The sequence below is a fragment of the Dermacentor andersoni genome, chromosome 4, assembly GCF_023375885.2.
Source record: "Dermacentor andersoni chromosome 4, qqDerAnde1_hic_scaffold, whole genome shotgun sequence".
Classification (NCBI taxonomy): domain Eukaryota; kingdom Metazoa; phylum Arthropoda; class Arachnida; order Ixodida; family Ixodidae; genus Dermacentor; species Dermacentor andersoni.
Genome location: NC_092817.1, coordinates 67,502,003 through 67,646,126, shown reverse-complemented (window position 1 = coordinate 67,646,126; position 144,124 = coordinate 67,502,003). Strand labels below are relative to the sequence as shown.

Below are 144,124 nucleotides of genomic sequence, written 5' to 3'. Positions count from 1 at the left end.
ACTCCTGGAGGCTGCATAACACGTAAAGGTCTGTCCTAAGCCGGAGAAGTTTAGAAACATTCACGTCGAACTGTCTACTGCTTGACGATTGCCTATGTTATCTCCTTTACCTACAGAGCTCCATGTGGGAACATCTTTTTTGTTCTGCTTTTAACGATGGTTTCATAAACGCATCTGCAAGGATTGTTGCTGCTCTACAGAAGATATGTATAGCTTCTGCGAAAGCACAAAAGCATGCGAAAAAATACGCTTTTTGAAGATAAAAAACATTCATCATGTGTACAAATGCACGGTGCTCTGTAACGATGCCGTTACTTTTCGCTTCCTCAGGCACAACAATGCTTGGAGTTGTAAACGACACATCTTTTCTGTGAGTAACTGCTGTTGGGTTTCTGTCAATCCATGAGGATCCCTTAAGAACAATAAAAAAAAGTTTACGAAGTAATTTAGTTATCGCATAACTCATACAGCTGGGAGCCTTTGATTTTTCATGTTTCATTGGGTGCACGTAACTGAACATGATAAAAAATTTAGTCTTCTTTGATGTTTAACCTTTTATTAGTGCATATGAGTCGAATGCATCACGTGAATTGCAGCAAGGTTAGGCAGCTTAACATTTAATGGACAATTCCATATTGCGATATAGAGGGTGTTTTTTTAACCATAAAAATATTTTTTAAATGATTTGCGGCAGATAGCACAACCCTAGTCATTGACCTGGATTACGCAAAGAGGCGGGCATTACTCGCGTAGTCAATTGAAATGTACAATAGACTAATTAAGAAAAAACACTAATTGAAGAAAAATGAACATGTGACGAAAACTTGAAACAGCTAAGCACAGGTGGGAAAAGTAACAAAATACTTAGCATCGATGAGTCATCTCGACGGCAAAACGGCCTTCAGTGAAATGCGGTACAATATTGCAAGACAGAAATGGAAAGGGTACACTATCGCATGAAGTGCAATGCGATAGTTGGTTCTTTACGTGCACCCGATGCTCGGGTGTTTTCCCATATCATCCACGTATAATCTGGCTGCCGCGGCCAGGATTCGATCCCGCGACCTCGTGCTTAGCAGCGCAACGCCAAAGCCACGAAACCACCACGGCGCGTTGTGTGATCGTCTTCCATAGGCTGCACAGAGACAACCACTCGCGACTGCGCTATCGCACGCTGATAACATACCAATGTCAGAACAAACCAATGTGGAATGTGAACATCCTCAGTGGTCGCAGCCGAGAGTCATGAAGGTATTGCTGCAATTCTTAAGGACTACAAAGCTGCGCAAACGGCTTTTAGCATAATTTAGGGTTCCTGGTGACCATGTGCTGTGATCGTGCACCCTAATAATGGTGTGAATGTGCTCTGTGCGTTTCTTTGATCTAGTGGTGGACGCTTGTGTGCGTAACAGGGGAGACTGTGACCTTCTTTCTTCCTCCTCCTCTTTCAACCCCTTTTCCCGCTTCCCCAGTGCAGAATAGCGTATTGGGCTCAGCCTGGTTAACCTCCCTACCTTTCCCTTATTACTTGTGTCTTTCTCTCTCTCTGTTTCCTCCGTATCCATCGCTTGTCGGCCCTCAAGGCAGTTGATGAACTTTCGGGCTTCTTGAGCGCGACTAGCCTTTTCGAACGTCTCTGAATGTGTGACTCCGTCTGCATGTGTGCACGTATTCGCAAGATCTTTACTTCCTCTCTCTTATACCTATATTCCCTTGTTCCCCTCCCCCAGTGTAGTGTGGTCAACAGAATGCATTTCAGGTTGTGAAATTAATGCTATTTCTCTTTCCTTTTTTTTGATCTCCTATTGTACATTTCTCTTTCTTCTTTCGACCAACTCCGTCCATATAATGCAAGGTGGCAAACCAAATACGTTCTGGTTAACCTCCTTGTTCCTTCTCCTCTTATGTCTCTCCCTCATTCATGTAGTTTTATTTAGTAAATGACTAGGAAGCCTTAATGGCAAGACGTATTCATGAACACGGCGATTAATGTATTCGTTCCTTTATCCAAAACAAGAAGCACCTATGAAAAAACTTTTTGTGGAACTATCGTTGACACGCTCCAAGCGTGTTGAAACTTGTCCAATATCAACTACCTGCGCCTTGCACCACCAAATATTCAGGGGACGAATTCACAAAGATTTTTGTTCATAAATGTTGCTTGCCATAGAGCGACCGCGTTCGCTAATGATATGTTAGCTTCATGATTGGGTGGCATGAGCTCTTACGAACAGCTATAGCGTTAGGCAACATATGGAGCTCGCGCCGCATTTACTTAACTAATGCAATAGAAACTATTCAGAATCGTTCAGTATGCCTCGTAATATCGCAATATGGCCCTCACCTCAGCATTACCTATGTTAAATTATCCCTTGGATTCAACCCATTCGTGCATCGCCGCAAGATAGTAGACTACGTTTGCTGCACCGATTACGATAATTTTCCATAGCTGCACAGGAAGATACTGACTTTATCAGCCCGCGCATCACTTCAACATTTCAACTCTTGTGCAACTCTTGTGCTCAACTAAAGCTTTTAATAAATTACTTTTATCGAGTCCCACAGAACAGTAAAATAAATTACCTGACATAATTGTCAGTGAAAGTAGGCCGCTAATATTCGGGCAGCTCCTCACTGGTCACTCCTTAAATTACTACTTGTTCATTACGATTACTGTGGTCTATTCATTTATTTTTCTGTGTTCCGCCAACATTGTCTTTTTATTTAAATATTTTCGTTAAATAATTTGCCTCTTTTGGAAGGTTGCAAGCTTCTTGTGCTTTATCCTGCATATTGCAGCCCCCCCCCCCCCCCCGGATATGTAATGCCCCGACAAAATGTGATTTTCTTGTGAATACGGGAACATTTGTACGGACGTTTAGCATGTGTTACTAACTTGTCCGCTTTATGCCCCGCAGAGGCGAGAACAATGTGCCAACCTTAGAGCGCCGGAGAATCGCATGCTTTCTTTAGGAACGCCTTTACAGCTCCCCAAGGGATGAAGTGTCAATACGTTGTGCTCGTGTTCTGCCATTCGCAGTGACGCGTGCGCATATCTGCAAGCAAGTAACCAGTGGTCTTAATGATTATGAAGCCTGTATATTATCTCAATCTTTACATGTATAAATTGTCATTTATCAAGTGTCAAGTAAATGTCATTTATCAATAAATGTTACCTAATCATACAAACGACGCATTCGCTGCGCAGGTGCCTAGAAAGGTGAACCTCAAGGCTTTTCCGTTATGCATAGCTTCGAGGCAACATTAAGTAAAATGTGTTTGTTAATGGTTTCGCCAATGAACCTTCATGTTCTGGCGCCCATGCTATGGTAAGCGTCGATTCGTACTTACTGAGGCACTTTGAACGAATCAGTGCAAGGAACGTAGATGCCCCAAACAGTTTTCTCACAGAAACGCAATTCAATCCATAGTTGACAACTGTCCACTAATAGTACATTCGACTCGTCGTGCACTCTACATTCGGGTGCATGGTTAAGATTGAGCGCTCGGAACTCATTCGTCTCGCTCATTTAGACCGCCGAACTCCAGCTCAGGACGCTCGAAGGCGCTTGCACCTTCAACCTGGGAGCGCGACCGAGATCCGACTGAAAGTCGGTCACGTGGCTACTCCGAGCATCTAGCACGCTCGGCTGGGCTTTCGCTGGCTCCAATCTCAAGAGACCTTCGCGTCACTGAAAACCGAGTTGGAGCGTTGCAGGAACTAGTCGAATGTACCCTAAGGACTACAACTACTCGAAGCCGTGTTGTGGCAATGTCACTGGGAAGCTTTCTGCGAGACTGGTCTAGTTGTCTTGCAACAATCGAAAGTGTTCGCAGAGAGTTACGTATGCAAATAAAGTTGTCAAGCTCATGCGAAACAAAAGGCCAAATAGGTAGTACATTCCTCTCCGTAAGCCTCGAACCTTTAGTTCGAGGAAAGTGTAAAAATGATAAAGTGTGGTGTTTTACGTGCCAAAATCACGATATGATTATGAGGCATGCCGTAGTGGGGGGACTGGAATAATTCGGACCACCTGGGGCTCTTTAAGGTGCACCTAAATCTAAATACACGGGTGTTTTCATATTTTGCTCCCATTGAAATGCGGCTGCCGTGGCCGGGACTTGATCCCGCGACCTCGTGCTTTGCATCCCAACACCATAGCCACTAAACAACCACGGCAGGTGAGGAAACTGTACGAATGTTTAGGCAGCCCAGTGTCGATGGTTGAGAGCTCAGGAATCCACACGAGCTGCATAGAAAGCTTTTGTTAGTCACCTGGTTGAGCTTCCTGGTATAGGCAATGATAGAGCGAGAACTTTCATGCGAAACACAAAACTAGCCCAACATGTCATCGCCTTGTCTTGTACCACTTAGTTTTTACTTTATTGAATGCTCGTATGCCCATCAAAACACGGATGAGTCACAGGAAGCGGTCTTCATTTCTATCCGTTGCGTGCGATGACACACGGGAAAACCTCGCGGGCGGACGTCAAGGGCGGCCGAGTGTCTTTTCCTGGAAGGAAGATGATGCGTTACACTGACTGACTTCCATAACCTATTACACTCCGAACGTCCTTGCGCGGAAACTGTACAAGAAGTGTACAGCATAGAAGGTCATGTTGTCGACGCCATCGACGCACTGCGGGACCTTAAAGCTGTGATAGCGGCTTTTTGAGAAAAAAACGATTAATGCACCTTGACAGCAGTTCCGTCCGCGCTAATGACGAATGTGGAGGTGTTCAAAAGCGTCATGGGGGGTCCCTTCTCCTCTCTTGTGAAGCTTTTTCTGTGTGTGTGAGTCTGTGCTTCTAGATTTCGATGTTGGATTATTTATTGTTATTGCACGACTGACTCATAGCTATAGCTGTGTGACAAGTCACACGTTTGAAGTCACACGAAACACACATTAACTACAAGATCACGCGACAAACTCATTTTGCTCCGTGGTGCGCAGATTGTCATACATTTACAAAAATGTTTTGATGACAGTAAGACAAGCTGCACGTAGAAAGTGCACTGACGGAAATAGAAAGCGAGCGGAATGCTGACAGAATGTAGAAAGGATTTTTGCAAAGATGATACGAACACCCTCTTGGCCAGAGCGCTGCGGAGCCATTTCAGTTGCCACCTAACAGAATGGGAAACAACTCACAAGGCTCCCAACAACTCTTTGCCAAAGTACGCTCTGTGTTTGTAACGCTCCAGAGGTTACTTGACGCATGAGTGATAAAACTGAATGAATGAGCTCTTATAATTCTTATCTATGGTCAAGAAAGCAGTAACATTCGAAGCTCTTCTTAATGTCAACAAAGAAAAGAAATGAAATTGATTGCCTAGTGGTAGACAAACGGTTCTCGTTTGAAAAGTGTATTATATTTATTTTCAGGATAAATAGTGGCAAATAACACCATTTAGAGGGATTAACCAAGAGTCGATAATAATTAATAGTCTGCGCACGCACTCGTGCATCGCATGTAGCCGCGTACTCAGGAGCTGCTTTAAACACTTACGTTTTGATGGAGCGCGAAATGGGAACACAAATAAATGGTGATAATAAGAGAACTTGCTGCAAAAACAGGGCAGATTGATTCAGATATGTGCAAAAGTAATCGGCGCCGATGACAGTGTGAAAAGAATTGATGAATCTTTTAACTTTGTCACGTTTTCACCGCCGCGATCACTGCACTGATAATTGATTGCTTACAGCCTACCCTGACGTTGTGGTAGACATGCCTGGTGGAACATGAATGTGTACTGCTGCGCTGTAGCAGTATAGTATGACCAGGGCATAGCAATAAATCTGCACGGCTCTCTGCTCTTTCAAAAAAGTGTTTCCCACCCACTGGAACGATCAGAATACAGCAGCATAATGCCATGGACAAAGTATGGAAGTGGGACCGGGCGCTCGATTATATGCACTCTTAAATGTACACCCTTCGGGTGGTATCTTGCCACACAGCGATAATCGTCATCTGTCTTGCTTGCGTTTCCTTTCTTGAAAACGTTGCGCTCGCTACTTTCCTGTCGAGAATGCTCTGTCATGCTTATAACGCGCATGACGTTCGTGACTTGGAATTACCGGCCTCGCAGCATTAAAGGAAGGACATGCGGACAAGGCAGATGATCATTTTTGTGTGTCAAAGTACGACCCAAAGGGTGTACTTTTGTTTAAGAGTGTGGTCTAGTATATTACTGCATGTCCGATTCATGCGTTTTGACATTCATACTCTCTCATAACTTGACCTTAGGACGCGAAACCTTGACCTTAGGACACGTACGGGGCAGAAACCTGGAGGCTTATGAAAAGGGTTCTACTTAAATTGAGGACGACGCAACGAGCTATGGAAAGAAGAATGATAGGTGTAACGTTAAGGGATAAGAAAAGAGCAGATTGGGTGAGGGAACAAACGCGAGTTAATGATATCTTAGTTGAAATCAAGAAAAAGAAATGGGCATGGGCAGGACACGTAATGAGGAGGGAAGATAACCGATGGTCATTAAGAGTTACGGAATGGATTCCAAGGGAAGGAATGCGTAGCAGAGGGCGGCAGAAAGTTAGGTGGGCGGATGAGATTAAGAAGTTTGCAGGGACAACATGGCCACAATTAGTACATGACCGGGGTTGTTGGAGAAGTATGGGAGAGGCCTTTGCCCTGCAGTGGACATAACCAGGCTGATGATGATGATGAGGACGCGAAATTCGGCGCTATCAGAATTTTTCTGATCCACTCAGATTCAAATTCGTGAGATGATTCCACATTCAAATATGAAAATATTGCCACCTCTTTCTTTTTTCTTTCTGTTTCTTATATTACGCACGGGAGTCGGGAGTCTCGCTAAGTAAAGGCGCTGACAGAAAGTACAAGAGGAATCAGAAAAAAAAAAACACCGCCAACGCAATGTCAAGGCCGGGGCAAGCAACTGCTTCGCAAACAAAAGACCACGAGCGAATCAGGTGCACCATTGTCCTTTTCGTTTTTCTTTAACTTTGTTTTTGTTTGTTCTTGTCTTATCGCCGGAACATCTTTCTGTGAATGGGAATGAGAGTCGCCCATATATATATATACGCGGGAAAGCCTTTTTGCCGCTGCAAGTATGAGGCAAGCATCCGCCTCCGCTCTGTCACCGTCGATAAATGAGCAGCATGCAGGCAGGAAAGTGGCACATTCGCATGCGACACAATCAGGCAAAATCCGGCAACGTCGTGCCCTCGTTTCACTTCCAATTAGTTGCAAGCCAAACGGAGTCGCTCCCTGCTCACCTCTTTTCCGTTCTAAGGGCACCTCGTGACAGTTACACGGGAAGTGCGAGGATGAGCGAAAGGTGCCGATCGTGCGCGCAGCTCAGCATTTAAGCGATCGATGTGTACGTACTGTGAGAAACGGCGATAAATAGCATCTTTAGAGTGTTCATATGCCTTCGGCATCACCGCGAACATCAGTGACTGTGTTGCCTGCTTGTTTCGAGGCTTGACGGCGCATTTGTATACTTCATGGCGGAGTACCTGGACGCGCTTGAAAGCAATGGCGCTTCTTTAACGAGCACTGATAACCAATACCACTGCATTCGTTATAGTGGTAGATAGATTTAGCTTGGGGGTCAGGCGGAGATGTCGGAAGTGCGAACTTCCTGCTATTCCATTTCACTTCAATACGATATAAAGCGCTACGGGTGATGCAAGTTATTCGAAAAAATAAAGGTGATTAACATTAAAAAATATAAAGAATGAGAAAGAAATAAAGTGTTTGTGCAGTACCGGAAACAAACAAAAAGAAACAACGAGCGCATTACCGGTGTCGCTCTTTTATGTGTGCTTCGTCTTAGCGCTGGTCCTCTAGAAATTGAAGTAAGAAGCAAAGTGGACGAGCTGCATGATGTTTCGCTTAAGTGCACATGCTGGAATCTATGTGAAGCGAAGCGATCTTGTAGCGGGTAATCAAAGACTATAAGCAAGTAAATGCGACGCCTACAATTGTCTTTATTTTCATTTTCCGGAACGAGTAATCTCATGAAATCTTTGCGAACCGCACATGCCACAATTTAAATGTCACGTTACTTTTATTACGTTCATGCACTACACGCAGTTCACAAGCCATGCCGAAGTGCAACCGCCAATTCAGGAGCACGCACACCATGAGACGTCGGTAATGTTTGATCCTTGTCGAGGGAAGAATGGCGTGGAGAGGTGCATGCAGAGAGAACGACATATAATATACCCTCAATGCTAGAGTACAGATGTGTAAGTAGCACATACGCAGGGATCCGAGAATGAGGGCAGGCACTAAATATAAGAATTCGAAATTCGCAAGGTGGCGTCGCTGCGGCAGCTTGCGCAACTGTAATCTTTTCGGGGAAACGTATGCGAGAGCGCTACGTATTTATTGTTCGGTATGTTGTATGCGCAATTTCAAAGAATGTATGCACTCTTTTCTGAAGATTAGGCAGGCGTTATGGCCTTTCCGGCGGCAGTTGCCAGCCTGCCCCTTGCTTTCCCTTTCCTGTCAAATGTAAATATGTTTTTAAAACAAATAATAATAATAATAATAATAATAATAATAATAATAATAATAATAATAATAATAATAATAATAATGCACTATTCGCTGCCCTTTGCTGACTGCTTGTAGCCTCTTCCTTACGGGGCTATGAGCGACTTCATCTTTTGCTTGCTTAGGGGGGGTATGAGCCATTGACGATAATTTTTTGTCGACAGACGCGAAAGAATTGCCCGATCCTAGCCATGGACGCCTGCGTTGTAAAAAAATTGTCAAGGTGCGCAGAAAGGCAGAGCGGCAACCACGGTTTTGCAGCGCAACATACTGCAGCGCTAGCGCACTCGCTTTGTACACGTGAATGTAAAATAGTGGATAGGTGGGATACAAGATACACGGATTGCAGGGCGTTCTCAGTAAGAGCCTTACGTACTGCGGAATCACTTTAAGCACTAGCCCGAGCACAGATCTCGGAACCTCGGCATTCCGCCACCTTCGATACACACGGCCTTCATTGCTGCGAAGTCGCCGAACGCCATATTCGCTAGGCCTCGATGGCTGGCGCGAAAATGAGAGAACATATTGGCACACCAAGAAAACTTCGGGCCAAGAGCTCCATTTATGGATTCGTAAATCATTTATGAAAACCGAGTGTTGAACAGCGAGGGTCGTTGGGCTCCCCAATTACACAATTGTCAGAAGCGGCCACTTCTCCGAACTAGACAGCCTGGCTCCCTGGTAGCTTCTTTCGCTCGTTAGCGGGCTTCTCATTTCAACACTTCTTCACGGCAATCATTCATCGATTCTCTGTCTGTAATTGATGGGTGCTGGCTTGAGACAAAATAGGATAACCTCGCCTTCCTTTCACAACAGCTAGCGATGGCGACACTATTTAATATCCAACACTGTGACGCAGAAGGAGACAGCCGTGTCAGCCTTCCCTTTGCCAAGGGCCTATAAACCGCTTTGCCCCGAAGCGTCACCACCACCGTTTATTCCCGCGTTTGCTTGCGCCACTACACTAGCGTGACTCAGCAGAGCCGTCTTACAACAAAGGGCCGAAGAAGAGGGCGTTTGATTTATGCGGAACATCGCTCGCGCGTCGTCCCTGGCGGCGCCTCTGCCTGCACTGCACACACTGCGACAGCCCTTCCAATCCACGCTTTTTGTTCCCGACGTGGCTGACGTGAACCTGTACCGTAGAATTGCTTCACCTTGCGAAACTTAATCACAGAGGCCAAATACAGGCACGCAAAATGTACAGGCATGTAAAATGAAATCCTGTAGTGTTATTCACTCGGTTGATGCGAGCAACGACATGGTTTTCTTTTTTTGAATCGGAACCGTAAACAAGAATGGTAACTAAGAGTTGTACGACTGGCATCATTGCCAACGACATGTTTCTTTTTTCCTTCTACCGACTCTTAAAAAGTATAGTAACTAAGGGCTTTAAGAGTGGCATCACTGCCCGCAATGGCAAAATTAGGACGTGATGGTGAAGCTTAGATGAAAGAAGCGCTACACCCCATGTGTAACGCCCACTGTAAGAATACCAGTGTTGGTGGCCACGGGTGGACATCCTTAGTCATGAAATTGTTTCGTGCAGTGAAAGAACTTCTGGTACAGCGTAATATCGCTAAAGAAGTGCTGTAAATAGCCCAATGAAGTTTCGTACCAGCTATCTTATTTCGTCCTTCACCCAGGCGTAAACGAAGAAGAAAATAGAGGTCTGTTTCTGCTTTAAGATGCAATAATAGAGGTAAATATAGATATGGAGAAGGCATTTTGGTGAAAGGAAACAAATGGTTGACGACCACTGCATATAGACGGAAAAGTTGACAAGAAGGATTATTCCGAACAGTGTTCACATAGCCGACAATTCAGTACATGTATTCAAAGCAACGCTTGACTGTCACCCTAAGGGAGAAATATTGCTAAAGTCAGTAAGCGCGGGTAATCCAGTCTTATGCAAAGTACAAAACACAAGAAAAGTAAGCTATGAAATGACAGAGTATAATACACATATACTGTATGAAAAGAACTCCTACATTGCTCTCGGTGAAGGTTACTTGAGGGCAATTGTAACAGAGGACACAGCAGTTTTCGCCCCGTTCCTCTTAGATTATATCGTCTGGACTTTTCCGGCTAAGTTAAAGGTTGTCGAAGAAAGCAGTGAAAAGGGTGCGTGCGCGCATGCAGCGTGCACGTGAGCTTAAAGCCGTAAGTAGACGCGACACCGAAGGATCGGGGCGCACGTCTACCGACTGATAAGCAACCACGGGGGAATAAGAGGAACGCTGCGGGTCCGTGGCCCTGGAATGCTCCCGGCGTGAGACGACCACATGATGGGTCGACCGGCGCCCCGTCGCGCCTAACACGGCGTCCGTCCGACCGGGCTTGCCACAGGGATGCTCATCGCGACGGCGACGACGAAGACGAGAGGCGCCCGCGCAGAGAAGAAACGCCGCACATATCTGGCCCCTCCGCCGCCTCATCTTCGGCGCCAATCAAGCCGCCGCTCGCCCAACACCGGACAGAGCTGCCGGGTGCAAAAGCTCACTCCCTTACCATCCGCACCCCCAAAACACACACACACACACACACACACACACACACACACACACACACACACACACACACACAAACGCGCGCGCGTGCTACCCCCCTCCCTCTCCCCTTCTCAAACTTACCCCAGACCACTGCCCAGACTCATCTTCTCTCGGTCCTATGCGCTCCTCTTCCTACCCGTCCCGTGCTGCGGCTTGCTACCTGGGCGCCTCAGGTGGGGCATCTGAGGAGAGAGCGGGGTTTAAGGCGAGGAGGAAGGGTACGCTCGGCCGGAGCTGTTGGTTCGTGATGGTGATGGTGGCGGCGCGGCGGCACGGACGACACAAAACAAAGCGCGAAAAAAAGAGAGCCCCGTCGGGGCGAGGAAAGGGGGAAGGGGAAGTGCTGTGGGAGGGGGTGGGGGGAGGAAGGAAGGGTCGTCCGTAAAGCCGACGTGCCATCCTTCGGAAACGCCAGTACAAGCTGATCGCGCACGCGGAACGTGGGCCCGGTCGCATCTCTACCGTTCTCTTCTCCACGGTCGAAACACCGCGGTACAAAAAGCTCGTTGGAGCATTTCCTGATCGAGCCTATAGGAGCCGCACTTCCAGTCCGATTCGTTGCTTTCAGTGCGGACAAATATCTCGATTACATCTCCGGAAGCAGTTGGTCAGCAGAACCTCCACTTCCAGGGCTGATATCACTTTCTCGTCTCCGCTCGAGGTCCTTCTGAATTGGCCGCTGACTGTGGTTGACCCCGGATCCTTGCGGAATCAAGCTAAAGCTCAGCCAACATCCTGCCTGTTTGCTTCATTCACCATGGTAAGTACTCGTTATTTATCGCATGCTGCGTCTACGCCGAAGTAACCGGCTTCAACACCGCGGCGTCCGAACGGTGGCGTAATTCTCGAATTGGAAATGACTCAAATGGAAAGAAGTTTTGACGCGGAAGGACAGGTCGATCACTATCTGTCCTCGACGCGTCACTTTCGCCACTTAAATCACCGGGGTCATCTCATGCATGAACTCATACGGCGCAACTCCCGTGTAGCCATTTCACTTAAGTCCGTTTTTCTTCCCCTTTCTTAAGCTGCGCTTAGCTTGTCCCGAGGATCCAGGATCAGATGTGAACACCCCTCATGATATCCCCAGGACAATATCTAGCTGCTCAACATTTTCTGCTCGTGTTCACCGACTTTTTTCTTTTCGAGAGAGAAAAGTTACAAGAAGTAGGCGACCGCGAGTTATTCAACGCGCCGGCAACCTGCTTTTCAGAATTAGCTATGCATCATACTCATTGTCAGCTGAACTGAACTCATTGCAATACAACAACACATATACAAGTCGTCCGCACTTGCCATATTCGACGCCTCCTATTCCTACCTTACAGCTGCCAATTTTCCGACCTTTTCCCTTAGTCTCATTATTTGTCTTCGGAACCACAATTCTCTTCCCTTGGCAGCAGTTCAGTTACTCTGGCACCCCCAACCTAGCGTTATGTACATCATGAAGCACATATGGTTCAAGCAACAACAAAAAATAATCAACTCGGGCAAATCAGATCCTTTGGAAGCTGAATTGCTGCGGCGACATTGCCACAAAATTCGAGAGGGAATAAGTGCGATACCGCGAAATTAATGGACAGCTGTGCAGAATATGGCCCTGAATTGCGCTAGATAACTGGCATCGACAACACTGTGCTTGCGAAAAAGAAAACCTCCGGAAGTGCGCTACAGATAAGACGGCACCGACCACATTGCGCTTGAGAAGGCGAAAACCCGGAGGGTCGAGGGGGACAAGGTGGTAGCTGCATTTAGTTGCTTCCTGTAGTTGCAAGTCCTTTCGCCTTCGTTCCAAAGATAACAGCTTGAAACACGGAGGCGAGTGGCCACCCTCGTTTAAAATTCTGCTCGCGTGCTACGCGACCGCCTCGGCGCGCGGGAATCTGAAAAGGAGACGCGCGTGGGACGCTCTCCTTTAGCGTGCCGTTGCACAGTTCTGTAAGGTGCACTTAGGTCAAGGATAGGTAGTGTGCTGCCTGTCTCAAAACAACAAACTGTTGGGGTGTGCGCACTGCTGCGCATTGATGCCAGACACGCGTTGTTGCTGAACTAAATGACATGATCTTTTGCATAAGCGTCCATTGTGTTCTATGCTACAAGAGGTTACTACACAGCGGTGGGTGTTAAGTGTTCGGCTCTCGATGTGTCTATGGATCATCATCAGCATAGTTACGCCCGCTGCAGGGCAAAGGCCTCTCCCATAATTCTCCAACTACCCCGGTCAATCCCGGTGTCCATGGGTAAGCGGAGCCAAAATGTAGTCGTATCCAAGTCCGCTGGACATTGACTAAGCAGAATAAATGGGAAATATTCAAGTACGACGTTAAGCGCGTAGATCCAGGGAATCATTCAGCTATTGTCTCGTATTGGGGTCAGATGACTCTACTTGTGGTGGCACTTAAAGGTGCTCTTGAGTGACACCTTTGAATTTTTTATGAGTCTTTCTTTCCCCCTTCGATATCTAAGCTAAGCATTTCTTTCTAAGGTTTGTAGCATTAACATCCTGTCCATTAGTGTATACACACGTTCTTTTCATTTCCATCTGCCACACACACAAAGAAGAATCAGTCGGCTTGACTTGTTGCCCGTATTCCTCTTGCACCTTCCCATTACCACGCTACTCTTCGCCTTTCGAATGACGAGTCTTCAACTGCTTGTTGGACGTAGCACTTGCGTACTACATGTTTCCCATGAGCAAGCCATACAAAACATGCGACGCAATCTTGTAAAATAAGGGCGAGGTTTTTGTACCCAAATATTTGTCGTCTCGTGCACGCTTACATCGCCCTAGCGCGCACAGAAAGCGACATCAGAGGTATAAAAAAATTGAGGTGACTGGGCAGGGGCATGGCTGTACGAGGCGTAAGGATACTACCACTACTGATACTCAGAAAGCCACGAAAGCGCTCTTGAAATACCTCATGTCTACAGGTCTTGGGAACCGTGTGTAGACTCGGTGCGAACCTTCCACTGTGCGCGAAACTGTGGTCTCTCTCTCTCTTTCATCCCCATACTCTTTTTGCTATCTTCTCTCTCTTTCTCGGCCAGAGAGCACAGTTGTCGCCAACTGACGGCGCCCCACACTGAAATATTTTGCACTCGTAGGAGCTGATCGCGTTCCGAAACGATAATCGTCACCTATCTCGCGCGCACTTCCTTTCCTTAACAATGTACGCTCACTAGTTGTCAGCTACGTCACCGCTTGTGGTTCGTGACCTCAAACCACTAGGAGCGCCGCGTTAAAGAAAGAATGGTACTTAAGATAGATCACGAATATTGCTTCGCGGCAAAGCAAGCCCCCGAAAGGTGCAAATGTTTTTATAAAGGGAGCCCCTTCCGTCTTACAGCCACCGAGCAGTTACGGTGCTTTTGGCCGACAGCGCAGTTTTTCTTCCTCTTGCATGTTTGAGTGATTGCACGTGGTAAAGTGTTCTTCGTGGTAATAATTTCTAAGGCAAATTAGTATTTATTCCACTAGTGATTACTCCAGATGGACTCCAAATAACCGTACTCGCCCACCTTGACACGTTGTTTAACTCACCTGAATTGTTCGTAATTCATTAGGCTGTGCACATTGGCTTTCATTAAATGCTTGCGAACGCACGACTCAAACTCGTGTCGCAAACATCTCGCAACTTAGTAGAAACGCGATGCTCGGTGCGCACGAGAAACGTTTCTACGCATAAAAAAAACTACCGTCCTACACACCTGTGCGTGTCTGGCCTTAGAGAAGTAACGCATCAGGTGTCGGTAGTCAATACGTCACATTAATTTCATGTAGTCGGTCAAGCCTGCACGCAGCCAAATCATGCACGGAATAGCAGTGATCATACGCATACCAATGTGAACCTTGGAAAGGCACATGCCCAGTGACAGAATAGTAATGTTATAGCACTCTTCAGTTCCCTTGAATAATTTTCTATCGTTCTTTTCTGTTTTTTAAATTACTTTTTTCTCAATTTATTACCGAGCTGGCTTTTCTAGTGGTACATTTCTTCTTGGTAGTCTGCTCTTCAGCGGAGTATTTTTCCTTGTTTACATCAATAATGAAAAAAAAAAAAATATCAATGGGATAAGAACTCTCCGTATGATTGGTGTTCGAACTCCACCTGAATGGCCGCAGATGCATGCAGCAGTTCAGTTCAGCCTGTCAACATCAAGTAATGAAATTTATACGTCCTGAACTGCCTGACTAAAAAAAGCACGAAAGTATTGTAGGAGATAAAAAAAAAGCTGTTCAAGTTATGATAACTTGAGGAGAATGAAAAAGGCTTCCATTTCTTTTTTATCTTTCGATGTATACGTAGGTGTTACGCAAAACATGTACTGCGCTGTACTTATGCATGCGGTGAATGCTTGCCGCACCAGAATTATACTTGGAGAGAGTGACCTTGCTACGACGTTCTTCCTGCTCATTTTGGATTTGGCGCCGAGACTCTGATCCGACGGTCGCCCAGTTCCCAAGGTCTCAAAGCAGCTAGTTAAACTTTCTGCTCTAACCAGCTTCGCGTGGCATGCCATATACACGGGTGTGCATCAATGATGCACTCCTTCGGATAACTGCGAATTGGTTGGTATACCTACTAGACAACAGTACGGTCGCCGAAATTTATGCACGTCATCATGTGAGAACACCGAGATGTCCATAATGCAACGACCGTGTTGTTATCTAGTAGTTCTCCTAGAAGCACCCACGCTTTTGCCTAGAGCTTTCGGATACTACTATGCGAAGCAAAGATAACACTATTATTGAATTGCTGCTTGGGTTAAAAGGCTACGCTTGTTGCTGCTAAGCACGAGGCCGCGAGATCGAATCCCGGCCACGGCGGCCACATTTCGACGGGGGCGAAAAACACCCGTGCACTTAGATTTTAGGTGCACGTTAAAGAACCCCAGGTGGTCGAAATTTCCGGAGTCCCCCACTAAGGCGTGCCTCATTATCAGAAAGTGGTTTAGGCACGTAGAACCCTAAATTTTAAAGGCTACGCTTGTGAGCAACGGTAGTTACCTGGACACGTAAGTCACAAAGTTTGCAGTGCTGTGTCCAAAAACTAGTGTCTCCTTTGGTCTTACTCTTTGTTTTGCAGCGTGTTGCTTGAGATCACTAGGCAAGAGTGTGAAAGTTTGTACATTTTTGTAAGCTATGGACAACGCTTAGCGGTAATCCCCTCACCTATCCTGCAAAGCATGGTTTTCGGCTACAGCGTCAGCCTTAATAAATCACGTCGGAGTCTGAGCGCAATGGCCTCCCGTTGTGTAGAAAGGTTTCCGTGGTTGCTGTCCTTAAAATCTTACATCACAATTTGCCACGAGCATTTCCCTATTAGGACGCATACTGAAGGCGTCATGAACATATTTTTTCTTTTTCAATTCCCTTTCAGCGCACTGGTAACCGATTCAAACTCCGTGCTTCATATATATTTCATGCCATGAGATGGAAAGTTTTAAAAATACGGCCCGGTGCATTTATGCATGAAATGGCTTAATGAAAAGTCCGGGATCTAACAATTGGACGCCGTCATTACGCGGAATCAAACGGACGCAAGCTATGACAACCGTCATATACACCTCAATTTTCTCTTCCGAGGGCTGCCATTTACTTTCGATATTGCATTAGCTTCTGTGGTGATGAACACTGGCCGCAGGTAGTTGACACCATGTCGTTTTTTGCAGCGTCAAATCGAACTGTCGGTGCTCGTGCAGCAAAGCCCATGTCGAGCCAATACGTGTGGTAACATTTCATCGCAATCCTCAAAATATTTTAACAGATGAATAACTCGAAACACAATCTGCACCTGCTTCCTGGAACCAAGCGGATGACTTGGAAGAACCTAGTTTAGGTTTCCCGTTCAAAAGACATTGGGAAAAGCTTTCAATTAAACATTCATTATTTTGTCTTTTTTTACGCTCGGCTTTTCATCTCCTCTTACAAATTCAAGTGCGTTTCGTGGTATACATGAATGCACGCGGAGCCATGTGTGAAGCTCTTGTGACACTCGGCGCGTGTCACGCACAACTCATCTGCACTAGTTAACAGGAGTGCGCAAGCTGAATGGGTCTAGCGTAAATCTAGTGCACGTAGATTCGTTGCGAAACCTTTTGGGCAGAGTAAAGAAAAAGAAAAGAAAATCGTGTAAGCAAGTAACACGTTTGGGTGGGACCTTTATTTGTGGTGTTTTGTAGGCTCCATTTTTGAAGCAAATCAGAGGGCGCACGACGATGAAACAAATTGCTTAGAAAAGCTGAGTCCATCCCGAGTTGTTCGCCTTTTCCGAAGCAATATTTGGCACGAAGATAACAGAACACCTTGAGCAACAACGATTGCCAAGACAGGAAGCTATGTAAACAAATATCTGGCTGTGACTGTGACGGTGTAATAATGAGGCAGCAAAGACGAGTCTCTGTTGCACGAATGTCCGTGCCGCAATCGTGTAATGGCATATTCCTTAAATATATTAATCCAACCTGCTTCAGAGTTACCCGTGCTACGGTGAACATTCTGTGCTCTTTTGTTGGAACGAAAATGTGCCAAGGGTGGCCCTCACGTTGCAGTGAGTACCACAGTTGTATGAACTTTCAAGTGCATGCATAGAACGAAGATTACGACGATCTAAAAAGCAGAAAAAGGCCAGAAGGTCGTGTTGAAGGAATGCTATAGCATAGAGCCTACAGCTATGAATTTTATTCCTTTCATGTTTAAGCACCCGAATAATACTTAGCCATCAAGAGTGCAAGCTTGATTGCGCCGCTTGAACCGCGAAAGATGTCTACTTAAGCTGGCATTGCAGTATATGTACTCGCAATAAAATGTGCGTATGTCTGCGAAGGGAGGGGTGGGGGCTAGGGCACTATGCGTACGTCAGCGCCGTTGGGCATTTTCAGCGTGCATGTAGCAATTGTTATCGCGCCTCATCTACATTTCACGAGCGACTTCTGCGGCTAGGAAACGAAGAAGCACAACACTCTGAGTTTCTGCCAACGAGTGTGGCAGGCGCCCTGCACACTCGAACGCGGGCGAGGCTGCAACTGCTACATCCTTACTGCGCTTGCAGCAGCGCGCACAGTGCAGAGAGAGAAAGAGAGAGACAGCAAAAAAGCTTCAGAGTAACAGCCGACTAACGAACCAACTGTCGGCAGGGCTACACGGCTATGTAAGATATCTCTGAGCAACGCGTTGCAGACAGGACGGAGGCCTTCCTCCGTGCTTGTCGCCTGGAGCGCGCACGCTTGCATGTATTCATGGCGATCTCCGAATGGCCCGGGACGTTGCTGCGCGGGCCCAGGAGTAGGCAGAGGCGCGCGGAGGTAACCCCGCTGAATGGTGGCGAGGGCGACCTGTTTATCTCGGGGCGGCGGCCTCGCACGTACAGCGCCGCGGTCGGAGGTCATTACCAGAAAACGCCGAGCGCGAGCCGCGGAGCGTTTCCGCGCGCCGCCGCTGAGCCTGCGACCGCAACGGCACCATTTGTTAATAAGCTTCGAGGTCATTAACAATTAGCTAAAATGGAAAAGCTCCCCTGTAAAAAGGAGGGAATGCATCCAGCGACGTCTCTCCAGGGGAAGCCGTGGGGTGAAATAATTCACTAACCCACGTTGTATCGTCAGGGCTGAAGGAAAATGGCGTCGCTTGTTTGGTTCTTGCCTACGCATTACGCCTCTCTTCCGTTGTCTTTTACACACGTGCTTGCAGTATGGTAACAATGACTTACGGCAATGATCCTTACCGTTTTGTCTTCCTCGTTCCCGCAAATGAAAAGTATGACTTCGCCATCACTTCCGTCAGTATATAAAAAAGGGGCGTCTTTTATCGTACTTCAGGCTTCCGCTAACGGGTAACGCTCGACGTGACATCAGGGCCGGGATAATGTTACGATTATATTCCAATGCTACTTATCGCGTTCCATCAACAATTCGAACTGCGCCCCGCTTGCGTTATCAACGAAATCGGCTGGTCATGAACAAGTGGGCGATAAGAAAGGAATAGGAAAAGAGCACAAGAAATATTTACATTATACTAGCCGAGATGTCGGACTAGTGGTTCTGACACACCAGAATCAATTCTTGAGTCATTCTTTGCTTACCTGATTCTAATGTGCACCGGTTACTGCTACCTAAGCCCGTGTCGACTTTCGCTTCGAAGCTCCGAGCAGGTTAATTCTGTCTCTACCGACAATTATTGCACGCGCGCAAATGAAAACGTCATCAATAGATCGTGACGCTTGTCGTAAGAGAAAATGTCGCGTTATGTAGGTGTCAGCATTTGCAGAAATGAATTGGCGCAAAATTTTGATGATTGTTCTCACGATATTTAGCAGGACACATGGGACGTCAGATGAGACCTTTGGTTCACTGCGCAGTTTTTTAACCAGTTTGCTCAACAGAAGCACACAGCAACTTTGTCGAAGTGGGGGCACGTTTATATCGCGCACCTGCGATGACGCAAGGCTAGAGTTATTTTTCGTATGGTGCTGTCACTTTACGGAAGACAACCAGCGCAAATTTAATTGCCCATCAGGTGTCGGTATCTCAGGAAACGATAAATTGTTATCTAAGACCACACATGTTAAGAGTCGTGCACAACACGCGAACGTCAGCCTTTGGATACAAATTGATGCATGTCAGGCATACGTGACATAATGCCCAGTGCCCCGTGAGAGGTTGGAATACCGTTGCTAGTCAACTTTTCCTTTGATAGAATTGATTCATGTTAGGAGGACTGGCGTTTAGGAAAAAAAGGGGAAAGTACTCCGCTTCTAACTGTATCACTAATGTAATGACCGTGAGCAGCGCCATATAGGCCAATGGGAGATCGGAGAAAATGAGATGAGGGAAGTGGAGAAAGAACACCCACTGGCTAGGGTGCTTGAACGCGCACCTCCTCTCCCGCTCACTGTGCGGGATGAGGTACAGAGTGGTGTGCGAGAAGGATGTCGAGGTCGAGGCCCCCCAGCGCCGGCTGGAAAGGGGTTTACGTACGCTCTTAGAGCGCACGTGGTCATGGGTAGTTGCTAAGCGAGGAGCCACCCGCCAAAGAAATCCTCCCGTATGATTGACGCCGTAAAATTCTGTCTAAGGCTTCGAAAGGGAGTGGGACCGGCACGAAGGAAAGACACCGTTCACCCCTCGAGGGGGCGACTACAATGGAAACGAAACAGGCCCATAAAAAAAGATTTTCCTTCCGTACAAAGCGATGCGCGGTGAAACGGCTGCAAAAGGCTGAGTACTGCTGCATTGCATGCTGCTTTGCCAAGGGCCATATTTGCGGGTGAGAACAATGACGCGTGGGTCAGCAAAGGCGACCTTTCTGAAAGCAAACTCGGACGTACATATGTCACCTGCAAACCGGACAATGAAAAAGCTTAGTGGTCAGGCTGTCAAATTTAAGTCGACAGCTGAGACGGCGCGAAGTTATGCGTGGTGCTCACGGCTTTGCAGGGTGCATGACCGCAGGGTCTGGAAAGCAGCGCGAAAGTGGTAGTTAGCAGTGAAAGTGGAAGTTAGCAAAGAAATTCGTACACAACATGGGTGAACACGCCGAGTCCAGTTGTTCTCGCATCATACTTCTTACTTCTTTTTCTTTAGTTATAGTGGCCGGACATCGACCGCACTCATAGGTATTGCTACCTGAGAGTGTTTGTCACTGTCTATACGTAGCACCTGTCCTTGAACGCACTCTTCGTCGCCTGCACAGCCGTTTCCTCCCCGGGCAAACATGTTGTGGGTTGACAATGACATTTTGCACGTGCGGAGCACGAAGGCTTGGTCGAACACCCTGTGACGCCTTCCACAAGTTCAAATTGCTTGGAGCGAAGAACGCTTAGCATCAATAGAAGAATATGGACAGGTGAGAAATACCATAGATGATGTAGGTGCACGCGCCTGCAGACGACAAGTGGCAAACGTTTATAAAATGACCACGCACTCAGCATCGGGCAATTCCTAAGACAGCTTGAGCTTATTTGGAAGTTGCAGAAGAAAGCGCCACCAGAACGGATGACATCGTGTGACACATGAATGAAAACTCGCGCCCATGTTGACTCATCTCCAGGTCTCTCCGAGACAGCATGCCATTCGCGTCTACCTGCTCTCACGACTTCGTGGCAGCTCGCCAAGCGTTTCTCGTCTGTCAAGCGCCCAAGGAACCTTTGACAGCAACAACAAGAAAGTTGGCGCGAAGCGGGGGGGCCAGTAATAAGAATCGCGAGGGGTAATGACTGCGATAGCTGGCAGGAAAGGCGTTTATTGTGATTGATAATTAGCGCATACCTTCCTATTCTATCCCACAATTGTACTACGTTTACCACGGGTGTATTAAATACAAGATAAAAAAAAAGAAAAGGATTTCACCGAAGTGACAAGCTTTATAATTTTTTTGAAGGCTGCATCAGGAAAACACACTTTCAGAAATCATTCGTTGAGTATGAACACAGTATGTTTGATCAGGTACAAAAGAAACGTATTGTCTCTGCAACATGAATGCATGAATTCAGTAACCTGTGTTTCCCTTGATGTTGGGGCCCAACAGAGATATGTAAAACATAATAAATAAACATTCCATTATGCAAGAGAAAACACACTTTCAAGGATGCTTTGAAGTGTGACTCAGGGGAGCAAAAGAAAGCCAGGAAGGCATGGTATATCGTTCCACATGCGCATAGATACTTGGGTAATACAAGTGATTCTATACATTAATACTTATTCTTTGTCTGCGTTTCAGCCATTTCCTTTTTTCCTGTCATCCAGAAATAACTGTAAGCGGCGCCGCAGCGCAGGAACTAAGCAGGCCGGGCGCTGCTAGCCGCAGCTGGCTTCCGCAGAGAAAGTACAGAGGCGTGAAAGTCAAAGTGCAGCCGGAACACATTTGACCCACATGATGGGCCCGCGTTTTGCCCTCAACTATAGAGATCAGGAATGTATGTATGTATGTCTACCCACAAAGGCGCGTGCGGCAGTTCGCTCACGCGTGCAGCGGCAAACAATAGCAGCAGTGTAGCCGCTATAGGTCATTACCCGCCTCGCCGAGTGGTGTGAGGCGGAGAATAAGAAGGCCGGGCCGCTGCCGGGTTCTTCTTCCGCGCAGGTCGCACTTTTGTTCTCCTGGACAGCCGGGAGCGTGCAGTGCCCAGCGAAGCCCGAAAGAAAGGGAGCGCGGGCGCGCATTGCAGAGTGAGCGAACGCGTGCGGCGAAATGTATCAAGCACAAAGGAGAAGATGCAACAAGCAGCCATGGTTGAAATATGGGCCGCTCGCAAGAATCATATGCCCAAGGTGCCGGCGTTTGACACCCTCCTAACTGCTGCCTTCTAACTTCCACTGCGCGTGCCGCTTCAACGGCATGCACAGGTGCGTGGTCGATTGTTTGACTGAGTTCCGTCAGGTCGTTACACACAGCAGTCGAAATGTAGATCAATATTACACCTTGATTATGCGGCGATTTCGCTTGTGATCAAGATCCCCCCTTTGTCCTCGATAATGTTTGGTTGTAGAATTCGTAAATGTTCTGGAACCTAATATTTATGCTTGATTTGGTCTGTGACCGCAGTTCAACTTCAGAGTGCGTGGCTTGTGGGACACAGGTATGATATGATCGGGTGCCGCGAGCAGTCGTCAATGCCCAGCTAGCTACAAGTAATTCGCTTTAACACCTGGAGCGCACATCCATTGTAACTTTGCATCAGGATATATATGAATACACGTAAGATCTTGACCACCTTTCCTGCGGAGCCTCCTGCTCGAGCAATCACTGGTGCTTAATAGCTGCGGTGTCTTGTATTCATTCTGCCATGAATAGGACGGGCTGCACACAACCTAACCTCTCCCTCTTTGCACCACACTTACTATGCGGAAGGAAAGAAGGAAGGAAGCTAGGACGGAAAAAGTGGAGAAGGAAAGGCAGGGAGGTTGTCCAGTTTAGCTCCACCGGTTTGCTACCCTAAACATGGGACCGGGATAGGGAAAAGATACAGTAGCATCAGGGACACTGCAGCATCAAGGACACATTTTAGTGAAGCAGAGACAAGTCGAGTATTAGATGCTAAATTAGGTCACCTTCATAACAAGTATATAAGGTCACGGTTATCTGAGTAAACCGCAGACTTGTCCATTCATGGTGCATTTTGCTTTACAACAGCCAAAAAGCCCTGTCGTGATCCGAATTGAACCTGGATCAAGGAGCTTGTGAGGCGAACACATTTGTTCCCAATGTAGCCGATTATCTCACCCAAAGTTCATGCTCTCTGCGTTACTGGCAACTTCCTCGTTCACATTGACAAGTTGAACATATAATGTAAGATTTGCAGGAGAGCTCATGAAGCAGACTCGTCTTTGCTGCCTAATAATACACCGTCTTTGTGAATAGTGTCCGTGATTAGATTCTTTATTTCGCTTGCGTGTTTCGACGCTTCCTATCGGTAGTTATTGATGATTGTTAGAAACTAGTTAAAGCCCATTGTTGCGCACTTGCATCAAAGAAAATTCAAGGCCGCGCGTTGTATTAGCGAATAATTTCTGTAGGAAATACATTCAGATCCGGCGCAAACAAAGGATCAAGGCACTGAGAGGATGATCAAGAGATTCCGGGTGAAAGACAGAAACATTGGATCCTCCACCTTACATACATTGTCATCGATTGTAATATCGCACATTAGGTGTTAACGTTTGAATAACTCCTTGTTATGTAAGATATCTGATTTCCAGGCGAAGTGTTGGAAACGTGAGGTAATCAATGTAGTCAGGAAGTCCAGTACTTTTGGCCCTCTGTTTTGGGAGAGCTTTCAGAGCTAGAGCTGTTGTGCCTTTATCTTTATCGGAACATTAAAATAACCTGTTCATTTTTTCTGTTTGTCGAAAACCAGGACATCTCTTACAGCGTGTAGCTTCTGTTTTGTTGCTAAACTCTCTGTGTAAAAGAGTTGTCAAAATGTACCCGCTGTCTCCTTTGTGGCCTCACATAGTGCATCATATAGCTACACTACTGGGGTTCTTTCGCGATTGAACGTTTCCACAATAGAACTACACCGTTGCCATTCGTAGAGCACGATACCGCGGGCCCAGCAACAGCTACCTATTTTTCCTGTACTTCTCTAGAAGCGGTAGTGATGCGCGGTTCGGTATACGTGGCTACGTGCTTGCACTGTCGGAGCACCACATGGTAAACCTATGGACGTGCATGCGCGCACACGCACACGCACACACACACACACACACACACACACACACACACACACACACACACACACACACACGCACACGCACACGCACACACACACACACACACACATGTGCAAGAGCACGCCGAGTACAAGGTAGTCTGAGGCCCCAGTCCGCGGTTCGCTGGCCACGGACGCCGGCACCGCGGCAGTCGATAACAATGACGGAGATGAAAAGGACAGGCTGGGCCTGCCAAGGTCGACGGGCCGTACGCGACCCGCGTCCCCAATTGCGCCCCCGCCGCCGAGAACTTTCCCGTACGAGTGGCACGTTCGGGCCAAAGCTGCCGCGCTAGGTGACCGCTTGCGCGTGCAGGGCTGGCGAGGAATTTCGTAGGCTGCCTGCGCTGCCCTTCGCCAGATCGCTGCTTGTCACTTTCGTTTTGTTTCCTCTGATATATACGCAGACGAGAGAGTCACTGATTCTAGTTGCCGTCATGGGTTATTTGACGAACAGGCGACAGTGTGCAGGCTTCGTTAGGTATCATCGGCCTCTTTGTTCAAAACAGGCACAAACAAGGTTTTCTTTTCTTTCGATCTTTCCCTGACTGAAAGTGCGCAGAGATTAAATAAGGACAAGTCATTCTGATTTGCATCGAAGCAGTATAATGGCAAAGCGGTGAAAACTGATGCGCAATAAACAAACAAGAAAGCTAGTCACCGTTGGGTTCATTGATGGCGTAGGTACAGCAGTGCTGGCTTGAGTGGCACTGAAGCAAACGTTGAAGCCGAGCATCCCGAGCTTACCTGGTTGCCTTGCGTATTAGTGAGAAAAGGATATTCTTGAAGCTTGCGGGGTGTCAGAGTTGGCGCGTGTGAGATACGCAGCTGTCTTGGCGCGTAAATCGATACTACCCTCAATCCTGTTGATATAATGCCGTATTTTCACTGTTATTGAGGTGAATCAGTGGATTAAGAGCGTCACAGATCTTTCCAAGGCACACTTCGTGTCCGTCTGGACTGCGTCGAAGGGTGGGCATGTTTGCATGGACTCGTTACCGCTAATACAAAAGTTAAAAAAAAACTGACATGTTTCAACCACGGTTAAGGTTTGCAGGTAACGGCATTGAAAAATCTTGACTTCTTTATTGAAGTGCGATATTCCCCGCCATGCAGAAGACTGCACTAGAATCATAAACACGAGTCATTAAAATGAAATTATTTGGAATACACGATATATCAAAGGACAAAATTTTGTCTGGCTTACTATATACATTGCCGCGGCTTCTTCGAGGATGTGTTCAAATGCTTACCAGCTTAAGCATCTAACGTTTACTTGTTACTATTCATAAAAATTGCGGGAACCTTTATCGCAATTATAAAATAAGCTAGAGCCACTAGCTAACATATGCCGTAACTAACGTCATTGATCCCTTTCAAAAATTCGACGCTCGTTGAGGTTTACCGCTATGAATGCGCTACTGACACTTACATATCACGCATTAACTGCTCTAACTATTGTGTCGTGCGCTGTAATAATTTTCATAACGCCATGTATGAAAGTGTGTTTGCTTTTATTTGTCCTCTTACGACATCGCAATGCTGCTGCTGCAGGCAGAAGGCATTGTTTAGAAAAGGAAGAAAATAAAGTTTGTTGTACCTCAGTGTAGTGACTCAGTGGCCGTGGCGTTCCGTTGCCGAGCACGAGGTCGCCCGCTTGATTGCCGGCAAATGTGGTCGCATTCCGAGCATCGCGAGTCTGTACCAAAGCTCGCTTACTAAAATTCATGTTCATGATGAACAAATGCAGGAGGTGCAAACTAATCAGGAGCCCTCAACTACAAGATCCAACATTGCCCCCTGTGGCGCTCTTGTATGTAAAATCTCACAGAATGTTAAACTTATGAGGTCCTTAGTCCAAAGCCGTGGATTCACTTCGGTACATGAGGTCCTCGCTCGAGACATGCCCATTACTGAGACCAATTTGAAGAGGATACTCACTTTGCTAGCGCAGAGTAGCAGGCCCACAGGATACGTTGCAGGAATGACAATGGCAGCACTGGTCATTTCTGGTTCACTTAAATTTAAAACACATCGTGTTCCAGTCTCTTCACGGTCTTTGTTGTGTTTGCTCGTAGGCACGCAAGATACGGCTCCCGGTTGGCAGGTCCGGGAACACAATATTATTTAGTGACAAGCAGCACACAGGTGTTTTCGTAGCGATACGCATATACCTTTTAAGAAAGCATCGGCTACATCTGAGAATGATGTCGCTTTCGTCTGTCTTATTTAGCTGAGCTGCATAAGGCCCCAGAGCAAGCCTTGATAACGCAACCATAATCTTAGCTATTATTCTTCCTTAACGCGGAATAATCGCACTGTAACTAGCGTCGAGTAAACAGTCGAGATTATTTGGCCCCACTGCGGTTGTGATCTGACTTAGTAACGACGGCCTCATCCTTGCATTCAAGGAGCCCTTCGCTTACCACTCTTAGATTCATCATGCAAATAAGAAACGTGCTAGCATTCCACGTGGCGCCCTGTTTGGCCCTCGGCGCGTCAAGGCAAACGTCCTAAATGAAGCTGTTCCAACCAGTTTCGAAGGAAGAAAAAGTGGGATCTAAGCGAGCGCTGTTCTTTTTTATTTCCGCTTTGAACAAATCCGCACAAAAACAACATGATACTTACTATGCACGAACGTTCTGCAGGAATTCAGCGTTTTCTAGTGATAGAGGGTTTCCGTGCGGAGCAAAACGAAAGCTTTGACCGTAGTAGCTCGAAGATGCGATGTGTCTAAGGAGCAATCATTGAAGGAACATTGAAGTCGATAGCGTACAAGTCGTAGTTGATTCTGAGGCACATCGTGTAACACGATGATGAGACACAGTTTTTACGATGGCGGTGTATTTTCCTGTTAGAACAACCTGCAGACAAATTTTTTCTACCTTGTGCCATTGGCGTCGTTCATTGCATTTAAGATGACACTGGAGAAAGTGCAAACCTGGATGAACAATATACGGATCTGTTTAACAAAGTTACCACTGGGCAATTATAAGTGTCCGTTACGTTCTGTTCTGCACTTACATATGTACATAAATGGTGACATTTACGTTTGATTCACGGATTGGCATGTGCGTTCTGGTTTCTGTCCCACATCCTGTGGCACTAGGCTTGTATACTATAGCATTGCACATCGCACATTTCATTGAGAGCTTTTCATTTGGCTCAAGTATCCCCATAAATACAAGGAATCCAAAGCGTAAAAGAAGTATTGCGGAACTTTATTTGCGGTTGTTGCCATGCTGAAAGCTGGAAAGCTACGCTTCATGCAGCGTATCTTTCCCGGCTGGAGCTGGAATTTTCTTAGAATGATGTGATCTAAGTATTCAGTTTGCTGTGACCTTAATCCAAATTTAAGGAGCACTTAGTCATTGAGTTTGCAGAAAAGAACTGATTGCTGAAGTGTCATGATGTAATTTATTCTCCTGTTTCATTAAATGCGCGACATTTTACCAAGGCATTTGAGTCATCCTTCATCTTGCGCAGCCAAAACACTGGTTCGCAACGTATATACCCCTTCGATCACACTGGCCCAGTGGCAAACAGTCACTTTGGTCTATCGAAGGCTAGCCACTCCACATGATCTTCACAATCATCCGCCTGAATATATTCGCTGCGGCAAAAAGACCTCTCCGAAAGATCTTCTATATTATCCGTGACCCACATCAACGGAACTCATGCTATGGCACTGTGGTTTCAAATATAATCACTTCATCTAGTTTCTGTTCGTTGTTTTCGGCTTGTATTTCCTTTAGACCAACTCTGTTCTCAAGTATAGGTTGAACTGTTTATCACTGTCATTTTCTATGCCATAAACAATGTTTCGCGGGCCATTAAAAAAGCACGTGCCAGACTTATAGAACAAAATATACCTTCGCGAGATTCAGTTCACTGATATCACATTGCTTTGCAGTCGAAATCTGCAAATTCTGCATCCCAACATTTCAGCTGGGCGAAGGTCGGAAGCAGCATTAAGCTGTTGATGAGTAGAGTTCAGCAGGATGCCAATGAAGCGAAGTTCATATCGTCTGTAAAAATGTATAATATCTCAGTATGGCTTCACGCTCAAGTAATGTCGTTGTCATCGCCGTATGTCATCGCCGTATGGCATCGCCGTATTCCGGGTATGCAGTTCAAACAACTCGTGAAAGACTGCGTCCGTGTTGTCACAGTAGGACTGCGCCATATTTGTCTACTTATCTCAATATTCTGGCATTCTTAGAGCCCTGATATAGTCTATTACTTTATGCCCTGATTGATTACAAATTGCATAACTTCTTTTGTTACCCTATTTAAATATGAATATCGTGATGCCGGTCGAACAGCCACAGATTGCGACTTCAATTCACTATTGCGTAATGCATCAACAGTGACTATAACCTCACTAACGTTGATCAACTTGTCAAAAAAGTCACAACACGTGTTTCCGGAGCTGCTGCCAGTGTAGTGCAGCTCTTATAGCGTGTTCAGCTTCATATTGCTTTGAATATAGTCAGTTGAAGTCGGCTAGTAGTACAACTGAGGCAACTAAAAATTTTTCGCATAATAATTCAGTTAAAACAAGACCAAATGTTTTCTTCCTCACACTATTCAATTTCTCTGTTTGAAACCTCCGAACAACTTCAGCAATTCCGACGGGGGTGAACATTGCAGGTTCGAACTGTAGTACTTTTATGCTTTGAGTCATCATGTTGCACAAAAGCTTGTGACTGTGACTGTGATTGTGGCAGAGTACAGTAACACATGTGTTACTGTACTCTGACGAAGGCTGGTCCCCCACTCGAAGACGTTAAACACGTTTTACTTCCAAAAAGTTCGTCGTCGTCTCCTGCACCCGACGCACATATATATATATATATATATATATATATATATATATATATATATATATATAGATAGATATATATATTCGTTCTAAACACTCTTGCGTGCAGGAAAGTTAACTGGAACCACCTATGAACGCCCTGATTTTTCTGTCCTCTTTAGGGGTCGGCCAAGCTAACGACAATGGCGTTCCTGGTGTGCGTCACCTTGACATGGTCGCTCTCCCACGCGGCGCCGGTTATGACACTGGTCGGCTCCTCCACTCAAGTGAGCATCCACGCCGTCACCGATCCTAGCCCCACGACCGCCCCCTCCGACAGCAGCAGCGCCGTCTTCAAGGCGGAAGTCCAGAGCGGTACCGAGGCCGCAGCGTCCACGGTCGGAGCCGCCTCGGCATCCGTGACTACAGCCCCCACTTCCGCCGAGTCCACGGTGGCGGTTTCCTCCTCAACCGAGAACCCTTCTTCTCCCCCGGAGTCTGCTTCGACAGCTGGCACGGTAACCATGGCGGCAATGGAAGCCGGCCACGAAGACATGTCCGTGAGAGTGACCGCCACCTCTGGCCCCGAGACCTCGCCGGTGGTGTTGGCGGCCAGCGAAGGTAAGTCTGATCGCTTCCAGGTCGAAATGCACGAGGGTGAGCAAATTTCTGCCCTGGGCTCCAATAGCGGTCAAGCAAATGATAAGTAGAAAAACTCAATCTTTTAACCTTTTATATATTCAAATGTTGTCTTGAGCTCTATCGCCACTTGTGTGGTGCGGAACGAGACGACAGCTTTTCCATCGTGTCAACATGACATCTGATCTGGCTTCCAAAGGGGCAGTGAACCTACTTTGTAGATTACGCAGACAGAGGAAGCAAAAGCTGATTTTACACAATGGGGCACAGCCAGATTAGACAGCTAGGCCGGCAGTAAATCCCTGCTAATAGCGCAAGCCGATGAACAGGATGATGATTGTATTTACTAAAGTAAATCCATCTAAATATTCTAATTTAACCTCACATTTTTGTGTTATCTCCACTTTTTAATATATTCTGACTGGAGACGGCACTTACCCCAATCAACGCGCACTACTCCAATTTTCACGCGTTTGCACACTGGCTGATTACATTAACTGTACTGGCTGATTGTACTTTTCATACGTTGAAAAACATGTCTCCATCTCTCATGCATTAGAGAACATGCGCTGCATCTAAGCATCGCAGCTCAATAACAATATCTTTAAAAAACAATCAGTTACAACAATCAACAAGTTACAATAAGTTACACTACAGTTAAATTTTAACTCGATTCCTTCTAAGCACACAAGCAATCGTCCCCCTATAATATATATGATTTGTCTAAAGCAGAAGCATTCTCGGAAGTTATTTTCTCCTACGAAATGCCGAATACTTTAGCTCTGAATGTGTTCCTTTAAGCCTGTATTCCCGGTCTAAGAATCTCGCGTGTTTTCTCTACTTGGATGTCGACTTGAATTTTATGAGGCGGAGTGGGCTTGCTCCTAATTCATGCACCTCATCGCAGCATGTATATTGTAATGTTGTGCAAGAAAGATTTATATTCTCATTCCCTGTGCACTTAGCCTGCCTTCCATCCCAAGGCAACAATGCGCCGAAAATCCCGTTGTCGATATCTCTATGCCATAACAGACATTTAGAGTAGGAAGGGATCAACAGAGGCAACAGAAGAAAATCCTCAACTTGGAGCAACATAGTGAAAAAAGGAGAAGACAAGTCTCCTTGTAGAAACACTGGCTCCAGGCCGAAGTTTCTCTTGTTTGACTAGTGTTGACCAATTCAGGTATCAATCTCCCAGTGAATCTTTTGTATTGTTTGTTTCCGTCTCTCTACATATTTCGTACAAAATATAAATGCAGGCGCCAACAACTTTGTTAGATGAAGTATGCGCTAGCTATTTTGAAAGGGAAGTCCCAACATTAGCAAAGTTTTCTTATCGATTCTTCAACCAAATCACATTGTTCGCTTAAAAGGTAATCTTTACTGATGTAAGTTAATCGCTCTTTTTAAACCTGTTGGATAAGCAACTTTACAGCTCTAGAAATTACAGCACAACAATATAGCCCCCATCCCTTCAAAAAATAACAGATAAAGAAAAGCTGTAAGCAAGGTACATATGCCTATGCTTTAAATTACAGCTTGAAAAAAAGTAATTTATGCTGGCGGTGTGCCGTATAGACATCGATGTCGATTGTTTCTAATTGCTATCCCGGCTATACCAGGAGCTAAGCTCTAGATGTGGAGGAACAGCACTCATGGGGTTTGTGATTTTAGTATAGAAGACAACTTATGCCTAAGCACCCCAGGGCACTGTAGCGGGAGCACCACTGGCTCACCACGCCTATAGACCTCCGCAGTATAGCGTCATCAACCACCCAACGACGCAGTCGACAGCACGCATACAACCTGCCTCGCTTGTCTGTTTCGATCATGCTTCATTCTATTCGTTGTTGGTGCGTGCCCTTCCACTGTGGACTGTTTGTCTCGTTCTAATGACAACCGTTCCCACGTCGCAGAGCGGTCTGACGAGTCCAAGTCCGCGACGGCCACGGCGGAACAGCCGGGCAAGAGCGACGCGACAACCGGCACGGACGGGCCGACGCCGGTTACAACGGCCGCTCGCCAGGAGGAAGCGGAAGGCCGATCGGGAGATCAGGTAGGGAAGGAGAAGACAGAATAACGCACGTTCCTACTGCGACTCGTTGTCATGCATGCAAGCAGGAAGCAACAATGGCCACCACTGGTCGTGAGCACGCACGCACGCACGCGCCCGGCCGCCCGCCGAGTCGGATCAAAGAAACCCAGCACGCACCTTCGCCCGACGATTATGATCAAGACAAGCAAAGGGATGATCACATAGCCGCATAAAAGGACGTGTGTCCCCCAGACGCTGAAGTAACGCCAGCTGGAATATAATAATTCACCGCGTTCGCGTCTGAGGTCGCGCACTGAGTAGAGTGTAAGGTCGTATTCAGGGTATTCATGCGTCATTTATGTACACGAATAAGCGCGGTCATCGCTTATAATAAATTTCCTGGCATCCGAAGGACGCAATAGCGTGAATTCCGATTCCATTCGTCTTTTCAGGAACGGCGGGCAGCATATATAACACGCGACCTTCTGGCTCGCAGTTGTTTCGCCACTTAATGATTGCGCGGCGGTATCATTATTGTTGTCGCTAGCAAAAAGCTTGGAAATGAATCTATTGCGGCTTGAAAAACTAAACGTCGCTATTAACGAAGCGCTTCTACTATTACTTTGAGCATTCGTATGTTTCAGCGAAATTGCTTTCACGAGCATTGAACCGTTTGGTTAAACAAAAACCCCAGAGCCATAAGTCATTCAACGCATTTTATTCATGTTATTTTCTTCATTGGGCTTGTACATTTTTCAGAGCACAAACTCATCGCCAGTGACAACCCCCGCGGTCGTTGCCGAGGCAATGGAGAAGGCATCGGAGACGTCACCAGTTCCGGTCGCGGAATTCAGGGAAGACGCTCCAACCACGGAAGTTCAGAGCAAGGATACGTCGGCATCATCACCCACTGAGTCAACAGCCACCGCCACCAGCACAAGCAACGCTCAGGAGGCAACCGCGAGTCCGAGCTCGCAGGCTTCGACCGAGGCATCGTCCGTGAGTACCGAAGCTGCGGCTGCCGCTGCCACTGCGCACGCTGCCGTCGAAGCCCACAGCGAGACACCAGTCGCCGTCACAGCAACAACAGAAAACGCGTCGCCATCCAGCCCTGCCAGCACCACGGGATCACCGGCGAGTGCCGAAGCCAAGGCGGAGCCCTCGGAACCCGTCCAGGCTGCGTCGTCTGTGAACGAAACCAAAGTGGAAGCACCCAAATCTGTCGTCGACGCAGCGGCACCGGCCGTCCAGAAGGCAGCCGACACCGAAGGCCGCTCTGAAACCGGAGTCCCGGTGACCACCCCTGTCCTGGAGACCAAGCAGGAGAACACCGAAGAGAAAGCGTCGGTGACGACCACCGTCGCTGGCACCACAGCTCCGGCTTCGACCGAGAGTTCCACAACCGCAGCGACGGAAGTGGCCGCGCGAGCAGCCGCACAAGAAGAGCAGACAAAAGGCAGCACGCAGGTGGCTCCTCATAGCGAAAGCACCACCGAACCTCAAAAGACGAACGACGCCGCCCCTTCCACAGTGAAACCAGCCGTCTCGGAGGCTCAGCCGACGACTGCGGCCGCGGTCGCCGAGGCGATGGAGTCCGCGGACAAGGCTAGCGTTGAAGTTTCCAAGCCCACAGAGATGGCTTCGTCCCAAACCGCTGAAACCCTGGCAATGACCACGGCAGGTGCTCCGGCAGCAGCAGCTATGAGCGAGGTGGCAATGCCGTCTTCGACGAATGGATCGACAGAGTCCAGCTCAGCCCCGGCAGCTACTACCGCAGCTGCTGTGAATGAAGAGTCCTCCACTGCTTCAAAGGTAGTGACGACGCAAGCAGCGACGACTACCGCTGCGTCATCGACCACGACTGCGTGATTGTCAAACTGACTTTTCGTGCTTGCTTCAACAATTCAGTACACGGAGTTCGGCCACCAAATTAATTCGTGAAGGTGTGTTCTCCTCAGCTAAGGAATTTGGTCTTGAAAAGAAGAATGAAAATGTTCTAAAAAAATATGCGCTGAATATTTTGCTGCTTCAACACTCCTCGAAATGTACAGTCTTTTTTCTTCTCTGCCAGCTTAAAGAAACTGTCCTTGACAATCACGATGATTTTTTAAATCTACTTAAGCTGAAAAAAATAAACTCGTGTTAGGGGGTGTTTTGTTCCTATTTACGGAACGCAGTGTGATTGTTAAATAAAGATGTGAGAACCAAACTATTTTTATTCTTATCGCTCTATTTCTCACGACGGAAACTTTAGTCCTGCGGGAAGCGCGGTTTGCATCATATAGCCACTGTGTATATGTAAAGAACATATCCGACCAGAAGTAGGTTACTGTTGGCCACGTATTGAGGGACTTGAAGCTGGGTGACCTTACACTGCGTAACCCTTCATGTAATTTCATTGAGTTACGTATACGTCGTGCAGCTGAATGCCGAAATCGGTCATTCATCGTTTTCACCCCCCAGGGAACGTACACTAAACGCCGTTCAAGGAAACTCGAAGTGATGTTACATTGATCACATTTTGGCAGAGAAGACCCGGCAAAAAAAAAAAAAAGAAAGGCTATCGCAAAGCACTTTCCAAACGCCGGCTTCAGAACAGGCAATCGCTGAATTACGTGGTGTCAAAAGGCGGCGAGGTCCTTAGAACACGCGAGTTAACGGCGGCCGCCGCGCGAAGAATGTGGGACGGCCAACAGAAAAGCCGGTGATGTAATGTGTTGCGGGAGCCGGGAGGCCTCCACAAATGCGGTGGCGAGGCCCTTAGCAGCGTCAGCCGGACGCCGCGGGTCAAGAACGTCGCGGAACGGCGATGAAAAACGCCCGCGGTGTCTTCCGCTTCAACGCCGCAGACGCGATGATTCGAGACGTCTTCGCAGCGCTGAGGCGATGATCGCAAGCGACGCGTATACTTTGAAATCCTTGAAGGGTGACGTAACAATCAGGCGGTAAGAGATGCATGGCTAGATGGGCGCATCCTAACGGACTTCATTATTTTTCAGTACATGAACACGCCCGTATTTGTCGCTCGTTTGTAGGGCAATGCTGAAACAGCATTGTCATTGAGGGTAGGTCGTTGGGTGATGTCGTAGATAGCAAGGGAATGCCAGCGAACAGAACAGGAAAAAGGAAAATCGAAACAAAGGACAAGCATAAGTTGAAGATAGGGCGCTCGACTTGCAACTAACTTCCAATCAAACGTTGCCCACGACAGGCCAAACTAAACGTGTGCATTGCAATAATGCGGACCATAAGGAAGGAGCAGGGGAGTTTTCTCAAAACAAGCGTATGTCTATCCGTGACATCGCCAAATAAAGTAAATAAAATCAGTGTGATGATCTTTCCAATATCTGGGGTGCTATAGCGTAAAGCTATTCCAAACTTTTCTATTCGATTTCTGCAGTCAGCCCTCCACGATTGGTACAAAATTTTTTCGGTGCACCCCCATTTAGCTGGTCTGTCAGGAGACGTCAGGAAAACCGCGATAGCTCATCTGATATGACGTGACACATTGATTAGGCATGACTAGACCGAACAAACTAAAGAATAATAATTTCCGGTGCTATGCATTTATTTGCGCCATCAGCCCTCCCCAAGTGGCCAAAAGTTTTGGGGCTGCTCCCACTTCGCCTGTCTGTCACGCGACGTTACAATACCATGCTAACCCACCGCATCATATTGACGTGTATGCCTTAACGATCCATTAATATGCCGAACAACACTGAGTTTTCTTTTTTTTTAATAGTCAGAGAGAGTCTTGTCACGAAATGAATAGAAGATGGCTGCACTCCGGTTGCTCTATACACTGGCTACTCGGAGCTGCCCAGAAGAATAGATTTATTTGCGCATAATAAAATTTTTTTCTTCGCATTGTAAAGCTTTCGAGCCCTATAGTATGTACACAATATCGCTTTGCCAAAGTTTCTTCGCTGAAGATCCATTTTAGCTGCATTTTTACCATTCCGTTGTACGCCACCGCAATTTTCTACCAAACACCGAAAGCTAAGCAAAAAGAAGCGGGCCACTCGCAGAAGCTGGCACCACACTCCTCATCAGGTTATCCACTTGCACTCCGCTAGCCTCCTCGACTCTGGTCAGTCAATTAGATACGAAAAACCTTTGACGTAAGGCGATGCTATTCGCTTTGAAAGCAAACAAAAGTGTCCTCCTATAAATGAGGAGAGCGTTGGTGGTTACATAAATTTGAATCCAGAGATCAGAATAAAAACAGATTAGAATAGTTTTACAGTGCAGGGCTCTTGTGCCTGTCAAGGCTTTGACGGCACTTGTTATTGTTAGGCAGCGGCACTAAAGAGCAAAATGGTAATGTTATCAAGACCACTGATTAAGCCGCTGCTGCTACAATGCTAACTATCGCAGGAGGCAGTCAGGGAATTTGCAGAAGAACGACGGAGTGGTGAGAGAGCTGGCAACATACACATACGATTATGTACGCTGTGTTGGGAAAGAAAGACAAGGGAAGGGAAAATTTCACCCTTTTTTATTTTCATAGCGGAACTAATCTAAATGGAGAAACCGGGTTATTTTTAAACCTCGACCTATTCGCAGCACAGCAGGAAGAGATGGGGAAAGTTTGGGTCCGGTCGGCTAGAATGCCGTGGGGAAGATGAATAATTCGGAGAATGGATAACGGAAAAAAAAAATTGTAAGCATTGTACAGACTCGTGACGACTACACACCCAACCCGTCAACCGATCTGACTGATCATCTGTGACCTAAGATTTTTACAAACCAGCACAGTGTCTTTGATCTCTTGGGGTTGTGGACACAGCAAGGTAGAGCCTTGCTTTCTTAGAATGGTTTGCTGTCTAAACTGTATTTATGATGATGCAACAGGCCTCTATTTACCCTTTAAAGGAAGAACAATTGCGTAAAGAGTGTTTTACCGCAGGTTTCTCTTCATCACAGAAATTGGAACCTGCACGGTGCGTAATAACAATTTTCGTCGGTGATTGAAGCTCCATGGATTAGTCAAATACAAACATTGTCACTCACATGTGGTGACGTACGCGGTTTCGAAGTCTTCTTACGAGCGAGTGGGTGTAACTAGTGCACCGCTGCCGTTCTTAAACAAAAAAGAAAAGTCACGCACACAGAGTTTTTTAAACGAAGTCTGCAGCTCCTTCGTCAGTCGCCTTTCATTGTGTAGAGGTTCGCTACCCACTGCGGCATCAGCGCAAGTTCCTATGTTCGATATTTAGCGAGTGCTCTTGTGGGTGCCTGTCAATTAAAACACGATGACTTAACTGCCAGTGCACACAATTCTTTCATGCACAGCGGGGCTATGCCGAGACCACCTTCAACTGCCCTTTCTGCGCTGCACCAGTTTGGGAAGGTGGGCCCGTATTCAAAAAAGGCTCTTACGCATAGTAGTGTTCGTAAGCGAAAATTTCAGCCAATCCTGATGCTGGGCATATCATTAGCGAATGCGACCAGCCAATGGCAAAAGAGCGCTTCCGAATGAAAAGCTTTGTGAATTCGGCCCCAGATTTGTTGAACTTTTCGATTTGCGTTGCGGCAATGCAGATTTAGAACACACTGGAGTAATTTGATGAAGTTATCAAATGACCCCAGACACACTTCTGCACATGGCACCGCAAGCGCAGACAACGAATAAATCCATTTAGCTTTTCAGGAGCTCTCTTCAGTCACGAAATAAATGTCACCAACTTAATTGGTGACATCTATTCTTCCACTTACAAGCAAGTGCACGGAACCCGTATGGGCGCGTCGATTTCTGTAACCGCTGCAAATCTGCCTATGGTTTCCATGGAAAGCCGGGCTTTGGCTTTCTTTTATCCTCCTCCGAAAGTTTTCTTCCGCTATCTTGACGATTGCTTTTGCGTTATAAAAAAGATGCCCTGGCTGCCTTCACGGATCGCCTAAATAGCATTGAGAAAGCCACAAATTTAACCGTCGAAGAGGAGGTTTCTGGACGGCTACCTTTTCCAGACGTAGTGGCAGAACGGGACAGACAGCGGTTATCTGTCAACGTTCACTGGAAGGACACGCACCAGGGCGGTATCTTCATTTCACTTCTGTAAACCCTGTGTGCTACAAGCGGTCCGTGGTATTCTCATTAATACAAAGAACCCAAAGGATTTGTAGTAAGCCAGAAGACTTGGATTCTAATTTCGCCCGCATTCGACGCGAGCCCAACGCGTGCAGCTACCCAAAAAAAACTTTATTGCTTCTTCGGAAAAAAGTGCCTCGCGACCTACGGAACCACGTGATGACCCCGGCCAACGTAGCCTCGTCATTCCGCATGTTCCCGGCATCAGCGAAGCTCTGACACGTCTCCTGCGTAAATATAACGTGTAAGTCGCCCATGTTCCCAACCGCAACGAGCTTTTCAACGTCAAGGACAAACTAAGAAAATAAAGGTTCCCTGGCATTGTATATAAGATGTCGTGCGCGGAATGCAATTGTGTCTACATTGGTGAAAGTTGCAATATTGAGCGATGCTTAAGTGATGCAAAAAATAAAAAAAAAGTCGCTTCCAGTGCACTCGCTTAACACGTAGAAACCAAGCAAAACGATTTCAACTGGAGCCAAGCTTCAGTCATCACCCGAGAAAAGAACAGGACGAAGCGACAGAATCTGGAACCCTAACTGTCCGAACAACCGCACACACGCTTAATCGAAACGATGGCAATCTCCCGCCAACATACGCAAGATGCTCGAAGCGATTATTGCCGCGGATTTAAGCTGAAGGTTTTATGCCTCTCAGCTCAGTGGACATGGCTTTCCCTGCGGAAGCCGAAACGTTTAAGAATTTTTACGCAACACCAGTTTGGTCGGCGCTCTGTTTCTCTTGCTATTTTGCCGTTATTCCCCGACAAGACGAGATTTCGTCATACCCTTGATCATCATCATCAGCAGGAGCAGCATCATCATCATACGAGGTTGCATGGACCAAATATAAACGAGACTTTTTTTGTAGAGTCCGTTCTATGGGGATTGGCACACGCTGCCGCTTGAGGGCGTGTTAAGAAGGTGAGACAGGAGTTACGTGAGACGCCGGCCGATCTCGTTACATTCTTCATACAGTGCGTCATACGAATTCTAAGAAAAAGCATACCCGTCGATTGCGCAACGCATTATTATTAATTTTCGTGTTCGTGAGGGCGTATAAACACGATCTAAATAGTACACAGACTGACCGCCTAGCTCGGGTTCCAAGCACTGTCGAAGGTGCGTGTATGTTTGACTGGCGTAAAAAAAAAGTTAGGGGAAGGCCGTGAAGAGGTTGAAAACGAGAATCAAGATCGTCGACCACGGACTAGCAAGTCTCGGTTGTGAGCTGGTAAGATGCTTGAAACAATTTTCTTTTGTACCATCGATGAATTTTGTACATTGATTTCGTGCGCGATCATCGCACCATCAACGTTGCATATTATTATGACCTTTTGAGTGAGTTAAGCTTGCATATCGCTTCGAGAGACGCCACTAACCAATGAGTGAAGTGATTATTCTTTATGACAACGCCAGACAACAAACTGCATCTGTCACTTGCGCGTAATTAAGGTGAGTACGTTGGACACCACTGGAACCTTCTCCCTATAGTCCTGACTTATCTCCATATGACTCTCATAACTTTTGGGGAAAACACGGGGAAGGCGGGAAATGGAAATTCAAGACGATGAGCAAAACGAGAACAAAGTAAAAGCGGGAGCCAACATTTCGACAAGTGGACTAGTTGGGTACTTGCCTTGAAGAAGACAAGTCCACTTGTCAAAACGTTGGCTCCCGCTTTTACCTTGCTCTTGCTTTGTTCATTGTTTCATAACTTTTGTGACTGAAAGAATCTCGGGGAAGACAATGATTCGAGGACGACTGTACAGTGGAGGAGTATGTGTGCAAATGGCTGCTGACACCACCCACCTAATTTCATGATGACATAATCAAAAAGCTAATGACTTTCTCGGAAAAAGACACCTAAAAATCAGGAGATTATGTAGAAAACTTATGTATCGTTGGTTCATTTCTTATACCAATAAAATAAATAAACAGTGAAAATTTTGTTTATATTTCATCCATCCTCGTATTATTATTTTATTATTATTATTTAACATAGCAGGCGTCTGCTATGTTCTCAAACTCGGGCCCTACCTCAAACACTGCATATTGCGATCATGAACAAGTGCTAGACATCGGACGCAGACGACCTCATCATACGTATCACTTAATTGTAAAAAAAAAAAGTGCACCCCGACCTAATAGGAAACTATCACCTGTTTTTGTCCCAAAACACGCCGACCAGGTAACGTTAGTTTTTAGCCTCGTTATGTCAGGGCAGAATATCCGCATTTAGCACGAAAGAGGTTACTGTTGATACAGGGTGTCCCAGCTATATTTTAGCCAGAGTTTAAAAATATGCAAATGCCACGTAGCTGGACAGAACAAAGGTAATGTTTGCCGTCGCTTGGAGGTACTCAAACTATCTTTTTTTTATTCCGCCTAATTAGATAATTAGTATTGTATAGTTAATCAACTTATCAAATATTATAATCAGATGAAAAGTGTCAATGAGAAAATTGTAGAGCGATATGAAAAACTCCCGATACAGCTTTCCGTTCCTCAATACGTGCCACATGAAAGTGAGTTTCTGAGTGTGAAAGAAGCCCTCGAATACGCGCAAAGTGCCTCGAGCGCATCGGCGCGCAAATTTTGCGAGCATTTGTAGGCTTCTTTGACGCGACTTTTTGTGCGATCTCCGGCCATATCGCCGGATTTTCCGCTTCATGAGCCGTGTAAACCTTTCGCATTAATAAGATGGTCGGAAGCAAGGACCATTCGGCATCCACGAAACACGTCGATGCGGAGCCCACAAAAGAGAAACGTAAGCACAGCACCAAGCGAAAGAGCCGCCGTAAACCTGGATGCCGCAGCCATCTGTGTTTATTTGGACAGTGTTGGTAGCACAAGTAACGGATTCTGGAGTTGCCAATAGCCCAACTCATATTTATTATATTCACGCGATCCCTTATTGCAGTTTATATACCGAAAGAGCTGAACAGACCTGCGTGGACATTTGTTCCCCGTTGTGATTGGTTATTGCCTACTAGAAACATCTTCTACACTGCACTGGTTGTGATGAAAGCCCTCCTTGCGGAAGCGGACATACATATGAGAACACACAACGTCTTTAAGAGCGCAGCATATCCAATGAGACAATACACAGACCGGTGTTGAAACTAGTGAGGCTTCATTAGAGACCCAGTGGCATAAAATCCAGCTGGGTTTGTGGCTAAGAATGCTGCACAAAAGCACGAACATGTTTCTCTAGAAGACTCCGTAGAAAATAGTGAGAGAGAAAAAGAAATAAAAGAAAAGGCAGGAAGGTTACCCAGGTTGCACTTGGTTTGCTACCCTAATCAGGAGGAAGTGGAAAAAAAGGAAAAAAAAAAGGAAAAGACAAAGGAAATGGATAATGAGTGGTGCATGCGCACACATAATAGCGTTCACGGCGCTTTGAAAGGCAGTCACGGAGCTCAGTTGTCTTCAAAAAAGTTCAGTGGCGCTCTTGTGATCTACTGCGCATATCATGGTGCCAGCATTTTAAAGCATGAAATACTTTTCGCTGCCGTTGTCGGCGACCTTCAAGTGACCTTGAGCCAAAAGCTAGATCCGCTATCCGGGCACTCAGACGACAACATCTGGGAAAATTGCGAGAACAAAACGAGATCATCCGGGCAACCAGTAAAACATAAGCAAGTGCGGTCTCTGGTCACCAACCCTTTGCACAGGGGCGCATTCTAATTACTGCCCAAACGATTAAAAAAAAGTATTGCTTTCGGGTACTTCCTAAGGTTTATTCACAATATCACTCAAGCTGTGACTTCTAGTAGGCTGAAGTTTTATTTGTCATTTCCAATAGCGAAGTTCAAAAGGCAGATACAGGGCACCATACACTTGACTGTCATCTTTTGGAGCTGAGACAGGGTTGCCTGTACTCTTTTAAATGCCAGCGGTCCGTGAGTTCCACGACACGGGTTTTGCGTCACCTCGAGAGATGGCGCCACGCTGCGTGGCGCCTCCTTCAGGCTCTTTTCTTCTAGCTGGGCAGTCCGCTCTGTCTCTCTGGCTTCTTTCACTGCCTGTCCTGTCGCCTTCAGCCGGTTTTCTTCTAGCTGGGCAGCGTCCATATGTACCAGTACGCAATATGGCGTGGTGCGGTGTGGAGTAGTGTACCGTTGCGAACATGCAGTACACCCTTTTTAAGATTGTAGCTATAGTATGATCTCCAACCAATCTGCTTTCGCGGTTGCCATTTCATGCTTACATCTACTCTCGATTACGGGAGAGCCAGCAATTTCTTTCTGTGAACGCTCTGTCGTCCAGTATGCTTAAAGTCTATCTGTAATCGTTAGAAGAAGGGCTGTCGAGGAGGAGACGTTCTGGTCGCATTTACAAACGCTGCACGATGTCCACCATGCCAATACGGAAAGAGTAGGCGTTCGTAAAAGGGACGCCCGACCACAAGCGACCCAGTAAGGTTGCATTGCATCGAGATAGACCAGGTGGTAGTCGAATGCACTATGAATGGTAAAGTTTGTGGCACTCGTGAGTTGGCCCGAACCGCTGAATTTCCATGTTCTAATGCATTGCATTGAGTAAGTGGGCGAAGTTGCCTATTTAATTGAATTAGGTCTTGATAATGACACAGACACACGTTGGACATCTTGGTGGGCGGAACGCCCTGTTTCGTCGGCTCTATCGCTGCCCATGATGACACAATGAACCGGCAGCCACTGGAATTTGATTATGTGCTCATTTTTAACATTGCAGTGTTGACATTCTCTTATATACAGCACCAGCTGCTCCAAGAGGGCCGTGAAGTAGGCTTGACTGTAAAGTTTGGAGTGCTGCCTTCGAATCACGAAATATGGCTTGATGGTTAGGTGTCTGTTGATGTATGTAGTCGACAGCGACTCTGAGAGACACAAGTTCCGCTTAGATCGCTATTGTGGCATAAGAGCACTCGAATCTGATCGACGCCAATCTTGATGGGATGACGACCGCACTGGACGAGCTGTTAGCAGTAACCGAATCATCTGTACAAACGTGCGCACAAACAGCGTAGTCTTGTGTAAGTGTTGTAAAAAGTGACTCGTTTAAGAGCCACTGGCCGCAAGGCGGCCTAATGATATTGTCGCCCAATATTAGGGCAGATACAAGTGAACAGCCGCGTTCTGAGTGGCGCAAATAATAAGTAAACAGTGAAACTGTTCCTCTTTTTTGTGATATTATATCTGATATTTTGTCGGTGTCTGGTCCGAGTATTATTTTTGTTATGTTCTATGCCTTGTCTGACCTCTGTATATCATTGTTGAAGTGCTAGCAGTTCGTAATTGTTTACGAGCGTCGCTTATATGTGCCTTTTTTTTTTGCGTTCCCAAGCAGCAGCTGCCAACGTCTCCGGATGTCAACATCTTTTAGTATAATCATGCAAATAGTGGACATATATGCACGCGAGCAATATTATAAGACACATTCATGATTAAACGTTGTTTGCCCAGTGTGGCAGCGGTCACAATTACCGCCACGTTCAGCTCCGCGCACTTAAGAATGGTAAAGTTTTTTTCTAGGAACATGTAATACACATGGAGAGTGTGTCTAATGCTCTGAAAGCCCAGATATCCTTTGTGTTGTAGGTCAGCTTACGTTTTCGAAGTGCAGATGGAGTAAAGAAATGCATATGTCATAATAATACGCGCCTGCTTATGTAATACTTTATGAGAAAATAAATGCCCCGATTAGTTCATCGAATTTGTGGCGAAATATCCAACTGCAGTTTTCCTCGCCACGCTAAGCTAAAGTGCTCTTTCCTCGTGCGCCGTCCTGCCTGCGATATAAGAGCACATTAATCGCAGCCATTGTTCAGCCATGCACGACAGTAGTGTGAGCACGTACCTGGGCGCGAAGCTTTCTTTATTTTTTACATCCGGCCAAAATCACCTGTTTTGCTGGCTTTTGTATTTTCTCCAAGAGGGCCAAGAGTGTTCATGACTCATAGGGCATAGATACGCGCTCAGGCTTATCCAAGGTACAAGAGGAAAAGTCTTCAGCCATACGCGAAGTAGCCATAGCAGTCTTGTGGTGAAGGTGACGCACAGGATTATGTAGGGGCCTGACGGTGACTACACGATAGAGATGACAAGACGTCGATGACGCAAGTTGAGGGCGGGCGATGATTACGATTTACGGGTGGAATGACAAACCAAAACCTAGTTTTTAACATTTGGCTGTTGTATAGCAGTAAGAAGACACTGAAAGTACTTAACCTCGTACGCATGGAGACTTGTTTGTCAACGCTGCAGCCGAAGTTCCAATGACCACGCTGTATGAAATCTTGCGCCACGATACGGAAAATTCCAGATACCGTTATAAAGTTTTCAATTAAAAGCAAATTTTTGCAGTTTTCTACACTTTTCACGCAGCGCATACTAGGTTCGGCACGGTGTTCAATTGATTAGTCGTGTTGCAGGTGGCGTTACATCGCCAGCTCGCGCTTATCACCAGCCACGATTCCTGGCGTTTTTGGTGTGCACAAAGCACCACCGCGCGCAAGGACTACGACACAGAAAGGACAGAGTACACCGCAACAATATGGAGAAATGACCCGAGCAGCACAGAAACTTCATAGCAACGGGACACGGTTGTCAAAAATATTGCAATAACGCTACACATTCGTCAACGACTACAATATAATAAGCTCAACATATAAGGAATTATTGTGCCTTCAACATTGATAAAATCTCTGAAGGTATACCCTTAATTAGTGCATTGGGAGCCTTTAGACCGCTTCAAAGCGCGACACACCCTACTAGCCATGGTCTGTTGCACTCTTGAACCAGGTTGCGCTGCTAGACGTAGGCATCCTGTAGCAACTCTCTCGTTAATGCCGCATAACAACTGTTTCATGTATGTTGTCAGCCTGCTCCTCGCTTTCCCTTTTCTGTCTATTGCATGTAGGTTTTCAAAACAAATAATAATAATAAATAATATACCTATTTTCCGACGTAAATAATTGACTGCAACAACCTTTCTGAACAAGCAGTAACACATGCAGGATTTATTGCCACATCTCGAAATGTATTTCCTTTCGTGGCATTGCTTACATATGTATCTGCACATTGTTCTTCCCTCTGTCGTTCTATTTAAGCGAAAGCTATTTGCTTTGCAATGCAACAGCAATATGCTTTGCAATTGTCATTGTTGGCTAGATTTAGCATATTTACTACCTGCGAAGATTTTGTACAAAATCACACTATATATAAATGAATAAATACGTGAATAAATAAATAAATAGCTTCACATATACATTTAGAAGAATATTGTTCAAAAAGTATTTCTGTTTTTCTAGCGGTATTGCACCATTGGAAAAAATACACTTAAAGCAAAATTAACATTTCATAACCTTTTGGGCCCTCTGAGACGCGGCGGCGCTCTGAGTCTCAGCTAGTGATCCATGTTAGCAATCTGGCCAGCCTTTTCCCTTTTCTGTCTATAGAATATATGTTTTCAAAACAAATAATAATAATAATAAATATTTCTATTTCCCGACGTAAATAATTGACTGGAACAACCTTTCTGAACAAGCAGAGGGCCTAAAGGTTATGAAATGTTAATTTTGCTTTGAGTGTATTTCCCTGAACTCGAATTTAAGCTCAGGGAAGGGTGTCGGAGTTGACTGTTAAACTTCTTGTCAAATGCTTCGGGATTAAAAAAACTGCGTTTTAGCCTAGTTGGTATTTGCTGAAAGAAATATTTGCCCCAAGAAGGACTCACACAAAAAGGAATATATATTGACGACGACACCGGCAGCCCGTCTCGTCATTCTTGTTCCTCCTCATTGCGGCACATATGTCTTCGGTGATAACGTTTGCCGGTTTCAGAACATGCTCTGAAGATGCTGCGAACTAACAATCCCCGGTGCGCTGTGACAAACATGCCAGGGTTATCGAATGAAACGCAATGCAGAAAAAAAAAGCGAGCACACTCTGTTCTCCTTTTTTTTCAGTCTCAAATTGTCTCACGCATTGTTGGAAAGTCAAAAGAAAGGAGAGACTACTAGCAGGCGTGATGGCTGCGTAGATAACATAGCCAAGGCAGAGCTGTCAGGGCAATTGTTTAAATTACAGTGGACACTCGGGCGTGTTGATGCCACTGGAAACACTGAGTCCAACAAATGTGCTTCTGACGCTCCTATGTTTGTTCGTGTTGATCTCACTCAAGGCAGAGAGGCGAACGCAAAGGCAAGGTTAAATCAGTTCTGCAAGTATCACATTTTCACGGCACCTCAGCGAACTGCATTTTATATAGTTCTAGGGTGTTCCAGCCAACGTTAGCCAAGCTGTTCAAACAAAACGAAAGCTTACAAAAAATTGTTCTCAGATACGACTACAAGACCTACGGTGTTATCTCCTCAGACCTCTGACGACTGGAAACTGTAGGTCTTGTAATCACACCTGGCGCCGTGATATTTTAATCTTTTTTTTTTAATTTGAACACCTTGGCTGACGTTAGCTAGGACGTGGATCCACACACATTGCCCGTTGCATATTGTGGACTCTGTGATAAACCGATCGACGATACATACAGGCAGCTTTCTCTATTCCATAGCTTGTTCACCTTTGCCTTGTTGCGTATATAGACACCTGTGAGAAAATGTAAAAAAAAAACTCCTAATAAATTATCATCGACACGTGTTAGAAGACAGATATTGACTTGGTTTGATTTTAATTTGAAATGACTTGATTACCCGCCTTTTAACATACGAAACCCTGGGGGAGAGCAATAGAAAAAAGGAAAGGAGGGGGTGCTGAATTACTAATATACAGCGAACCTCCTTTGTATTTTGTGTGTGGGAGTGCGTTTTATTTCCTGACATTCTAGTTTTCTCTCTTGTCGGTTCCACAAGTGTGATTTTGTGCTTACCTGTGTATTCGACTTTGATCATCTATGATGTCATTCGTGCAATACTGAAAAACCGTGCGAAAACTCCATTATTTTATCTCTCTTTATTCTTTTGTTTAAAGTGACTATCTCCGAAGTGTTTGTGAACACTAGAAGACGATTTTCTGCTGTCCAAACCTCAGACTACGAGGAATCTGATATATATTATCTATGTGCCATTATTTATTTACTATTATTCTTAATTGCAATTGACTGCCCCACGGTTTGCTACGAACAGCTATATAGCAGAAATTCTTCACTCCATCAATCATCACCTTTCATACATTTAGCAATTTAGTTTCGGAGAAGCCGGTGTCATATTGTGCTTGTTGGCAAAATTTGTAATAAATAAATAAATAAATAAATAAATAAATAAATAAATAAATAAATAAATAAATAAATAAATAAATAAATAAATAAATAACTCACACAGAGGAAGAATCCGTCATGGTGGCTTAACGGCTATGACGTGTTGCGCTGCTAAGTACGAGGTCGTGGGATCAAATCCCGTCCATGGCGGCCACATTTCGATGGCAGCAAAAAGCAAGAAGTCCGCTACACCAGGTGGTCACAATTAGTCCGGAGTCCTCCACTACGGCCTGCCTTATAATCATATAGCGCTTTCGGGTCGTAAAATCCTAGAATTGAATTAATTTTGTTACGAGGAGGATTCTCGTATTTGTATAGCACGATGCAGAAGAGGCCCATTGTGAAAACTTTGAGTATGGTTCAAGATCTTGGTTGATGTTAGCAAAGAGGGACTGAATGGTAGTAGGAGTCACCCTCTCAAGAAACATAATACAAAAATTTGCAGGAGCGAAAATCAATTCTGACACAGTAATGCCAGTGAAGCGGCATGTCGATTACATCATGCATATCATCATTATCATGTCCCTCAATTTAGAACAAGGCAGCGGAAGAAAGTGACACACTTTTGAACTGCAGCGTAAAAATCAACACAGACGAAAGAAAAACTAGACGTAGAGAACTGTGTGTCCATGCAAAGAATGCAATGCATTCAGACCTTGACTTGCGTCCAAGAACGCTATCGGTATCAAAGTCTCAGTGAAGCAAAACGCTAAGTAAGCAAAGCAAGATGTACATGGAGAAAACTATGAGGACAATCGACTTTTGAATAGCTTTTGTATTGTCAATGTTCTACTAACCTTTGGTAGTGGCTCGAACATCTTCAAAGAATGGTGCAAGCAAAGAAAGCGGCGAATAAAAGTTTTGATGTCATTTAAGTCAAATCTGCTTTCAGTATAAACTTTCTTTGCGTGAATGCTAAGAGCTCAATTGAGAGAAAGCACTTTTCAGGACCGTACTTTATTATCCTGCCTACAATAGTGCGCTTTCAAAAATGAAGGCTTTTCAAGTTGCCGGGTTTATGTACATTCCTTTTGAATATTGAGATAGTTTGGCTATTTTGTGAGAAGAGATAAGAGAGATATCAGTATGAAGGACATGAAACCGTTTCTGGCTAGAGGAAATGACTCCGAAAAGAAAGGGTTTTTAAATGCCCAATTAAACGTGGGGAAAGAGGTTAACCGATAGCCGGATAATAGCCGAACATCATATATGTAATAAAGCCACGAGGCACCAGCATGAAACGAAAACGAAAAAGAAATGTCAAGACGAAAATTGGACAAGGAAGGAAATTTTGCTGAATAAGATGAACCATTGCCAGAAACCACAAGGAAAAGCCTTAATGCCAAAATGATGCGGAGGGAATCGGCAAACAAGAGGGTGGAAAATGCAAGTACAGGAAACTTAGGCATAAATAGTAAATAACTGGCAGAAGGGGTGCTATATATGAAGTGGGCGGTTTTCAAAGCGGGCCAAGAGAGTAAGGAGCGATAACAGCGGGACAAGCTCTTTATCTCGCGTACCCAGTTCCTGTCACTGTCAGCAGAGGCAGTCAGACTTTGGTACCTGTAGGCCTGTAGGCCTGCTGCTCCTGGTGTTTCGACCAAGCGTTGAAAAACGTATTACAATTTTCCCGCCGCCTAAAGTTGGCTCTTCAGTCGGTCGCAATATAGAGGCGGCCTCTCGTGTTCAGGAAGTGAACTACAAAGTAGAATTTGCTTCCCTTGTTTGAACGCTAGATGTCCCACCTGTACCATCGTATCGGCCCGGTATATGGGCCCAGTGAACATATAGCGAATTCAAGTATCTGCACTGCAAATGGTGGTCATTCTTAGACGTTACAGATCAGCGACATACAAATAGAAATGGGGTGGACAAGGTACAGAAGTAGCGCCGGCAGCTGCTGGAATAACTATCTACCTATATTTATACGGCATAACAAATAACTATAGGCCTCGTCCTTTCTTTCTTCTTTTCTTTTTTGTAGAAGGGGGCGGGTGAGCTTCCTAAGTTGTCGGTAAAAATTCCAGGGCGCCAGGCTCTAATTTTGTCAGATATTGCATACTCTAAACAACAAATTTCTAATTGATACTGTTTATCTTTATGTGTTACGAAAGTCAAATGTAATTAAATTAGTACTTGACCTGAAGGAGTGAATAAATTCCAAATATCGCGAGGTTTTCAAAGCTAAAAACTAGCGAAGCTTCGATAGCGACATTTACACAGTGTGCTTAAGCATGTCTTTAGTACGATCAGTACTAATTTTGCAAACCCACATAGGCAACGGATAGAAGCACAGACTGTGAGCAGCTGCCGCCTGACAGGGCTGTCATGATATCGATAATGGTACGCTAAAGCACCCGACAAAGAGCCGGCTATATGCAACGTTATAGCATTACATTTCGAAAATTTTTGAGAATAAATGTGTGCTTTTTATTTATACTGCACAACCGTCTTTGCCATTTTAACTTCCCCAATATATGCTAATATAGGACATTCTGCAAACAGTTATCCATTGTAAGCATACAACAGGTTGCGATTCTTGAACTATTCTTGAAATGCATTTGGCAATAATGTGTACAGCTGTAATATCTGAGAATTCGCTGCACTACCAGCGATAAAGGTTCTGCAACACTGTGCTTCCTAAAATACCAACGTAAAAAGAAACAATACCTCTAACTGCGAGTGAAAACACTCAAAATCTTTAGGCGATCATAAAGCTCCATCATCTGCTTGTACGTTGTAAACAAACATTCTGGTAAGCCTTGCCATTTCAAACCACTCGCAATTCACACAAGACGAGTGATTTGCTTTCACAAGAGTGACAACAACAAGAGTAAACGCAAACCAATATGCGAGTATAACGAGTAACAGTGAAAAGGACAGCCTAATAGTCATTACTGTTTACTTCATTTTCGTGTAGCTTACAGCGCATAAAGGTTTACCAGCCTAAATAATACCAGCAATTATATGCAGAGAGTCAGAAGTTCAGCCACCAAGGCCTGAGAATAGGCAGACTGAATCGCCATATTTGCAATTCGTCACGGAAAAAGAAGACGTCATTCATATTAGACGTTTCTTCCAATAACACATAGTCATGCCACATTGGGTGTTAAAGGCAGCGTCATAATTACAGGAGCAGAACAAAGAGCTATGACCGATGACAGACCACACATGAAAAGGGAGTTCAGTTGCCGAATTATGCGACGGGCTCCCGAAAGCATTTCAATTTTCTTTATGTTCACATGACCTGTTATTCATGCTTGTCTTGTTCTTGTAGTCTTACAGCCGTTTATTATTTCCTCTCTTCGTGATACGCGGACTTGCTCACTTAGCGTTTCTCCGTTGTGTTGAAGACCTTTGACAGTGTTTCACATTTTCATAACTTTTCTTGTGTTGCTTTTCCTTCCTATAATTTGAATTTCGAATTTATTGCTGCTGAAGTATACACGTTCTAAATAGAAAGCCAAATACTAGTTAGGGATCGAACGTAAAACATAACATGAAAAAGAAAGTTAACAGCAATTCAGGGTTGCGCAGCTCGCGATAAAAAATGTACATAATGCAGAAAATTCAATTATTGTAACATATTACATAAGACACATTACAACAATTTTCGAACAGCTCCCACCCAACACATGAAACGATTCCAAATTGCCATATGTAAGGATCACTAATAGAATTTACACAACGCATCTTCATGACGATACATACATACATACATACATACATACATACATACATACATACATACATACATACATACATACATACATACATACATACATACATACATACATACATACATACATACATACATACATGTGTGTGTGTGTCTCTGTGTGTGAAAGTGTATGTCGGTTTCTGGTAGCATTATACAGATCTAAGACGCATAGCCTATACGTAGCAAGTACCGCGTACTTGCAAAATGTTCTTAAGAACATGCACAATGTTATGACATCAATGGAGGGAAACACTTTTGATTGCATACATATATTGTTTCAATCCGGAAGAAAGCTTGAAGGAAATTCTATTCCGCAACTTGACAGACGTATGCATTTCTTTCTCCGCTGGCCGTAAGCATTATTTGAAAATGCTATTAAAAATTTAGCTTGAGATAGAGAACGCGAGCTTGTCCTAGGTGTCACACGTACGCCACATTGCAACACACTAAGGTTTAGAAAGCTGTTTGTCACTACCAACTCCAAATGGTAATCACGTTAAGCAAACAATGGCGTGCGCGTCTGTTGGTTTAAATAAACGTCCGGAAGGGCTGCGTCGTCGCACAAAATTAACCTCACCGCTTTCTTTGTAAGACCCAAGGCTTCAATACAATATGTGAGCTGCTACTTGCATATATTGAAATACAATACTTCAATGTGTTTAGTCCAAAGAATTTCCAAGCTCTTGCTAAAACAAAACATGAGAAAGATAACCTTCTTACAAAGGACGTCTTTATGGGACTTGCAGTTAAATCCGCTGCCTAGCTCAACGACTAATTATGGGACTTAGCTTACTTGTTACAATTCATTTCTACGAGTTCTTACTTCAACATTGATGTAAAGATTTGAACACGACATATTTTGTCTTTGACCGCTTCAGCGAGAGCCGATTAGCTGCGAACCAATTGGATACCGACTTTATTTGATTCTTTACTGTAGTAACGGCTTCTTTCAAGGAAGCAGAAACTAGTATAATGGCCGTCAGTAAATATGATTGCATTGGTTGATCGTACGCATCTCAAAAAATGGTTTATGTAGAGAGAAAAAAAGAATAAGCCTAAGCACAGAGCCCTCGGGTACACCCATACAAAGAGGCAGTATTTGCGACGGAACACTGACGTTCAAGTTGATTTTTCTATAACCAGTCTCATGTGAGGCCAAACTTCACATATTTTAGATCTAATAAAGATGCCTAGAATCTTTTTGATAATTACTTGTGAAAAGGGTGCTCCAGTAATCCTATTAAACCAAGTTTTGTACTGCAATTTCAGAATTAAGGCCAGCTAGTAGGCAAAGTTTACTCATTTGCTGGAAATCACTTGCCTTGCACAAATTTATACGGACAGGAAATACGCGGCATAATATGCTGTTGTTCCGCTTAACGTATTATTTTTTTGTCTGCACTGTAAGACTATGCCAACCAGATCGAATTCCTGCTAGGCACCCAATTTCTGAATCAAAGTGTAAAGTCGTGCAGCGGACGTTCGCACACATCCCTATACGGGACAAGGACGGTTTGAGCCCTTGAAGGCATCACGCGGACGTTTTGCGTTCTCGCGCGGTGCTATTCGGCAGTGAATTGATGAATCTTTGGTGAAGCATCTTAAAATGATAAAAAAGTGACTTTTTCACACAGATCAGTTGCGCGTTAAGAATCTTTGACATTGGGCTTTATGTGGATGCAGCAACTACAAACATTTTCAAGACATGCAGTCACGTGCGAGAACAAGCTGCCCAGTCGGCAGTTATACGTTATGTCACAAAGGAAAAGTCGAAGCATAAGATAATGAGTAGGATTGCAGGTGAGGGGAAAATAATTCCAAGTACTTTTAGCTTTCCGTCCACTCTAGAAACAAACACGCTTTAGCAACAGGAAGACGTGATGATCTTGGCTTATAAAGACATGAGAACGCTTCCTTATGCGTATTTTGCGCTCATCTTATTTTGTATTCGTTCATTCACATATTGCAGACGACTGCGAAAACGCGCAGTAAGAATGATAAAATTTTCGAATTCAACCGATCATATCGAACCTTTATTGAAATGCTGAAAATTCCTAAAGTGTTTGCTAAAAACGACCCATTTCCGTTAAACATATCTACATTGTCCGCACTGTAATACGAGAGCGTAGTTAACTAGTCATGACTGCATATATATTTATGTCCGCAAGTCCGCACGAGCACCGCAGGAACATGAAGAAAATTTCAAGATATTCACTAGTAATACTTGTAAAACATACAACAAAGTAAAAAGAAATTTGATATGTACTAGGAAAATTACAGTGTTGCTCATAGACGCATACACAAAACAGCATAATTAAGCTTTCAAGGACGAAGGAAAGAAAATCTACAAATAATCATCAATTCAAAACAATTTCGTATTTATATTAGAGTTTTAGAACAGGGGCCCCGAAAGTTTAGGGCCCCAAAGAGCTTTACAGGCGTTGGTGTTGGGGCACGCACGAGTGAAGAGTTTTAGAATAGGGCTTTGCGTTTGCGGATAGCGTCTTGCGCTGACAGCGCCACTACGGTGTCAAAGAAAAGCTATCAGAAATAATTAAATAAAGTATACCATTTTATGATAGGAATAGTAATTTTGGCTTGCGTGTATTCGCGTTTAATTACAATTTAGAGGTTGTTGTAAGCAACAAACAATTAGTTGCGCTTAGTTTTGAGCAAACCAACTTTACGTGCCTCCTTCATCAGTCAAGCTTAGCCGTGTTAGGCCTACGAGCCATAAAATCCACAATCGAATTCGGAATCGGCGGCGTCTAATGAATCAATCTTCATAACACACGCTAGTTGAGAGAAAGCGATAACCACATTCACTTCTCCTAGCTTGCGAACTTAACGTGTTACCCCGAATCGAACGCACTTTGGCGCTAGGTTAAAGCCGTCGCTTCGATGGGTGCCGCCATGTTTGTTAACGCAAAACTTTTGCGGCTGCTATTTGCCCAAACGCAGTTTGCGTCTCACGCATGCGCAGTGGCTTCAACGCTATTTCTTTGGTGCCCCAACACGTTTGGGGCCCCTATTCTAAAACTCTCTATTGAGGCGCACTATAAAAAGATGAGCCATAAGTGTGATACGTTATAAATATATATTTTCTCGTGGACCTTAAGTGGAAGGCGGTTACTAGACGTATCGCTATCAGAAAATTCAGTTAGGTGCTTCGGAAGATGAGAAAAATTACTACAGCCTAACCGTAAAGTTGAACCTTGTGGAACTCCCGATAAAGTTTGACTGACGTGTCATTTCAGTCCACCCTATTATTTGATGATCTATTTCATAGAAAAATAAGTTTTCTTTCTTGAATTATCTGTGTGGCAACCACGTCATGGAATGCGTCCTGATTCCATTTTTCTGTAGCTGCTTGATGTTCGCATAACAAGCACAGGCCACAGCATTGCAGAAATCAAAACACCGAAGGGTGGGTGAGGTCAGGAAGTCAAGAGTAATTGGCGGAAGTGTCACACACGTGTTGAAATCCTGTTCTAGTAACTATTTAGTGGAAGTCTTCCGCTTGAACAAAGAAATATTCCCGTTTCATTTAAAACCAATCAGACATGGTTATTTGTAATTAGAGATAGGTTAGAGAAACTTCAGGGAAGGATGATTCAGCACATGTAACTGAAGAAATGGCGAAAGGAAAACTGAGACACTGACATCACTAAGAACCGTTCATAAGTCCATATTAGCTTAATAAAAGTAAGTGTCCCAGTGGGGCTTCATAATCAAGAAAACTCGCTCGTCCGAAGCTGTCCGCAAACACACCTGCTCACCATTGCCTTTGTCCGACTTAAATATTGTCGAAGCCATACTTGGTCTATCCAAACAGTACTGTTGAGCTACGTACCGGCGTCTAGTATAGCTGACTGAGCTTTTTGCGCAGGCGAAAATGTGATGTGTAAACGAAGGTGTGCGCATAATACTTAGGCTATGAGGTGCATTTTGCCCTTAAAACAGTGAACCATACATCTTTTGAATTCAAACTTAGTAGGCACATGGGCAACAGGCGTTACCTGTGTCGCTATTCTGCACAAACAGACCCAGTCAGGAGAACTTAAATGGCAAGACTAATATAATGTCAGCCGTACAGGTTAGGAGTCGAAATTTTGAGCCGTTCCAATGGTAGCCAGACTTACACATTCTCGAACTTCTACTCTCTAAGCCCAATGAAATTTTCCTCCTCCCAACACACAGAAGCCGAAAAAATCAGCATATCTTATGGCGAATTCGCTACCTTTGTAAAAAAAAAAGCTATGCGCATCTAACGCACTTGTTGCAATCTGTAAAGCGAAGCTTTATTGATAAGTAAGTGCTGTATGACGAAATTCGATGCGTACAATTGCGTTCATTTCCATCCTTTGAAACCTGTAACCTTTTGCAATGTTTATGCTTATGCGCCGCAGAGGCCCCAATTTCAATCTCATGCCATGTTTATGTTTACGTATTACACCGTTCACAAGCTATGTCAAATGTACACATAAAATATGGAGGATTCACAGTGTGAGACGTCGACACAGTGTGATACCGACGACAAATGCGACGTATGGTGCTTTGTCGAGGGAAAAACGGTGATGAGAGGTGTGTGGCACGGAGAAGTGCGATAAATATCTAAACTGCAGTGAAGGAAGGAAGGAAGGAAAAAGTGGAGAAGGAAAGGTAGGGAGGTTAACCAGTTTAGCTTAACCGGTTTGCTACCCTACACATGGGAGAGGGATGGGGCAGTGAAGGTTTATGTGCCCCTTGTGCCACAGTAACATATACCTACGCTGAAGGATAGGCCAAGAATGGGCACATGCTCGGTGGCATATACCCAACGGGCCAAGAATGGGTAGCCCAAGCTTAGAAAAGCTAAGAAAATCACGGAATCCGCTGAGTAGCATGCAGTTACATTAACTGTGTGTTTAAGGACAGCTGTGAGCCTACATTGGACGCACAGGTTTTGTGTCGTGATCTATTGTTTTATGGCACAAAACAGATGTGCACACTGTGGAAGTACTTTGTAGGCCAAAATTGACCACTACATAAGCCGGACCATCCGATGTTGCATACCCAGCTGTCCAAGAACAGGCAGGGTCAAACATGGGCAATTTAAGAAAATCAGAGGAGCCGTCGAATTTTATGCGCCTTTCCAACAAAGTTACCGCTAAAAAGAAACACTAAATAAGTTTAGACTGATTACGCATACTCCAAAGGTTCATATTTCTTAATTTTGCAGTAAGAGGCTGATCGCTCGAAGAAAAAAATTAAGGCCAAACTATCATTACATTTTTTTTTTTTAATTTCGGAACGAAACACTTCACTGGTAATGCAGTGTGACGTCATGGGTTTCAAACTATGTTTATACTACTTTGTCTGTTGTTGCGGCAGTAAATTTATTCGAAACTTGCCAGATTCAGTCATTGGCTTCTTTTCAATGTAGCACTGCACATCTTTACAGGTAAAAAGAATGTACCTAGTTAGGCCCGAGTAGACCCCGTCAAAATCCATGACGTCACGGCGAACTGGTGCAGACATTTCAAGGCGGCGTCGCCACCCGTCTTTCGATTTTGCTTATTTTCGGCCTTGCCAGGCCTCCGCCTCTGACGGTAAAAGGGACTTATTTGGTATTTTCGAAACGTAATTTACTAATAAATCTGAGCTCATTCTAAGATATCTGTGTCAGACAAGATAACAGTGTAATACCTGCACATATTTTTTACTATGACGTAACGTTTCATTACAGAGATCAGAGGTGTGCTCACTAGCCCGGTTTTTGGGTCTATTCCATGCTATATAAGCCGGTTTATAGTGTATTCTACTCGGCGGAACAACACAGAAAAACGCGACAACAGCGTTTGTAGGCGAATAAGGCTTCGCCCTAATAAACACCGTCTTTCTGTTTGCTTCCAAATGCGAGCTGATATAGCCACGGCAGTGAGGGAGCACGTGTTCAATGTCCCCTCCCGCACTGCAGATTTCGCGCCGCAGTGAACTGACATCCTGTGCAAATATCTCCGGGTGTACGCCACCCGAAGGCGCAGCCAATGGAAAGCATATTGTGTCCTCTGGTTGTTATTCCAATGATAAGATGGAGATAAGGAGACGTGACTTCTGATGTATATGTATGACATGATTGTTACCCAATCTCTCACAAATATATACAAATGTATTACGTTTGATAATTTACAAACATTCATATTCTCACCGATCATCACAAAACAATTTAATCTTCTCATTTCACCACCAACTGCGTGTGTCTGCATCCCTTATACATATATAACATATGAACCTTGCACTTAATTCTCACCATTCTTACAAGATACACCAGTTTCACAATCACATAAAATTCAACGAACCTTTACCAATCCTCTCATCAAAGAATCTTTCACCACCAAATTACACGTGCATCACCACTTGCATGCTAATCGCATTAACAAAGATAAACATCCCCAAAAGACTGGATTATTCTTGACATTTTTAACACTATTAATTCGTAATTTTTGTTTCTCACGTCGTGTTATACAGGCTCCACATTGTAGGTCAGCTGTGAGTCTTTAAGACTGCAATGGCGAAAGCTGATGGCATGTTGACCCAGCACAGTCTGCGTGGGAGCCGTCACTGCCGTCACTAATGAACGGACGGCCACGAGAACACAGCATCATTTGTTGCTGCGTTCCAGCAAGGTTGGGAGTTAGCAAACAGACCCCCAGTACTTCCGGAAGGTGTGAAAATAACTTGCGTATAATGCTACAGCTTCTCTCTCTTCGATCTATCAGTTGTCAGATTGGCATACATCTGTGACGAATCTTTTGAAATATTCTGCACGCGAATTGTAAATACTGAGCACGTGCTCGGCTGGCTATCAAACCAGAACTGAACGAAAACACACAAAAAATAGTTTCTGCACGAACCAAAAGTAAACTGAAACAGTACGATTGTTTTCACACCACCATGAAACCGAAAACAAAAAATCATGGTTTTCTGTTCACGGTGGCCACCGCCTCTGGAGATAGTCAACTATACATGTGCCTGCCCTTGTCACTGAACCGTGCTGCACAATTTATAAACAAATGCACGCGGACTGGCTGTCATTTTAGAAGTGGCTGCCGCGTTCTTGTGGTTTTAAATGTGGCTCGTCGGGAGGTAGGCAGGATATAGTAAAAACTCGCGAGCGCGTGGAACTGGTCACCATGGGTTTGCGGTGGTGGGGCAACTATGCGCAGTCTATGAAATGAAGAAGCGGTTTCTAGCATTGCTGTTGCTTTTCATCACACTGCCATGTAAACTGAAGTAGGTGCGTCAGGAATGACGTATTGCTTCTGACACATATATTTTGTGACACATATAATTTTGTGTAACTACGTGCGTCATAAAGAGCGGCACGTGTACCTTTGTTTGAGTTTTTCCATGCAACTCGGTAATTAATACTTTTTTCCTGTAATCATTCTTAGGTTCGTACACAAACGAACGTAATCTGTTTCCAACCGGTGTAAACCGTTATTTTTTTTCTTGAGAGTTGATCCGGGAACGAACCCGTTTTTGTAAAACCAGAAGAAAAACAGTTTCAGTTCGACACTCCGGTGCTCGATCCCGTCCTCCTTTACATCGTAAGTGCTGCACAGCATGGTCAATGCCAAGGACAAGATGGAGAAATGTTCACACTTCAGGAAGGATCCCCTATTTATGGTTGTACTCAAATCATTAACCGGATGTGCCCTAAGGTCGCAACTGTTCTGCTGTGAGCTGTTGTGATTGCTGAATTGACTAGGCTCATAATGACGGGCAGTTGCTCGAAAGCGAAATAAATCAATAAATACCTTTTTGACTTTCCGTGTTCCCTGGCTGCTCGCACCAAATGAAGTTTATCGCACTCGTAGTCATCCGTATATTAAGCAGCGCCACTGAAGACAGCCCGCGCACACATTCTTTGGGAGGAGACGGAAAAGGCTTGAAGGCCAGCACATGTTTTGTTGCACTTGACAATTGAGTCAATATTGAGGCATTAAAAATTCAGTTTGTAGACATTGTGTCTGCAGCTGGGTTGATCATTATTATTCTACAGCAAAATGCTTGCCCACAACGTTCGCCTGCCCCCTAGAGGAGATCACAAGCGCTGAAAGAGAACACCAACGATTTCTAATTCATTGGTCGTATGCGAAACCGTGCTAAACAGAAACATGAATGCATTTGTAAGTGTTTTTACAAAGTCATGTTTGCACTCTGTGTATGAGGTTGTCATAGAGAAGAGGCGAAGTCTGATCTCCATCTCGCCGGGGTAGTTCTGTCTGGCTAGGTATGTTTCTTTTATATTGGGGATTCTGGGAGGACCCCTTCTTCTCTGTTAAGCGTGAAAACAAAATCCGCAGCACGCAACTGTGGTACTGGAATCCCCGTGGCACCTAGTGCGCCCAAAAGTGCTCAACGCAACCGCATCGTTGCGATTCACTCGGATTAAGATTGGCCCGTAGTGGAGAACTCCAGACGCCTAAGAGATTTGTTGTTGCTGCGCCAGAAGACACACGCATACGTAAGAATAGCCTTCGATCAGCACCTTTTTATATCCTTGAGTTAACGGCAACGGGCGCAGCATAGCAATTAGTGGTAACCGTTACTCTTGCGCGCTAATAACTCAAGATGACTTAACTTACGTTCTGGTCAAGCGCTTGTCGGCCTAACGCAGCGAAAATTATTACGCAGGTGTAGGGCCCCAGACGCTATCCAAGGCGGGGTACGCCGCCTTGTGGCGGCTATGTAAATATGTCATCAGATTTATTTATACCCGTCGCGTTTCTCAAGCGATCAAGCTTAAACTGGCGCGACAAAGGCCTTGCCGCTATTAAATGTTACGAAACGCTTGCATGGGTGCGCGCATACTAGCGGCGCTATAGCGACTACAGCTGAGAGGGAAGTCAGCAGACGGTGGGAAAGAGGGCGACGTGTAAAGGACTGGTTGGATTGGCTCGCAAACAGTGCAGCGGCGCGCAGCGCCGAAACGTTTCGCATACCGCACCGTTAGCGCGGCAGGCTTCATTCCAAACAAGTTGGACGGCGTCCGTGGCGCGCGTGTCCTCCGACGTCTTAGACGTCCGAGGTCTTCCGCACAAGGCAGCCTCGCGCGTGCACATACGAGAGCCTCCTTCGCTGCGCTATAGTGTAGAGGCCTTCCATTGAGTCAGGCACCAATTTGGAAGTTGCTCGGGAGGATGAAACCGCCATGGCGATCGGCTCATTTGTTATTCCGATGACTTCCCTTTAAGCCCACAGGGGCAACGAGGCTTGTGTTACGTTGTGGGCAGCCAGTGTCGGTCGCCACGAACAGACCCTCTCCCGCCACCCGCCCCCATTATCACGTGCTCGTGGAGGGTCTCACAGGTGACGGCTATCCAGCTTGGGAACAAGCCCCAAGGGTGCTCCGAAAGTATATAGCTAGCTCGTTCGCTCGTTCTTATGGCGCAGCACCGCCGAAGCGCCCATTGCAAAAAAGTGAAAACGCAAAAGCCGAATCTCGAAAACCGGTTCAGAACAACCTTCTCTCACTCTTCTAGTTGTGTACGGCCGTTTCAGTGCCGTCGTTAGATACTAGCGCGGCTGGATTCATTGCACGACGCGGAGAAAGCAGAGCGAGTGAAGCAGGGGCGTCTCTACGTGTCCATCATTGCAGGCTGTGAGACAAGAGAGTGGAAGGACGGACTTGAGAGTCCTTCAACGATGACTACAAGACGCGGCCTGCGTCCGGAGATACGGATAAAATATAACGTGCTTCGCTATCACTGGCCTGCGCGCCGCAAGTGTACAGCTCGCCTACGCATTGAGCCCCATTTACGGAGGCTTACTGGAGTTGTAAACTTGCTCTAGGAAAGGGGACTGCCCACGTGCAAATAGCCCACTGCGCATCACTTCATCTTATACTGTTTTATAGCTGTCCACGGTGTGGGAGAGTTGTATAAGCAAGTAAATCGAATCGAAGGACGTCATTTTGGAATGTGCGCAGCGACCTTGTTTCCGAGGAGAGTACCTTGGTGAACATTTTTATGGGTGGACGCTGAACTCGGAGAAGCAAAAAAGCAGAGGAAGCACCAAATGATCGCGTGCGCAGACGTCCTGACGACAGAGATAAACTTTGTTTGGAAGCGCGCGACCACACGATCAGCTCGTTCCGTCCACAGAAAAGACTGCGAGGGGTGGCGCTATTGAGAGAGATGCAGGGCGGATAATTTTGCTTATAGGCTGTTGACTGCTTATAACTGCCATACAGACAGCGACAGCGACATCGTGGGGCTAGACTAAGGGGCTCCCTCAATTGGTGTGGCCATATTGACCATAGAGTTAAAAAATGAGTGAAAGCAGTTGGCATGCAACGTAAGCAATGCAACCGTCGGTTGGGGATGCGGAGAGACCCACTACTAATGATACATAAAATGTATGTGCGGCTCATTTTATAATTTGTATGTGTGCTATTTCCTGGTGCGCCAGCTTATAAATTACGCCTCCTTGTTCTGATTGAGCGGGAAGCTTTGCGATTAGGTTGCGGATTACCGAAAATTGTGGCTAATAACGCATTATATCAAGAAGCCAAGTTTCCATAAATATTGTGCAGATTTTAGTTGCTGACGGTGCAAACATTCTTAAATATGTACGAATCCCCTATTAGAAGATTAGAAAACATACCCATTTCCCCGCCTGCATTATTTTTCGGAGTACACTGGCCCCGGTTTCATACACCCCAGGTGGTTTTTGTACAGACATGGATTAACCCCTTAGATGTAGGTACTTGGGAGGTGCCACCTATTTGGGATGTGGGAGAGAGTCTACCGATGGCATTTACACAAACAATGCAAAATATCTCTCTCACAATATATTAAATCAAGTATTACAAGAACATTTATTGAGTTTAGATATAAATACGGTCATTGAAACAGATGCCTCACAGTGTGGAGAAAATTCCGGAATTGGCATTTTCGCTGCTGCTCTAGACTGCTCATTCTCAATTAGGATTCCGGACTAATTATCCCTATTTCTGGCTGAATTTCTAGCTGTAGTGTTAGTCTTACGTAAAGTCAATTCATCATTATTGGCGGTAGTAATAATAGCGGATTATTTATCTTTATCTACATCGCTCCCAACAAATAGTGGTACAACTTTTTACGCACGCTTCATTTTCTAGTGCCTGGCCACATAAATTCAATTAGGTTTCTTTGGGTGCCTGGTCACAGGGGATTATACATGAACGAAATGGCTGACAGTCTCGCGAGAGCAGCCCTCAATGGCCCTGTACCATCATTACTTTCCGCATCAGCTTGCCTAACTACTACTAGATTCAGGAGATATGCAATTGCTCGGGACTTTTTGAAGCCAGCAATATCGAATTTCTCAGAATGTCGATCCCTCCTATTCCCTTGGCACAACACTTCCTTTAACACGAGAAAAACCTAAACAATTTTTACCCGGTTACGCTGTCGAACACCAGTATTAAACATTTGTTGTCACAACGCTGGTCTGGCACCCTCACCTCTGTGCCCAATCTGTGCAGAAGATGTGACCATAGATCCTTCTTTCTTATTCTGCCACCGTTTTTCTTCTTTGAGGAAAGACATTTTATAACCAATGTTTAGGTGACTTGGTTTAAATTTTTCCTCTTCCACTTGAAATATCCTTTCTCTAGGAGTCTCCTCTCTTAGAAACTACCACAGGGATGTTTGCTCATCCATGGAGGCATTCATAGTTGTTTCAAGATGATTCTCTTAAGTTCTTCAAACATTATTTTTATCGATTTCCACCTGATACTTTTACCAGTTTTTGTAATACCAACATCTTCCTAATACCATACAAATCTCGGCCAATCCCCCGCAGTGGGCATGCGTCATCGAAGAAGGTTATCCTATCCTGTCTTATGTAGGCTGCGACTGGGCTCATTCTGTGGCGAAGCGGAGACAATAGACCATTTCTCGTTGTCTTGTAGACGTTTTTCTATTATAAGAAAACGACTACTCTAAATCCCGCTTCGCTCTAATGGTCTAGCTTTATCAGTGCCTGTGATCCTATCTTTTGGAGCCTCCATTATTGGGTTCAGCCACAGGAATGCTTGCTTGGCAATGCAAAATTAGCATGTTACCAATTACAGTTACAATTACCAATCGATTTCCATGTTAGACTGATCGTTGTCCCTCCCAACCTTAGCTTTCTTATATTTCTTATCGATTATTAAATATTATTATTATTATTGTTATTATTTTAAACCCGGTTTTCTTCTGATTATTTCCTTTTTTCTCCAAACAGAAAACGTTTACTTTCAAACTCAAACGCTCAAATATTTAACTCCCTTGTTATTATTATTACTTTTCTGCACCTAATTGAACCACCCGGTTCTTGGCCAATCCCCCACTGTGGGTATGTGCCACGGCCACTCGGGACAACAACAACAACGACTGGGTATACCTTTCTTTGGCTCTTTCCCGCAGTTTGGGGGTTGGTCACTTTATGGCCAATTTGGGACACTAGATGTCACGAGTTGTCACCAAAAATAAATAAATAAAGTAAATAAAAATGCCCGATGGTCGGTTTCGTATCCTAGTCACCCAGCACAAAATATTTATGCTATAGCCATAGACAACGGACGCATGCCTGGAAAAGCGGAATAAACTGGTGGAAGACAGCGCTTGAGACTCTTCGTGCGCTAGGCCAACAAATGGTTATAAGAGATGTTGGAAAAGTTCCTTGCATAGGAACAATTTACTCATAAGAAGTGAAGTGAAGAGGTTAAGAGACGCGTTCGCACCCGAAATTGTGCTCTAATATGCCATGTTTTATTTCGGTTACAATCTTGATAGAACACTTGTAAAATCGCCTGCATGCTTCTTGACCATTCTCCTTTAATGGCTATCAAGCAATTCAATGCGCGTCTCTCATCATACTGCCGCGCTGTGGCATGTTTATGCAAGGTCAAGGACGTCGTGCCTTGTGAATGCACAAGTTTTTATGCCGACTTATGGGACATTCTTTCTCTGCAAGGTCAACCATGGCGGTTGAAGGGTACGTTCGTTAGCCAAATCTTCAGCGCGTCTCTTGTCGTAATGTACGAGCTATCGCTTACGAAGACATTAACTCAAGGTCTGTTCTGCCGGGATTTCTCGTTATCATTTGTACAAGTTCTACGATACGTTTTCTTACTTTCTCCTGCAAGTTTCTCCTACAAGCTGTTCAGCACACGACACGGATGTGGCACATAATTTTGAACAAAGGTACGAACTCATTTATTGTCTTGATGGGTGGTCATCGTGACGAAAGGTACGCACACTTATTGTTTTGATCAGTGGTCATTATTTCACTTGCAACTGCAATCACATTCTTTGATAATGTCAAATCGATGCACGTACGCCGCTGAGTGGTCGATTGGGCCGGATAGGTGTGGCATCGCAAGGAATATGTTTGCTACACGGAACGCGTACACCGCTCGCTTTTCGATACCGACACATCCACATTGAAATCACCGACAACGACAACAGGGGCAGTGTCATCGCAGCTTATTCACGCAAAGTGAGTTGCCATGAACCTTACGGGACTATGAGTCATTGCATTTTTGCGTGCTCACGGGGGTATGAGCCATTGATGATGACAGTTTTCGACATGCTGTTGTCTGTTGTATGCGTGATTAGAAAGAATTTAAGCACTGTTCGCTTCACTTTGCTGAGTGCTTGTAGTCTCTGCCTTGCGGGGCTATGAACCATTGCATTTCTTGCTTCCTTACGGAAGAATGAGTGCTTACGGGGGTATGAGCCATTGATGATGATAGTTTTTTTTCACGGAGTACAAAAACGCACGGAACCCTAGCCATATACAGCTTGGCTGTAAAAAAATTATTGCTTGCGAAGCGCGTAGTCCCTCAGTTTTAAGGGCGTTTTCTTAACTCGAACGCTCCTCCGCGGTGATGGGCTGGTCTGTTTTTCTTGCAGCGAAGGCAGTTTTCTACTTTATTCGGTGTTGTGCGCTCGTGTTTTTATCTCTTGCCATAACGTACATGGGCAGTCAGCAGGCTGCTCAGCCGAAGGCAACGCGCTAAGTTGAAGAGGCGAGTCGGGTAGCGGTAGAGCCCACTCTACGAAACATGTGCGGCTTGCACGAACATTTAATAACGAAAACAATAACAACTTTATTAACGCGTTCTTAACTGCTCCATAGACAACGCCTAGTCCGCAGAAGAATGGGCTCTTAAACTCGTGATTAAATGTTCGTGCAAGCCGCCCCAAGACGATCGGTAGAAACTTTTTCACAGCTTCTGGGTGTATTGCTTGAATCTTGGACGCGTTCCATACTCGACCGTCTTCCAAAAGAAAGGACTCTGGTCCTCGTGCTCTATAACCCTCTTGGGGTTCGAAAAGTGGGAAGAAATCTTACCGCGAACTGTATGCTTTCTTACGCGGACGTAGTCACCGACGGCAAATTAGCTCGCTCGAGCTCCGCGACGTTCAACTCTCTAAAGCCTTGAAGAAGCTTGCGTTTGTCTGACAAGCTGACGCAGCGTTTTCATTGCCTGGGCTAGATTTTCATGAAAATAATTACCGACAGGCCAACGATGCTTAATCGCGTTCGTGGCAGTCGTCCATGCAAAAATACGACGGGTGCAACTCCCGTTGTGGCCTGAAGTGTGCAGCGGTAGACGCCCAAGTAAACTGTGACGACGACGCGAATAACACTCCCCTCATATACTGCCATCTGCACAACAGACTTCAGCACTCTATTGAACCTTTCGACAAGACCATTTGGTTGGGGTGGTAGACAGACGAGAAACAATGGCGTATACCACGTTCCTGAAGGAACTCTTCAAGTTCGGCCGAGCCAAACTGCGGTACATGGTCGGAAACTACCTCATTTGGGTAGCCTTCACGAGCAAACACTTGTACCGGAAAATTCTTGACCATCACCGTAGAAACTTGTCTTGAAAAAATTACTTCCGGCCATTTGCTAAGTGACATTGCATAACGACAATCAATGGGAGCTTGTTCAAAGGGCCCAATAATATCAATGCCAATCTTCTCCCAAGGTTTGTCAGAGAAAGCTACTGGTTGTATAGGTGCTGCAGCTTGCCGCGCGGACTTATCACAGGACTGACAAACAACACAGGTTTTAACTAGTTGTTCAACGCGTTCGTCCATCGAGGCCACCAGTACAACTGTCGCAGTCGACTTTTCGTACGACTGATCCCCAGATGGGATTCATGTGCACCTTCCATAAAACGACGAGTAAGGTCACTTGGAACCACTATCCTGTCACCACGGTAAAGTAAGTCGTGTACAGCCGTGGCCACGTCTTTGTAGAGCGCGCGAGCAGACGGCCTTGCTCTGCGGGGCGACACCGTGCGGCAGTCGCACGGTGTCGCAAAGTTGTCACAAAGTAGGCGCATGAGCACAGTGAAATACGCATAGGGTTGAGTTCCACTTGGTGGTAAGCAGACGCTGTCCAACTTCGAAAATTGCTGGCCTCCAGAGCTAAGCTATTCAGCAGCTCCTCTGTCTGTGGAAATGGCGTGCTATCAACAATTATAGCTTTATTCGGGTCTCGCAGGTCAACGCATATTCCTATTGATCCATCCTTTTTCCGAACCACCACTATTGGAGAAACCCACAGAGAGGTGCCAACGTGCTCAATAATGCTTTGTGCTTCAAGTTTCTTCAACTCAGCTGAAACGCAACGGGTGAAACGGCCTCGCGAATCTTAACTCTATGTTTGAATCCATTGGCAAATCCAAGCTGTTTGTCAAACAGATGTTCGTGCTCTGAGCGTTGCTCAGATGGCAATACAGGAGCGCTAGGAGTGAAGGCGAGACACTGAAGCGATGTACCTTCAGTCTTCATTTGTAGTGCCGCAATGGAATCTAGGGCCAAAACAGTGGCGCCCTCATACACAACGTACAGAAGAATGCGGGTACTTCTGTCGTAGGGCGTAGCTGATGCACTAAAGCGTCTTTGAAATCCTATTTTTGATTTGGAGTAGTCGAAAAGCTGTACTGAGGTAGGCTTCAAAGAGCAAGTAGTTGCGAACAAATGGCAATAGAATTCTTCTGCTAGAATAGTGACAGACGATCCCGTATCAACCAAAAACGAGACAGCCTGATCTTCCACGAAGACGGATGCGTAAATGCCGTGTTTGTGTCCCTTGACAATAGAAATTATATTTTTTTCGCTGCCGTGTGAGTTAGAGCCATCGTAGTCGACTTGTCGAACTTTTCGCTGAATGACCAGACGATTTACACATAAAATATTGATACCTAATCTTCCCGCAGCGCCGACACCTGCAGTTGCGCGCCTTACGTGCAGGGCTATTTGCAAGATGGTCAGTCCCCCCCCCATGATAGCATGCTGTTCACGGTACCTTGCATTGGAAGCCCGCACGCTTTGGCTATGCACGTGTCACAACGTACATGGTTATCTGTCTGTTCTGAAGATTGAGGAAAACTTTGTGCTTTTTTAACCTGATGAGCTGAGGCATCATCGCAAAATTCCTTAGCTTGACTCGCGGCATGTTCCTACTGATTCGCAATTTTGAGAGCTCGTGAGAGTGTCAGGCCTTCAAAAAGTAACAACTCACGTAAATGATGATGCGTCGTTTTCGAGACAAGCTGATGCCGTAGCAGCTCTTCGGTAAGGCTCCCAAAATCAGTCGGCAATGAAGGTTTGTAAAGCAGCGATGTATTCGTCCACTGTCTCACCTGCATGTTGAGCTCGGCAACCGAACTGCTGTCGAATCCCGATGACGTTGACTGAACGCTTGGAATGGTCAGAAAGCAAGGAGATTGCACCGGCCGGACGTCGTGGTCGACGCAGAGGGAGGCTCCGCCGCACGCACGCTAATTATACGCATCCTTCGTCGACACGGTGTCACCAGCACTCAAAGGGCTGGCATCAGAGCTCGACGACAAGTCCGCTGACTTCAGTGTAGAGAAAATCTGCTGCCCCTCCATGCCAAGACAGGTGAGCAGAATCACTGTGCGGCGTTCGGCTGGAAGTTCGGAAGCTCCGGAAGCCAGCATATACTTCTCCAAGGCCTGCTTCCGCTGGTCCCATGGGACAGCAGGATGACCAGGTGAAGGCAGGAAAGGCGGCTGCAGCTGCAATCCCGGAACACTGATTGTGGGGATCTAGCAGGGGAAATCACCAGGTAACTTGCCCTTGCTAGAGTTGAATCCTCGTCAGGAATATGTTGTATTTAGAAGAAGATAGGATAGGATACCTAAGGATAGGATATCCTTCTTCGATGGTGCATAGCCACTGCCGGGGAATGGCCAAGATTTGGATGGTATAAGGAAGATGTTGGTATTACAAGAACTGGTAAAAGTATCAGTTGGAAATCGATAAAAATAATGTTTGAAGACATTAAGAGAATCGTCTTGGAAATGGCTGTGAATTCTTCCACGGCTGAGCCAACATCCCTGTGCAGTTTCTAAGTGAGGAGACTCCTAGAGAAATAATATTTAAAGTGGAAAAATTTAAACCAAGTTGCCTGAGCGTTGGTTCAAAAATGTTTTTTTTAAAGAACTATGGCGGCAGAATAAGAAGAAAATTATCTATGGTCTCATCTTCTGCACAGATTGGGAACAGAGGGGAGGGTGCCAGATCAGCCCTGTGACGACAAAAGTTTAATGCTGATATTCGACAGCATAACCGGGTAAAAATTACTCAAGTTTTTCTCGTCTGAAAGAAATTTTCGTGCCAAGGGAACAGGAGGCGTCGATACAATATCTTGATTTGGCGAGCTAGTTCATCTTGACAGTTTTCATAAAAAGGCCTAAAGACAAAGACCAATGAACACATACGACAGGATTGGCGCTACTTTGAGCGAGTCATTGTAGATTCCGCTTTGGCGCCACTTCTCCGATTTTAAGAGCTTGCACATTCTTCTGACGTGACCCCAGGATGGCTCGACAGGCCCGAAAATGGCCTGGACTTCAGGATGCATGAGTTTTTTCTTGAGGTAGTACGACAACGTTCTTGACTGACAGGTGCACATGGCAATAAGGTTGATGCAGGTGATGGCATTGTCGACTGTAGCCGGCGATGAGAGGATAGAGCCCCCCCCCCCCCCCATTGCAGAAGAAATTTGTTGCAACAATACCTGGAGTAAAGGATTCTTTCAATTAATTTAACCAAATTGGAGGTTATTGGTTAGGTTATATCTATTGTATATCCTTCCCCATGATTTTTAAGCACTGGAATTATTTTAGCAATTTTGTATGCAGACGGAGTCTATGAAAATATAACAGCGATTTATAAAAGCTAAAAGGTCACCAGGAGCTTCCTTAACTGAAATTTTGATGATGGCAGAGGTTATCCCATCTGCGCCGGGAGCTGAATCTAGCAGTCGCTCCACGATTTAAGCCAATTCTAATTGGTTATTTCTACAAATCATCTGATGCCCTTCGTAAGCTAGAACAATTTGGCAAAACTGAAGAAAACCTAATTTCTAATCCCTTCGTGATTTCTTCTAGTGATTGGTTCATTTTAATACTACTTAAGACTATAGAGTCAATATTAATTGGACGTGGACGAACTTTTCAACGGCGGATAAAACTGAACAGCGCGCGTTTATTTTTATTGTCAAGTATGAAGTCAAAGTGCTTGTAGTCGTATTCGTCTTTGGCTTTTGAAACTGTATGTTTAAAGAAGGCTAAAAAAATTTATAATCACTCTAATTTTTGGCGCTCTGGTTATGTAATAATTTTTTCCAAGCGGCTTTTGTCTTTCTATAATCACGAGTGCATTCTTCATTCCACCAACGGCTGTATGAATTTGTTGTTTTAGACGAATCTCAAATTCAGACTTTTTGCAAGAACCTTCCAAAGCGGTACAGATAGTCGTGGTTTCTTCCTCAGTACACGCGTCAAACAGAGATGAAAGAGCATTTCGTAAGCATGTTCTAAAACTATTGTAATTAATGAAAATTTGCACGAGATCACTCATAAACGTTACAGGGCGTGCTATTTCAAAAACTACTTGAAGGTGATCACTACTTGTCGCATACTTAACAGTCGACCAAGAAGATATGGAGTGACTCGGGCCACAGAATGTCAGACCTATTGCAGAATAAGATCTACCGCATAAACTTAATAGATCCTGAGTTTACACGCGTTAGCCCGTTGTCCAATGACCAGTTCCGGAACCTGGTGCCGCAGAAATTGGTTTTTCATCCCCATGATATATGGTGAGAATTGAAGTAATCTGACAGTAGGATGTCCCTTCCACAAGAAATAAGAGCCCTATCCAGTGTGCGTGTGTCCTGTCGAGGGAGATTCAATATCCAGGGTGGTTCAACTCTATCGCCAGGATTTCACACTCAGGAGTAGAAAGTTGAAAGGAAATTTTGACCTTGTGGGAAATTTGAGACGAAATAAATGAAATTAATCCGTCACCTCTAGTAGGATGGTCTAGACGAACAGATCTGTAAAATTTTATGTGAAAATGCATTGCAGAATTTAACCAGGTTTCTTGTAAAAGAATTAAATCAGGGTTAAGTTGTTTAGTTAGAAAAAATAAATCTACCGAAGCATAATATGAAGAGCGACAGTTCCACTGAAGCACTTTCAGCGACACTATTGTTTAGAAAGTGCCGCAGCCTCAACTGCCTTCTGTAGCATACTTTCTTTTGGTATAGCACTGGGCTGACTTTTCTTAGCTTTTGAATGAGGACCGGAGGAAGAATCATTGATTGATGACATTATTTTTTATACGCTCGAGCGCTTTGTTCCACATCTACCATTTCCAAATCTGTGTTAACCAGATTACCATTAGCAGGTCCCACGGAACAGGAAGTCGAAGGTTCGACACCGTCATTAGAAGGATGGGCACCTGAACTTCTATAGAAGAACGATGCAATCGATGCATGTACATAGTCTTCTTTTCTTTATTGTCCCCACGTGACTTCCACCTTTTTCCATATGTGACAAGCTCGCCCAGCCCAATCAATGCACGCTAGGTGCACCATCGAGCAAGGTTTTGCCGGGCGGAGCGCCATACCGTCGCTCGAGGTCCCCATGGGCCTCCGCAGAGGGAGCGGCCGTGTAGGAGTGCTGTCGTGAACCGCGCAAGACCTTTACAGCGACATCGCGCGATTTGAAGGTGAAGATCAAGTTCCACCCTAGGAAGGGCCGTAGAAGAGGAACATCATCATGTTCATCAGTTTTCTGGCTGGGGACTTTGGTGCTGCATCGTCCCAACAAATACACAGTGCTGGTCGGGCTGCGGAGATGAGGATATGTTTGTTTTGAGCGATAGACCGGACAGTTTGATATAGTATTTGTTGCTTGACATCAGAAAACAAAGAAACACGGGATGAGATGACGCTCTTCTGTTTCCAATATTTGGGAAAAATATGCACAGAGATGTGGAGCTCAATACAGTATTCGAGCAGAAAAAGCCTGTCACATGCACATCACAACAACTCACATTTACTCTGTCAAAAAAGGAACTATTTATTGAATGCTTGTAATTGTGTCGGCCAGGCGTTCAAGAAACTGGTGGCTGGTGATGACCACTTACACCTACAAGTGGCGGCCTCTGAATGGACGTAGATTTATTTGCCTTCTAAATGCAGTTTATCAGATCCTCGACCAGCCATTCAGCTGCTCACAGCATCCATCAGTGAAGGATGGTGTGACTGATGCATTCGCCTGACTGTAAATGTAGAACTGAAAGTACTATGACGGACAGATAAATGGACAGGGAGTAAAAATGTCTCGTGAAGCTACAATATCTATCAACGAGTGGGGGCTTCAAAACGCGAACGTGATCAGCTGACAATTATTAATCTTTCTACCACGCAGCTTGTTCCTATTTCAATCGGTTCATTAATTTCAAACAATCTGAACAACATAACCTTTGTAGAACGTACAAAATAAAGAAATACCATAAGAACCACCGAATATACGCTGCAGATCGCTACAAGAGCGCAGGGGAAATTATCAGTGGCTAGCTGATGGACGAGAAGAGCTTCTCGTTTTGAAGATATTACAGGCACTAAGAGTGTCCAGCTCTTGTCATATTACCTTACAAGAGTATTTAGCATTCATACCTAAAACTGAGCCTCGGGTGTTTATGTGAGAGCCATATATCTAACCAACTATTCCCCTTCACGCGGCACGCGGTGCGTAGCCTAAGTGATCGTTTCATGACCCTCGACATAAAGTCAAGGGTTAGAGCGGGATTACGCGCACCAAGAACCTGCCTGCACAGCGGGGTACTAATGATACAAAGAATCTCCGCGTATTTCCTTCCTTGATCCTTAGGGTCAAGAATCTATACGCAATCTGCATTGTGCAGTCCGGATTCGATGATAGACCACTGCTGAGGCCCGATGTTGTGAGCTACATGGCGGCATTTAATCTGGTGCTGAGCGAAGGAATGTTTGCTAGCACAACAACCATGGCCACTGCTGGCAGGTGTTGTGTCCTGGCGTCCTTCAAGACTCCCAGGCAATTCTACACTGTTTTTCTCCCCTGACGTGTTCTCCACACGTGTAGGTAGGCTTTTTGGCGTGACTACAAAACAGGGCAATGTTCTTACGTCTATATACTTGAAACAGGAATGTCGATGTTTCCACCGAGATTAGCCACAGTATAAACGTGCTCTTCACTTCTTTAAATTTCTCACCTTTTCTTTTGCTGAAGAAAGAGTACATAATTTAGACTAAGGAAAGGTTACACATGCGATTTTCGCTCCTGCGTCTGACGTGAATAAGTCTATACAAAAGGCGACAAACGAATGTAATCTGTGTACGGTGCTCATTCAACATCGTTTTAGTGACACTCCCTTGCTGTGCTCACTGATCTAGCGAGATAAGTTGATAAAACTATTAGACTGAGTTTGTGCAATGTCTAATACAACTCACACCTGTACGACGGCGCAACGCTTGATCAGCTATGCTTTCACATGCCGGTCCGCAAGTAGTTTGTTAGCAGCCAATGGTCGACCTTAGACTACTATGGTGCGTTAGGACTGAATATATGATGAGAAAAACAGCAGTTTTGTCGCCAAAAACAATACACATGAACTGTTGGAGGCTTCACGCACATTCACTGAAAAAAGAAGTCTGTGAGAGCGTAGGATATATGGTTGGGGATAAAAATAAGGAAGGCACAGCAGCGTCCATAATGGAATCGAATATGCTCCTTTCCAATATGTTTTGATTGAATGATGGTGGATCGTAGCCCCTGCGAACATGTTCTTTTGTTTCGTGCGTTCGCCTTAGTTTTCAACCTCGGTAAATATTTGCTCACATTGCGGTGCATTGGAAGTAAACGCCACTCCAGGATATTTGGATTTGGTAAGATTGGCACTAACGACATTGTTCGAGGCTTTCTACTTCCTTATAAGTGAATTTCATAGGTGAATTTCTCGACATGCTGTCAGCCGGATACATATCGCTATTAGGTCGCAGACAGCCATTTCTTGTACATTTTAATAACGCAACCGAGCAATGTTTTTTATTCGCATTGTACTTAAAAAATAAAGTGGGAATGGCGTATTTTTAAACAACTTCAAGCATCAGGTGCAGCGGTGGCGTAGAGGTAGAACACCCGCCTCGCGTGCAAGAGGTCCGTGGTTCGAATCCCGGTGCCGCGCAATTTTCCACCGGATTAAAAAAAAAAAAAAAATCCGCGTGTTGATAAAATTGCATAAACAGGCCTGGAGTGTGGCCTGATGCCGGTGACCAGAACCGGTAACACACTCCCTCACCAGAGCAGGATTGGCCACCCTGGTGCAGTACTTGGCCACAACCTCCTATATGAACACAACAATCAAACCCCGGCCCTCAGTCCCCAGCAGCTGCGAAGCAACTGACCACGGCGGCGGTCAGACCTGCGACGCTGCAGAGGGTGCTAAGAATCCCTGGCTCCGGACAGGCCGCCATTGGAATATGAACCTGGCAACGCTTAACGCAAGAACATTATTTGGTGAGGCGAGTCTAGCAGTGCTATTGGAAGAATTAGAGGGCAGTAAATGGGATATAATAGGGCTCAGTGAAGTTAGGAGGCCAAAAGAAGCATATACAGTGTTAAGGAGCGGGCACGTCCTGTGCTACCGGGGCTTAGCGGAGAGACGAGAACTAGGAGTCGGATTCCTGATTAATAAGAATATAGCTGGTAACATACAGGAACTCTATAGCATTAACGAGAGGGTGGCATGTCTTGTTGTGAAACTTAATAAGAGGTACAAAATGAAGGTTGTACAGGTCTACGCCCCTACATCCAGTCATGATGACCAGGAAGTCGAAAGCTTCTACGAAGACGTGGAATCGGCGATGGGTAGAGTGAAAACAAAATACACTATACTGATGGGCGATTTCAATGCCAAGGTAGGCAAGAAGCATGCTGGAGACAAGGCAGTGGGGGAATATGGCATAGGCACTAGGAATAGCAGGGGGGAGGTATTAGTAGAGTTTGCAGAACAGAATAATATGAGGATAATGAATACCTTCTTCCGCAAGCGGAAAAACCGAAAGTGGACATGGAGGAGCCCGAACGGCGAGACTAGAAATGAAATAGATTTCATACTCTGCGCTAACCCTGGCATCATACAAGATGTGGACGTGCTCGGTAAGGTGCGCTGCAGTGACCACAGGATGGTAAGAACTCGAATTAGCCTAGACCTGAGGAGGGAACGGAGGAAACTGGTACATAAGAAGCCGATCAATGAGTTAGCGCTAAGAGGGAAAATAGAAGAATTCCAGATCAAGCTACAGAACAGGTATTCGGCTTTAAGTCACGAAGAGGATCTTAGTGTTGAAGCAATGAACGACAATCTTGTGGGCATCATTAAGGAGTGTGCAATAGAAGTCGGTGGTAACTCCGTTAGACAGGATACCAGTAAGCTATCGCAGGAGACGAAAGATCTGATCAAGAAACGCCAATGTATGAAAGCCTCTAACCCTACAGCTAGAATAGAACTGGCAGAACTTTCGAAGTTAATCAACAAGCGTAAGACAGCTGACATAAGGAAGTATAACATGGATAGAATTCAACAAGCTCTCAGGAACGGAGGAAGCCTAAAAGCAGTGAAGAAGAAACTAGGAATTGGCAAGAATCAGATGTATGCCTTAAGAGACAAAGCCGGCAATATCATTACTAATATGGATGAGATAGTTCAAGTGGCTGAGGAGTTCTATAGAGATTTATACAGTACGAGTGGCACCCACGATGATAATGGAAGAGAGAATAATCTAGAGGAATTCGATATCCCAGAAGTAACGCCGGAAGAAGTAAAGAACGCCTTGGGAGCTATACAAAGGGGGAAGGCAGCTGGGGAGGATTAGGTAACAGCAGATTTGCTGAAGGATGGTGGGCAGATTGTTCTAGAAAAACTGGCCAGCCTCTATACGCAATGCCTCAAGACCTCGAGCGTACCGGAATCTTGGAAGAACGCTAACATAATCCTAATCCATAAGAAAGGCGACGCCAAAGACTTGAAAAATTATAGACCGATCAGCTTACTGTCCGTTGCCTACAAAGTATTTACTAAGGTAATTGCAAATAGAATCCGGAACACCTTAGACTTCCGTCAACCAAAGGACCAGGCAGGATTCCGTAAAGGCTACTCAACAATAGATCATATTCACACTATCAATCAGGTGATAGAGAAATGTGCGGAATATAACCAACCATTATATGTAGCTTTCATTGATTATGAGAAAGCATTTGATTCAGTCGAAACCTCAGCAGTCATGGAGGCATTGCGGAATCAGGGTGTAGACGAGCCGTATGTAAAAATACTGAAAGATATCTATAGCGGCTCCACAGCCACTGTACTCCTCCATAAAGAAAGCAACAAAATCCCAATAAAGAAAGGCGTCAGGCAGGGAGATACGATCTCTCCAATGCTATTCACAGCGTGTTTACAGGAGGTATTCAGAGACCTGGATTGGGAAGAATTGGGGATAAGAGTAAATGGAGAATACCTTAGTAACTTGCGCTTCGCTGATGATATTGCCTTGCTTAGTAACTCAGGGGACCAACTGCAATGCATGCTCACTGATCTGGAGAGGCAGAGCACAAGGGTGGGACTAAAAATGAATCTGCAGAAAACTAAAGTAATGTTTAACAGTCTCGGAAGGGAACAGCAGTTTACGATAGGTAGCGAGGCACTGGAAGTGGTAAGAGAATACATCTACTTAGGACAGGTAGTGACTGCTGATCCAGATCATGAGAGTGAAATAATCAGAAGAATAAGAATGGGCTGGGGTGCGTTTGGCAGGCATTCGCAGATCATGAACAGCAGGTTGCCATTATCCCTCAAGAGAAAAGTGTATAACAGCTGTGTCTTACCAGTGCTCACGTACGGGGCAAAAACATGGAGGCTTACGAAAAGGGTTCTGCTGAAATTGAGGACGACGCAACGAGCTATGGGAAAGAAGAATGATAGGTGTAACGTTAAGGGATAAGAAAAGAGCAGATTGGGTGAGGAGGGAACAAACGCGGGTAAATGACATCTTAGTTGAAATTAAGAAAAAGAAATGGGCATGGGCCGGACATGTAATGAGGAGGGAAGATAACCGATTGTCATTAAGGGTTGCGGACTGGATTCCAAGGGAAGGGAAGCGTAGTAGGGGGCGGCAGAAAGTTAGGTGGTCGGATGACATTAAGACGTTTGCAGGGACAACATGGCCACAATTAGTACATGACCGGGGTAGTTGGAGAAGTATGGGAGAGGCCTTTGCCCTGCAGTGGGCGTAATCAGGCTGATGATGATGATGATGATGAAGCATCAGGTTCTTTTCTATTCGAAAATGGATGTTCATGTGCGTTAAGAAATTGTCAGAACAGGTAGATAACTTGTTTTTGGCAAGAATTCCGAGAGCGTTTTATGTAATTTCTTGATAAGAAACGGAGCTATTACCCGTTTCGCGACCCTTTCGCGGTCATGCCATATTGCTAGCAGCGACTATAGTGCAGGTAGAGCTGCATTGCGCTGCAGAGTTCATCAGAAGACCAGAAAGGCGCCGAAGGAGCAGACCCCCCCCCATCGGTTTAGAGAACGTTGATAAAAACAATTACATAAACAAATAATGCCTTGAAACTGGTGTCTTTCAGTGTGCACTTATTTTATTTGTTGACTCTTCACAAGAACCACTTTTGGTTTTCAAGGGCTTATGTTACATTAAAGATGTCATGGGGACAGCAACAAATCATGACTGTTTCTTTATTTCTGTGCACATATACAGAAAATCGAAGTGAAGCTAAATGTCATTCGGCCTGATGTGGCTTCTCCATGAAGAAAAACAGAAATTTAGTGAGAGAAAAATACTAAGAAAATTAGTTCAGCAAACAGTGTTGATACATAAACCAAATACACATGTGAATTGCAGCAAAGAATATATTAACATAACCATAAGCAAAGGTAACCGCGACATCTACATGTGGTATACAGATAATTTCTCACGACGCTTTCCGCGACATATACATACTAAACGAAAAAAAAAATGAAAGTAAGCTTAAGATGAACATACATTTTGAGCGTTTGCATGTGTAGTGCACAACATTGGATACATTCATTTTACACGAATCTAGAACAGCAGACATACGGCCATAGACCTCAAGAGCGGCCCACATCACAAGCTACAATTTACAACTTTATAATACCCATTCACAAAACTGTTTGACGCGGTGTTTAAACTTCGTCAATGAGCCGTAGAAGTTTACTTTTTTATCAACACCATTCAGAAGTGCATGCACGCGGTATATCGCTAGTTCTCTACCAGATCCTGTCCTTGTGGCAGATACCTGAAGTATGTTGTGTGCACAATGGATTGCTATGCATGGGTTCATGTGCTGAGGAATACTGAAGCTTGTTTCTATGAATATGCAGTACTAGTATGCATTCATAAACTTGTCTCGCTTTAAGTATTCAATGTTTTATAAAAAATGCATTGCTAGTCGCTTATCTAGCTCGGATCGCCGAATAGTTTCTCATAGACGAAGCACTTTTTAACGCGATAGCGTTAAGGAGCCCGTGCCGTTGTCAGATGAGAAGAGGACTTGGCACCCGGAGGTGACGCGTCCCAGAGCTGACATGTACTCATCAACCCAACATCATCCGATACATTGACCTCGGCACAGCCTCTCTACCTGGGCTGACTGGGCAGGGCGTGTCACAAAACATCCCGCGTTCGGCGTGAGGCGTCGGACGCCGTTCTGGCAAAAAAAAATTTCCAAACCACCATGGCCATCCATGTGACGCAAGGAGTTTACTGAACTAATTAAGTTTCCCAAGCTAAAATACGTAGAAAAATCGTAAACTACGACATGCACACAACTTACAGATATGATAGCTCTCGGTCTGTAATTTGTCTATACGAGAAAACATAATTCTGTTCCGCGAACACTCCAAGAAACCCCGTTTTCGCCGTTTCTACAATTCACGTACAGGCCGCGGCGTCCGCCATTAGCGCACGCTGGCGCGCGCGTCTTGGAGGCCCCGGACCTCGCGCTGAGTTCCTTGCAATACCCCTAGCTGGCGCTAGCCTCCGCCGCATCGCCGCCCACGCAAGAGACCGCGTTTCTAACACAAAGCCCGCCTTCGTGCATAGTATTTGCGGCCAGCGTTTCCAGGTAAACATTACGGTTACATACGCTCCAGTTGCCTGGAAACGTGAGAAGCAGCCAGGGATCTTTGAATGCCATCGCGTTCCACTCTTAAAGGCGAAGCTTAGGCATCCTCCATTTTTTTCCTGTAAATATTCTCATTTATTTACGATTTTCTCCATTGTTTGCTCTATGCAAGCGTGATATACGAGAAGCTTGAGTAGAAAAAGGTGTAGCATATTCATTTTTTTTTCTCTCAGCCATAATGGTGCGAACGGATTTAATTTAAATATGCACCCGACAGACTTGCTTAGTCCTGATGCGAGTCTATACATTAGCGCTACAGGACATATTTTCTTGGAACCATAGAGTACAATCTGCTTTCCATGTTCCTATGTATTTATATTTTAGTATGTAGCAGTGCCAACTCTGGGGCTTACATTTTTAGAATCCTCATTGAGCTTCCTTTATTATATTGTGCCGTGTGAAAACGCCCTCGAGTCTGGTATGTATGAAGCCTTCAAATACTAATATTTTTCTGACAAGCGGCTAGGCCTTGCGCATGTTTGCGCGTGCGTAAGAATCGAAAATTGGCTGCAGTTGCTTAGAACTCGCAGAATCGCCGCGCATATTAATATTGACGTCACTAATTACCAAGAACGACAAGCACGTGGATTCAATATTTTGTAACTTGAAGGGTATCAGTATAGTAAAAAATAAAATATAGCTTTCTACTCGTACCTTCTGGCAGCCGACAAACTGCCGCAACAATGATTCTCTCAATCTTGACCACAAGGCACTTTATGCATGATGAAATTACTGTAAGGTCACTGATTATTCAGAGTTGATCTCTGACGTATATGGCGATTCCACCGCCATGACCCGAGCAACGTACTACATACACCGCTGTACATATAGTCCGCAGGTTGTCGGGACGCAATTTGGCGTTAACGAGGTTTCAGAGAAAATTATCACGTCAAACTTAATCGTCAAGGAATCGAGAAAATGTTTTCAGGTTTTCTTTTTTGCTCTTCATACTTCTAACGTCTAAATGGAAGGCCTTAAAGTATGTACACTTCGGGTGAAGAGATTTTTTAAAACACTTATGTCGTAGTGCTAGCAGTTGTCATCCACTATGAAATCGAAAAGATGTATTTTCAGAAATCACGTCGCCACTTTTGCAATATCTGCGTACTCAACAATCTTGAGAAGCTCGGACGTATCTGCCTTATGCGCAAGAACCTTCCCACCTTTTGTCCATACGAACTTACAATTATCTTCAAACTTCTTAACAATTGCGGCACCGAGCAGCTACCTCGGATGTCTGGTCAAGTTCTATAGTTCACACATGTATATGGGTTGCAATGATTTGAAATCCATATCTTTAGCGGACGATTGAACAAAACTGGTTGCAGAGCTAGTTGGTTCATGACTTAAAAACAAAGGTTACGGTGCTAAGCAGACGAAGACGAAGTGAGACACAAACGGCACAAACGGGCACCAACTTCCAACTATTTATTTACCAGGACCCACGCAAGCTTATACAAGAAACCAAAGTGAAAAGTAATCGCAGCAGAGATAGGCAAGGGTTATAGGAATTAACAATGCTCGCAGGCCAGTGATGTGTACTGAATTATCATGGCAGGAACATATGAGCAAGCGTGCATTACAAGCGTAATCTGAGCATCCAACCACATGTCGCCGCTGCACGTTCTAATCTTAGCGTCGATTTCAGGCTATCATTTATGAATGACATTTCTTCGTCATTTAATGCTAGTGATGGCATGCTAACGTACTTATTTCTTCATATTTTTACGAAGAAAGCCTCGATTATCTCCCTTTCAGTGCGGTTTCTTGCTTTGCTTAGAAAGGTCTTTTTGTCGAGGAGGGGCACAACCACAGCGCCTGCAGTGGTCTGCCAAGTGGCCACCGATGTTGCTGTTGACCGCCAACCGGTGCTACCTCGCTCGATCGTTGAAGCATCGTCCCATTTGTTCAACGTACACCTTGCCACACTTTAGGGGAATATTGTAAACGAAATCGCTAACACAATTAGTGGAGCGCGGGACGTGCTTCTTGAAGCATGTAGCCGGCAGCTTATTCGCCATCAAAGGGCAAATTTTGGCCAATTTGCATAGGCCGGAAAACACAATGCGCACATCGTATGTGGCTGTGACCTTTTGTATATAGTGGGAGAGCTTATGTACGTGCGGAATTATGTGCGTGTGTGTTCATTTTATCTTTTCACTTCAGCACTTTTTTTCCGTGTTTTATCTTCTGCAAAAGGCTTTCGCACACACCCGTAATAAACTGTAAATGTAAGAAATGTCATTCATAAATGATAGCCTGTAATCACTGCTAAGATTAGAACGTGCATATGCCACATTTGGTTGGATGCTCGGATTATGCCTGATTATGCATGCGTGCTCATATGTACCTGCCATGATAATTCACTACAGATCACTGGCCTACGAGCAGTGTTAATTCCTATCACCCAATGCCTATCTCTACTGTGATTACTTGTCACTTTGGTTTCTTGTATAAGTTTGCGTGGGTTCTGGTAAATAAACAGTTGGAAGTTGGCGCCCGTATGTGTCGTTTGTGTCTCACTTCGTCCTCGTCTGCTTAGCGCCGTAACCTGAGTTTCTAGCGGACGACCTTTGCTTTCCAGCTTTGGTTAAGAGACGTTTCTTTTGTAATGTCGGACAAAACGAACGATTATACTCTTGTCTCCAGAGCTGCTAGCAGCCACCCGATGGCGAGGGTCTACGTCAGATGATAGACTTGCTCTCCTATGCCATCACCAAGTATTTCACGATTGCTATAGTCTCGCCATCATTGGCGGTGCCTTTGATTTTCTGGTCCTTCGCCTTAGTATACTGCTCCAGTCCATCAAGGTTTTGTTGTAGTTTCTTGTTTTCTGTTCGAAGTTGTTGGCTTGTTTTTATGCACTCATTGACCTTGTCACAAAGCGATTGAATTTCATCTGATATTTCCTTGACGTTGTCACAAACATCAATACAAACTTTATCGCTTTCTCGGAGATCCTTAAGCTCTACTCCCACTTCTCGTACAAATTACCGAAAGCTTCAGTCATGTCCTTTGACATGATGGAGGCACTCAAGTTCATTCACACACTCACATCCTGGCAGCAGTGCAGACACGTACTACAGAGCGTATAATGCAAGGAGTGGTTTATGCTCACCTGCGTATGTGAAAAAGTATGAGTGCTGCGAAGATGGCAAGGACACTGCACCATACTGAGGAGCCCGATAGAAGCCTGCTTTTGTAGGCTATCCTGGCTGCCGTCGTCGCTGGATCCCTGCGGAGGCGCTGAGACTCAACAGCGTCGTTTGATTCAAGCACGACCGAGGATGTTGTAGATTTGTACTTTGGTGGCGTTTTCTTTTGCTTGGCTGGTACGAAGTCCGATGCGCAGCAATCAGCGTCCCCTTGATGCTCTGTGTATATGAAGAAGCATGAGTACTGCGAAAATCATACGGGGGAGGAGGAGGGCTGACGCCGAACAGACTGTCTTTTTGCAAGAAAAAGATGCAATGTTTTTCACTTGATTGCGGCCATATGGCTTTCTGAAAAGTTGGCTTCCGCTCTCGCTTGTTTTGAGTTGTGCAGCCTTGGTTAAAGTATATTGGTGGTCACGAGGTGATAAAGAAAAAACGGAAAATATCTAGTCTTTCACTGCAACCAGCCGGCAAGGCCCATTCATTCTGCGGCAGTTTTGTGAACCTTTCCAAGAAGCAAATTTGCGAGAGACTGCTAAATAGCGTTTGCAATACTCGATATGTTGCGATGCTCTCTAGTGCAACCTTCTCGTAATATTGCCAGCGCTACTTGTAATTTCTAAACGTTTTGAAAACGAAGTTCTTCATAAATTTCAAATTTGTTTGCCTTCGTTGTGCAATTCTAGCGGATATCTTGGTTTTATATCCAACTCACGCTCTCCTTAAGCAGTGGCAAATGCGTCTAGAAGAGAGGTAGGGGCTCTTTAGTAGGGCACATGGTAGTACGCAGGTCTCGGGTGGTACAATTTGTGTTTCATGTTCCACTAGAATGGCTTAATACCATGACCATGATGATAATTATAAGCCTGTTAGAGTCGACTGCAGGACGGCCTCCCCCAGCGAACTCCAGTCATTCCTGCGCCATGCGATTTATACTGTGTAATGATGATTCCTTTGCCAGCTCACTTGCATGTTTCTGCGGTGCTGTTGGAAACCTATCCGCTCCTTTGTCAGCTTTATGGTGCTTAGATCTTCCTCGATATCTCACAGCTAACTGGCCGACCTCGTTGCCTATTATTACCAAGACCAGTCTTCATTGTCTTCTTGCCGGCGTAGCGTTCACCTGCTCTCATTATCCGGGCCAGACCACCATATTAGCCTTCCCTCTCCAACACCGGCTGCGATTTCCGCCAGTTCGATCGTTCGTCACATTCCTTAGATGTAGGTTATGTGCAAAGGGGCACAAAAGACGAAGGAAGAAGAGGAGAGTAATTACGGCGCGCCACACCAACACGTTTTGTGACAGTAATTAAGATTAACGACGGTGTAGGAGAGCGCCTGCCGCTGCTCACAAAACCGAGGCCTATGACATGTCAGATATCAGGCACGAAATCGTCTGATACTAACCACGTGCTTTCAAATAAAGGCATAACGATCCGTCTGACGCCCCTGCGAAAAAAAAAACAACAGCGTATATTTGCAAACTCATACGGTTAGGTGTTAATAGCTTCCAATTCGTGAGCTCGAGCCTATTCGTCACTATAGAAAATTTAGGAATAATACGTAGAGCCTAAAGGTTCCCGCATGATGGAGTTTCGATATCGATGTGCTTCATTCAATAGTTAGCCAGTTGGCTGAGCCAAGTACTCGCGAAGTGACTTCCGCAAACACATAAAATTCATTTAAGGAGGAGTTCAAGGAGGTTTCTCACAAAAAATTGATTCGTTTACATCCCGATAGTTATCTCCATGAGTGAAGAGAACGACACGCAGTGCTGGCATAGACTCCACGACAGGTTGTTTGTTGGTGACGCAAGTGACATTCATCATGCTTTCACTTATTTAGGTAAAGTTTTATTTAGACTGCACAACGTTTGTTGAGAAACGTGGAAATAATCAGTCAGATCCCGTTAGCTTTTTTTGTTCTGCGGAGTGACGCCACAGAAACAGCTCGTAGTTCTCAAGTTTTGTGCTCACAACAACTCCTACTATGTAGTCACATGAATTTCGGGCGCGAGAAAGAAATAATTGCCACTGAACAACGGCCGTTAAAGTTATGTAATCACTTTTCGTTATTCAGGAAAGAAATGGTACGATGCTGCACTGCGCACTTGTAACCATGTTATCGTTGGGAAGTGGGAAAGTCTCGTTGACAGATGTTTTCCTACTTAGCGGGGCAGCAATAAAGGTGACGTTATCTAATTGAGCGCGGCATGCGATAATTCTCGCTACGCGTAGCTTGATGCTGGCGTCTGAAAATTATTTACGTTTTTTTTTTTTTTTTTTCTGGAGACTCTACTTCACTGTCTGCTATAAATTTAGACGGGCTAGGCTGTGTCATGGCGATGAATAGCATATCAACCTTGGCACTCTGAGTTAGCAGAATGCACAAACAAGGAAGCACGCTTAAAGGAGCCATTCAAGTTGGCATGAACAGCGGTGCACCTTTCTTGCAAGCACTGGCATATCAGATTACTTTTAAGTGCCTTCAACTCGTCATATATTTACGGGAAAGCACAGTAGCGAAACTATTTACAGGGTGTACTTACAAGGGCAGCAAGCACTAGCCAAGATGGAAGCCAGCCAACATCCAGCAAAGCAAATCGTCGTCATCACGTCAGCAGTGGCCGCTTGTGGGTGCGTCCCGCTAAATACAATATTTCATCGTCTTCTATTAGCACGTAGTAATTAAATACATTTGTTCGAGACACAACCTTGATATGACTAATGCAGCATTTACAACGCAATATTGAAAGAGAGATGACAGATTTGAGGAATATTTTCCTAGTAATCATCTAGTCCACGCGAAAAAATTTGCTGGCTCTCCCATAATCGATAGTAGATGTAAGCATGAAATGGCAACTGACAAAGTAGATTGGTTGGAGATGATACTAGCCACAATCTTAGAATGAGTGTAGTGTATGTTCGCAACGACACCCCCCCCCCCCCCCCCCCACACACACACACCACACCGCACCGCACCACACCACGCCATACTGGTCCATATGGACGCTGTCCATCTAGAAGAAAACCGGCGGAAGGCGGCGCGACAAGCGGCGAAAAGAGCACACTGCCCAGCTAGGAGAGGAAAAGAGTCTGAAGCGCCACGATGGCACCACGCAGCGTGGCGCCATCTCTCGAAGCGACACAGAACCCGCGTCCCAGAACTAATGGATCGCTGACGTTCAAAAGAGCACAGACAACGCTGTCTCAGCGCCGAAAGATGACAATGAATGCATGGTACTCTGTATCAGGCTTTTGATCGTCACTATTGGAAATGTCTAATAATATTTTAACGTACCAGAAGTTACAGCTTGAGTGATATTGTCAAACATTAGGAAGAAGTTGGAAGCAACATTTTTTTGGTAACTTGTTTGGGCAGTAACTAGAGTATTTAATGTGGTCCTGTACAAAGGGTTGAGGTCCAGAGAACGCACTTAAGATTTGACTGGTTTCCTGGAGGATCTCGTTTTGTTCTCTCAACTTGGATTTTCTCGTTTGATAGCCCGGATAACGGCGCTGGCTTTTGGATCAAGGTCACTTGACGGTCACCGACCACGGGAACTAAAAGCCTTTCATGCTCAAAAAGCTTAGGAGACAAGAAACATGAAAGGAAATTGCTACCAACCTGTGTAAGCAGCTGGCTTTAACAACATGACAAGTACTGCTATTTTATTTTTCGGCTGCTTTTAAATCATACTGTTTGGCCTGTCGATTGAAGAATAGGGTTTGAAAAGAGACATGTTGGCCACACCACCACCAGTACGCACTTTGCGCAGAGATTGACCATTAATTGCCTTCAACTTATTCAACTTATGCTTTCAAGGTACGCTATGTACTTTGAAATTCTACATAAAAGATTATCTTCCTCCACCTCATCTTCATTAGTGGATGGTCCTTATACTTTGTTCTCCACTACAGGTTGACAAGTGCCTGAGTTGCTAGTAAAACAATATATCGTGTTACTTAAGATTCCCGCGGATTTGATTATCACTGAAATCGATCCTCATCGAACTTTTCAAGCGAAACATAAGTAAGACCGAGTGAAGATAACATGTTCGAAGTCAAGCGTGCATGAAAATGGCGTAGCAGCGCTCAATCTGCATTGACTCCAGCGAGCTCGAAAGTGCCGATTTGACAGGGGTAACATTGGCCGCCACACACTACGTCGCAGTTACGCTTCTCCGGCATGCAGCCCGCGCTTTATAAGGTAAGTACTTCTTCTGGTGCACATGTTGGCACTCATGAGCTTCCATGGTAAGTGGAACGCTAATATTGGAATCAAAAGGTCCAGAGTTCCAGTCCCGTCCCGGTCAGGTATTATAATTGTTGCTTTACGGATAGATGATCAGAGAAAGTTGCTTTTTACCATGATTCTGCGATATTCATCGGCGAGAGCGGCGGTATAGTCTGGGAGAGGTTGAATAAAATATGCTTCGCGATGCTACACAAACATCATTTCATCCGAATGGGCCATCGTCCATGCCGTATCGTAAATCCATTTTTCGTCAGATCACAGAAGCTAAGCAGTCTTGTTCTTGGTTACTGGCTACTCTGCAACGCAGAATACATGCTGATGACTTCACTCCTGCCACTGAACAGTTAGCATTCCCCGTGGGCGAGACAGTTACGAAACCCGCGGCTGGATGTGTTCTCTTGTCTCCGGCCCTTAACAAGCTTTGTTTTTGTCATTGCAACGGCCACAGATTCACGGAGGTGAAATAAATGCTTGTCACTGAATTTACTTTCAAAGAGGCTTTCCCAGACCGCTCAGGCAAGGTTTGCAACTGATTTTTGTGGGCCATCAAGCTCACATAGCCAATAGAACATTAGAGTAGAACGCTTGAAAGTCTCTAGCAGCACGCGGCATTCGACTTGCAATTCCGAGGCAGAGAAAGAGCAGGTTAGTAGCTGCAGGTTGTCTTGCCGGCAATCATTTCACTAGAACGTGCATTCTTTAGGATGCAACCGCTGCAGTGTAGAGAAAACCACAACTAAGACTTTGGCTGGATAGTTACACATCATATCCCAAGGGCATGACCAAGTGTATAAAATCTGATGAAACGAAATTGCTTCAAACATATAAATTGTCCACCTGCTGTTCACAGAGCCCTTCCTGCTTTCACTGGCGACGCCACAAGCCCTACTCAGCCTCTTCGCATAAATGTACAGAGCGTAATTATTTGCAAAAAAATGTTAATCTTACAGAAACATAAAAGACTTGACTCCGACAAACAGCCAAACCGGAGTTCGAGCTCATCCTGCAGGCCTGGGGCGCAACATAGCAGCTTCCATTCAGCTTAGCTTTTCGTTACGCATGGATTAGTGCAGTAGCCAAATCAGCGGTAGAATGAGGCTTCTGACAATTGCTGCTTTTGCAAGGTCCGCAAAAAATGTTGAGTTTTCATGGCTTGTGTGAGCGTCAGGACTTAGCGGCCAAGAGTTCTGCTATCACAGATACTGAATGAACATAAAATGCAAGGTGCACCAGATGGAAAGCTGCTAAAATGATGGCACCCAAACACTCAATACCCAGTTCACGAAATAATGTGAAGACCCTGGAACTAGACTTTAGATTTATTACAGTGCATATTTCACTGCACAGGTTTTCTTGATTTGCGACGACAGGTAACCTTCCGTCTGGTCGCAAGTGGTTCTCGTGACAAATCAACAGTAGTGGTTGTGCGCCTTTCCTATATGAAGAATTAAGTAAAAAGGTAATGACTTACCCACCGCAATAAATATGAAACATACGATATTTTAACTACGATATTTTAATTACGATATTTTAACTTAACGAACTAAGTGCTACCTAGTGAATCAAGGCCATGTTAATTTGATCTGGCAACATACTTTGACACTCTTTTTGTCACTTGTGATGTGTCTCTGGGCAGTGTGCTGATCCCACTGCCTTTTATTTTGTAGAATAAGGACGTCTCTACAAGAGAGATGATCATGTGTTACTTCCTAAAATTTCACAATCGCGCGATCAAAATGTGCAGATCTCAAATCTATATAACATGCTTTAATTCTTCACATATGCTAACTAAATTAACTCTTACAGAACAGCACACGTACAAGCAGATCTCACTTGAGCATACGCTGTAACCATCCCTATTAAAGCACATCCGAAGGTGAATGTACCTAGGGGAAACAATCCAAACAGTCTTTGCTGGGAGCGACACGTAGATAACGTCCTTGCGTATTTCGCAAACTGTTTCTTCAGGTATTGGGATTGCAAGACACCGCCAAATAGAAAACTACTTATATAATTTGCGTGTATCAACTGAAAACTTAAATACGCTTCTTGGAACCCTAATACTACATACAGCATTACAAACCTAACATGCATTCAATGATGAATGACGAATTCGGTATTTCGTGGCGCAAGAGGCCTAATTATGGCCAAAAGTGCCAGGCCACTGTTGATTAGTTGGTCATAGAGCGATAAATTACGACAGGTAACACGTATATCAAAGGCAAGAAGTTAGAATTATTTATTCTAAATTTAAAATGACAGATTTTTTCTTGAGCTTATGGCGGATAACAACACTGAATCCCAAGAATCACTCGAGATTCTTCGCCAATTCCTTAATCTTGAAGTTAGCGCTCGACCTCTGCTCATAACTAAAACGCTGGAGGGAATGGCTTACCGAGCCTTATTTATCACGTTCCCTAAGCACTGTCTTCCTTTTTTTGTGCTTCACCGGTCATGTTTCTTTTATGTTTATTGTAACGTATTTAGTTTCGAGTTTGTATATTTAGCACTGAGGCACCTGTCCTGCATAGACAAAATTTTGCGCCCGAACTCTAGTGCCTGTACGTCGGTGTGATGTGATAATTTCAGAGTATTTTCTCGTAATTATCCACTGTGGCTCAGTAAAGATTCCCGAAACTCTTCAAGTTCAGTCTGTAGCTACCTTCAACTACGATGTAGCCCCTCATTACCGACATTAAATAAACTAGGCACAGCAGGCGCCGTCAAAATCTATGACCTCACGTCAAGGTGGTACGGTAACTTCCCGGTGGCGTCGCCACCAATCTTACGTTTTTTGCGTCTGTTCTGGCTTATAAAGCCTCCTGTCACGGTAAGAGTGACTTTTTCGTATTGTAGAAGCGCAAGTTATGAATACAGCTCCACTTTAGTTTCTTTTTTTAGATTCCCTTTAACGAATCGAGTAAACACAGCCCAATCCTTTCCACTGGCGAAGGAAGCACCCTCTGCCGGTCACTTATAGAGTCCCTTCCCAAAACACGTCGTGCTCGGAGCTAGTGAAGTAAACATGCACTACTTGTCACTTTCTGTTTGCCAAGAAGAGCGAATCCCTACGAGTCGAATGCGTGCTCCGCGGGCGCGCTTTCGCCCCGCACACGTTCCCACGTTCCGGAGAGAGGAGGCGGTGGGGGAAGGTTGGGGACATTGGCTGCTTTCTCCCGGCGCGCTCTCCGCGAGAATGTCTTCCTAGACGCCACGTGACCAACTGGGCAGGCCACTAGGTCATGCGAGCACCGGTCGTATAAAACCCACTTGCGACTGGGGCAACCTTCCTTTAGCGCGTTCTCGACTCTCGGCAGCAGCAGGGCGGCTTGCACACGCGCTCGCTCGCCGTACAAGACGTTTGTGTGTTGTTCCCTTGCCGCCTGCTTGCCTGCCTGTCTGCCCAACCGCCTGCCATCGCTGCGACAACGTGCCCAGCGTCGTGCAATTCGCGAGAGGGATACCATTGGGCGCCTAATTTGCATACCGTAGCTCCCGGACTGAAATAGAATCCGCCGCCACACCAACCATTCGGCCCACTTTCTCTCTCCCCCCTCTTCAGCGCTCCCTCCTTCTCTTATTAGGATCCTCCCCCTCCCCCTCCGCCTCTCCACCAGTTCTCGACAACCACCAGTAACGACGTGTGACGTGTCTTGATTCCTGCTGCCCTCATCCTCTCCCATCCTTTCTCTGTGGATTGACGTGGTCCGCGACAGAGTCGCCGCAGTCGTCGGCAAGACAAGCACCATGGTGAGTAGAGCCTCCGTTGCTCCTTCCCATATCGCGGCCTGGATGCTGCGGCCCCACAGTCCGCGATCACCATCGCCGCTGCGAACCGACAGTTCCTCTTCCTGCCCTGGTCACGTAACCTTCTTTGCACCACATAAGCACACGCACAGTCGCTGTTAGCAAATTTGAGTCATTAGCATTTTTTTTTTGGTTTCCGGCGTTACGTTCGGCATCGAAGTGGGTGTCGCCCGAGAACATTCGTCTGCGGTCGTGCTCCAATCGAACGAACGATCCATGTGGTCCGTTCAGCTGAAGTGCAAGAATTATTATGCGAGAAATGCCCAGAAACCAATTGACACTATTTGCTGTAAACCGGATTTTCCCAACGCTTTATTAATTAATCCTGTAAGCTGTCATACGCCATTCGTCTGCAACATAAGAAAATTTAAAATGAGCACGTGATAACAAACATATTGTTCAAACGAGGTCTTTCGTTATGTCCAATCGCAGAGCTTGCCGCTCACCTTTCGAGATTCCTTAAAACTGCATTAGTGTCTAGAAATACATGCTAAAATTGATCACTTCATTTGTGTTAACGTTATTCCGACAAAAGACGCCCTAGGGCCTTGGAGACTAATGAAATGGTTCTCGAAACCCGGCTTTAGTATCCGTTGTTGTTTACTACTGGTATCGATTTCTTTTTGATGACTACGGTCATACATTACTTTGCGAAGTGTACCTTTGAAGCTTTGCGAACCACATATCTATAGCGCATTGAGAAGGGCTCCGTCTGTTTCCAGTTTTGGGTAAAACGTCTTTAACTATTCACCTGTGCTAGCGAAAGTATATTAAAGCTATTTTCTAGTGATCGGTATACTTCTACTTTAACAAGATTCACATTAATTAACATTTCCGATGGCGAATCATGTTATCGTGTATGACTTATTCGTGCAAAATCTTAAAGTGGAATACGGTTGAAAAAAAAAAAAAGCGTTCTTATAAATATGCTCCAGGCCATGACGTCGCACAGATAGCTTCCTACTGTTGCCTACCGCGAACCTGCTGGTTCTGGGAGGAACGTGTGGTTCTATTGGCCCTGAGTCTTTTATCGTCGTGCAGCGAAAAAAGAAAGAAAGAACGAAAAGAAAAAAAAAGGAAATAGAAAAGCTAAGCTGCGGATTACTGCGGCCATGAATTGAAATGGCTCGACAAGAAATGGCAAACAGTATTTTTTTTTATTCTCTCCATGCGTCTGCGCGCTTGTGGCGCCATTGGTTTCTTGTTTGCAAACACGAAGCTTGTCTGTACGATTATGTTACCGCACGTACACCCAATCCCAAGAGGACGCTGCTCGCCGACAAGATGTGTGCCTACCATCAAAACATAGAGAGGGTGACAGTGGAGAGAAGACTACTATATTCTACGGCTGCTTTGAGCCCTCTTTGGAGGAATCGCTAGCGTTCCGATCCAAATAGGTGACCTAATAATTGGGCAGCCAAAGGGATCATTACAGTAAACGAATGTTAATCGAATTCATTTTAGTAAGAAAATGTACCAATATTTGTATGCAACTTTGCCTTGTGCGAAATGATTAGAAAGCGGAACGAATTATTTTTGTTAAGATTATGTTGCAGGTGGCTCACAATTCTTCTAAATGTTAGGAATAGGAGCTAGCGATCAAATTAAATATGGCAGCATTATTTATACATGAAGCATTGATCAGAGATTGACAGACATGTCAGTGCATGGTTTTTTGAGTCTTTTGGGAGCATATTAAAACATAAATTTACTATTACACGTTGTGTCATAAAAACATTACATCTTAATCACATCTTAATTTCTGTTCTCTTCGTGAGTATTCGTGAATATAGACAGCCGGCCCTTGAGTCAATACTCCTGACAAAAGCTAGAGTATTACCAGTTTTACGTGTGCATCACCCACGTGGATCGCTGATTTCGAGGCAGCAAGGTCACTTGGCTACAAATCGGTCAGCCGAATGGGCGAGGTGGGTTACCTGAAGAGCTACTAGCCATTGGGGCTGATTATATTTAACATATCAAAAGCATCGCTGCCGAAACGAATCTTTCGCTCTAACTCTGACTTTTTCTGCTTCATCGTCTTCGGTTTCATAACCTGACAAACATCCCGTTCTCTGAATTATTGTAATTAGAAACTGCCTTAGAAGTTTGAATAAGATGTTGAAAAGAACGTAAATAGCAATGTTCATTGCAGATTTCTATCAAAGCCGTCATGTCTTTTGATATGTCGGGCTGTGTGCAAAACGTTATGTGTTGGTGCTTTTTCTTGATATTGGGCTCTTTCTACTGTGGTTTATAGAGCCTTAAATAAGTATATTTACTTTTTCCGCCCATTAATTTCTATGTGACAAGCACAAGTATATGCTGCTGTTCATGAAAACAAGGTTTAGATATCTTTAAACAATAAATGACCCGGCAAAAGAATCCATATTCATGCGCTTTGTCTATCTATATTATGGTAACGCATTGCATCAAGTGTTTCAAATAATGCCGCGTTGGAAACGGCCGTAGAAAAACGTACTAATAGAAACGCAACCCTTGCTGACTTTTTTCACAACAGGTTTTCACGTTAGCTCATAATTATAAAATACATTGGGTTTGACATCCAAGTCACCATGCGCGCATTTTAATCATCCTGCTTCCAAAGGTAAGCGTAACAAGTAAAACCACCTCCCATACATGTTTATTTTTTGTGCTGTTCATAGCACCCCGTCACAACGACAGAAACATAGGCCCTGTTGGAAAGTAAACAGCGCCAGCAGCGTTCCGTACTTCGTTTGCACGTTCGCGGTATTTTGTTGGCTTCGTGCTTCTTTTGCCTGTTGTTCATTTAGCAATGTGCCTGCTAAGTTTTCTATACAAATTATATCCTTGCCTTATATTAATCACCTCTAAAACTCTGCGAAAGAGTTTTGCCATCGAATTTCGATTCCAGCTTGATAAGAGTAGCGTGAAATCTTTATTTTTCCCATCTCACAATGGGCAGCCGGTTCCATTATCTGGTATGACCATTTCCTCGCACATTCCGCTCATGAACAAAAATGAGAAAAAAAAATGAACACTCCGACGCGACGGATTTCAAAGCTAACGGCTATACAGCTCCACCATTGTGGCGTCAGCTGCCACCCGTTATGCAACAGGTGATCGCCAGCGCCTTCCGCTCTAGCTGCAGATTGTAAGAAATGAAGAAATAGAATAACCCCTTACGAGTTCCATGTGCTGCCCACAATGCAGCAGCAAGAAAACGGGAAAATCACGGCCTGTCAGACCGCTACGGTGGCGGTGCGCGAGGCATTCCTAAAGCTAACGGCTATACGGCCGCACCGTTATGGCGTCAGCCCTCTCTGCCCTTATGCAAGAGGCGGCAGACCACGTCTTCGACGCTGGCTATAGATTGTCTTGAGATAACGCCGTCGCAATCGTCATTCAAGGCCGTCGTTATGGCGCGGGGCACATGTAGACATTCGGCCTTTGGTTTTCCTTCAAGCCGGCGTTAACTCGCAACACGCGCTTTTGGGTCGCACCAAAGCGGGAAATGCTCCCATGTTTACTTTGCCCTTTTTTTTATTCATTTTCTTGCCTGTCGCGCTACAGGTGATAGATACTATGCGGTAGCATTTTACGAGTTCCGATAAAGCGTCGAATTTACATCCCTTCAAGGATGCATTCCGCGTTCATACTTTTCGTTTATGCAGGACTTACGCGTTTATTAATAGCCAGCGGCTTAGACACACGTGCTTCCTCTCTGCTGGTACGCTTGCTTCGAACACGAACCACTGGAACTGTTGCAATGCTGAAGGAGAGCAGGAACGAAATCGCAAAATTGGCACGGTGTAGAGTACACGATGGGCCAACATACTCTTTTAAGAAAAAGTGATTTAAGATCTTTGTGATAGCATCGATTATTATTCTCGTGGTAGCCACAGCCGCCCGGAACCTTATGAAAATCTCTAATTTGGCGCGGAAACTGCTAGGCACGTTTAGACCACCGACTTATGCGCGATCATGTCTGCAGGCTTCCTTTTCATGGTCACTTCTTCTGTACGAAATGACCACGTTAGAAGTGGAAGCTTTTTGAGAGCCCACAAACTCATATTGCAAAACCAGAAATGCTACTAAAGCAAAAAAAAAAAAAAAACGGTGCGCTTATATTCTTGGAAGCATTGCGCTTTCTCCGCACGAACAGGTGCAGAAAAAGAAGGACAGAAGTTATTTGCGATGTATGAAAAATATGGATAAATATTACATCGAGAAATCAAATATGTATTGAAATCAGACATCTAGATACGTGTGACCTCCCGATGGCAGCAGGATGAACCTGCGAAATACCGATGGTCTGATTACAAACACACACACAAAAAAAGAATAAACAAGAACAAAGCTCGTCAGCGCTTACTCTCACACTTTAAAGTTTTGCAGCCTATAATGACAATCTTAGCGTAAATTTGCAAATAATACAATGGAAATAATATGAGTAGAGACCGGATTTCCAGGCACTAAAATATGGATTTTAGACCCCTATAACGGGCCCCCTAAATCTCATTTTATGCCCTATAGAGGCCTCAGTAGGCGCTATAAAATATTCACAAACCACGGCCTATTTTATGTATTCAACATGGGCAGCCCATTTTAGGGATAAGAAATTAAAGTGGTGTTCGCTTTTGAGGCCTGAAAGGCAGCGACCACATTGTGCAAGTTATCGCTTCGTGGGGCTATGCTCGATACACGATCGTGCATTTTGTCGTTCCGTGCACTACAGCCAACACGCTTGAGTGCAAGTGGACCACGTACGAGAAACACCAAATATGCCTGGAAGCTTGCTAAACGGTTGATGTAGAAGCAACAATCTATGCCTAATAAACTGAATTCAACAAATGTTCCAGTAAGAAAACAAGTGTTGACTAGTGCACGTTTATAAATACTTGTAAAAAATTAAAGTAACGCTAACACATGATTGTCATTTCTGGGTCTTGGGGTTCAAGACTGTGCCATTTTTTTTTTTTTTACTCAGAGTAAGCTTCGTAGTCTGGAAACGAGCGCTAGACACTGCGAGAGGTGAAAGGAGCGTTTTTTTTTGTGTGTGTATTTCGTTGTGTTCGACGGCTTTACGCACTCTGGGATTGTTAAGCGTTCGACTCTAAAAACCTCTGATATTGTTTTGCCCAGAAATTAAGTACGTGATTTCTGTTTAAGGCAGACTGCACATTTGCACAAACTTTTTTGATAGCTGTTGTCACGCAAAATTTGATCCATTAAACTTGTGTTATGGTGCGGTGGCTGTGTCCCGCCTCATGAACTGTCATACAGAACTTTTCCTTAAAGAATTTGTTTTGTAAGTCAATAAGACCTTATTCTTGGTAAAGTGCTTCTCTGTTTATCACACGTTGGAGCAAAGGAGTGTGTATCTCCCTGGATGCACTTACTTAAAAGAAAAAAGAGCGCGGGAGGGTCGAGCGATGAGCAGTTTGTTGCAGAGGGGCAGAGCACAGCTATTTCAAAGTTTGGATGAGCCGCCAACGGCGTGTGTTCAACCATACAAGGGGTGGAGGTGCCGAAAAAGCGGACCACGTAGTTATAGTCGACAACACTTCCAGTGGATTTTGCGCGCTTCCGCCCAAGAAACAGGCAACGCAATGTGCAATCAATGGTCTTTCCAAGCTACAATCTACAGCACTCCTCTCGCCGAAATTGTGCGTCATTCCTTCTCGAATATCGGCTTGCAGTGTAGCATTAAGTTTCATTACCACAGCGAAAGAGGGATACTCTTGGCGATACTTTCTTTTTTTGCGTGTGTCAGGCAGAAGGCAAGAGGTGCTCAAAAGCTCAACCAACGTCGACAACGCAAGCGCTTGTTTGTTAAGCGACATTGCCAGGTGCGATGCCATTAGAAATAGCGTCTGCCACTACTACCAAGTATTGTGCAAAGAAGTAACCGAATGAGCTATCGAAACAATAGCGCCCCGAAAAAGCACTTTCAGATGCTAAAAGCAAAAATAGGCATATACGAGCACAAAGTAGAACAAAATGGGAATTTATATACACTATAAAGTCAGTGTTAAACCACTTCTTAACTCGTAATTTGTGATGATGATGTGTAGTTTCTTATGGCACAAGGTCCAGTTATGGCCAAAGAGCGCCATGGCACAACTCGTAATTTGTGCTCATTCATCAAAAGGGTAGGCGCCTGGCCCGCCGGAACAAATAGACATCTACCTATATTCCAGTTTCTAGATATGAGGCTGTTTATTCATTTGTTTATACGGCTGTTTGTATAAAGAAACCAAAGCACATGATGCAACTAGGGGTGTGCGAGTATTCGAAACTGTCAAATAACGAATCGAATAGTCAATATGTGTAAATGGGAATATTTTACGAATACATTTCAATTATTTCAAAGCGTCAACTGTGCCCAAATAAACATAAACTTGGAGCCCCCACGGGCATATAGTGGACATAAAACATGAGAACTCATGTAGGGGAGCAGGCTACCTCACTTCGGTAGCCATACTTTACAGGCTGTACAGCAATCATTAGCGCTTTCTGAAGAGTCCTGTGCATGCGAAGAAACTACTTGTTTGTTCCTAATGCTTCATTTGTGCTCTTAATAAACAAAGATTCACAGCGTACCATGCAGTGCCAGAAAATTGCTAACTTTAACAATACTGGGATGTAAACACCGTTTTATATGAATTGTTATAGCGAGTATTCATTAGTCGAAAAATATTCGAAAAGTATTTGATTCGTATTCGATTCAGTTCCAAAAATCAATATTCGCACAACCCTAGATGCAACTCTTTTCCCTCGTACTTTCGGCTCTTATCTCATAGAGAATTTTTTCTGCTGAAAAAAATGAAAGGCTTAATTATATTTGCTTGAGATGCCACACTCTTGCCTTTGCAAGACAGACAGAGTCAAAATTCCTCAAGAGAACTGAGGGTGCTTTGTCAGTGGAGTAATTTTTTGTTCAAATAGTCCAGGAAAGTGACTAAAGCGCCACATTATTACTTTAACAGCATGCGACTTCTGATGCATTTTAAGCGATTCGTTTCAACCTGCGTTATGATCCGCTTCCCACTGCGTCAACGAAGGAGATATCAGTACCGTAGTAGCTCCGCAATACTAATATGCCTCCATCCTTCACCGGAGATCCAACACGACGTCTTCGCACCGCTTTGGATATACATGCCTAGGTTCTGCATTCGGACAAGCAGGCTATGAGCATCCATCATTCCTAAGACGTCCCATCAACGCTGGAGCTTAACTCATATGGTTGTCGCATTCGCAGCTTATAAATGCACAGCTTGTTTCATCCTCTTCCCAACATTGTTCACTATCATGACCGCTATCACATTCTGCATCAAATTCCTGGCAAGTCACTTTCGTACAAAGAAAAAAAAACTGACAAATCCAGCGCAATGTTGGAATCTAAATGAAGCGTAGCTTCTTTGAGCTAGCGGGGGTAGCAGCAGCAGCGCGTGACACGAGCGCAGCCTATAGCTGTTATGTAGTCTGTAGCTGGCTGACGGCACACCCTGTTGCTGTTAGCTGTATGCATCAGCTGGCTATCTGCGATGTATGATTCTTGTCGAGGGAGAGAGAGAGAGAGGTATCTATTATGACATAAAGGTTGAGAGGTCGGCCTAAATCAATGATCTGACCTGCTACTGGGCGTTGGGGGTAGGGGAAAGGGAGTAGACAGGAAGAATAGAGACGTTGATTGTGAAGATGAAGTTGGTGGTGAAAATCTTGCACGCTCCAAGACTCTTCAAAGTCTCTTGTCCAGTCCGCTCTCATACAAAAATCTGTTGAGAGCCTTCATGCTACAAGGCTGATGACGAGGATCATGCGAAGGTCCCAATAGAATATTTTCAGTTAATGGCCCAACGAGAAATTTTGACAAGATGTCTGTCAGCGATTTTCTCTGGACATCAAATCGCGGGCAGATGCACAAGTGGCGTTCTGTCATCTCAGGAGTACCGCATTCCTCACAATTCGGGGGAAGAATGTTGATGGGAGGTGTAGGGCACAGTCAAATGCGACACATATCTAAATACATTTAGTCTTCATATCCCCTGTGTCGCACTAACACATTCATCATGTGGGATTAACCAAGGAAGGCCAGTGACAGTGGCACAACCTAGTTGCGCATACCTAGTGCCGAAGTTCTCTGTTCGGGCACATGCACAGTTACACATATTTAGTAACCCAAGATGTCCACTAGGCCAGACAGCAGCCAGCTGCAGCAAGCTGTGTATTCAAGCGCATACCCAGTTGGCCATCGAGCACATCACCAGTGTCCCAAGTTGTCGATATATATCCACAAATATATTCATCGAGGAAACGACGACAAATGCTAAAACCAGGGGAAGAGGCACCTAAAAGCGTCGCTTTAAAAATGATACGCTGCACCCTTTGTACATAAAGTAGGACCATATGCAGATAAGAAATAATGTTTGTATGCATTAAAGAGACCTTAACCAAATGTGACAATACAAGAAAGGCACGAACAGTCATCAGTTCTTGCTGGTGGACGTGTTGTCAATTATCTTCCAGTACTACGAATGAGCGCCGGTGTATTGGCGACATGCTAACCGAACTGTACTGACCACCCCACAAACAGACCCCCTGGACAAGGCTTCGTCTTCGATTATGGGCGCACAAGATGACGAAGTGAACATAATGTGCAATGCTTGCTCTGTGCCTGTGCCTGCATAATCACAGTGTCAGAGCAGGTGGACGGCATTCAATGGCTCCGTCAACGCACCGACCTATCCATCTAGCCATTGCACAAGCGTGAGAAATTCCGGAGCCCCAGTGTTTGCATGCACTGGCCCTCGTGAGCTCGGCCGCCCCAACAGCCTTCAACTGTTGCGTGCAACCTCGACGTATTCTGAACCTTTGAAGGAGGCGGCAATGTCGTGACCGCATTGTAGTCGAGGAACAGGCAGCGCCTGCAAATTCGTGCGGAGCTCGCTGGCTCTTCCGAGGCGAAGCGCCCAACGAGCGAACGCAGCTCGACGAGATGGCGGCGGTGTTGCAAGCGGGAGCGCACGGCGGCCGCCGTTAACTCGACTTTACGCGAGCGGAAAACCGGCCACGGCGAAGGAAGCCGGCAACCAGGCAGGCAATCCGCCGATGACACCCTTTGGCCGCGGCCGCCACACGATCGAGGCAAGCTGCCTTGCCGCGTCGAGCCGAGTGGTCGCGTGGCGTAAGTGGCACGCGTTCTTCTTTCCCCGTTGAAACAATTTGGGTGCGAAAAGAAAGAACGAAAAAGAAAGGGCCAAGCGAACGCATCGTCGTTCCTTTTCGCAATGATTAATGCCGCCACCGACGGACCCCGGTGCGCTGCGGGCCAAAGGTGACGCAACGGGCGCCCGGGCTCCTCCTGGGGAACTAGTCTGGCGAGGGACTCGGCAGGAAGCGTTACACTTCGCCGGCTGTGCACCGTTGCCTTCCCGCGATGCTGCCGTACGTCCGTACACGGTTCTTGTCGTGGAGCTCTTTCTCGTGCTCCTATTTCTTCGTGCTTTACTTTTTGATTAGTTTTATTTTACTTTGGCGCAAGTTTCACATCGACGCTCTCCAGTCAGCGTGACCTGAGGTGCTTCCAACAACTCCGCTCACGTCCGGCGAGCATACATATGCATCGAACGGCGCCCCGAGCGTATTCCATGCGATCGGAGAGGTCGTGAGACGGATGCTAAAGCCGGCTGATGCCGGTGTTGCCGGGGCAGCTTGTGTTCTCAGCCAGTGCGGTGTTCTTCGAACTTGAGGGGGGGGGGGGGGGGGGGGGGGCAGGAATTGTAAGCGAGCCAAGTTATGGCCAGTCGATTAGTGTGGGCTCAATTCACAACTTGATCGTATAGATGACGCAAAGTACACCTTTTCCTCCTGCTCTTGAAGTGTTCCTCTAGAACAAAGGAAAGTTATCACAAAGTCAAGTGATGTGGCGCTACAGGAGCGTCCTTCCTGCGAAAAGTGCTCAGACGCACACCCACGCTGAATACAGGCAGACAAGCCACAGATAGTAATAAGTACCATCGGCCCTTTGTGGAACCCAGAATTGGCTGACATATTGTTACGCACCTCCACCAAAAATGTTACGGGGGTAAAAGAAGTAAGAAATGTATTTACTGGATATTTACAATAACTGTAGCAGCTGACAAGATGGTAGACAGCGCGCGAAGTTAGGAGCGTCATCTTCTTCGGACTAATCTTAAAACGCCTTCTTCGTCAGCCTGTCACGATATTCCCATCTGTGCTGATAACAAACAGAGCTGGCGGGACGGTTAAGCTGTGTATTCTCATTAGAATATGCTTCTTATAATTTGAGCACCAAAATGAGATTTTCCCCTTTAAACATACGTTCCCATCCGCGTCAGAAGGTTTCATACAGGACCTTGTTACGTTTAGGGCAAATTTTCTAATCTTTTCTAAAAACGGAGAACAAGTGGGCGTAAATTCATAATGGAACAGACAAACTGCGCATTTTACAAGTCCTGAGGATATGAGTATTCTACTACTCATGTAAAACCACTACGTTTTTTGACAAAGTTCGGGCATGCAATTAACCATTTGTGTAATGAATATTAGGGTTCAATGTCAAAGTTAACATGTACAAATAATAATACTAATGCTTCCGGTTTGAGACACGTTAGAATATGAATGTCCGTCCTCTGCGTTTCCGAAGAAATTTAAGGTAATAGCCTCTCGATTACCCCAAGTTTAGCGCACACTCATTTACAACATGACCAGGAATGCCAAAATTGCTTTCAAGCAAGAATTAGCTGTGACGTGTGGGTCGCAACCTGAGATGTGGATATGTATGTGAAGCAGCTTTCCTGTTGAGCACTTCTTATCGAATGGATCACGGTGATATCGAAAAAAATAATGAGTATAACCTAAAAGTTATGCTAATGCTACGCAATGCACCACCTTGATCTCCTTTTTTTTGAAGTCTGACGAAAAAACACATTTTTTAGTGCATGCAAGCTTCATCTCTGTAGACTTAAAAAAACAAAAAACAGACTTTAGTTTTTGCGAAGCCCGCGCGTGTAATGTCGCACATGGTATTGTGAATAATATAAGCGAGATTATCTTTTGCTTTGGCCTGGCAAATATCACGCGTACAGTTCCGACCACATTAAAAAAAAAAAGAAAGATGATTTGACTGAGGTCCCTTGACAGAAAAGCCCGTATACCCATTTCTGACAAAGCCAGGCAAGACAGCCCACCTCTTGATGCCCAGTGTGGACCCACATAAATATTACTGCCGGAGTCATTCCGCCCTCCAAAAAGGAATCCATTTTATTTTCTCGCTTTATCCCTCATTTTCTCCGGCATCATCTGCACAAGCGTGCGCGTGCAGCTTCCCCTCCCGCACTGCTTGTCCCCTCGCTGGTTTGGTTCATCGTTTCCAGGTTACTGCAAATAGCGCCTGGCCGGCCGCCGCCTTTTGACAGTTCCTTTCTGCGTTGCCGCCACGCAGTCCACTCAGAGAGAAAAACCTGCCTTCTTTTTCTCTCTCTCTCTCTCTCGGTGCTCGGACTTCCGCGAGTCGCGCGTAACTGTCTGGCCCGCCTTATGGGGAACGGTTTAACGTTCGCAACGCTCTTGACAACTTCAAACCAGCCAAAGCCGCTGGCCGCTGCAGCTAATAAAAAGAAAGAAAAAGATACAAAACTCAAGAAGGTTCACTCGCTATTTGGCGCTGGGGGTGCGTACTTTCCTCGACAGCCGTAATCTAATGTCGGTTCGCTCCTGCCTCCTCTGAGCACACGCAGGAATGACAGTGTACGTCAGGTCGCGGGCAAAGAGTAGCGAGTGAAAGTTGGAAGAAAGAGAACGTCAGTATTCTCTGGGCGTTCTCAAAGAAGCCGTGTCAGTGTGTGTGCGTGCGTGCGCGCGCCTGTGTGTAACGTTACCAATGCAAACTCGCAGCTCAGCAGAAAACGGGTAGGGAGTGTTCCATACATCCGCGCTCATATGCGCGTCTCAGCGGTGCCGATGCATTTGACTAGTGCGGGAGGGGAGATTGCTCTCGCTGGAGTGCGGTGCGAGCCTCGCTGCCGGCTAAGAATCGGCAACTGGAGGAATGAAGAAGAAGAAGCGGGCTGTTTTGGTGTCGTTTCCGGGGTTGCATAAGGCGAGGGAAAAAGAGAGGGTTCGAGGAAGTGGCTACCCAGTTGGGCAGTCTTGCAGGAAAAGCAGGCACGCGGCGTCCGGCTCTCCAAAGGACAGTCGAGTCGCAAGAAAGAAACGCCGCGGGTTTTCGATAAGCTAGGCATTGTGCGCTTGGCTTACGCCACAAGGCATCCTTTGTCAGAAGGCGGAGACACATTTCGTAATTTTTCTTGGCTTAGCCGTTCGAATCGCCTTTTCTCGTTTTTTTTGTTCCTGTAATTATCTATAGGACATAATATTTTCATACCTGAGAAGAGCAGCACAATGCCACATTTCCAGATTGTTATCAAAACTGCGGCTATATTGTAAATGTTTACTTCTTACATATTGGGCTTTAACTCATTCAGTTCGTTTATGTGCAACATCCGTTCTGTTTAAATTAATGTGGTTGCAACAGTTGTACGCGTACGTAGTTCTGAACATTTGAAGTCATGAAGCGCATTACACTAAAATCACTGAATCTTGTCTGTGCATTTGCCCTCGAAAACCGCTAGAATAAAATATAGATGTGGCAATTATGTCAGCGATTAAGAAAACGTTTATATGCATTGCAAACGCTTTTCTACTGACGAGCGTGCCTTGGTCGTTGCGAAGCGTGCAACTTCGGCTGACGTGTATCAAAGTGATCAAAAAAGAAAACTGTGGTATCGCAGTGGTGCTTGCAGAATCATTGCACCCACAGTACGTCAACCGCACTTGACGATTGCAGAGGACAAATGCGGTGATTAGATTAGAAAACTTCAAGGTGCAGCTGACGAAGAACAGGTGTAATTGGAAATCTGTTGGGAAGGCTTTTGTTCAGCGTTAGACGTAACTCAAACTAATCAAGCTGCTGCTGATGGAGATGATGATGATGATGATGTATTAATGGTGATTAATTATGCCGATGTGAAAAGAAACGCGTTAGCAAGCATTCCTCCAAGAACGAATGTGGTTTTGCGTGCGCCGTGAGGTATGCATAGCCTGGCGTAGCGTGAATCTTTATTCCGTGAATTCGTCAGAAATCCTAAAAAAATTGGTGAGGTTTGAGCATTAGTGAGTGCGAATAAGGCGCAAATTGCACAAACTTGCAGCATAACTGCTTAATGATGTCAGTATGGCTAGCTGAACAAAAGGAACCCTTGTAGCGACATAGGCAAAGACTGTTAAAGATGACGTACCTCAAAGGGAGGTGGAGTTGGTACATGTTCCGCTCTATACAACTATCTCTAGACTAGTACGTGCAGTCAGCTGAAACTCCCTCGGAGTTTGCTCTAATTTTCATCGGGATGACATCTTTGTCCCCTATTACTTTTTTCTCTCTCGGTAACCTCCCTACTGTGTGCGTCCGTAATAAGCGATATGTAACATGTGGAGGTCGTCAGGGAGATTACTTATTTCAAGGTATCTTTGAACTAATACTGACACGAAATCTTTGACTTGTAATTTTTTTGCTTTCAATAAAGGTCCAAACCCTCTAAATCTTAGAACAAATACTGGAAAGGGTAGAAACTAATACACTGTAATACTTACTCCTCTGTTTATGCAATTGCTGCGGTTGCTTGATGTTTGCGCAGCCAGAAGAAATGCGTTGAGAACTTCGGTTCACCTTTTTTTATTAATAATGTCCTTTTACGCGAACAAGCGGTGTCTTCTTGCGTACCAGATTCCAACGATACTGAACCAAATTAACTCGCATGAACTTCTAACTACCTCAACGCAAATTTAGACGTGTACGGACTAAGTTTTTAAACCAATAAATGACTTTGCCCATATTCCTATATTTCCCACAACGTGCGCATTGCACATAGCCGTTTTGCTACACGACGTCAGCAAACCTTGCCCTGTGTCACGAGGTGGCAATAATGTCGATGACGCCAGGTACCGCATGTCGAGACTATAAGTTTAGTATCGAGTTGAAGTATGCTTATTAGTAGCGTTCTTCAACCTTAACATTTGTAAAGTGTCATCATTTTACCTGCTTGAAGCGTGTGGTAGAGATTCAGCAACGTTGGAAACATGCATGAGTACCCATTTAACCTCGGGGCGAAAATGCTCTATGCTAGCCCCACTGTCGTCGCCATCGTCTTCGGCTAGAACCCCCGTTTCAAACGCCCGGGCCGCTAGATCCTCAATAGTCTACTCGTAGTAGGGAACAGCTCGTGCGTGTGGGAGAGTGAGAAGTTCAGGATAAACAGCGCTGACTCGCATCACCTCCAGGAAGTTATGAGCATCAACTCCAACAAATTTCAAAAGTTTGTTTCCCGGCCATGCTTTCTCGTTCATCAAGACTAATAAATTCCAAGTTGGATTTCCAATAATTTTACACTTTCTTTGCATACCTTAGACACAGGACTACCATATGCCGGGCCTTGTTTAGGCCGGAAACTGCAGTAAAAAGTGGGGTAAGGCCCAAAGATAACTTACGCGTTTCTCTCCAAAAAATTTGGTCATAATCACATGTTGTCGCCTTCGAAGGGGCCCTATACTTCTGCACGTATGTTTAAATGTCTTAACAAAACTGTTTCTCGAAGCTTCCATTCTTCACATCTGCTTGCCGAGAACTGTTTGCTGTGCCGTAGAAGGAGGCGCAAGGCTATTGATTGCGCATGTATGTATCCGCTGCTACGTTAATGATAATTTGTTGCTCTCAAGTGAAAGTCTGCCAGCTGCACAATGCTATATGATGGCACCATTGTGGAGGGCTCAGTACTGATTTTGACCACCTGAGATTCTTTAGTGAGTGTCTAAACTTAAGCACATGAACAAATTGCAGACAGACCCCAACGGAATGCTGCTGCCTAAGACGGCAACCGAGCGCCATGCAGCAATCACTGCGCGTTGTACTGTTATGTGGTGATGCGTGATTTCAATTTGGAATAATTCAGACGTCCGACAGAACGATCGAACATGTGCAGTCTTGACAAGTTTGACTTGACGTGATTCTGTTGCGGTGCAATGCAACTGCGTTTTCCTTCGTATCGCCCTGCTCTTGATGTGTTCATTGCAACCTTTCCCAATAAATCAAAGCCGTGCTGCCTATTGCCGATAACTGTAGACTGGCATTTACTGTATTGCAATATGCAGTGCCTCTTTTTATCCGCTCAACCACACTCTTCCTTGCTTTAAGGTGATCACTGACCTTCGCGAGTACTTGAAGCATGTCAAACCAAACCACGTGAATAATTACGAGAAAAGGGGGGGGGTGCCATTTCTATAGGCCTTCCAATCGACGTCATTACTACGACACTTGCCATTTAATGAGATAACGCTAACTAATTACTTGACATAACTGGAATAAAATGGCCCAAGGAAAACAAGCTAGCACTAAATGCAAGCAAAACAAAACACATTCTTTTTAAGCCAATCGAATAAATCATGTAATACTGGACTACACCTAACTTTCCGGGGCACCACATTGGAGCGCGTTCAGAAAAAAGAATTTGTAGGTGTATGATTCGGGTAAGGGATGTGCGGAAACACCCACGAGCCAACGCTTACATCTGATTTAAGCAATAAAGACGTTATCTTTACTGCTTAATATATTCTAATACCACTATGACTTAAGAAGCTGTATATTACGCCCACTTCTACTCTCGTTTAGCATACTGTGTGCTTGTCTGGACCAAAACAACTGCTCTGAACCATACCAAGTCCGAGATATTGAAGAAAAAAAAAGCTGATAATTTTAGAAAATTTTTAGGGGAACTTAATGAATTGGGCACTCAACCGCTCTTTGTAAAAACGATGTTACCAAAGCTAGTCATCTATATGCTCATAAATTACTGCTTTACGCAAGGAAAAACAACTTGTATCATCTTCCATGAGCCAGCTCCCCAATTACATATTCCGCACATCACTCAGAGAAGGGCCTTTTGAGCGGACAAGCAGAGCTTTCTTGCTTACCAGATTCCAACGACACTTGACCAAATTGCAATGCGCATTAACTTCGAACTGCCGAAACGGAAATTTAAATCATATGTGCGACCTGAGTTATAAAACACATAAATGGTTTAGCAGTTGTTCGTATATTGCTCATAATGTGTGAATTGTATAATCGCTCCTCGTTGTTTCTTTTTTAAATTTTTTGTATGCTTACGAGTGTTCCACGCTGAGTGTGCGCATGTATTGTGTGACTACGAGGTTGTATATGTATCCACTATGTCCTTTATAAGTGCCTTCATTTATTTTGCATTCGTGTTTTATTGACGATTTTAATGAAAGCTTTTATGTATGATCTTTACACTAGCCTCCGTATGTTCTCCATTTCCTCCAAAATAATGCTACTGACTAGACGGGTCTCTGGGCACTCTCAATATGTCTGAGACATCTTTTCGCCTAGAGGCCTCCGATTCAATGTTGTATATAAACATTGACTTGACTTCACTAATCATGCATAAAACACACTCGAAAGTGCGGATTTTGTGAAGTATGCGCGGAATATTATGTCCTCGATGTACAGTCTTAGAGTTATAGGATGATTACCCGCCCACAATGTTAGAGAGATATGACAGAGTTGTCCATTCACACCCTGTTTAGTGCTCTTTAAAAGCAGAACAATGTGGCATAGCACCAAGCTATAAGCGCAGTTCACGTGTAAATTTTACTTATCAGAAGGTGCCTCGGAATGCGTCTTCAACGTTTATTTGGGAAAGAGGAAGAAATAGGAGATGAAAGGCCGAGAGGTTAACCAAAGTAGGTGGGGCAGTTATAAAACAACAAACATAGTAACTGTCCGTTTGGCTACTATGTAGAAGAGAAAACGAAGATATAAAGAAAACTGTAGATCTAACGCAGATGGAATGTATGAGAACGGAAGCTTTACGGAAGCGGTTAAATGAATGCTATACAACTAACTCAATATGGGTACAATTATGTTTACTTTCATCCTAAACAACGTGTAACCTCATGCCATGTTTAGGTTTGCCCACCACAAAAGTCAAAACTTGAACTCTAATGCAATACTAATGTTTATGCACTACCCCGTTCGCAAGATATGCTCAAACGCAAGTGCTAAATCAAGCACTGGCACGATGAAGGCAATAGAAGACTGTACCGTCTTTGATGCGGTTGCAATGCTTTTAGGAGCTAGCGAGAGAGAGAGAGAAAGGAATGAAAGGGCAGGGAGGTCAACCGGATGCACGTCCGGTATGCTACCCTGTACACAGAAGGGGGAATGGGGTTAACGGGTGGTAAGGAAAAAAGGAGAGAGGACGCTGAGGGCGCGTCAACCCAAACGTAAACAGATAGACTACAGTCGGTCACTGAGGTCGGTCGACTTCAGGGACTGCCGCAATGCACGTGTCGCTTTCTGAGCTGACGATTCCATTGAAAAGCCCACTTGCATCTTTAGAGTAACACGGGCTGACCTCGGCTGGGACCACGGTCAAAGAAATATGTTTAACGTATAAGGGGACGGGCGTGAAGCCTATCGAGCGTAGTGCATAGCACTTGTGCCCTGAAGCTAGTGCAATCGCACGGAACGTTCGTAATCGTCGCTTTGCTGCCACAAGCTTTACATTCAGGACCGCTGGCCATTCACGCGAGGAAGGAGTAGGCGTTTGTGAACGCTATTTAAAACAATAGACGACATATGAGAGATCACTTTCCGTACGCAATCCTTTTCTTTTGTCTTTTCCTTTTGTGACATGACGCTTATTGACTAAAAAAAAATTAAATTATGGGGTTTTACGTGCCAAAACCACCTTCTGATTATGAGGCACGCCGTAGTGGGGGACTCCGGAAATTTCGACCACCTGGGGTTCTTTAACGTGCACCTAAATCTAAGTACACGGATGTTTTCGCATTTCGCCCCCATCGAAATGCGGCCGCCGTGGCCGGGATTCGATCCCGCGACCTCGTGCTCAGCAGCCCAACACCAAAGCCACTGAGCAACCACGGCGGGTCCTTATTGACTCGGAGACTCACTTCATTGCTAGTGTGAAAGAGTATTGTTGGTAATCAGTGGTCTAACAAATGGTCAGAACACATTCGAAGCAATGTCGCTCACATACCCACATGCCTTTCCTGTTCAGACGATTTACGGTGTTTTGGCCTGGTGCATAAACGTCCACCTTCACACAGCACACTGTACGAAAGATCGTTGTTATTCTCTCGCAGAATTATAGTTTAGCACGCAATAAATGGAATATAAACCTCTGCATTATTTTCTGTGCACTGGATCATTGTCTCTCAAGGTTATAAGCGAGGCGGTTACCGGTGATTGTGCGCATTAGATGCAAAACAAGAGGTCGCAAATTGCAGAGCACGGCTGCATTTCGCCAAGGCCGTTGTTCAGTGCTTCACGTAGTTTGCGTTACGTTCATGACCTATTGATGACAAAGGTAACAGATTTATAGGCTGCATTGAACCGTGCTGGAAGCTACGACACAGTTGTTCGCATTAATACTGCGAAGGCGACCTGCTAGCTTTGACCTCAGCGCCCATACAATGTGGTGTCCCTGACACTTTCCATTGCATTGTGTAAGAGGCCTCGTCAGCTAACAATGGGGTTAGGTTAGGGCTGATAAAGGAGATGCCTATGACTGTTCATTTGTGTAATGATACTTTCGAACAGCGTGGAACCCTCTGCTATCTTTTCCATTTAAACCTGTTGCGAAAACACTGACTGTACTTTGCTTCAGACGAATGTTGTGCGTCGGGGCTTTGTTGCGTATAGGCTTCATTACCTACAGTAAACAGTTAACATTACCTACATCACCTACAGTTAACTAGAACGATGCTGGCTTTATGCTGAACATTGAAGGTAACATGAAAAAGAAAAAGACGTTCTACTTGACCTTGCCGTGGCGCAGACGTCTGACGAAGGTCCTAGAACATAAAGCCATAAGGAAAGACAACGTTGCAGTAAACTTTCCATTCAGAATTCAAAAGGTTTATAATCGATTCAATGAATAATAAATTTATTTGGCATTTCTTCTTGCGCTTTCGTGTCAGCATGTTTCAGCTAACTTTAGCCAGAGTTTAAAAACTGCCGATGCACTCTAAGACAACACGGCCAAATGCATGTTACACACTTTTGTACGTAGTGTGTCACGCTATTTTTGTATATTGCTTAATTAGATAATTAGTCAATATTAATTACCCACTTATGAACCACGAAACTAGGAAAAAAATTCCAATGGTTCTGTTATACTTTAGGTTTTCTGCAGCTCGACTAATGTTTCTCGTGTACTGCAGCTGCAGTATTTCTCGTGTAATGCAACTGATCAGCGTACTCTGTTTTGGTGTATGAATACACTCTACGTCGTTCTCATAATCTCAGCAAACGCCCTCATGATATCCCCACTTTTATCACATGTCCTCTTACGCATACCGGTAGGAAGCTATTTGCTATAATAAAATTAGCTCTACGGTTAATCATGCTGCTTCAGTTGCACTTGACACATATTCAAGGCTAACATAGAAACATGATGTTCCGTAGCATTCCTATGGAAGTATCGTTGGAGTATGTGCCGAGAAAATGCCAATGTTGACGGTAACAGCAGGTGATGTAAACTTACCAACAAGGAGACTTAGCTTAAAACGGAATTCACGAATATAGTGCCTGCGGGAATTATCAGTTTATTTCAATGGTTTACCGCCAGATACATAAAAAAGAGATATTCTAAAGATATGTAGCCCGTCTAATGAGAGAACCTAAGCAGCGCGAGCTATCATCCAGGTTTAAGATCCTTTCATAATTTCACGGCCATTAACACTGCGAACCGGTCATTCTTCACATGACCTGGACGAAACATACTGGGGCTCACGACAACTGTCATTCCCGCCATATTGAATAATCGGGCACGTTCCCGTTCAGATAGAATATGCGTAAAGGAAAACTTTCGTTTTTTGTGCTGGTTGTTCTATGGCTGCTGTCTGGCAAGAGGATAGGTTGATGAAGTAAATGTTCACATCCTGCCGTTAGCCGGTAACGTTCGCGCTTCGCACAGTCTTCTCTTTTGCGATATTTCTCAAACTTCCAGCCACGTAGAAGCCGTTCGAGAGCACGGAATGGTGTTATATCACAGTAGCCATCCTACCTTTCAAGCTTCACTTACATTTTATTGTGTTCAAGCCGCACTCACCCTAGACGTTCGATGTGAGTTCAGAGTAGTCCTCTTCAAAGGGAGGACAGGTGTCTGTCAAAGGCCGTTGATCGCTTTTTTATTTTTACAAGAAACAATCTTATATCAGATATAGCGATAAAAGCACGCATACGTAGAGGCCACTCAGCAGTGCATGGAATTGAATGCATAAAATATGAACGCTCATACACACTCGCTTGCTACAGTGTATGCAAATGATTACAGGCTCAGCCACACAATGGTTAGTAGAAACCACTTCAGGTCACCGAATACGGCTAAAATAGGTTTAGTCACTTCAACAAGAGATCAACTGCAAAGGTGATCAATCTTACGCACCAGCACAGTCGCAGGTTTAGGAATTGCAGCTAGTATCATTATCATCACCCTGTTAAAGCCTTCCGCGGTACAACAGCCTTTTCTAGAAGCATCCGACTGTTTATCCCGAATCAGCCAAACCAACCTTATACCCTCCAATTTCCTTCCTATATCCCTCTATCTACTAACCTGTCGCCCAAGGGCTGAGTTCCCTTCCGTCGGCATGCATTCTGTTGTTACAATACCAGTTATCTGTCCTACGGATTAGAATATCCACCTAGACCTCTCTGCTCATCTTAATGTCAACTATAATACCATCAGTTCAGGCTTGATCCCTAATTCTTATTTCTCTCTAGAGAGCCCCGAGATTTAACAAAATTAACAAAACCTGTTGCGTTGGCATTCACTTTCTTTCGCCCTGCCAAGTGTAAGCATTCTTTCACTGAAGCTCGAGCAGTGCTTTGTTTTAACCCTAGAGTAATGTGAGAAATAATGCAGCCTGTTCGGCCCGATTTCATAACTGTTAATATGCTATCGCGCGCACGTGCAACACGAATGCACGCGTGTATCATCATGCCTACACACGCACGTACGCATAGAGTACTTATTGAAGGTCGATTACGACTGCTGAAATAAGATATTACTTCCCTATACTGTTCAGGCAGCTTATCGTGAAAGCTTGCTTTGCTTCAGATGTTAAAGAAAATTAATAAATAATCGGTAATCATAACGTTTATGTGGCGGCTGCATGCGTAATATAAAGGCATAATACACGCTCACAATCAAATACATGTATGCGCATTATGCATTATTCTTCATCTGACGCTTCTAGCAGCAATAATTTCGAAGGACATGAGTGCTGGAGGTCGTACAAGAACAACTTTGTGACTCATGTGACTTGTGGTATCCCTGTTTCTCATGTGAGAAGAAGTAGTCGGCACTATCTCTTGGTAACAATGTTCTTCTTTGTTGTTCAAGGCAACAAAAAATATGCACGTGCATGCAACACGATCACCACTTCAAAGGGGTCTGTACGCACCAAATGGGCTGTTGTACCCTTTCGTCTGTTCAGCTACACCGAAAACTAGATTGACAGTCCGAACTCGTTTTGCACTTCATAAGCGGCTGAATTGTTGGGAAATTAACTTCTAATGAATTTGTCTGCAGTTAAGCAACGTATATTCGTATGCCTATGAAACCGGACTTCAGAAGGGTGGTTTGTTGGGCGTGTTGGTAATGCATCCTTGACTTAGGCAGCGCGAAGTCACATAGACGGAGGGGGGGAAAAACAGACACAGCTCGTCTTTGTTTTCTTTCCTTTCGTCTATGTTATTTTGCGCTAAGTCAAAGAAACCGGACTGCAGTGAAAGAACTGAAAACCTTGACATTTTCTTTTGCGGGGCTTCTGTTTCTCCACGTGCCATTTTCCTTTCGCTCAGTGATGTGCTGGCTATGTTTTTTCTATAAATAAGCATGCAGGAGGGTTTCCTTGTTGTCAGACTGGTCTTCTTCGAATTAAATTGGCTGTTAATACTTGGAAGTTATGAGACGTGAAGTGAAAGCATAAATAAGGCTGCTGCTGAACTATAGCGGCTGTAGCTTGGCATTTTAGTGATTTAGTGAAGATTTTGTGCTCAATCGACGACGTTCCGTTGCATTGAGTAGTCCGTACGCAACCAACTTGAAGCCGAAGGTGCAAAAATTAATTTTGTAATACGTGTACTGAACCAAGCTGGTGGTACAGCAGGGCCTCGCACAAATTTGTGCAAATCAGTGCGATATAATTTTTACAACACGAAGACGTCACAAAATATATACTGTAGATCTTAAGGAGCTCTGCGTATCGGCGGCTGTTAGATGTGTGGAATGCCGAAATGCCGGCTGGAAAGCAATTCGAACGTGCCTTACATAAACTCACTCGATGTAAGTCTGGTGCTGGTACCGTTCAGCCATCATAGTATTGATGTCGACAAAGGGCTTCCAAGTGACGTCTTATGAACCTCTCGATTTCATAAACAGCGTAACGTCATGGGGCGTGCGCAAAGTGAAGTGCGAGACGTGTGCGAAAAGCTGGCGGTCAACACATTTCCCTCGCTACTTGGCTGCTATGGCATCTGCTACGACAGATTTGTCCGAGTACAGTGCTCAGTGATTGAAACGCCATAATCAGACTGCATCGTGGCCGGCGCTTTTTGTGCCACCGGTGATCGCTGCGTGATCGAAGAGGAGGCCGAATGCAGTTACAATGTATCAAAAAGCTTCTCGCTTTCATGTGACAGAAAAATGCGTCATCTCAGTGACACCAACGCCCACCGGTGGCGCAAGAAAGCACCGGCTGCCATGTTGTCCGAGTATCACGTTTCAGTCACTGAGCACTGTACGTGAGTTCGCTGCCAGAAGCTGTCCATCAGCGGTGCGTCGACAAGCTCTTCGCTTGCGGCGAGCTGTGCCTCGATTCTTTCCTAATAGACTAAAAAAGTTGTTTCTCTCTCTCTCTTCCTAATAGACGGCTGGGAAAACGATACGAAGGGTTGGCCGAACGTGTGGCTCGGCAAGATGTGGGGATACGCACACAACACCGTCCGCGAAATTCGATCCGCGGCAGAAGCGCAGTATGCTTACATGTGACTCGTCTCAAATAAGATCCGCGCAAGCACGGATCAAATGCAACTGCAGTGCACATAAACGGCGTACCTGAGCAGCGTGTCCTTTTTAAACTGCGGTGGAAACGGTCGCGTTTCTTTTTGTCAGCGTAAATACGTGCAAGGATGGCCGTCAGAAAACGCCCACTTACCCGTGGTAAAGTGAACTCGAATATTCTGTCGACGTCTGACGGCTGGAATTCATTGCGGCGCAGTTCCAGCACCCACGTTTGTCGCCGCTTCTCGTCTCTTGCGAAAAAAAAAAAAGGCAATCCCACTGACTTATTTCGAGCGAGATAGGCATCTACCCACGCAGCAGCTCACCGGCGTGACGAACCGAACCCCCCCCCCCCAAAAAAAAAAAAAAAAAAAAAAAAAATTGAAAACCATTGATGCACGAAACTGTCGGCTCGCGCGCCTTTCGCCCACGAAATGCTGCCGCATGTGCTCGTGTATCACGTGACCAACTCGTCGTGGCGTAGGCCGGGAGACGCCTATTGCCATGAGCATGCGGAAGTAATTCTCCAGCTGTGGGAGTCTGCACTGTTTTTGTCTCAGTTAACTTCCCATAAGGTGAACATTTGTATCTCTGTACAAATGTCCTGTATTTGCGGAAGTTTGTAGTACTCTTCCGATTCCGCATGCTCTTGACACCACAATGTCGTAGTACTGTCATAGCGCTGCTACAAGCAGTGACTACCACTGTATGACCATATGAACATAGCTGCACAAACAAAATTTCACAGTCATGCTACTCCGCTGTGTCTGGCTTCGTGTGTGGTCTGTTGATGAGCCTAGCAGAAGAAAGCAATAGTCTTCAGAGTTTCAGCGACCTGTTGTAGCATTCCTTTGCCAGCAAATGCATACATTCAGCCACGCTGGCATCACGCGCCTATGCCTCGAGTTCAACGGAGCTTAGCCCATTCCTACATTTGCCATAACTCCAGTATTTGTTAGAGCGCCCATGTGAAAAACCATGCAAGCTCTATCCCCATGTTTTTCTGTACGTGATACTTTATCAATTATTTAAAATAAATTGTGGAATATAGCGTCCTGAAACAGCACAGTGTATTATAAAGGGCACCGTATTCGAGGGCTCCGAAACAATTTTGACAACCTGAAGCTTTTAATGTGCACCCAATGCTTGTACATGAATCTTCTTGCATTATGACCCCATCGGAATGCGGCTACTGCAGCAGGGATTGAACTCGCGATTTCGTGCTTAGCAGCGAAACGTCATAGCCACTGAGCCGCAGCAACGGGTGATGCCTTATCATGTCTGTGATAATAGACAATACTGAATGAAATGTAAGCCGCATTTAAGAGGAGGCAATAAGCGCTGCCGAAACTATTACGTTAGCATCGCAGCACACGAAGCTATATTGGGAGAATTGGCTTCGGAAATTGAATCCGAAGCCACTCGGCGCTGAACGCTTAAAAACGCAATGTATCCAAGTGTTCCCGAATCAGGCAGGACCCGCATTCACAAAAGGTTATTACGCAAGAATTGTTTGCAACAAAAAATTCCAGCCAGTGCTGAAGCTGGACATGTATCATTAGCGAAGGTGACCTGCCAATGAGAGGGAGCACTTACGAACGAGAAGCTTTGTGAATTCGGCCACAGTTATTTTGCCTCATGTCTAACCATCCACGTTGATATAAGATCCTGCGAAATATAAAACAAAAGTCACGCGTTTTTATGTGATGCCACATAGTGAGGAGGAGGAGTGTTGCTTGCTACAGGCTGACTCAGCCTCGCGAAAGTTGCCGGCAATTACTCCGCCCTAGAGCGACTTGAGAAGTGCGGTCAAGCCCACCACATTTGAAGCTCACCACATTCCATCTGGTAGCACTAGGAAAAATTAATGGCAAGAGTTGATTCGAGCTGGAGCGCAACAGGCTGCGCGTCATCCATTCAACGCTTACCCATGTGACTCGCATATGACACTCCATAGCTCTGCACCGCGGAAAATTTTTTAGGAGGAGCCGATGTGCCTCTCTCCTAAGTATGCAGCATCCTCGTGGGAACAAAATGTCACCTGCGCTTGTAGGTAGGGTCATCTTGAGCTTCAGTCCATTGATTAACACTTCACATTCTGCATCAACTTCAGGACACCCTAACAAATAATGGTAGATGCTACCCAGTGCCCGCCTGTGCGCACACGACAACGAGGCGCTAAGTGCTGCCTTGCACCGTTCTGAAGAGTTCGCCCTGACGCTGTGCGGATGTGATAAAGGAGGGTGGCTTTGCTCTCACAAGGTTGATTCCGTCGAGACCACAGCCGAAGAAGGTGGTTTAAGATGGCCTTCTTTTTGGCTATTGTTTTTTTTTCGGGCCGAGAAGCCTTCTTCGTCGGCCTGAACTGCAATGCTTTGCGTGAAAGACTGTCAGCGGCCTTGTTGCCTGCTACGATATGTGAGGGTATAGTCAGTGAAAAGCGTTGGCAAAATTGATGTTTCGTAAGTCTTTAACAACACGTAACGTACGCTGAATACAATTGGCAAAATGCAACCCGCGTTGTAATAGTTGCAGCGCAGCCTTGATGTTTGAAAAGAGAACAGAAGCCGGTAGCTGGCAGCACTTCATTTTCCGCAAAGCTGCTTTAATGGCGACACTTTCATATGCCGTAGTCGGCATGACGCAATAAAGTCTGGCGGTCCATCGAACGTTGGGAACCAGGATTACGAAAGCCGCTACACTTTCTCCATTCTCTTTGTCAACAGAGCCATCGGCCTGTAATTGGAGACGGCGATTGTGCATTCTGTCAAAGCGCTCGAACATCAGAGATCTTGCTTCTGCCACAGGGTGTAAGGCGCTGAAGAATACTGGTACACGTAGTACGTGGAAATAGTTAGACTGATTATTCCCCTGCTCCTAAATTGATCGTTGCGCTGCTATCAAAGTAACACCTTTACATTCACGAGCTCTTGCGCCATTTGCCTATTAAGGAACAATGCTGTTAGGGGAGCTAGATCATTCCTGTCGGCACCAAACGAGAAACTTGACTGGTTTTGCAACGTAGGCACAGAAAACATGCAAAAAGGCCTTACGATTTCCGAGTTATCGTGAGCGGGTGCATGAAATTTGGGTGGTATTGAGGCTGTCGGGATATATATACGACAGTAAAATAAATAGTGCTTTATGTTATAACTAGCATTTCGCTTATGCCTCATCTGCCTAGAGTTACTGATGCGATAGCATCAAATAACCCATTGAGGGAAAAAACCGGCATCTGTATCACCGAAACGGCACCTAAATTTGCATTGGCGGCGACGCCACATCACGAACGCGCCTCGACGGATCAGAGTTGGCGAATCGGAAGACCTGCAGCCGCCGTAGCACGCCAGGTGCTGCGTGAGGGGAGAGGGCATCGCCGCGACGCCACGTCACCAGCGCGCCTCAGCGGAGCAGATACGGCGACGCGGCTCCGCGGGGCGAGACTGGTTGTCGTCGGCGAGGCAGTCGCGTGACGCCCGCTTGCGGGTGCCGCCCTCTTGCTATCGGGAGCCGGCGCGCGGTCCGTATTTTTCTCTCTCACCCCCACTAGGCTTAGCTGCTGCGCACGCCTGCCGCCCTTGGTGGTCACTGCTGCTTGCTCGGTCTCTCGTCGCCCAGGACCTCGGTGGCATGCGGCGTCCTTGATTTCTCAGTAATATTGTCCAAACGATTCTGGTCTACAGCCAACATACTAACATATAAACTGTACAAAAAGATAACCCGCACCAATTTAATCGCAAAGCTCGATTACATACACCGCAGCAAAACTCAAAAACATTACTAGCAACGCAAAATTCGAAGGACGATGCAGCGGCGTTTAATTGGACATTAATGATTTCGCATTTGCAACTCATAAGAAGTGCTTAGGTGTCCTAGGACTTTTTTCTTAATTAATCTTGCTTTTTTACTGGCCCTGTCAAACCCTATCACTGATCGCCAAAAAAAAAAAAAAAAAGAAAGTGCCAAGCTATCTACTTTTTTACGTCTACTGGGAGGGGAGAAGTAGTCAGGCCATTTCGGGCGTATTTCTTTTTCTCTCCCCCGTCATTGTCTGCATAGAAATATTATTATTATTATTATTATTATTATTATTATTATTATTATTATCATCATTGTTGTTGTTGTTGTTGTTGTTCATAAGTTTCGCATAGGCGCGCCACGACATAGAAACGCGGCCTTCTTCACAGGCAGATAATTATGAAATCACATCTCGACACGGCGTCAAGAGTTTACTCAGTCGCTCTCTTTGACACTGAAGAGAAAACCAGAGGTGACTTGGTAATGCTGAGAATCCTTGGGCGGGACGGTACTGGAGGGGTCCGCAAGGAACTGGGAAAGTTCCTTAACGAGTGATTAGTGCAAGCTTCGGCTTTTTTGCTCTCATGATGGCACCTCTTCTTGTCTTATGTCTTAATCTGACCAAACAGTCGGTGGCATAAACAACTAATCTTTTCATGTGACTATCCTATGAAGCCAGGAGAATAATATCCCTAAAGTCGTAGTTGATTTGGACAGATGCTCAGCCTTGGGAATTAGATATCGAAGAGTTTCAGACATCGCAAATTGATTGATTGAACGGATGAATGAATCGCTTACTCAAAATTGATTGATTGATTGATTGATTGATTGATTGATTGATTGATTGATTGATTGATTGATTGATTGATTGATTGATTGATTGATTGATTGATTGATGTGGTTTCACATCGCACCTCGACAGAAGGGATACAAGACATTTCTTAGTGGGAGGCACCAGAGTAACATTTACAATCAAGCATTCTTAACCACAGTGTGCTGTGTCTTATTTAACTTCGAACATCTTTTTTTACAAAAAAGCCCCTGAAAGTTACTCGAATCACGTCACTATACATTATGTGCCCAGGCGGACATCATTTTCAAGGAAAACTAAAGTGATTCATTTGCTAAATAAAGAAATTAGATTAATAACTTCATAGTCGCAAATTCTACGGCATTTATTTATATGGGAAAGTTGAAGGGAATACTCCTAAAAGTCTCATTCCATTTTTCAACATTTCAAAACGGCCATGTAAACCGAAATAACTGACCTCGAAATATTTGTTGAATTTGCCTGATTACACACGCAGCACTACGAGGCGCAGCTCGCGGTGAAACCCTCCTGTGACGTGGCAGGGAGGCGTAAATTAAGTGAAGCTGGGCTGTACGGTGAGATAAAGCCATTCGTCTCACCTCTGCGGCTGAAGTTACTATGCATCGAATCAGGATTTGCGCGCTGCGCCAATCTAAATAAGGTGATAACATTGCGGTAAGAGGGAAGTGCGACGGCTTCTTCATTTTACGCCACCCTGCAACCTCAAAGGAGGGACGCACCGCGAGCCGCGCTTAGCAGTGCTTCTTGCGTAATCAGGTAAATTCAAGCAGTAATTTGAAGCAAGTTATTACTGTTTGCATGGCCATTTTGACATGCTGAAACATGGAATTATTACTTTAGTATTATTGCCTTCAATTTTCCAATATAAACATGCGCTGTAAAGTTTGTAACTAAGATAGTTAGTCTGATTAGTTTAATTAGTGAAAGAATTGCTTTAGTTTCTCTTGCAAATGATGTCCGAATCAACACATAATTAACGTATGGTGAAGTGATTCGAGTAACTTGTGCGTGCTTTTTTTTAAGTGTTCAAACCGAAAACAAAAACAATGTACACTGTCTCAGTGCATATGCCTTTTTACATTACTGTGTCATGGGGGAGCCATCATGACTCGAATCGCAGACCTGTTCCTCTTCAGCTCAGTGCCATAGCCTGTGACCAACCGCTTTAGACACGCCGAAGAAAAAAAAGCCATACAGCTGCAGTTACGTGAGCTATCATATGCCATTCGCTTAAGGAATTAGCCACAAAAACCATCTCGGACAGTCATAATCTTACGGGTTCAGATAGGGGTCTCTAAACACCCTTTTAATGCTTTATTTTTTCTTCTTCTTTTTTGCCGGTCAAAAAGTTTTCATGTAACCCCAGTACTTTTGTATTACTTTCCTCCTTCCCAGTACAGGGTAGCCAACCGGAGATATCCTCTCGTTCACCTCCCTGTGCTTTACTTTTTTTCTCTCTTTCTCTCTTTCCGTTTTGCTTGTATAGAAATTCCATTTTTAGTATTTAGCAGCTACGGCGATAAATGCGGTATATGCTGCCGATCCCGCATCCTTCTGACAAGTTCGCAACATGAATGAAAGTAAGGTGAGCCCACGTACATGATCAGCTTGTACTTGTTCCTTCGACTGTCATGTGGAGCAAATCGTGCTATATGGGCGAGAATACATCGTCGACATCCAACATGACAGGCACAGTTACCTGGCAGTGCCTGAAGACACGCAATTAATTTATCCCGAGCGCCTTCTCATGCTGAGATACTGATTCTTTTTCCGTGTTCACCTACTTACTTAAGGTGATCTCACGAATGTGATCAGATTGTACTTGTTCATTCAACTGTAGTGTGAAACAACTCATTCTATGTGTGTTAGAACACATTGTCGTAATTGAACATGGCATGCGCAGTGAACTGGTAGTGTTTGAATAGCCTACAATGTATTAACCGAGAGTGCACCCCGCGCAGAGATACATTTTTTTCATTGCTCATCTGCTTACTCGATCCGGTCTCAGGAGCAATCTACAATGATGTTCGTGATAACATCACATCTGATCCGCATCTATTAATGACAGCATCCCCCAACACCTCCTAAGATCAAGAATTAACTTGAGAACTTCTCCGCAGAAGCAATTGATGAGGAGAAGTGCGGACGATAGCCGTCATTCCTAAACAAACTGTCGCAGTGCGCGGAGCTCAGTGCGGTAGCGGTAACGCACGTTCTGTCGCTGTGGATGCTAGTACTTCCCTCGCACGTATGTCTCAGGTGGCTAACATCTTAAGACTAGTCAAGTACCAACACTTTTGCACGACAGCTCTCAGCGCTGATGCAACCATTATATATGTCGGTATAGATGTAGGTGCCGGTGTCCACGCTCAACCTCTTGTCCTCTCCTTTCTATGCTTTTAGCATTGTGTACTTCATTTAGTCTTTTCTGTCACTCATAAATAATTGTTCACCTTTACCCCTTGCAAATGGTACCAGTGTATTTCACTGTTGTTTTCCGAACAAAATTTGCTTGTTTGGGTAATGCACTGGAATTGATAACGTACTTTCACCGATTTCTTTGGCTGGTTGCTTTGCACGGATAGCTAGACCGTGGCAATTATTGCGCTAATTAAGTGGGAGGCTCAACGTGTGTAGACTTTGTCATGCCAAGCTGCAGGGCTCCAATTTGAATCCAGTGGGCACAACGACACTTATTTGCTTATTATTCTTTTAAAAATTTAAGGTTCCGTTTGCCTGACGCCCATGTAAACAACCACGTTGACCTCGTTGCCATAAATTCTGCACAATAGCATACAGTCTACGCTGTTGACTAATGATCACAACTTAGGGGGGGGGGGGGGGGGGAATGCATACACAATGACCTGTCGGTATTAACGTTTCCAGTGACTTCACATTTCTGTAAAGGGTGCTTCCATTTTGTGGGGGGAGATGTATAAAAGTAAAAATGGGATACATAGGCATGATATGAGGCAAGGTGAAAAAATATAAATGAACGACTAAAGAAAATTATCCCACAATGCACGTGAAACATACGAGGCGCTGCCCGGAGGTAGAATTCTTCATGAACGCTGGCAGCAGGTATTGCAACGCACGTTAAAGGCATTCTGATGCAATATCTCGCACTAGGCGCCGCAGGCACATAGTGGCTATGGTGTTATGCTGCTGAGCACGAGGTCGTGGGTTCGATTCTCGGGAGCAGCCACATTCTTATGAAGGTGGAATGCAAAAGTATTCGCGTGCCGTGCTTTTTTGTAGATTTTAGTAACTCCAACAGATCAAAAATAATTCGGATCATCATTTATCCACCTCTCTTATAGCCTGTGGGTTACGTTGTGATATTTATTATTAATATTTGACGAGGCCTGTACGGAGACTCTTAGGTAACTGCCAGGCTTATTGTGATTATTGTTGTAAATCATGTAAGTATATACAAACAGCTCAAGGAGGAAGAAAAGCGAGCTTGCACCCTCAAAAGAAATCCACGCCCACCCGCGTTGAAGAGGTTCACGACAACAAACGAAACCCGTGTTATGTTAGAAGACTTCAGTGTGCAAAGAGTCTGCGACGTCCAGTTTTCAATCTACTCGTATGAGTTGCTGACTTTCTTGGACAAAATAATGCCACGCGACGCGCAGGCCTGGAAATTATATGTTGCTATAACCCTTTAGTGGTGTCACAGAACTTCAATACCGTAAAATATTTTTATTTAGATAAGTCTTCCTTACAGTGAAATCATTTGCAGCAATCACACTCGGTTTTCACTGTCTTGTGGGTGCCGAGAAACAGAGAGCAGTGCGATTGAAGACCGGCTGCTTCGGGGAAAGTGGGACTAGCTATGTATCCGACGACATATTCGCCTTTTATCGCACTAGTTGTGCACGTGAAAGGGCCACGGATGTCCGCACAGCGCCATGGCATTTGACGGTCTTTGATGTGTCAACAGGCTATAACGCCCTGCTTTCTTATAGCTGGTTCGTCCATCAATGTTCAAAGCCTACTAAACTGTCAAATTTAGCCTAATTTAGCCAATAGGTAATTCCCCTAACGCTGACAGGCATAAAGCCACCCACTAATGTCAGCTCAACTCCAGTAATGCGTATCAAGACTCCTTCAATATACAGTTGAAACTTGATTTAACGAAGTGATGACCGCGCTCCTACTATTTCGTCAAATCAGGAAGTTCGGAAAATCGAGTAAGAGAATTTCAGTCCTTCGAAATGTAAAGTTGTAAACACCCAACAGGTACTGCGGCATTGTATTTGCCTCTAACCCACGCCTGCGCGTGTAAAAAAACAGTGATCAGAGCCCAACTACCGCCGCCCCTAAAGCCATCTGGTGAGAACGCTAGTGAACGCTAGTCGCTACCGTAAGAACGCTAGTGATTGCCGAGTCCGTTGTTGTGTGCATGGGCGTGGCGTGCAATTTCGTCAAAATAAAGCTAGGGCCGTGACTAGGATGCCTAGATGGCTTAACGCGATAGCGTTAGAACGCACGCGCGAAGAAACACCGGTCGGCGTCAAAATTAGAAAGAAATAACACCTTTTTTTTACTGATTTATTTCTAGAAAATGTTCGTTAAATCTGGTTTAATGCAAGCTAGTTTCTATAATTCGGGTTGATGACAAAATGGAACCTTATGGGTACTTGCCGGGGAGAGGAAATTTTTTCGTTAGACTGGGAACTTCGTAAAATGGAGTTTTGTTAGATCGAGTTTTCACTGTAATCCTTTCCCACGAACGCAAACGTTTCCTCTTGTGTTGTTATAGTGGGCGGCGACTCTCCAAGCACAAGACGGAGGCGAAGCTAAATTTTGGCTTGTAGCAGGGCCTAGGCCGGTACGGAAAACGAGTTCCATCACACCTCTGCGTGGCTCGCCTGACATAACCCCAACCCACATTCTCATTCCGTGCCGCCGCGTACTTCCTCAGCCGCGCTCAAAAACTCCTCCGTCGTTTCGCGGGAGATTCACCAGGGCACAGCGACACTTACAGAGCAACCTGTTCGCCTTCACGTCAGAAACGGCGAAGCATGTGTAGCTTTTACAAACGACACCAGAAGTAAAAAACAGAAGAGCCGAACTCGAGGCGTTCGTTTCAGGTGACGAGCTTTTGAAACGAGCGCGAAGCAGCATCACCTTTGACATAGCCCGTGGCGGTGTATGCTGGGCTAGACATTTTCGTTCCCGCTAGAAGCGTGCAGCCTTGTCCAAGCTAGAGTTTTCATCGCGTGACCAGGAGCCGAATTTCCAAATCATTTATTCAAAGAATTTGCGATTTGTTGGCGTTCGTGCTTGTGCCGATGCAGTGTTCGCACTTGTGTTTAATGACGCACTGCAAAATAACGGACAGTCGATAACCCTAATCTCGTGAAAACAGCTCGGCGAGTTTGGCTCTAAAGCTTTCACACGTCTGTACGGTTTTACCGAGACGCCACCGACAGCTCCCTCCCTCCGTGTCGCCATGCATGTGCTCCCAGGCGCGCAGGTGGCGTGGGTACGCATAGTCAAAGAAGCTGAAAAGAAAGAAGCTGAAACAGTACGCGGTGCGACAGAAGGGAAAGAAGACGGAACCGGCCGCAGCAGCAGTTTCAGTAAAGGGTGAGACCCGTACCGCTCACGACTGGCCTACATCGTGCAACGTGGCTCTCTGCTGACGTCGCGGGGTCTAATGCTCTGGGTATAAGGCTCTCGCCGCGGAGTGTGTACTTGCTACACCCACACCCGTCTTTTGTTTAGCAGACGGGGGCTCGAGCTTTCGCGCACGAGCCTCCACTGGAATCCGGCGGGACCAGCGCGTTTCCGACGGCGCGCCCGCCCCCACGTCCGGGGAGAGAATTCCCGGCGCCACGCGTAGCGACCCACTTTGGCCATGCTCTATCGCTCTTCGCCCGCGCCCGAAGAATGCGCTCGAAGAAGACAAACCACTTTTCTTACGTATCTCCCGGGGTTTGTTCTCGCTTGAGAAACCAACGCATTGTTTGGTCGGCCGCTGCTGCGCCTTTCGCCTGGCACCGTGACGTACAAGGTGACGCAACAAAGGCCTCGGCCGTAACGCCTTATTCTCACCGCGTGCCGACGAATGCAGTTCTTTACCCAGCGCACCATTCAGGCCCGTATTTTTCATTATTGTCGAATACTTTTAATAATACACAATTGCGGCTAAATTTTGCCATCATTTATATTCACTACATTTGAAGCGCCGTAACGGGTGAGTAGCATCTGTGGTAGGAAAGAAAGCCGTTTCCCACGGGCAGCTTATGAAAATTAGACGTGCTATTGTGTTGGATGCATTCGCTTGTTTCACAGGTAAAGCCGTGATGCTTCTTCTACAAGCCTTATTTCGTTTTCCACTCTCCTTTCTCGCACCTAATAGAGTTGCTGGAGCTTCGTTAGCCCAATGGGTCTCAATGCTAAAGAGGTAGATTTAGTAAAACATACTCTGGTCATACACTGATGCATACAAATATATACCTTGTCAAAAGCCGGAGCAAAACAGTAAAACGCGTAGGCTGACAACTCTACAAACCCCTTCGACTGCGTTGGACATGGGTAACAGCCTCTTGCAGCAGTAGGGAAATCGCATGCCTGAGGAAACTCAACATTAAACCATATTGTGCTGTACGAGAAGAATCGCATGTGCAGAGTCGAGTATGTACCTTTGGATGACTGACACTCCTGAAACAAAGACGCCGCCGGTACAGTGCTCCACTTTTCACAAATGTAAAGAGTAGTCACTCGTGGGCCGCAAAATGACTGTTCACCTTGAAGTTAGGCAGCAAATGTTAAAATGTTTGTGAAATTTGGGGAAAGTTCCCCATATATCTTCATTTGCACTTTTTTAATAACTGTGCTGAATCAGTAGTGAGTTTTCTGAAGTTGAGTCTGCATGAACAAGCGATGGCTTAAGCACTACTGCTATTCTTTTTGTATAGATGAATTTTGCTATTTCTTTTGTCGAAGAAGAATCAAACCCTTGTCGCGGGCATAAAGCGGTAGTTATAGAGAGTGAAGATAGTACTCACTGGATGCAATCGGAATTATGCTTTTTATTCTTGCGCAGATTAATTATCCAGCTATAGAAGCGCTGCCAAGTCATGCTCGAAATGGTAACATGGTTGACACGAAATTTAATACATCTTGCTTTGTTATTATCTTTGTGTGAATGAGGGAGGAACGTTGACGTATGTCATAGATACGGTGGCCCGAATGTAACACATTGCGTACACTGTCAGAGCACAAGTAGAGCCCTCAACACAGAACTCGAGGGAGTACTGAGGCTTATGCTGCTCTGAATATATCTGGCCCCCAAGCCCTCACTGCCGCACACCAATGTGGCCCCCTTCTGTCACTGTGTCTTCGTGTTTTATTGCCAACCTTACTTAAAATTATCATGGAACCTAATCCATTCATTTATTATGACCACCAGTCTCCTTCTGATTTACAACCTACCGGTTATCAGGGCGCGTTCGCGCTGGCACTTGGGCGAGACAGGAGAGGACATTTATTAGGTGGGACAAAGTGCTTAACAATGCAGGCTAAATGTAAGCAATACAATTTTTACTCCCACTTGTTTTGCGGATCAGAGGTAACTTTTAAAGCCAGATTCCATGCTGATCCATGCTTGAGGATGTATCATTATTTTTTCTTTCTTTTTTTTTTCAACGCCATTGTTCTCTTTCTCGCATCAAGACCTTGAAAAGAAGTTCTTATGCTTTACTCACCTAACACCACCGTTATTTCTTCCGCCAGAGGACGCCTCTCCTGCTTCTCTTGGTTGTGGTGGCGCTGGCCGTCATCCTACCGGCCGGCCGCGCGCAGAGGAGCCGCGGACAGAGCCAGGCCCGGAGACCGAGCACAGAAGCCCCGGCCTATGACGACTACTACTATGATGAAGATGGTGCCGACGAAGAGGCTGCCTCCAAGAAGCCTGAGAAGTCTTCTTCATCCCAAAGCTCGTCTCGCGGCTCGAGCGGAAGCAGCGGAAGCTCGCGCGGAAGCAAGCCAGAGCCTCCGTCAGATGAAGATTACGATGCACCGCCGCCGTCGCCCAAGTCGTCTTCCTCATCCACGGCTAAGCCTTCGTCGTCGTCCTTGTCTAAACACAAGTCCGGGCCGAGTGCTGATGCCAAGCCTTCGGCAGCCGCTCCAGCTTCTGAGCCTACTGACGAGCCCGGAGCTGAGGAAGCGCCTCATAAGAAAGGACCGCTCTCACCCTCGACACTTTTCCTCGCACCGCGCAAGAACAGGCTGCACCGCCCCAATGTTCACTTCGCGGCCAGGCCTCGGCCAACACTCCCGAGCTTTATCAAGCACCCACCTCCGCTTGGTGCTATATCAACCACAGTGACACCAAAACCGCGCTCGGCTGCCGTCGCTGTCACCGAGGAACCAAAAGTCACACGGTCCACGGCTAAGCCCAAGAGTTCATCCGCGTCCTCCAAGCGGGGTGGCAATGGCGGCTTCAGTGGTGGAGCTGCTGGGAGAAAACGCGACCGAAGCACGACGGAATCACCCGCTTCAACCGACGGTGACAGGAGTAACAGGAGGTTCGGCGGTAATGGCAAGTCCAAGAACACGTCCAGGCCCAGGTTTCGCTCGGGAAGCTCCGCGTAGGCTGTGAAGAGTGAGATTCCGTCCACTGCCTGAAGAATTAGCTGACCGCTCTTCGTTTCTGCTCCACGCCAGCTAGCCGACAGACGAAGGCCACATTCTTTTTTTTTTTTTATTTGAGGGGGGGGGGGAAGGGGGGAGGGGTGGATCACATCGACGGCTGCTCAGTCGACGTTTCTGTTCATTTTTTGCCCCTGTCGCATGGTTTTTGACCGTCTGTGTGTGCCCGCTACGGGGAGTGTTTATGGGAATGGCCCTAGTTCCAGCCTGGTGGGATTGCTTGCGTGCGTCTTCGTGGTGACAAGGATACGCGTTAGCCAATAAATGTGTTGCAGCTGCGTTCTTTTAATCACGACATTGACATCAGCTTTCATGGATGTCGTGATATGAGTGTCGTCGTGCATGCCTTCACGGAATGGCCATTCTGTGCAGCATTGTGAATTATTTTAGATCTGAGCATGGATCAGGTTAACTCATTCAGCTCACTACAAAAATCTATGTTCTACATCTGTCTCAACATGCCTGTACACGCACCTCGCTTCTCTTTTCTTAAGGAATTCATCTTACAAAAAAGCAGAGGTCGTGCTACGTGAGGGCCCTTTGTCACGAATAGCGTTTGCATTTGTTGTGCCTTTTCTGCATTTCATTAAAATTTATGACATTCACAGAACACTGGTGCCGAGCGTTGCTGTCGATGTAATTGAACTGATGCCAAGGTTTGACAGCTACCTCGGCATAAACAGTTACGACAGCTGATGTAAGTGTGTATCGGACAGAGTCACGTAAGGACGATTGGATTGAATATTGCTGATACTCGACTAGCAAAAGAAACATGCCTCACTGCGGCAATGTAAAAAGAAGGAAATGATCAGGACTTGCGTTAAGCAACCATAGGTTTGTCAGAAAGTGTGATCAGTTTACTTATGTTCGGAAGAGTCAGCTCTTTACTTACTTCAACTACTCGCATTCCCGTGTATCAAAATTATAACAAGCAGTCGCTTTTTTCCTTTCGTTGGGTCTCCATGAGAATCATATTTATTGTTGCCATGTCAGGCCAGCGAATTAAGCCAGATCCTTCTAGCACTGGAGCGTTAGCTCGGCCAGTTACGCTTCGTGTATTCTTTTGTTAGACCATATTTAGAATGTCGCTGAGACTCTCATACACAGTCTCTGGCTAGCAGTATTAAGCACAAGGAAAAGCAGTTAAGATCAATTAATTGCGGAGTTTTGAATACATATAGTTTAGTCTGCCCACACCTAATCTAACTATAACGTATGATTACGAAGTTTCGGGCACCTGCAATACTACTGTGTCAGCGTATGTAGACTTTCAGTGGAAAGCCGCAATGAGTGACCCAATGGGAGCCAAAAGAAGGCTCAGGAGAAGCCTGCATGATGAATCGGCAGACGGCTCACGGAAGCAAAACGTGCATTTGTTTTATGTCTTTCTTTGATGTCGCTTAGGTAAGTTCGGCCTTGGCACGCCTTTTAACTACTTTCCCAATATGCGACTTTTGCGTTCATAAGCAGACTGACATTTCTCAGTTCTCTATTCCTGTGCACGTCATCAACAAGCGATGCGAGTGGCCACAAAGATTCACACTAAAGTGTCACCAGTGTTAGTGGGTAACCGATCATTTAATGTGCCCACGCGACTGGTGCTGCTCATGTTCATTAACTGACGAAAGGTACTATTATAAAATAAAAAATTAAGCGGCAAGCAGATATAGGGACAACGGCAAATTCACGCCAATTGTGCACCGAATCTTTATCCGTTCACACAAACTCTGGAAATAAAGTGCTATTCGATGGTTGTTTCTGATAGCTAGATAAGAAGCACTGCACAAGACTTCGAGAAATGAAATTGAGGCGGCAGACTGTAATGGAACGAAACCGTACCATCGCTAACAAAATTTAGGGCTCCACTGCATCAAAGAAAAATATAATTTCTTTTCTGGATCTGCCGTGTGGCTTGAGTATCGGGCAGGCACTACAATGGTCGAACACGCACACGTTCTTTGTACCGCTCTATCATATATGACAAAAACATTTTTATGTTAATATTTTTCGCAAATTTTTGCTCGTGATTTGTAGGCACACTACCACGTTCCCATAATCAATACATCATTCAAAAGAATTTAAATAATTTGTTCAACTTAAATTTACAGAGCGCACTTATCGAGCTTTACCAGCAAGATGCTTTGAATTTCATGTTATGTGAGCTCTGTTAAACTCATTTGGAGCAAATATCAATCATAGTGCAACTTACATTCAACTACTTAAAAATCACGCTTGCTTGAAAGATCGGGGTCACCAACATTAGGTTTAATTAAAATTACAATTATAGGTAGACGCTCAGCTGATCCGAGAAACAAAACGTGTTATAGTAGAATAGTGCTTGCCCTTGAGCGTGTGAACAAGGCGTTAAATGTATCAAAGTATCTGGACATCTAATATTGCGTATTCATCAAGTTCGTTTTATTTCGTTGACTTTTTTTCACGCAGCTGTGAGAAATGAACACAAAAAGATTATCACCGCCGCCTGTCGTGAAAAAACCAGCTCAACTGAGTTGATGATAGGCTAAACACGTGTGCGGAGATCTGGCAACGTGCCCTGCAATGAAGCCACCCTGCTTTGCTGTTTGAGCTGAATTCAGAAGGGATAGTTGCGCTGAATAACTGCGTAGCGTACAGTGGTTTTTTTTTTAAGAGTCGATAAAGCACTTCTGTTCAGAACACAGCCACAAGAGGACACGGCTGTTGTACTTCAGTTTTCAATAAACAGAGTGATTGCTCCGAACGCCGTCAGTAGCGACGTGTTTTCCCAACGCCAGGAGTCAAATAAAGGTGAGAATACGGTAAGCGCATGACTATTGATTACTAAACGGGCAGCATCTCGGGAACAACACAAGCTTATATAATGGTTAAACACAAAAGTTTACGGACCACAGATGCAGTTTGCGGATATCTTACGGACCACGAGATCTGAGAAAAGAAGCTAAAATGTCTCCGCAGCCTCACAACGCGGCCTGGTATCCACCTCTCCATTATCTACTCGTGCATGCGAACAACATTGCGATGTACGGTTTGACTGGCCAATGCGATAGCCTGCTCGGAAAATAAACTTTTTCTGAGATCTCGTGCTCCGTAAAATTTTGTAATTGACTACAGATTATTCTCTACTCTGAACATATAATACGGTTTTACGTCGCCAGCGTAACAGGGGAAGGTTGCTTCTCAGAATTAAAACTTGTGGTTTCTAGGCAATCCGGAGAAACCTGACCACATGTACATGGGACGTATGCTCTATTGCGCCTAGCCTATTGCGCCTAGTTCATCTTTGCCGCGTCACCAAACTTCACGCAGAATCTTGAGTAATGCAATTTTGGGCTGCATAAACCCACCGAAACTAAACTGCAGACTGGGTTGCGAGGGACGCTGCGGTAAAGGGCTCCGGATAAATTTTGCATTTTGAATGATTGAACTCTTAACTCGCCCTAATCAAAACACTGTTAAGGTATCTCCAAGGCACGCATACATCTTAAAATATTGGCGCATGATAATCAGCCCACCCTTCTATTTATGATATTTGAGTTGCACCATTCCGGTATGGGCCATCGGATGCCCGTGGTGACAGCGAGTGAAACAGTATGCAGCTACATCATAGCATTAAAGCTTGTATGTGTCTCTCTCTCTTCTTCCACGTAACCTCAGGCTAAATAACGGCGTAAAACCTTGTGGAAGGCGGAGTGAACAGGTAGCCGGCCTGGCCACGGTTTATCGAGGCCGGCCAGCCATCGGGCCGCGGGATCTCGGGAGCGGCCGCTCCAGTCGAGCTCACTGTAGCCTGTTCTTTTCTCGCGCTCCCCGCATGTGAGCCGTCTTCTACTTCACCGGCTCCGCAGGCGATAGTAGCGCCACTACAGGGCCCCCCTCCTTGTGTGAAGTGCAATCGAAATTCGTAGCGTCCGTTATGAAGTCACGGTAAAATCCAGGTAACGGAGCCCAGGTTAAATGTGCAAATGGTGCCGTAGGGAACACCAAGTCTGGACAAAGGGCTTATTTTCTTGCGGTCATTGTCAGGGCCTACTGAAAGCAGATGCTGTCGTCGTTGGTAATGTCGGGTACACGCAGTCCGAGAGAGATGTACCAGGCAGCACCGGCAGCGTAGGTTGTCAGCGAGGCGCAGCCTTAGTGATGCCGTAGTGCGAAAGCACGACCTGCCGCAGGTCCTTGTAGATGTCCGGGCCTGGTAAAGTGCCGAAGGAAGATCATCTGGTCGCTCGCAACTTGCGTGGAGATAGCGCAAGTGTTGTTCCCTCACGTTGTTGACGTAGAAGGGACTCTCGAGCTGAAGAAACCAGATGACAGAGGTATTCCTGAAAAACTTCGGTAGGCCATGCACCTGGGGAAGGTGCGAGTACAGAACACCGGAAGGCATGCCTGGCTCTGCTTGCGGTGAAATATCGAATGCCGATAGTTTCAGGGTTGCGGTGGTCGCCGAAGGAAACGCCAAGGTTGTGCTTGTGGCGTCGCCGTGCCTGCCAGAGCGAAATTTGAGCCTGGCGGAGCCGGTGCGAGAGCCTATGAATCGGTGATGAGTGAGGTTCACCCGAACGGAAAGCGGATAGCTTGCGGGAACGTCCGAAGAAGGAGAGCGGCGGACTGTAGCGTAGCTGAAACCGTTTGGCCCAGTGAATTCATTGGAAAGAGTCGTCGCGCAGCTGCCTTTTAGATGGGGAGGAGGCTCACGGACCGAGCAGAGGTTTGGTGCTGGAGCAGGCACGTGTTGACGATCGGCACGCAGGTGGACGCAAGCGATGTTGGTCGACAAGACGCGGATTGACGCGGCGGTTCAAATGGCGAGAGCTGCTGTGACTAAGCACTCCAAGTGGCGTATAGTGAGCAAGGACGGCTGCCTGTAAGTCCTCGTAGAAGTCGGGGTCGGGGGGTCGCAACCGGAGCTTGCATGGGACGCTGCCGGAGCCTGGAACCTTGTTGATACGGAAGTAGCTGTCCGTTTGGATGAGCCAGATATCCGACATGTTAATGCAGAATTCTCAGACACCCTGCAACCGCTGGACGTCCGCCGGACAGCGTGAGGTCACGTCATCAGTGCTTTGGTGCTAGCACGGAAGGGTTCGCTCGTCCGGTGTAACCAACTTGTGCGAGCCGGAGCGAAGAGGTAGCCGCCGTGACCACGGTTTATCCAGGCCGGCCAGCCATGGTGCCGCGGGATCTTGGGGGCGGCGCCTATCACGGCCGCTCCAATCGAGAGCGCGCAAGCTTGTCTTGTCTTGTATTCCAAGCACTGGCTCACACCCATTACGGCGGATTGACCAAGGAGCCGGCGGTTTGAAGTACGTTTATTAGATATAAAACAAAAACGAGTTTACATAGCCGAGAGAGGGCCAAATAATTATAATTTGGGAATTATAATTAAGTATAATAGAAATTTTGAGATAAAATAATTTAATATAGAGAACTGAAATAACAGGAACAATGAATAATTTTAGAAATTCAGCAAGGTAGCTTTCTTGTGCCTCTAATACAATTATATAATGTGACGAAAACATCGTTGTGGCTGGATCCCAGTGAAGTCGCCCGAAAAGAAAGAATGGTTGGTGAGATTAACAGAAGTCGTAGTTGTCGAAATTAGATTTCGACAATTTCGGCGACACGAATCGGTGACACGATAGACAAAAATGCTCAATAGATTCAGATACAATAGATTCAGAGTTTAATCTAATGAAAGCACACAGTTTCCGTCCGACACCTTCTCTGGGAGGGCGTCTTCGTCGCAGTCGACAGCCAGTTCCCTTCGTCGTCCTCAGCTTCCGCAGAAGCGGCAAAACGACAAAACAAACAACTGTTATAAACGTGGCAATATGTCACCTTAGTCCACGTCACATCACTGCGTCGACGTCTTGCACAGTGCTCACATCTTATCTGAATTTGTATTTTGGTCTAGATTGCGAATGGCGTACAAACGTCGCATTAGACTATAGTTATGTCCTGTGCGATCCTACATATTAAGGTTTCTTCGCCGGAGTTCAATAAATTAGGTTGTCATGTCATTGCTTGCCGTCATACTATCATCGTAACTATCGTCGCCGTCTTGCTGCTCTAATCATACACACGCTTGAATCACACACACAAGTGCTCGCTTTACACAATTATATTGGTCCTTCTCGTAAGGCCTTTGCAGAATCCCAAATAATTCTTGATATCCCGCCTCCGGCGGCCGCATTTTGATGGGGGCAAAATGTGAAAGCACTCGTGCACTTATTTTTAGGTGCATGTTAAAGAACCCCAAGTGGTTCAAATTTGCGGAGTTCCCAAGTAGGGCGTGCTTCATAATCAGATCGTGATTTTGGCACTAAAACCCCATAATATAATGAAAAATTTTTGATAACCCGCTACCATCCAAAATCCTGCAAGAATGTTTCGATGCAACTGTAACGACGTTTCGGACCGCGCTAAAAACTTAGTTTCAGATAGCGTAGGTATAGAGCAGACTCCTAGCAAATCCTTACGTGTGAAATATGAGCGGATGTGTCAAGGGATGATTCCAAAACATTCGTTTTTACACTGTAACTGAAAAACATGATACTCATTAAAGCTCGACGGAAATGATGCAGATCCCATAACATTGAGAACCAGAGCAGCGCTTCAGCATTAATTTCGCCATTGAGCGGCACCAGCGACGCGGGGAAATCTCGGAGGCTGTATGCTGAGATTTGCGTGATAGCCGCTAACCACCAGGTGCACGCATCGTCCAGGGCTATTGAAAGGATATTAATTAGAAAATTAGACAATTTACAGCCCTGCAGCTTTGCCAAGACTACTTCAATACTATATACTACTAATGTATAACCAATTAGGCCAAAGGGAAATTTCGTTGCAGCCGGCGTTTGAGAACTATGCAATGGCATGTTACAGCGTTTCCTTCATGTCGGTGCGCTAACAGGTGCACGAAGTTTATTTTACAATTACCGTCAGGCTTGTTCAAGAGTTAAGGGCTTATCGGTTTCGCTACTGACACAGACATTCCTGTGAATGTCAGAGGAATAGCCAGTCATGCTGGCTCTATATGTTCAGGCTATGGTTACAAAGAAAATAAACCTCCACCTGATTGAAAACGGCGCCTTTTAAATTTCGGAGCTTGCTGTAAGTTAGCTCGATCTTGAGAGCCCTCAGGAGAACTGCAAGTGGTTATCTTATCAAAGAACACATTGCATTCGGCGGTAATTATAAGAAGTTGTACAGCCACAGCATTTCTGGCGACCTTCACTAAGAAAAATAGTTTTATCTGTGAAGACTGAAGAGTTCTGAGTAAGCCATGCATGTATACGAAGGCTTTCAAACTTATAGGCAGTGAATTAGTCAGGTAGAGAGAGAAAGGAGAAAAATATCCCTCATCTGCGCTTGAAAATTCTCGCATCAGAGCGGAAGACAGCGGTGGCGCCGTGTGGAAGCAGCGTTTGGAAGCTCCGTGCGAGACATGTCTCAAAGTGCTATCAGAGGTGGCGCTACGAGTACGGCTGACCTAAGACTGATCCAGAGCACCGATTCACGGAGCCTCTGTGCACGACGTGCCTACAAGACTTGAGTGTGTTTGTGTGTACGAAGACTACGTGAGGAATGCGCCCTACAGTGGAGCCATAGTAGCATGCATGAAAATTACACCAATTCTGCTGGTACCTGATGAGTGCTGTCTGGACTAAATGCTTGTGGTAGCAGAAACCATGCAGCAAAGGTCGCTCGAAACAGTGTTATAGATTATCTATATAACAAAACTTTTGCACAGTAATGTTTCGCGAGACCGAGAGGTTATGAAAACTGCAGATTTTAACTAGCCAAGCTGCTTTCAAATAGTGCGTTTTGGTTGGATTATCCATGTTCAGAGCGCGAAGAAGAGTAACATTTTGGGCGATCGATGCTGTTTGCAGGCAACGATCGTCGACCGCGAAAAACTGCAGTTTCTGGATACGTAAGCGGACGCAACTTCAAGTTTAGGAGTGCCGTGTTGCAGTAATCGCAAAACAAAGCTCATGCTACAATTTGTCATCTCTATAGGCATGCATATCTCCACACACACACACACAAACACACACACACACACACACGCACACGCACACGCGCACGCACACACACACACACACACACGCTACTTTTCTGCCGCCAACCTCCAATCGTCTCTTACTAATCTCTATTGCGGACATAGACATTTGCTGTGTGCACGTGATGATGATGATTTATGCACATTTCCATTGAAACGGGCGGTCACAAATAGTCACCCAGCTTGCTTGAGTTGCTCAGGTATGTTATACATGCTTTTCATTCTAGCATTTCGGTAGACATCTCTTTATCTTCCTTCTCTTCCTAAAATGTTCTGTAACTACCTTGTACCGCTAACTGTTCCTGTAGCGTATCCGGTAGCATCAATCTCTTCCCTGCTTTTTTAGACCAATACTCTAAATGTTTCTTGCTTATCTTGACTGCCGGCTGGTTGGTATTTCCGTACACTTTAAATCTAAGTGCTTCTGGAAGGTGCACGTTACCTACGGGCCTCACAGGGTGAATCCTTTTGCATTACATTAGGATATGCCGAGTAGCCTCAGGATTCTTGATGCAGCACACACATGGCTCATCTAGTTGCGAATATTCTTCCGATATGTTTTTTTTTTCTTAGGCAACCAACTCGAGCCTTATATAGGAAGGCTTCTTGTTATCGTACAGACTTTCTCTTCTTTTCTTTTTTATTGAAATGAAAATAAAAGAAAGAGACGTAGTCACCTTATAATGGTGACGGCTACACCTTTTCTCATAGAAACAACAGTATAAAAAAAATATGTTGGAAAATGAAAAAAAAGAAGAAAAAAATCACTTAATAGGGTGAGAAAACCACGGCACAGTCCTGTACGCCTATTAACATCACAGTGTAAAAGTCAAATGCAAGTTGCGCCACAATTAGTTCGTAAACAGTCACAAACACACACAAACGGCTATGATGTAGACTTCGATGAGCTTATAAACAGATGAGCAATTACAGTGTTAAAATAATTCACGCACAACAACAAAATATGTATAACACGTAATATACAAATACTAATAATTACAAATAATACAAGAATGTTTTAGTGACATCGTGTGATTATTCAATGCAATACCTAGTATTTGTTGAGGATGCCTGTGTCTTCATAAAAACATTCAATTGCGTTCAATGCTTTTCGCTGAACTATCTTCGATGGCCATGGGCCCAGCAATTTTGCGAGTGAGAAAGGCCCGTGAGGACCGATGGAGTGTAGCTCTTGTTCTAGCTGCTGTCTTTGTATCTCGTATATGGGGCATTCGAGGAGTAGATGACGAACATCCTCATCGTCGTGGCCACAGGAGCAAGCCGGGAAAGGAGTCCGTTTGATGCGATGCAGGAAATGTTTGGTATATGCTGTCCCAAGGCGTAGTCGGTGAATTAGTGTCTCGGTACTTTTAGAAAGTTGTACATCCAGCTGGTACTCGAGGTGAGGGTCTACTTCGTAAAGTATTGAATCCTTAGTGTTTTCATTAAACTATGTTGACATACACAAGTCTTTCTTTAGTACCCTCAATATCCGTTTTGTGTCCATTGGTCATAAAGGGATGAGTTCAATTTCTGCCTGTTTATGGGCTGATTTTGCCAATGAATCTGCTAGTTTGTTGCTTGCTATACCAGCATGGCCCGGGACCCACTGTAATATCACTTCATGTTGCCTTTCATTAGCCTGAGTTAAACTGTTCAGTATTGCGTATGTTGTTTGTGCGTGTGGTTGGCTGACATCAATATTTTCAAGACATGCTAAAGCCGAAAGGAGTCCGTGCAAATCACCCACTTTGTTGGTGTCTCATATCTTTTGATAAAATGAGTGGCTTGGAGAATTGCCACTAATTCCGCTATTGTTGGTGACGACGTGTGTCCTAGTCGACAAGCGTACTCTACCTCTAAGGATGGCATAACATAAGCTGCAGTCGCACTTTCTTTGACTACAGAACCGTCCGTGTAGACGTGAATAGATTCCTAGTACTTGTCAAATAGGTGATGTAACGCTAATTGTTTTGCTGCTAATGTGGAAACATCGCTTTTATTTTTAAGGCCTTCGATTGACGTTTTTATTTTCGGCGCTTGCAGAAGCCATGGTGGGTAGCAGAGGTCGGAGTGCCAAAAAAGTGTTCATGGGAGTCGTGATTTATGCTCTTGAAACAAGGCGTGTAACTGTGCACCCGGACGGTTCTCCATCAGAGAGAGAAGGGGGTGTGCAGAATGGTGAGTAGAATTTCTAAAGAGATGTCGGCATGTTTCCAGGCTCCGAAACACCGTGAAATGCGGTTCCCGCGCTTCTGCAATAGTGCGGTGACTGGACGTAGCTTGTGGAACTCCTAGGCACACTCGTAAAGACCGAGCCTGTAATAGCTGCAGCCGATGGAGGGACGTCGCAGATAAATTGTGCAATATAGGGGCGGAGTAAGCAATTCTCTGACGCACAAGTGCTAAGTGGACGTGAAGCAGGGATGCAGTTGTTCCACCCCACTTCGTGCCTGCGATTCTGCGGAGAACATCTATAACACAACTAATTTGGTCCTCCAGGGCGGTCAAATGATGAGTCCATCGAAGCTGGTGGTCTAAAATCACGCCGAGAAAACGATGTTTCCGAACCAGCTCGATCACATGGCCATCTGTTGAAAGACCAAAATTTCTAACCTTTTTTCTTGTGAAAGGCAGAAGCGCTGATTTGGCATAAGATATATTCATGCCCCGTTCTCTTAAATAATCACCTATTGCTTTTACAGCTTCCTGCAACCGATGCTTGACAACTTCTAGAGACTTGTTCGATGTCCATATGCAAATGTCATCAGCATACATAGATATGTTTATGTCTGCTGGAAGTACTGCTGGTAAACCTGTTATTGCTGCATTGAAGAGAAGTGGACTTAATACACTTCCTTGTGGAACTCCTTTATTTATGGTGTATTCGTCGCTTTGGCCGTCATTTTTATTTATATACATATCTTTCTGTCTTTCAGGAAAAATACGGGGAATGCGGGAGATGGAAATTCAAGACGATGAGCAAAACGTGAACAAGGTGAATGCAGGAGCCAACGTTTCGACAAGTGGACTTGTCTTCTTCAAGGCCTTGAAGAAGACAAGTCCACTTGTCGAAAAGTTGGCTCCTGCATTCACCTTGTTCACGTTTTGCTTTCTGGCTTTCAGGAAGTTAGCGATCCATTTGAGGACTCAGCCATGCACTCCGAGAGTTGCGAGTCCAAGCAGAAAGTGAAGGAAACTAACCGAGTCAAAGGCCTTCTTAATATCGATAAACACAGCAATAGCAATGTTCCCACAGCTAATCTCGTGGTCAACAAACGTTACCAAGTCAAAGATGCAGTCCATTGTACATCTGCTTTTTCTGAAGGCAGCCATTTGATCTGGTAGACAACTGCTGGATTCTATCCTCCATTGGAGTCTAATATCGATCATCTTTTCCATCACTTTTGGAACACAGCTCGTTAAACTAACAGGACGGAAGGAGTCAAGAGACAGTGACGTTATGCCAGGTTTTAGCAATGGGACTACCTTAGCGATCCTCCAACTCATAGGAACATGTGCTTCCTCCCACATCTTGTTGAAGACGTGTAGGAGAGTAGACGTGCTTGTTGGGTCAAGGTTTTTCAAGGTACAATAAGAGATGTTGTCAGCACCAGTAGCTGTTCTTTGGCGTGTCTTCGATAGAGCGTGCTGCAGTTCTTTTAGAGAGAACAGAGTATCCAACTGGGTATCAGGTAAATTGCAAGCATTTTCAATCTGTTGCTGCAACGAAAAGATAGACTGATCTTCAATTGATACAGGATTTGCGAAATTTACTAGGGTTCCGCAGAACCTGTTTGCAATTTCGCGTTCAGATACGCCAAGTGCTGTAGCAAGGCTTTTGAAGGGACTACATTGTGATACCGGATGGCCAAGGGCGTTTATTAATCTCCAAATTTTCGGCAAGGGAGTGAAGGGGGTAAGTGACGTACAGAACTCGCGCCACCGTTGCTGTCCCAGTTTTTGCATGTCCCGGTTAGATTTTCTGTGTGCAGCTTGACTTTCTTGATATTCTTCAAGCCGTCCAGAACGACGAAACCAACGCTCTGCTCTCCCTCTAACGGCTCGGAGTCATTCATAGTCTGCGTCGACACTGTTTTGTCCCTCCAGAACAGTTGTGTATAAGCGTAGCCCTAGAGTAATTTCTTAGTACCGATGACATGAATGTGTCCAGGTCATTTACTTGGTTCAGTACCGCAGAATTATATTCTCGAAATGGTTGCCAATTAGTAAGTTTAGTTACTCTGGGAGATCTTGCCGGATGCATAAGGGGGTGCGCTATGAGAATTGGGTAGTGGTCACTACCCCGTGTCTCATAATCTGTGCACCATCTAATACCGCGCGTAAGGTCAGGGGAGGCTATAGTAATATCAAGACAACTAGCGTAATTGTAGCCTCTTAAGAAGGTAATCGATCCATCATTGAGCACAACAAGGCCAGATGAGTCTATAGCCTTTTCTAAAGACCTGCATCTTGCATCAGTGTGGCTACTGCCCCAGGTAACGTTATGAGCATTGAAGTCCCCGCAGAATAGGACTGGTCCTTGTATCCTTTGAAAGAAATGCATGAAAGTTGACTCAGTAATGCGCGATGCTGGTTGCATGTAAACGCAAACAATAGTCAAAAGCAGCTTTTTAAACTGAACTTTACAGGCAACGAACTCAGGCACATCAGAGTCCGAGGAGAAGAGAAGACAGGAAGGTAGATCACGTCTGACGCATAACATAGTTCGGCTAGGGTTCGGAGTTCGTGAAGATGAGTAAATTACGTAGTTCGAAAGATGGAAATTACGGTCTACATCGGCTTTGTTAAGACACACAACGGGGAAACTGCATTGCGAAACAAGCTTCCTGAAGTCTGCACTCTTAGATCGAATGCCGTTTGCGTTCCATTGAAATACGGTTGTGTTTCGAAAACAGTTATCCATCCGGAGAGCCATTATGCTATGTTGTAAGCTACTTTTGTAGTACCAGTGGCTCTAACAAAAGAACTGCGCTCACCTCTGGAAGGTTGTTTGCCATAGGAAATGCCCGCAGAATTGCTTTCAACGCAACAAAGAGCATAGACACCACCATATGCTGCTGAGGTGGTTCCGCTTCACGTGAGACATGCGCAGGTGCTTGTGTTTTCAAAGGGAAGAATGCCTGCTGAGACTCACGTTGGCGGTCGACAGCACTTGGCGACGTCTTTCCTTGGCTCTCTTTCCTGCTTGGTTTGCCGTTCATCTCCTGTAAACCACTAGCCACCATCCCATACGTTTTCTTGCGCTCTGCTATTTGTGACGGAGGAGCTGCTTTCACTGGGTTGACAGCATCTAAGTTCGGTGGAGGCGAGCCTTGCTTCGGGGTCCGACCATGTAATATTTCTTGTCGCCTGAGTAATGAAGCCGTTGATGCTTGCGACATCTAGCGTATGAAGCTGTGTGGTCTCCGTTGCAGTTGGCGCACTTGGGTTGATTTCTAGAGGTGCAGGCTTTATAATCATGCACTCCGGCGCAGATCTTGCATCGCAATTGGCCATGGCAGGACTTAGCAACGTGGCCAAATCGCTGGCAATTGTAGTACCGAGTTGCAGGTTCTAAATATCCTTCGACTGGATGACTCGTGAATCCAAGTAGGACGCGTGTTGGCAATGGTTTGTCAGGCAAGAATTCTAGGATGACGCTCCGAAGTGCATGTGCTTGCACTGTTCCATCTTCTCGCCGGAGCCATCTGGTCTGCCTCTTAACGGAGATGACGCCGCTATCTTGTCGGTACTCAAGTAGTTGGTCTTCAGTGTATTGAATTGGAACATGTCTTATTTTCCCTAGATTTTTCGTGTACGATGGTGGCACGTATGGTTCCACTGCAAGGCCAGCAACATGAGTTAACTCAAGTAGTCTCGTAGAGGCAGCGAGAGAAGACACATTGACGGAAAAGTTACCTTTCCTCGTTACACGAAATGATTGCACCTTCTCTTTTGCCGTGGTAATAATCTCACTGGCCAACTTGTTTGGATTCACTTTACAAAACGACGCTTCCGGGTCGGTGAGCTTGAAAATCACTGGTATTCCCGCTTGGCGTGATTTCTCGTACATCGCCGTGGTGAAAGATCTGTCTTCCGCTTCCATGTCGGTGGTTTCAACTATTGTGGCATCGCTGTACGGCTCATGATCGTCACTACGTGCCCTCTTGGGAGAGTTCGCCTCGAGGTCAGCATCCGTTGTCGCACTTGGGTTGACGTGGTCACTGCCAGCCGGTTGCACAGCGGGCGCTTGTTGTTCCGCAGTAGCATTCATCTCTCCACTTGCATCGGGCAAGCGCTGGGAAGAACGGAGTCCCTTCTTTTCCAATTCCTTCGGCTGCCGTGGGAGTCTCTGGTACGGCTTGGAGGCCAAAAAGTCCCCCCGCCTAGTGAGGCGGGAAGTCGTCGACCGAATTTTGGCTATTGAGTGCTGAGATCAAGCGAGGAAATTCACAAATTAAGACTCTTCTAATTCTTTTATTCATATGCTTGTAAATCTTGATGACTTTTTTTTGTTTTCCTTCTTTGCATTCAATTCACTGTCTTTGTTTCTCTTACTTTCTTTGTGCTGACTTCTGGTTGTCTATTTACACTTTGAATTATCCTGTACTTAGGTGCCAACTTTACTGACCCCTTTCTCCATTCTGCGTCAACGTACAGATACTTGTACACTTAAGCCGCCCGTTAATTTTGACGCATGTTCCTGACTCCTTCTTCAAAACAAATTTTTCTCTGCGCTTCTCTGACTTCATGCGAGACCCGTCTCATGTCACCCTGCACTGCCTCATTTGTTGTTTTACCGTGGACACGTCCAGCCCCACAAGACACCCGACTCGAAGCAGAGAATCGCATTTGCGAACGTGTTTTCACGTGTTTAGAAAAAGCCTATTTCAAGAAGAGACCATACGAACACTGAGCCACAATCCCGGCACAGTTCCACCAGGACGATAGCATATACGAGGTATGAAGCATTGTATACACGGCACGTTTTCAAATTAATGTCCGAGTCCTCACTCACGAATTTATAACCACATAGACACACGGAAACTCAGAGTTACACGCAAACTAATTGTCACGTATATAAAAGGATGTTCAATATATACAGTGTACACAACCATTATGTACAATGACGATGCGACAGAAACACCTTACGTAATTTTGCAGTGATGCTGTGACATGTGCATATACAATAATGATCATGTATACCAGAGCACACAAACACAGGAGTCACGCGCACCTACATTCTTTGCACATTCAATGAATACTTTTGATGGCCTGGCTACAAGAACCAAGCTGGTCGAAAATTAAGCCACACGCGTACATCAGCCGCCAACAGGAAACGGCGTGACCACTGCGAAAGGAACACCTCTTTCCCAGGGAAGAACAACTCCCCTGACAGAAACGACAGTAGCTCAGACTATATCCTCTACAGAAGTGGAAACAGAGTGCGGCGATGATGTCCAGCGGCAACTGCCTCGCACCGGTTACGCCATAGACAAAAGGAGCGCGCAGCAATTAAAAGTCGCGCGAAGCGGCCACGTGAGCAGCAACCAGGTGTAATAAAGCGGTTAACTCCCTGGCCATGGAAACCAGCATGCACGGCCCTCCAAAATACCCTAGCAAGGACGCATTGTAGCAGCACATGTTTACTGGATACTTGAAGGGGGCAATTGGGACACAGCGAAGATGGGACTATGCCCCACCGCTCTAGCCTGTCACGCGTTTGGAGCACTTGCCACCCTAGACGCCACATGAAGTCGCGTAGGTGGCCTGGCAGAAATGACTCCGTTATCGCACCCCATGACACATTATTACAACGTGCGCTGCATGCTGAGGAAACTAGAGGAAGCAGTAAGGCTGACATTGTATCTACAACACGGTTTTCGAGAACGTCCACATAAGGACGTACCTGTTCAACGTGGCGATAAAATGCCTCGGCCGTAGAGGAAAATTGCAGGTGCGTTTAACACTTGTGGTCCTCGATTTAAGTGCACACCCGGCAACATGTAAACAAATTCTTGTGCCAAGGAAATAGCAGGTGAGTTCACGCGCGGGAAAATGATCACGCTGTAACAGGCGAAGCTGAAATCGCAGAGCAAGCAGCCGACAGCGGACAGAACAGAATGGGAACGCGAACCCACCGCGATATCGTGGCTGCCCAAGCTCGGCGCGACAAACCAGTTCTGTACTGCCCGACAAGAAGAAGGAACCAAGAAGGTACTGCAAGGACCTAGCAACCCGTAAAGGTGTCTGTACAACGTGACAAACGCACCACAATCGGTCGCAAAATACAGATTGTACTAAGTACCTTCTTTACAACAGGGGTAAATCAGACCCTTGAAAATCCTGAATATTTCGCCTTAGATCGCCTTACATTGAGAGCCACACAGAGTCAGATATGCTATCATAAGTGTAATTAAGCCCTAAAATACGAAAAGAATCGCTCTCTTGAAGAGAAGAAAGTGGACTTAGGTGTGTCTGGGGTGAACCAATGAACAAATAACGACATTTTGAAAATTTTAGCGCAGCACCTGGAATATTTCCGTCATCGTTGTCGTCGTCGTCGTCGTCGTCCTCATCATCATCGTCATCGTCGTCATCATCATCATCATCATCATCATCATCATCGTCAGTCTATTTTATGTCCACTGCAGGACGAAGGCCTCTCCCTGCGATCTCCAATTACCCTTGTCCTGCGCCAACCGATTCCTACTTTAGCGACCGCGAATTTCGTCGCCCCACCTAGTCTTCTGCCCTCCTCGACTGCACTTCCTTTCTCTTGGTATCCATTCTGTAACCCTCATGGGCCAACGGTTATCTAAACTATGCATTACATGACCTGCCCAGCTCCATTTATTTCGCTTAATGTGAATTAGAATATCGGCTATGCCCATTTGCTGTCTGACCCAAACCGCTCTATTTCTGTCTCTTAACGTTATGCCTAGCAATATTCGTTCCATCGCTCTTTGCGCTGTCCTTAACTTGTTCTCGAGCTTCTTTGTCAGTCTCCAAGTCTTTGCCCCATATATCAGCACCGGTAAAATGCACTGATTGTACACCTTCCCATTCAATGGCAACGGTAAGCTTCCGGTCAGCAGCTGACAATGTCTGCCGTATGCGATCCAACATATTCTTATTCTTCCATGAATTTCCTCCTCATTATAATGGTTCCTTGTGATTTTTTAAATGACCTTGGTAAACGCACTCCTTCACATACTCTAAAGGCTGACTGGCGATCCTGAACTCTTGTGCCCTTGCTTGGATATTCATCATTATCTTTGTCTTCTGCATATTAATCTTCAAGCCCACTTTTACACGTTCTCTGTTGAGGTCCTCAATCATTTGTTGTAACTCGTCTGCACTGTTGATGAATAGACACAATGTCATTGGCAAACCGAAGCTTGTTGAGATATTCACCATCGAGCCTTCCATCACCATCCTAAGCCTTCCCAGTTTGATAGCTTCAATACTTCTTCCAAGCACGCAGTGAATAGCATTGAGAGATTGTGTCTCCTTGTCTGAAATTTTTCTTTGTAGGTATCTTCCTTCTTGCCTGGTGTAGAATTAAGGCAGCTGTACAATCTCTGCAGATATTTTCAAAGATATTTACGTAACCAGTCTGTACTCCTTGATTACGCAATGCCTCTATGAGTTCTGGTATCTCTACTGAATCAAATGCCTTTTCGTAATCCGTGAAAACCATATAGAGAGGCTGATTGTACTCTGCGGATTTCTCGGTTACCTGCTGGATGACATAGATGCGATCCATTATAGAGTATCCCATCCTGAAGCCTTCCTGCTGCCTTGGTTGACTAAAGTCCACTGTTGCTTTTATTCTATTACAGATTATGTTGGAGAATATTTTATATAATACTGGG

The 144,124-nt window shown here is 45.2% G+C and overlaps 2 protein-coding genes and 1 long non-coding RNA gene across 3 annotated transcripts; 2 read left to right on the top strand and 1 right to left on the bottom strand.

Annotated features, from left to right (window-relative positions):
* Nucleotides 1-11,517: 11,517 nt before the first annotated feature.
* Nucleotides 11,518-34,000, top strand: LOC126536241 (uncharacterized). The gene is made up of 4 exons (XM_050183134.2): nt 11,518-11,862; nt 29,297-29,735; nt 31,670-31,809; nt 32,548-34,000. The coding sequence occupies exons 1-4, from the start codon at nt 11,860-11,862 to the stop codon at nt 33,655-33,657; spliced, it is 1,692 nt and encodes a 563-aa protein (XP_050039091.1). The 5' UTR covers nt 11,518-11,859; the 3' UTR covers nt 33,658-34,000.
* Nucleotides 34,001-35,974: 1,974 nt separating this feature from the next.
* Nucleotides 35,975-113,861, bottom strand: LOC129386221 (uncharacterized). The gene is made up of 3 exons (XR_008613673.2): nt 113,036-113,861; nt 81,610-81,865; nt 35,975-38,106 (listed from the first exon to the last, which is right to left on the bottom strand). It is a non-coding gene; the product is annotated as an uncharacterized lncRNA (long non-coding RNA).
* On the top strand, nt 89,205-128,921 carry LOC126536240 (uncharacterized). The gene is made up of 2 exons (XM_050183133.3): nt 89,205-89,653; nt 125,261-128,921. The coding sequence occupies exons 1-2, from the start codon at nt 89,651-89,653 to the stop codon at nt 126,122-126,124; spliced, it is 867 nt and encodes a 288-aa protein (XP_050039090.1). The 5' UTR covers nt 89,205-89,650; the 3' UTR covers nt 126,125-128,921.
* The last annotated feature ends 15,203 nt before the right edge of the window (nt 128,922-144,124 follow it).

Bases quoted from the DNA above. Each gene is read 5' to 3' on its own strand.
- LOC126536241 (XM_050183134.2), top strand. The intron at 29,736-31,669 runs GTAAGTCTGATC...CCCACGTCGCAG, and splicing joins GGTGTTGGCGGCCAGCGAAG to AGCGGTCTGACGAGTCCAAG. The intron at 31,810-32,547 runs GTAGGGAAGGAG...TACATTTTTCAG, and splicing joins AAGGCCGATCGGGAGATCAG to AGCACAAACTCATCGCCAGT.